This window comes from Leucoraja erinacea, unplaced genomic scaffold (assembly GCF_028641065.1).
Source record: "Leucoraja erinacea ecotype New England unplaced genomic scaffold, Leri_hhj_1 Leri_452S, whole genome shotgun sequence".
Taxonomy (NCBI): domain Eukaryota; kingdom Metazoa; phylum Chordata; class Chondrichthyes; order Rajiformes; family Rajidae; genus Leucoraja; species Leucoraja erinaceus.
The window spans coordinates 1-115080 of NW_026576353.1; the positions used below are offsets into that span (position 1 = coordinate 1).

General features: G+C 45.8%; 1 protein-coding gene and 1 pseudogene across 1 annotated transcript; one reads left to right on the forward strand and one right to left on the reverse strand.

The window, feature by feature from the left end:
• Nucleotides 1-9716: 9716 nt before the first annotated feature.
• Nucleotides 9717-92410, forward strand: bub1 (BUB1 mitotic checkpoint serine/threonine kinase). Its single transcript, XM_055630615.1, has 28 exons — nt 9717-9928; nt 11859-11974; nt 14093-14208; nt 15411-15481; nt 20523-20701; nt 21137-21249; nt 23514-23884; nt 24780-24838; nt 26687-26806; nt 30057-30188; nt 34163-34259; nt 34580-34667; nt 38700-39046; nt 39669-39727; nt 41262-41381; nt 42686-42817; nt 47445-47541; nt 47860-47947; nt 49805-49970; nt 50091-50178; nt 50482-50729; nt 59376-59519; nt 62500-62624; nt 85484-85645; nt 87195-87352; nt 89951-90131; nt 91952-92058; nt 92164-92410. The coding sequence occupies exons 1-28, from the start codon at nt 9771-9773 to the stop codon at nt 92363-92365; spliced, it is 4044 nt and encodes a 1347-aa protein (XP_055486590.1). The 5' UTR covers nt 9717-9770; the 3' UTR covers nt 92366-92410.
• Nucleotides 92411-93718: 1308 nt separating this feature from the next.
• On the reverse strand, nt 93719-112866 carry LOC129693870 (two pore calcium channel protein 1-like; annotated as a pseudogene).
• Nucleotides 112867-115080: the final 2214 nt, after the last annotated feature.

The following is a 115080-nucleotide window of genomic DNA, read 5'->3' on the forward strand; positions in this document are numbered from 1 at the left end:
TTGGGTGTGTGTTATTTTTTTATATTTATGACTGCAGGCAACGAAATTTTGTTCCGACCGAAAGGTCTGAATGACAAGAATATTTTACTTTTACTTTACTTACACACCAACCTCCGGTCCATTCAGACTCCATTTATACCTTGCTCTGCCTCGGCAAGGCCAGCAGCATAATCAAGGACGAGTTGCACCCTGGTCACTCCTCCTTCTCCCCTCCCATCAGGCAAAAGGCATAGAAGTGTGAAAACTAACACCTCCAGATTCAAGGACAGTTTCTTCCCAGCTGTTATCAGGCAACTGAATCATCCAACCACAACCAGAGAGCAATGCTGAACTATCTACCTCCATGGTGACCCTCGGGCTATCCTTGATTGGATAATTCTGGCTTTACCTGGCACCAAACGTTATTTCCTTATCATTTATCCATACACTGTAAAAGGGTTGATTGTAATCATGTATTTTCTTTCTGCTGACTGGTTAGCACGCAACAAAAGCTTTTCACTGTACCTGATGCAGGTGGCAATAAACTAAAATTGAAGGTGAGGGGGGTTTGGTTGGCAGATGGGTGGACCAATGCCAGAGAGGCAAAACACAGAGTGCTGGAGTAACTGGGTCTGGCTGCATCTCTGGACGACATGGATAGGCGGTGTCAGGTCATGACTACCTTCAATCTGAAGAAGGACCCCAACTTGAAACAAGGTCTGTCCATTTGCCACAGTATATGCCAAACCCAAAGAGTTACTCAAGCGCTTTGTGTTTTGCTGTAAACACATAGAAGGTGAGGCAGCTTCTGGAATGTTAATGTCCAAGGTCAACGACAAATTATACAAGTAGAATTGGAAAAAAAGGTTGGTCAAATTGAGATGCATGTCCTGCAACATGTCTAAATAAACGATCAAATCGTTTTTTGTGGCAGTGTTTAGGATTAAAAGTTAACGTTGGTGTGGTAACTTGCTCTGAATAGTGCCATCACAGAATAGGTGTATCCATTGTTTACATAGAAGATAGATAGAAACATAGAAAATATGTGCAGGAGTAGACCATTTGGCCCTTTTAGCCAGCTAGCTGAAAATCCAGAATCATTACCACGTTCTTGCTTTCCACCCATATCCCTTCATTCCGTTTTGTTTGTAAGTTATTGCAACCCTTTATTGCTACTATGCTTATTGGCGTTAGACAATAGGTGCAGGAGTAGGCCATTCGGCCCTTCGAGCCAGCACCACCATTCAATATGATCATGGCTGAACATCCCCAATCAGTATCCCGTTTCTGCCTTCTCCCCAGATCCCTTGAGTCTGCTATCTTTAAGATCCTTATCTAGCTCTCTTGAAAGCATCCAGAGGACCTGCCTCCACCGCCCTCTGAGGCAGAGAATTCCACACTCAACACTCTCTGTGAGACAATCTTACCCATTACCCTGTTAAAGAAAGCAAATGGTATGTTAGCATTCATAGCAAAAATATTTGAGTATAGGAGCAGGGAGGTTCTACTGCAGTTGTACAGGGTCTTGGTGAGACCACACCTGGAGTATTGCGTACAGTTTTGGTCTCCTTATCTGAGGAAATACATTTTTGCCATAGAGGGAGTACAGAGAAGGTTCACCAGACTGATTCCTGGGATGTCAGGACTTTCATATGAAGAAAGACTGGATAGACTCGGCTTGTACGCGCTAGAATTTAGAAGATTGAGGGGGGGATCTTATAGAGACATACAAAATTCTTAAGGGGTTGGACAGGCTAGATGCAGGAAGATTGTTCCCGATGTTGGGGAAGTCCAGAACAAGAGGTCACAGTTTAAGGATAAGGAGGAAATCTTTTAGAACCGAGATGAGAAAAACATTTTTCACACAGCGAGTGGTGAATCTCTGGAATTCTCTGCCACAGAAGATGGTTGACGCCAGTTCATTGTCTATATTTAAGAGGGAGTTAGATGTGGCCCCTTGTGGCTGGAGGAATCAGGGGTATAGAGAGAAGGCAGGTATTGGATACCGAGTTGGATGATCAGCCATGATCATATTGAATGGCTGATTCAGGCTCGAAGGGCCGAAATGCCTACTCCTGCACCTATTTTTCTAAGTTTCTATGTTAGGATCTTTACCCAGTAATTTAAAATAGTGTTTGAAATATTTATCTTCTGACCTGACAATTTATCTTTTGACCTGACATCATAATTGGCTATTGAACTTATTCTGTCTGGATAGAATCGTACAGCATGTTTTGAGTCCAACAACTAAGCCATCAATACACTGTAAATAGCTCGATTGATATCATGTGTTGTCTTTCTGCTGACTGGATGGCATGCAATCCCGGTACACGTGACAATAAACTAAACAACTAAACTGAGATGCCTTTTTTGAAAAGTGGCTTTACCTTCACTGAAAGGGCCGTATAAAATATAGACTGAATATTTCTAGTCCAATGCGGCAATGCTGCACTGTTCAATAATAGTATTGGGTGGAGTTAATATTAATAATTTTCCCCCTCTCCCAGACTCTCCTGAAATCATCCTCTGTCCCGGCTAGAGGTTGATGATCCACTCGAACCCTGGTTCTCCTACAAATCCGCGTCTTAGTAGATTATCCTTGAATAATCCATAATATGTCTAAAAAATTAGTCTCTCTACCTCTGCGTCTGTCTCTCCCCTCTCATCCTCAACTCTCTCTCGCCTTATCTTCTGTTTAAAACTTGCTCTAGATCGTCATGAATGACAAAGAGATCTTCAACTTCTCTGTTAAACTGTCTCTCCCTCCCCCCTCTCTCTCCCCCTCTCTCCTCTCTCTCGCCCCCTCCTTCTCTCTCTCCCCCTCTCTCTCTCCCTATCTCCTCTCTCCCTATTTCTCCCCCCCTCTCTCTCTCTCTCCCCCCTTCTCTCCCTCTCCTCTCCTCTCTCTCTCACACCTATCTCTATAAATTTCTACTCTCCTCTCCTCTCCCATCTCTCTCCCATCTCCCTCTCCCCCCTCCCTCTCTCTCTCGCCCTCTTTCTCCCATCTCTCTCCCCTCTCTCTCTCTCTCCCCCCCTCTCCCTCTCTCTCCCATCTCTCTCTCCTCTCCCCTCTCTCCCTCCCCCATTTCTCTCTCTCCCCCATCTCTCCCCACACACCCCTCTCCCTCCCCCCCCCCCTCCCTCTCCCTCTCCCCTCCCCCCCCCCTCCCCCTCTCTCTCTCCCCCTCCCTCCCCCCCCCCCCCTCTCTCCCTCTCTCTCCCCCCCACCCTCTCCCCCCTTCTCTCTCCCCCCCCCTCCTCTCCCCCCCCTCTCCTCCTCTCTCTCCCCCTCCTCTCCTCTCTCCCCCCCCCTCTCTCTCCCCCCCCTCCTCTCCTCCCCCCCCCCATCTCTCTCTCCTCTCCATCTCCCCCTCCTCTCTCCTCTCTCTCTCCTCTCCCTCCCTCCCCTCTCTCTCTCCTCCTCTCTCCTCTCCCCCCCCTCTCCCCTCCTCTCCCCCTCTCTCCTCCCCTCCCTCTCCCTCTCCTTCTCTCCCCCCCCCTCTCCCCTCCTCCTTCTCCCCCTCCCTCTCCTCCCCCCTCTCCTCCCCCTCCTCTCTCCCTCCCCCCCTCTCTCTCTCTCCCCCCTCTCCCCCCTCCTCCCCTCCTCCTCCCCTCCTCCTCTCTCTCTCCTCTCCCTCCCTCTCTCTCCTCTCCCTCTCTCCCCCCCCCTCTCTCTCCCCCCCCACTCTCTCTCCCTCCCCCCCATCTCTCTCCCCCCTCTCTCCCCTCTCTCTCCCCCATCTCTCTCCCCCCCATCTCTCCTCCCCCCCCTCTCTCCCCCCCATCTCTCTCCCCCCATCTCTCTCCTCTCCATCTCTCTCCCTCCCCCCCCCTCCTCTCCTCCCTCTCTCTCCCCTCCCCTCTCCTCTCCCCCCCATCTCTCTCCCCCCCCTCTCTCTTGTTCTCTCTCTCCATGTCTCTCTCTCTCTCACTCTCTCTCTCCCCATTCTCCCCTTCTCCCTCTCCCTCTCCCTCTTTCTCTCTCACCCTCTTCCTCCACCTGCCTCTCTCTCACTCCCTTCCTCTCCCCTCCCTCTCTCCTCTCCCCCCCTCCCCCCCTCCCCCTCTCCCTCCTCCTCTCCCCCTCCTCCCCCCTCCCCTCGCCCCCTCCTCCGCTGTCTCCCTCCTCTTCTCCCTCCCTCCTCCTCTCTCCCCCCCCTCCCTCTCTGCCCCCCTCTCCCCCCTCCCCCTCTCCCCCCTCTCCCCCCATCTCTCTCTCTCCTCCCTCCCCCTCCTCCTCCTCTCCCTCTCTCCCTCCCCTCCTCTCCTCCATCCCTCTCTCCCCCCTCTCCTCTCTCCTCCCCTCCTCTCTCCTCCCCACTCCTCTCCCCTCCTCTCCCCCTCTCCCCTCTCTCTCTCCCACTGCTCTCTCTCTCCCCCCCTCTCCTCCCCCCCCCCTCCTCTCCCCCCCCCTCCCTCTCCCCCCCTCCTCCTCCCCTCCCCTCCTCTCTCTCTCCCCCCCTCTCTCTCCTCTCCCCCCTCCCTCCTCTCTCCCCCCCCTCTCCCCCCCCCTCTCTCTCCTCCCCCCCCCCCCTCTCTCCCTCCCCATCTCCCCCCCCCCCTCCCCTCTCCCTCCCCCCCCCTCCCTCCCTCCCCCTCTCTCCCCCTCCCCCCTCCCTCTCTCTCTTTCCCCTTCTCTCTTCCTCCCTCCCTCCCTTCTCTCCTCCCTCCTCCCCTCCCCCCCCTCCCTCCCCTCCCCCCTCCTGCCGCCCACCCTCACCCGTCTCTCTCCTCTCCCCCCTCTCTCCCCTCTCTCTCTATCTCCCCACTCCTCCTCTTTCTCTCTTTCTCCCCCTCCCTCTCCCTCCCTCCCTCTCCCCTCCCCTCTCTCTCTCCCCCTCTCCCTTCCCTCCCTCTCTCTCCCTCTCTCTCCCCTTCCTCCCTCTCCCTCTCCCCCTCCCTCCCTCTCTCCCTCTCTCCTCTCTCTCTCTCTCTCTCTCTCTCTCTCTCTCTCTCCTCCTCTCTCTCTCTCTCTCTCTCTCTCCCCCTCTCCCTCTCTCTCCCTCCTCTCCTCCCCCCTTCCCCCTCTCCTCCCCCCCTCTCCCCTCCCCTCCTCCCCCTCTCCCCTCCTCTCTCTCCTCCCCCATCTCCCCCCTCCTCTCCTTTCCCCCTCCCTCCCCTCTCCCTCTCCCCTCCCCCTCTCCCCCCCTCCCCCCCCCCATCTCTCTCCCTCCCCCCCTTCCTCTCTCTCCCCCCCCCCCTCCCCCTCTCTCTCCCCCCCTCTCTCTCCCCCCCCCCTCCTCTCTCTCTCCCCCCCCCCGCCCCTCTCTCTCCCCCCCTCCCCCCCCTCCCCCTCTCTCTATCTCTCAATTTCTCCAAAACTTCCTCCCTCCTTTCTCTCCTCCCCTCTCCCCCCCTCTCTTAAACTGTCTCTCCCCTCTCCCCTCCCCCCTCTCTCTCTCTCCTCTCTCTCTCTCCCCCCCCCTCTCTCTCCTCCCTCTCCCTCTCCCCCCCCTCTCTCTCCCCCCTCTCTCTCTCCGTCCTCCCCCTCTCTCTCCCTCTCTCTCTCTCCTCCTCTCTCCCCCCCCTCTCTCTCCCTCTCTCCCCCCTCTCCCTCTCTCCCTCTCTCTCTCCCCCCCCCTCTCTCCCTCCCCCCCCTCCCTCCCCCCCTCTCCCTCTCCCCCCCTCTCTCTCCCCCCCCTCCTCTCCCTCCCCCTCTCTCTCTCCCCTTCTCTCTCTCTCTCTCTCCCCCCCCCCCCCTCTCTCCTCCCTCTCTCCCTCCCCTCTCCCTCTCCCTCCCCCTCCCCCCTCCTCTCTCCCTCTCTCTCTCTCCTCTCTCTCCCCCTCTCTCCCCCTCCCCCTCCTCCCTCCTCTCCCCCTCCCCAACACTGCACTCCCCTCTCCTCTCCCCTCTTCTCCTCTCCTCCCCTCTCCTCTCATTCCCCCTCCCCTCTCCCCCTCCTTTCTCTTCCCCTCCCTCCCCCCCTCCCCTCTCCCCCCTCCCTCCTCCCTCCTCCCCCCCTCCTTCCCCCTCTCCCCCCCTCCCTCCTCTCTCTCCCTCTCTCTCCCCGTCTCCCCCCCCCCCCTCCCTCTCTCTCCCCCCCCTTCCCTCTCTCCCCCCCCCCCTCCTCCTCTCCCTCCCATCTCTCTCCCCTCTCCTCTCTCTCCTCCCCTCCCCTCTCCTCCCCCCCCTCTCCTCTCCCTCTCTCTCTCCTCCCCATCTCTCTCTCTCTCCCTCTCTCTCCCCCTCTCCCTCCCCATCTCTCTCCCCCCCCCCCCCTCTCCTCCCTCTCTTCTCTCTCCCTCTCTCCCTCCCTCTCCCTCTCCCTCCTCTCTCCTCTCTCTTTCTCTCCCTCTCCTCTTCCTCTCCCCCTCTCTCTCTCTCTCTCTCTCTCTCTCTCTCTCCCTCTCCCTCTCTCCTCCCCTCTCTCTCTCCCCCCGTCTCTCTCTCTCCCTCTCTCTCCCCTCTCCCTCTCTCTCCCTCCCCCCCTCCCCCTCCCCTCTCCCCCCCCCCTCTCTCTCCCTCTCTTCCTCCCCCCCCCCTCTCTCCCCCCCCTCCTCTCTCCTCCCCCCCTCCTCTCCTCCCCCCCCCTCTCTCCCTCCTCCCCTCTCCTCTCCTCTCCCTCCTCTCCTCTCCCTCCATCTCCCCCCCCTCTCTCCCTCTCCCCTCCTCTCCTCCCCCCCCCTCCTCTCTCTCTATCCCCCTCTCTATCTCCTCCCTCCCCCTCTCCTCCCCTCTCCTCTCCTCCCCCCCCTCTCTCCTCCCTCCTCTCCCCTCCCCCCTCCCTCCCCCCCTCCCTCCCCCCCTCCCCCTCCCCCCCCCCTCTCCCTCCCCCCCCCCTCTCCCTCCTCCCCCTCTCCTCCCCCCCCTCCTCTCCTCTCCCCCCTCCTCCTCCCTCTCCTCTCCCCCCATCTCTCCCCCCCCTCCCCCCTCTCCCCCCCCCCCCCTCCCCCCCCCCCTCCCCTCTCCCTCCCTCCCATCTCTCCTCCCCCCCCTCTCCTCCCCTCCCCCCCCCTCTCTCTCTCCCCCCTCCCTCCCCCCTCCCCCCATTCTCCTCTCCCCCCTCCCCTCTCCCCCCCCTCCCCCCCCCTCCCTCTCTCTCCCCCTCCTCCTCCTCTCCTCCCCTCTCCTCTCCTCCCCCCCCTCTCCCTCCCCCCCTCCTCCTCCCCTCTCCCCTCTCCTCCCCTCTCCCCCTCCTCTCTCCCATCTTCTCTCTCTCCTCCCTCTCACCCTCTCTTCTCTTTCTCTCCCCCTCTCTCTCCCCGCCTCTCTCCCCTCCCCCCCCTCCCTCTCCCCTCCTCCCCCCCCCTCCCCTCTCCCCCCCCCCCCCCCCTCTCTCTCTCCCTCCCCTCCTCCCCCCCCCTCCCCTCCCCCCCCCCCCCCCCCCTCCCTCTCTCTCCCCCCCCTCGCTCTCCCCCCCCATCCTCTCCTCCCCCCCATCTCCCCCCCCCCTCTCCTCCCTCCCCCCCCCATCTCTCTCCTTCCCCCCTCTCTCTCCCTCCCCTTTCTCCTTCCATCTCTCCTCACCCCTTCATTATCTCCCCCCCCCCTCTCCTCCTTCCTTCTCTCATCCTCTCTCCTTCCCTCTCTCTCCTTCCCTCTACTCATTCACTTCTTCCATCATCCTCCCCCCTCATTCTTTCTCTCCCCTCTCTCTCCCCCCCCCTCTCCCCCCTCCCCTCCCCCTCTCCCCCCCCTCTCCCTCCCCCCCTCCCTCCCTCCCCCCCCCCCCCCCCCCTCTCTCCCTCCTCCCCTCTCCCCTCCTCTATCCCCCCCTCCTCTATCCCCCTCTCCCCACCACCCCCCTCCTCTCCCTCCCCCTCCCCCCTCCCCCCCCATCGTGACCCAATGCATTTCCTCCGGGTGCTCTGCTTGCCTCCCACGTTCCAAAGACGTGCAGGTTTGTAGGTTAATTGACTTCTCTAAATTGTCCCCAGAGTGTAGGATAGAACTAGTGCAGGGGGTGATTGTTATTCAGCGCGGTCTCTGTGTACCATAGAGCATGGTTGGCTGTCTGTTCAGAGCAACAGACAGCCAACCATGTCATCTCAGGGTGCCCGCTCTACCACCCACCAAATGGAGCTGTGTCAGGGCCTGGCAGACATTGATGCCAACAGAGACAATCTGGCTGCTCAACACCCGGCTTGAGATCTAACTATTCCTTTGGTTTATTTCTGTTTCATTCGCAAGAAGTAAGGGCCGGTTTCCACGCTGTAACTCTAAATTAAACACTAACCATTAATCTAACACTGACCACTAGTTCTATGTTATTCTACTTTCTCATCCACTCCCAAAATACTGGGGGGGAAATTACAGAGGGCCAATTAACCTATAAACTTGCACATCTTTGGGATCGATCTAAATGGCGTCAAGTTGGGAAAAGGGGAACTACAACTGGATCTGGGGGTCCTTGTTCATCAGTCTATGAAAGTAAGCATTCAGGTACAGCAGGTAGTGAAGAAAGCGAATGGCATGTTGGCCTTTATAACAAGAGGAATCGAATATAAAAGCAAAGAGGTCCTTCTGCAGTTGTACAGGGCCCTAGTGAGACCACACCTGGAGTATTGTGTGCAGTTTTGGTCCCCTAATTTGAGGAAGGACATTCTTGCTATTGAGGGAGTGCAGCGTAGGTTTACAAGGTTAATTCCCGGGATGGCGGGACTGTCATAGGCTGAGAGAATGGAGCAGCTGGGCTTGTACACTCTGGAGTTAAGAAGGATGAGAGGATATCTTATTGAAACATATAAGATTGTTAAGGACTTGGATACGCTAGAGGCAGGAAACATGTTCCTGATGTTGGGGGAGTCCAGAACCTGGGGCCACAGTTTAAGAATAAGGAGTGAGCCATTTAGAACGGCGACGTTTTCTCACAGACAGCGGTGAGTCTGTGGAATTCTCTGCCTCAGAGGGCGGTGGAGGCAGGTTCGCTGGATGCTTTCAAGAGAGAGCTAGATAGGGCTCTTAAAGATAGCGGAGTCAGGGGATATGGGGAGAAGGGAGAAGGCCTACTTCTGCATCTACTGTCTTTTGAAGGCAGGGCACTGAGAGGAAACTTGCACGGTCCCAAGGAGAACTCTACACAGGCAGCACCTAGCGTCAAGATCGAACCCAGGTGGCAATGTGAGGTAACGGCTCCTTTTGCTACACCAATGTGCTGCCTCAGTGCCAAAGACCTGGGTTTGATCCTGAACTCATGTGCTGCCTGTTTTGGGTTCTATCTGTGGTCATTTCTTTTTCTCCTTTTCTTCCTGGGTGCTCTGGTTTCCCATGCTGCCAGAGACAAAATTAAACTAGATAGTTTAGTGTGCGTATTATTGAAATACCTCTTCTCTAGAGACTACTGGCCTTCATTTGATAGTTATTTCAGCTCGCATCTTCAAATAATTTGCTGGTAAATAGTTTTCAATATATGCTTTTGTTTTGTTTTTCTCCTTGTGTTATTGCATATATTTGCATACCAATTATAAAAATCCCATGATGATCCTTGTGTTCCAGATTTTCCAATGGTTTTGATATTTGGATGGTTTCTCTTTAAATTATATTGTGTTTGACAGGAAGAAAGGAAATAAGTTTTGAATTTTTTAATGAAAGGATGGCACCACATTCAATGAATTCAACAGTTTTTAAATTGGTAATTGCTATCCTTTAGTCAAGATAGCTGAAATTCATAATTAACCATACTGCCGTCCAGTTCTTTCTGTAAAGTGATATTTTTCACAGTGTATTTCTGTTATAGAGATATGTCATATCAAATGTCTTATCAAATTGTATAATTCACTTTTGATTACTCTGTTCTTTGTTTCTTCAGATAAACTGCAGCACGACACCACTTGAATTCTTTGATTACATGCATGGCCAAGGGATTGGCACAAAATCAGCTGTATTCTTCCTTGCCTGGGCGGAGGAGCTTGAGATGAAAGGCAAAGTTTCGATGGCAGACAGTGTTTTCCACAGAGGCATTGAAAATTCTGCACAACCACTGGAAATGTTGCTCCATCAATATCAGTAAGATAGAACTGAAATCTATCTTCAGCTTGTCTTCTACTTGTTCATACGGATTGGAAATTAGTCATTGTATCTTTTTTTTCTTGAGCACCCAAAATCCATTTTAGCAAACTTCAGACAGTATTTGTTTAAGGAAGATTAGATGCTACCTCACCCGCTGAGTTTCTCCAGCATTTTGTGTCTACCTTCAGAAAGTATTTAATGATTGATAATTATATCACAGAGCAATTTGGATGAGTGGAATTGACACCAAAGTGGCTTGCTAGTTATGATAAATTGATAGACACAAAATGAAGAAGGGTCCCGACCCGCAACGTCACCAATCCATTTTCTCCAGAGATGCTGCATGACTTGCTGAGTTCCTCCAGCATTTTGTGCCTATCTTTGGTATAAACCAGCATCTGCTGTTCCTTTTTATTACATTATGATAAATGTTGGTTGGGTGGACAATTGTATTTTCCAGACGCGTACGTTTTTGTCAATCAAATAATCCATATATTATCTTTGAAATGTCTGCAATCGTCAATCTCAATTTCAATCAATCTTGGCAATCTGTTTGAGTATTTGAAAATAACATTGAAGTGGAAAGAAGACTGCTTTCTATCCTATTACCTGTCTTGGAACTGTTATAACAAATAAAAATCAATATAGTTCACACAGATTAATCTTGTGATTTCATAAATGATCACAGCTTGCAGGTTTCAATGGAAAATTGTTAGTCCACACTATTTCCTTCTTGGGTATGTTTCTTAATGTGTGTGAATGCTCTTAGAACATTATTGTGCATACTTGTGTTTACTTTGGGTGGCGGGGTGGTGGTTAATGGATACAAAGTTTTCAATTATATCCACATTTGTTATTTGTGGATATTGAAGACTGTGAGCATAATTAGGGGCTGCATGGTGGCACAGCTGGTAGAGCTGCTGCCTCACAGTGCCAGAGACCCAGGTTCGATCGTGACCTCGGGTGCTGTCTGTGTGGAGATTGCAGGTTCACCCCGTGACCACGTGGATTCCTCGCACATCCCAAAGATGTACAGGGTTGTAAGTTAATTGGCCCCTGTAAATTGCCTCCAGTGTGTAGAAAGTGGATGAGAAAGTGAAATAACATAGATCTAGCGTGAACGGGTGATCAGTGATCAGCGTGGACTCGGTGCGCCAACGGGCTTGTTTCCATGCTGTATCTCGTGTATGTAAAATTATACTATTTGGAGCCATACTGTATGGAGGGATCTTCAACGCTCCGAGTCCATGCCAACCATCAACTACCCATTTACTCATCCTATCCTACTTGTTTTATTCTTCCCATATTCAAGTCAAGTCAAGTCAAGTTTATTTGTCACATACACATAGGAGATGTGCAGAAATGAAAGTGGCAATGCTCGCGGAACAACAAAACAACCAAACAAATTATAAACACAATCATAACACACATTTATTTTACATAATAAATAATAGAAGGAAAAACGTTCTGTACAGTTAGTCCCTGGTGAGAAAGGCGTTTACAGTCCGAATTGCCTCTGGGAAGAAACTCCTTCTCAACCTCTCCGTTCTCACTGCATGGCAACGGAGGCGTTTGCCTGACCGTAGCGGCTGGAACCACTTCCCTCACTCTCTCCTACAATAGCAGCAATTTATAGTGACCAATTAACCAACCACCCCACACGTTTTCGGCATGTGGGAGGTAACCAAAATGTGTAAAGCTTTTCACCGTACCCCATTATCTGTGACGATAAACTAAACTAAACTTCACTCACACAACACCCAGATTGTTTGAATGGTCTCTGGAGCTGTTCTACTAGATGTGTCATTGTCCTGCATGATACATGAATAATAGTTTCAAAATAAAACTTGATTACCTTTTGTTTCTTCTATTTTTTTTCATCTTGCTTTCTTGTGAATCAAACAACTGATCATATATTATTTTGTAGGAATTTCACAATTCGAGCCTCCCAGAACATACCACGTGCACAAGTAGATAATTCGGTTCGATCCGGGCCAATGTCTCCAGCGAAACAACAAAGTATGTCTACAGAAACTCGAGATGGTGAGATATTTTGAGTGAAATCATTTAATGTGAATGTTTTTCCCCCTTGGCAGTATAATATGAGAGCTGTCCCAGCATTGATCCTTGCAGTATCAGAGTATCCTAATTGTAACTGACTCGTTTATTCTTTTGCTGATTTTGATCTGTTAACCAATCTGCTGTAGAAGCCAGCCTCTTCAACTACATGGGTTCTGATTTTGTTCAATAGCTTTATGTGTGATACTTTACCCAAGCTCTTCAGGCATCCACTGGATTGTCTCGTCACTTCTACTCATTACAACTTTGTAATACTCTGTCAATTCTATCAAACGTTATGCACTTTTCATAAATCCATGTAGACTCTGCTCATTTCTGCCATTATTTCAAAGTGCTCTGCCACCTCTTCAATCATTCAAGCACTTTTCCTACTGATGCCAGGTGAACTGGTCTGTAATTCCCTAGTTTCGTTCATCCTCCTTTCTTGGATAATGTGGCTACATGGTAAATGGTAGGGAATTGAAGAATACATGGTAAATGGTAGGGAATTGAAGAATGTAGGTGAACAGAGGGATCTGGGAATAACTGTGCACAGTTCCCTGAAAGTGGAATCTCATGTAGATAGGGTGGTAAAGAAAGCTTTTGGTGTGCTGGCCTTTATAAATCAGAGCATTGAGTATAGAAGTTGGGATGTAATGTTAAAATTGTACAAGGCATTGGTGAGGCCAATTCTGGAGTATGGTGTACAATTTTGGTCGCCTAATTATAGGAAGGATGTCAACAAAATAGAGAGAGTACAGAGGAGATTTACTAGAATGTTGCCTGGGTTTCAGCAACTAAGTTACAGAGAAAGGTTGAACAAGTTAGGGCTTTATTCTTTGGAGCGCAGAAGGTCAAGGGGGGACTTGATAGAGGTTTTTAAAATGATGAGAGGGATAGACAGAGTTGACGTGGAAAAGCTTTTCCCACTGAGAGTAGGGAAGATTCAAACAAGGGGACATGACATGAGAATTAAGGGACTGAAGTTTAGGGGTAACATGAGGGGGAACTTCTTTACTCAGAGAGTGGTAGCTGTGTGGAATGGGCTTCCAGTGAAGGTGGTGGAGGCAGGTTCGTTTTTATCATTTAAAAATAAATTGGATAGTTATATGAATGGGAAGGGAATGGAGGGTTATGGTCTGAGCGCAGGTATATGGGACTAGGGGAGATTATGTGTTCGGCACGGACTAGAAGGGTCGAGATGGCCTGTTTCCGTGCTGGAATTGTTATATGGTTATTAACCACCTTCTAAAGGGATTGTTCTAACATCTATCGAATCGATGGGCAGCACCTCATTCCAGAAATCGAAATAGCTTTTGTTGCTTGCACTGCGAGTACAGTTTATGGATATGGAGGTAAATCCATGTGAGTGTGATCTCATCATAGCCTGATTATAATTGCAGTTAGCCAGCCGTACTGTTATAATGATAACTTCCATTTATCTTTCATGTGGTAAAAGATCCCAAGGCATAGGAACATTTTCAAAGAAAAGTTGATGCCCTCCCATAAAACATGAGGCCAAGTAAGCTCAGGCTGAGTCACAGTGGTAGGTTTGAAGGATAGACTTTAAGGAAGAAGGAGAGAAGGCATAAATGAGAGAAATTCAGAGCTTTAGGCTGGAATAACTGTAATCTGTGGATCACTGAGAATCTAGAACTGTAGGAATGCTGTTGTAAGGAACTGCGGCAGGGCTGGAGGAGATGAGAGATGGGGATGGAAGGGGTATGAGAGGAATTAGAAAGTGAGGGTTGTGGCAGTGAATGGAGCACTTTATTTCTACTGTTATAACATCAGAAATACTCAGCCAATTTTCAAACCATATCTTTCTTTCATAAATCATGATTGACTTTGAATGTCAGCCTCTTCACATAATTGAGTTTAGGCTATGTAAATGGATATCAGCTGTATTAGTAATATTATGACTAAGCATGCTGGAAACATCACTGCATAATTAAAAAAAAAATTACTTTTGATTTTACACCTGCCAGATTTGACTACTAAATTGTTTGCCAATTCGTAGGAGAAATATTTAAATGGCCGAATATTTTTCATATTTTTATGGGCATAGAGCTGCATTTTATATTTTATTATGTGTGTGTTTAGGGCTTCAACCTGAAACGTTGGGAAACTCTCAGCTCATCAATCAAGAGGCATCTGCTGTGAGACAATCGCATTTGAATGCTGTGTCCCTGGGCTCAGGAGCATTTCCCAAATCTCAGGTAACTTTTTGCTACACTCAAGCCCTGTACTCATGCTAGATTATTATACGAGCTAGTATGGAGTGAGCTTTGTCATTCCGTTTACTACTGAAAATGTGTGATAAATAGTGCAGTCTCGTATCCTTGATAATGATGAGCTTCATGCAAAAATCATCCCCGCTTGATAAAGACCTCGTTAGATTAGTGCTAGACGTTTAGTGTGCTGTACACGTAACATTGTCAAAGGTAGAGTTCAACCGAGCTGAGATTGTGTTTGTTCATCTTCCTTGCATAATAGACAATAGGTGCAGGAAGAGGCCATTCGGCCCTTCGAGCCAGCACCGCCATTCAATGTGATCATGGCTGATCATCCCCAATCAGTACCCCGTTCTTGCCTTCTCCCCATATCCCCTGACTCTGCTATTTTTAAGAGCCCTATCTAGCTATCTCTTGAAAGCATCCAGAGAACCTGCCTCCACCGCCCTCTGAGGCAGTGAATTCCACACTCACCAATCTCCGTGAGAAAAAGTGTTTCCTCGTCTCCGTTCTAAATGGCTTACCCCTTATTCTTAAACTGTGGCCCCTGGTTCTGGACTCCCCCAACATCAGGAACATGTTGTTTTCAAGAAGGAACTGCAGATGCTGGAAAATCGAAGGTACACAAAAAAGCTGGAGAAACTCAGCGGGTGCAGCAGCAACTATGGAGCGAAGGAAATGGGCAACGTTTCGGGTCTGAAGAAGGGTTTCGGCCCGAAACGTTGCCTATTTCCTTCGCTCCATAGATGCTGTTGCACCCGCTGAGTTTCTCCAGCTTTTTTGTGTACCTCAGGAACATGTTTCCTGCCTCTGGTGTGTCCAAGCCCTTAACAATCTTATATGTTTCAATGAGGTCGCCTCTTATCCTTCTACTGCAGAGTGTACAAGCCCATCCGCTCCATTCTCTCAGCATATGGCAGTCCCGCCATCCCAGGAATTAACCTTGTAAACCTACGCTGCACTCCCTCAATAGCAAGAATGCCCTTCCTCAAATTATGGACCAAAACTGCACACAATACTCCAGGATTGGTCTCACTAGGGCTATACAATTGCAGAAGGACCTCTTTGCTCCTATATTCGATTCCTCGTGTTATAAAGGCCAACATGCCATTTGTTTTTTTCACTGCCTGCTGTACCTGCATGCTGAATGCCTGCTGCATTATGATTTGTATCTATTGGAAATACAGGGGAACATAGAAAATGGCTGCAGTGGGAATCAATCAACACTTAACACTTATGTAACGGTGTCCAAGAGTTTGTAAGTATATTTATGTCTTAGGGTTACTGATTTCGAATGTATGAAAGAAAGTAATAAAAGGTTGTCAAAATATAAAGCAAAATAACTGCGGATGTTAGAACTGAATTTTAAAAAAAAATGTTGACACAATATTACCCACCCTCCAGTCTCCTGGTGCTTCTGGATATTGAAGATAAAATACATCTCTGCCAGTGGCCCACCAATGTCAACTCTGGCTTCACAATGACCCAGGATACACTTGTGTAGGAAGGAACTGCAGAAGCTGGTTAAAACCGAAGATTGACACAAAATGCTGGAGTAACTCAGTGGGACAGGCAGCGCCCCTGGAGAGAAGTTTTGGATCAAGACCCTTCTTCAGACTGAAAGTCACGGGAAAGGGAATTAGAGATATAGACAATGATGTCGAGAGATATAGAACAAATGAATGAAAGATATGCAAAAAAGTAACAATGATGAAGGAAGCAGGCCACTGTTAGCTGTTTACTAGGTGGGAATAAAAAGCTGGTGTGACTAGGGTGGGGGAGGGATGGAGAGAGAGGGAACACAGGGGTTAGTTGAAGTTAGAGAAATCAATATTTATATCCCTGGGCTGTAAGCTGCTCAAGCGAAAAATTAGATGCTGTTCCTCCAATTTGTGTATAGCCTCACTCTGACAATGGAAGAGGCCTAGGACAGAAAGGTCAGTGTGGGACGCCGCATCTGCACCCAAGATGAGGTGTTCAATACCCGGACATCCGAGATGTGCTCATTCTTTAGGGAACATGCCATTCGATTTCTTCATTGCCTGCTGTACCTGCATGCTTACTTTCAGCGACTGATGTACAAGGACACCCAGATCACGTTGTACTTCCCTTTTTCCTAACTTGACACCATTCAGGTAATAATCTGCCTTCCTGTCCTTGCCCCCAAAGTGGACAACCTCACATTTATCTACATCAAACTGCATCAGCCATGCATCTGCCCACTCACCCAACCTTGTTCGAGTCACGCTGCAACCTCATAGCATCCTCCTCACAGTTCACACTGCCACCCAGCTTTGTGTCGTCTGCAAATTTGCTAATGCTACTTTTAATCCCTTCATCTAAATCATTAATGTATATTGTAAATATCCCAGCACCGAGTCTTGCAGCACCCCACTAGTCAATGCCTACCATTCTGAAAGGGACCCGTTAATCCCTACTCTAGTCTTTGTTGTCCTTTTAGGTTAGGCAGAGGTTCACTTGCACTTCCTCGAACCTGATCTACAGTATCCGATTTCTCTAATTGCCTGAGTGAGGTGCAAGGAGAAGGAGGAGGCTATGAGGCTGCAGGGTGAATTCGATAGGTTGGGTGAGTGTGCAGATGCAGCATAATGTGGATAAGTGTGAGGTTATCCACTTCGCTGGCAAGAACAAGAAGGCAGATTGATATCCGAATGGATTAGGAAAAGTAGAGGTGGCCTTGTACGTCACTGAAAGTAAGCATGCTGGTACAGCAGGCAGTGAAGAAAGCTAATGGCCTTCATAACAAGAGGAGTTGAGTATAGGAATAAAGAGGTCCTTCTGCAGTTGTACAGGGCCCTAGTGAGCCCACACCTGGAGTATTATGTGCAGTTCTGGTCTAATTTGAGGAAGGCCATTTTTGCTATTGAGGGAGTGCAGCGTAGGTTCACCAGGTTAATTCCTGTTGCGGCGGGACTAACATATGATGAAAGAATGGTTCGACTGGGCTTGTATTCACTGGAATTTAGAAGGATGAATGGGGATTTATAGAAACATATAAAACTCTTAAGGGATTAGGAAGACTAGATGCAGGAAAAATGTTCCCCATGTTGGGGGAGTTCAGAACCAGGGGTCACAGTTTTAGAATAAGGGGTGGGCCATTTAGGACTGAGATGAGGAAAAACATTTTCACCCAGACAGTTGTGAATCTGAACATCTCTGCCACAGAAGGCAGTGAAGGCTAACTCACCAGATATTTTCAAGAGAGGGTTAGGTTTAGCTCTTAGAGCTAACGGAACCAAAAGATATGGGGGAAAAGCAGGACAGGGTACTGATTTTAGATGATCACCCATGATCATATTAAATGGCGGTGCTGGCTCAAAGGGCCGAATGGCCTACTTCTGCACCTATTTTTAACGTTTCACTGACAAGAACATGCTGGTCCTGAACTCTCGCTATCTTGTGTTTCAACGCCTCCCATTTACCCTTGCCTGTTTGCCTGGAAACAGCAGTCGCAAATCTAACTTCTGAAGCTTCCTCTCCAGCACCATCAAAATTGGCCTTACCCCAATTTAGAACTCCGACTTTTCAACCAGTCCCGTCCTTTTCAAGAACTATTTTAAAACTAGAATTATAATTAGTGGTCCCCATGACTTCACAGTAATTTAATCGGGCAAAGTTGATACCATTGCCTAAGATGTGTTGGAGGCAAAGATAAATCGAGAATTATTGTCTCACGGTTTAATCGGCAACAAGTTTGAATCTTACACCAGTTACAGTAAAAGTTGATGCTGGACTAACAGACCTTCTGGGCTGTCAGACAGTTACACAATACGGAATGCCCCTATAGTCCAATTTGGCCATATCTAACTTGCCAAACTGAGCCAGATCATTTGACTCTTATCCCTCCACCTGTCTAAATGATTTTTAAATGCTTTTTAAAATTAACAATCCAGAACTATTCATAAATTCATAATCCATTGGAACAGGATTAGGTCATTACGCCCATCAAGTCTACTCCGTCATTCAATCATGGCTGATCTATCTTTCCCTCTCAACCCCATTCTCCTGCGTTCTTCCCATAACCCCTGACACCTTTACTAATTAAGAATCTGTCAAGTCAAGAGAGTTTTATTGTCATGAGTCCCAGATAGGACAAGAACCAAGAACAAGAATTAAATTCTTGCTTGCTGCAGCACAACAGAATCTGTCAATCTATGCCTTAAAAATACCCATGGCTTCCGCAGCCATCTGTGGCAATGAATTCCACATCGGGAAGCCGTTAGAGACTTGAAAGGGGTGAGAGTATGGAGGGATTTGAGCAAAAGGATGGTGATTTTAATGTAAATGCTGCTCCAGTATTACAAAGTAGCTGATGTATTGTATTGTATTCAAATTTATTGTCATTGTCTCAATTTGAGACAACGAAATGAATTTCCCTTACAGGCAGTATCATAAAAAAATATATTATTAAAAATAAATAAATAATAGAACATATTAAAAATAAAATTGAATTAAAAAAAAAAGCACAAACACAGAAAGTCCACGACACAACATAACATAAATGGCACCAAGGTGAGGAAGGCACCATAGTCCAGCCAGCCTCCCCTCCGTTCTTCCCAGATGTTCATCCGTGGTCTGGGCCTTCCGAGCACCCGCAGTCGCCGCCCCGGGTGGCCCAATGTTCAGGCCCTCACCATGTTCAGGCTGGTGGAACGTGATGTAAATGTGATGGATGAATGGAAGTTGCATTGAATTAGGAATTGGGCAGCAGAGTTTTGGAATAGCTGACATTCATGGTTGGCGGAAGAGCAATGGAATGGTAGAATCACGCTAGCCTCTTCCAGCTAACAATGACAGTGTTATAAATTGTGATTATGGCTGCAGATAAATTGGATCTGATCCCTGATGCAATTGCCCACAACTGGTTATTGAAGAGGAAGCATTGTATCATTGTACTCCTTGCTGTCACTTTGCTGGTGATTGAGAATAGACTGATTGGGCAGCTGTTAGCTGGACTGCATTTGTCTTTATTTTTGTGAGTAGGCAAGAGCAAGACCTGGACGTTTCCATGTTGTTGTGCAGACAATAGGTGCAGGAGTAGGCCATTCGGCCCTTCGAGCCAACACCGCCATTCAATGTGATCATGGCTGATCATCCCCAATCCGTACCCCGTTCCTGCCTTCTCCCCATATCCCCTGACTTCGCTATCTTTAAGAGCCCTGTCTAGCTCTCTCTTGAAAGTATCCAGAGAACCGGCCTCCACCGCCCCCTGAGGCAGAGAATTCCACAGACTCACCACTGTCTGACAGAAAAAGTGTTTCCTTGTCTCTGTTCTAAATGGCTTGCCCCTTATTCTTAAACTGTGTCGTATTGTAACTATACAGGAACAGATTGGCTGCATAGAGATTGCTGCTTCTGACGTACTGCATCTGGAATGCTGTTTGCTTCCATCGTCTTCATTGTGGCCATTGTTCTCGGCTCTTTCTTCGTGTCAGTAGAGTCACTGGCAACTAACTCCTGCGTTGGTGGTTGTAGGGAGGCGAGTGAGATGGATGTTACTCTTAGCACTTTGGCTGAACATGGTTATAAATGCTTGATCCATATCCCACCATTCCCTCCATGGCCGTGTGCCCATTTAAAAGCCTCTAAATCACCACTGTCATGTTTGTCTCCATCACTATCCTTGGCAGCGTATAAATCGCAAATACCACCATCTCTCTGGACCTATGTAAGCTCTGCAGTGGTGTACAGAATGAATGATAAAGTGAAATGATTATTAATTGGCTACACCGCCACACTTTGTAGTGGCACGGTTGTGTAGCATTAAAACTACAGCCTTACAGCGCCAGACACCCTAAATCTAAACTAATTTAGATCTCTAAACAAAACTTGTTTTAACCATTTTTTTGTTTATCTCGTGTGATTTCTTCTGTTGGGGTTTTTGTTTTGTGACTAAAGGGCCTGTCCCACTGTACGAGGTATTTCAAGAGTTCTCCTGAGTTTCCCCTGATTCGAACTCGGTGAATTACGGTAATAGCCACTTGTAGGTAATCGGGGCTCTCGTGGACATTTTTCAACATGTAGAAAAATCTTCACAAGCTTACCGCGTTTCCTGAGTACCTGCCTTTAGTGTTACGAGCTGCTAAGAGACGTCCCGAGCTCCGACGTACCAGCTACGTACATTCTACGTGCTTACCACGAGTTTTTTTTGTAAACTCGGTAGAGCTCTTCAATCACCTCGTACAGTGGGACAGACCCTTAAATAGTTTTTATTCTGCACATGGCATGATTTCTACAAGTAACCTGTTTCTTTCCTCCTCTTTCAATTATCCATTTAGAGTTGCAATTACATCCGAGACTGCGCATCAAACCAAAGGTAATACGCAGGAGGCGCCTCATGAACCGCAGCAAATTGCCATGTACAACAAAGATGTTCTCTTTTCTGGAGACCGAGAAATGTGTTTTGAAGAAATACGAGCTCAGAAGTACATAGCAAAAATGCAACAGAATGAACAGAGTAAGTTGCTTGTTCTTTCCTTGCACCTTCTTTGATTTACACCTACCACTTATGAAGAAAGCTGATTTTATTCTTTTGTGGTTTCCATTTCTAAACAAAAAGGTTGCCTATTGGTTATATTGTTTAAGAAAGAACTGCAGATGCTAAAAAATCGAAGGTAGGCAAAAATATTGGAGAAACTCAGCGGGTGAGGCAGCATCTATGGAGCGAAGGAATTTGTGACGTTTCGGGTCGAGACCCTTCAGACTCTCGACATGAAACGTCACCTATTCCTTCGCTCCATAGATGCTGCCTCACCCGCTGCGATTCTCCAACATTTTTGTCTACTATTAGTTATATTGTTCTCTTATAAAATGTGATTAATTTTCTTCATGTGGCTAAACCTTTATTAAATGTTTGAGTGATAATTTCTGCTTTTGTTATTATGAATGGAAGGTAATCTGATCAGCAGCACCAAGTCTGATGAGATCAAACTAATGGAGCAGACGCTGGAACAGTTGAAAATGCAGCTGAAGTTAACTGAGGAGCAGACGTATGAAATAGCGCAGGTGAGTGCTCCAGAGATACTGCCTGATCCGCTGAGTGTATCTGTACTGTGGGTGAAGGTCACTAAATATGGCCGTTATCCGGGATTTGGAGACTGCAAATGGAGGGGACGTCAAACTTCCTAAGCCAGGCGTCGGCAACATACGCCCCCCTGGGCCGAATGCGGCCCGTAACCCGAAATCATCCGTCCCACAGGCGGATTTTATTTTCCCGTTATCATCCTGCCCGCCGAGCTCCCAGAGCAGCAGCATGGCCAAGCGCCCCAAGCAGCGGCCGAGCTCTGGCTGTACTGCAGCCGGCACCTCCCCCACCCTTCTGTGAACACATTTAAAAAAGAACTGCATATGCTGGAAAATCAACCAAAAATGCACAGCGGCTGTGACATGCTGGATTGCTGAGGCTGTACTGCAGCCGGAAACATAGAAATTAGGTGCAGGAGTAGGCCCCCCCCCCACCACCATTCAATATTCTGGCTGAATCAACTCAGTATTTACCTGCCTTCTCTCCAAAAAAGAACTGCATATCCCTCTTAAATATGGAAAAACTCAAACTACCCTCTGGTAAACAAAACCACTCTCTGCGTGAGAAATTTCCCCTCAGCAGGTGAGGACATGCATGGATTGCCAACCCCTGAGTAAGCTGCCCCCTCTCAATCTTCAAATGAGAGAGTATCACCAGTCATCCAGTCTTTCTTCATAAGACAGTCCTGACATCCCAGGAATCAGTCTGGTGAACCTTCTCTGCACTGCCTCTATGGCAATAATGTCCTTCCTCAGATTTGGAGACCAAAACTGTACGCAATACTACAGGTGTGGTCTCACCACGACCCTGTACAACTGCAGTAGAACCTCCCTGCTCCTATAATCAAATCCTTTTGCAATGAAAGCTAACATACCATTCGCTTTCTTTACTGCCTGCTGCACCTGCATGCCTACCTTCAATGACTGGTGTACCATGACACCCAGGTCTCGCTGCATCTCCCCCTTCCCCAATCGGCCACCATTGAGATAATAGTCCAGCATTTCACCAGCATTTTTGTTGTACCTGTGAGCACGTGATTTGATGCCTGCCATCCGGGGCGGGATGGGAGCGGGATCCATGTGTACATGTGATAGATGTGGCCCGCCATCCGCTCACAGACATGTGTCCCAACCCCTATGCACAACAAGGTTGCCCACCCCTGTCCTAAGCTATCTGAGGAAGTGGTGTTGGTGTGCTTTCTTGGTTGTTGCTTCAACAAGGGTGGTTGAATTTGAAGATCTTAACCATCTCTGCTACGGCACCGTCGACACCAGGACACAAAGTTCTTGATCTCCTTCCTGTACTCCGACTCATCCTTATTTGCTATCCGGCCCACCATGGGGGTGTCATCTGTGAATTTGTAAATTGAGTTAGATTTGTACATGGCTGCACAGTCGTGTTCTTTACTCCTTCTCCACCCACGACTGAGAACACATCCTTGCAGACCCCGAGTTGAGGATTATCGTAGAGGATGATTTGTCCCCTATCCTCACTGATTGGGGTCTTGGTCAGTAGGTTGAGGATCCAGTTGTGGAGAATAGTGGAATTAATGGGTCCTTTTCAGAATGGCAGGCGGTGACCAGTGGGTCAAGGCTCAGTGCTGGGACACCAGTTATTTACAATATATATTAACGATTTAAACGAGGGAATTAAATGTGACATCTCCAAACTTGCGGATGAAACAAAGCTGGGTGGCAGTGTGAGCTGCGAGGAAGATGCTATGAGGCTGCAGGGTGACTTGGACAGGTTGGGTGAGTGGGCAGATGCATGGCAGATGCAGTATAATGTGGATAAATGTGAGGTTATCCATTTTGGTGGCAAGAACAGGAAGGCAGATTATTATCTGAATGGTGTCAGATTAGGAAAAGGGGAGGTGAAACGAGACCTGGGTGTGCTTGTACATCAGTCACTGAAAGTAAACATGCTGGTACAGCAGGCAGTGAAGAAAGCTAATGGCATGTTGGCCCTCATAACGAGAGGATTTGTATTTAGGAGCAAGCAGGTCCTACTGCAGTTGTACAGGGCCCTCGTGAGACCACACCTGGAGTATTGTGTGCAGTTTTGGTCTCCTACTTTGAGGAAGGACATTATTGCGATTGAGGGAGTGCAGTGAAGGTTCACCAGGTTAACTTTGTTGTTGTTTTTTTCCTGCTACCCCAGTAATTTTGCATGATTTTATAAATTACAATAAAATCACATTCTAATCAACTACTATTTGGTCTCTATTTTTCCAATGTTTATGCAGACTTCATCCCAAAATACCTTGCAGCTGGCGACTACACCTTCGACGTTACCCACCAAGGCTGAGACACAGTCTTCAGCTGCTGCTACAAAAGGAACGGGCAGAAGGGAAGACTTTGAGGAGAATTCATCATTGGGTGCCTGTGCTAGACCAGTGCGGACTGCAAGTTTCACAGAAGCTGCGCTGCTGCAATGCCAGCCTGGTGCCTCACTATTGATGTCAAAGATGGATGATAAGCAAAGATCTCTTGGAAGCCAACCTGCATTCCCAATGTTTGGAGAGCCAGAGAGTAGCATTAATAAGTCACGGACAGAGTTGGAGCCTCCATCCAGATCTCTGGTTATCAATGCTAATGAAAGTAGCAATGAGCAACAGTAAGTATTTTTCATCTAAACTATTCCATACAGCTTTCCGCAAAGACAAACTTGGCAATTACGCTATTCTGCTTAATTTTTATATATTCACACAGCATGGAAACTGGACTTTCGGCCCAACTTGCCCACACCGACCAACGTGTCCCATCAACGCTAATCCCACTTGCCTGCTTATAAGAATTATAGTTAAATAACCCATTCGGGTTCATTTTTTGTTTTATTTTGTTTTGGTAATTTAGTTGCCGCTTCTGTTGAAGCACATCAATGCGATAGCCCCACGTTATGATATTAGTTGTGAATTTTAAGTAAAGACCTGGCAGTGTGATGTTTAATTTAGGAAACAACACTGTTCATCATACACTGACAGTACAAAATTACCGAAAGACAACAGGTGCAGGAGTAGGCCATTCGGCCCTTCGAGCCAGCACCGCCATTCAATGTGATCATGGCTGATCATGTCCAATCAGTACCCCGTTCCTGCCTTCTCCTCATATCCCCTGACTCCGCTATCTTTAAGAGCCCTATCTAGCTCTCTCTTGAAAGTATCCAGAACCGGCCTCCACCGCCCTCTGAGGGAGAGAATTCCACAGACTCACAACTCTCTGTGTGAATAAGTGTTTCCTCATCTCCGTTCTAAATGGCTTGCCCCTTATTCTTAAACTGTGGCCCCTGGTTCTGGACTCCCCCAACATTGGGAACATGTTTCCTGCTCCCAAGATCCCACCGTGTTGCAAAGACCCACTGAATCCGCCCCAAGCTTTGTATAAAACTACTCTGCAACAACACAGCTTATGAAGTAAACAAAAATGGATGAACTTTTTGTGTGGTTCAGACACCAAATACTGTTTAAATAAAATGTGTTTGTGCAACAGACAACTTTTAATTCTTTTCCTAGGGTTATGAATGAGAGCGGCAACAGTTCTAGAATGGGTTCCTTCTCAAGGCCAAAAGAAGGTAAATATCACATGGTTATTGGAGAACATTTTTAACAGCTCGTATCACACCACCAAAACAGCATTCACCGAATGTAAGGGAAACTTTTTTATGCTTGTGGCTTATGGAGCGTTTATCACACTAGCTTGGAAGCATTATATCTTCCAGTTCTCTCTCATTCCCCCCCATTAGAATGTATTTCATGGGCTGTAGGTTGTAAGATGCCGGTAAGTCTGATTCCCATTTGGAATCCCATTATCCTGGAAGTTGCAGTTTCACTTCCAACATTCCTTCCAATTACTTTGGTGATTTTAGGTCATTGTTACTCTCCTCCATATTATCGTTGCCTTGCAGCATTTCAACTTTTCCCATTTCTCCTGGATTTCCCCCTTGTAATTTCCTACCCTTCCAGCCACACCTCTTTTTTTAGATTTGTTCTTTAGACTTTTAGAGATACAGCGTAGAAACAGACTCTTCGGCCCACCGAGTCTGCGCCAACCAGCGATCACCTGTACACTATCACTATCCTACTCGCCAGGGACAATTTTGAATTTTGCCGAAGCCAATTAACCAACAAACCTGTACATCTTTGGAGTGTGGGAGGAAACCGGAGCACCCTGGGAAAACCCACGTGATCACGGGGAGAACGTAGAAACTCCATGCAGACAGCACCCAAGATCAGGATTGAACCTGGGTGTCTAGTGTTGTAAGGCGGCAACTCTACTGCTGAGCCACTGAGCAAAGAGGTCCCTCTGCAGCTGTACAGGGCACTAGTGAGACCACTCCTGGAGTATTGTGTGCAGTTTTAGTCTCCAAATTTGAGGAAGGACATTCTTGCTATTGAGGGAGTGCAGCGTAGGTTCACCAGGTTAATTCCCGGGAAGGCGGGACTGTGATATGTTGAAAGAATGGAGCGACTGGGCTAGTATACGCTGGAATTATAGGGATGATGGGGAATCTTATTGAAACATATAAGATTAATAGGGGTTTGGACACGCTAGAGGCAGGAAACATGTTCCCAATGTTGGGGGAGTCCAGAACCAGAGGCAACAGTTTAAGAATAAGGGGTAGGCCATTTAGAGTGAGGAATGAGGAAAAAACTTTTTCACCTAGAGAGTTGTGAATCTGTGCAATTCTCTGCCTCATAAGGCAGTGGAGGCCAATTCTCTGGATGCTTTCAAGAGAGAGTTAGATAGGCAGGAACGGGGTACTGATTGTGGATGATCAGCCATGATCACATTGAATGGCGTTGCTGGCTCGAAGGACTGAATGGCCACTCCTGCACCTATTGCCACCCCCATTCTGTTTCTTAAAATCTGTCTTCCCCAGCTGATTGGATAGTTTTTGGGACAGCTTCCCGTCTCTGAATTAAATGATGTTCATGGCACCTGCTAATTTGCTTCAGATGGTCAATATTTGTTACAGTAATTATAGCAAGTGACTCCTGCTTGTAGAGAGACAACCCATATTCTGTTCAGTTTAACAAAGGGTCTCCCTTCCCTTCTCTCCAGAGGCGCTGCCTGTCCCACTGAGTTACTCCAGCATTTTGTGCATATCTCCAGTGTAAACCAGCATCTGCAGTTCCTTCCTACACACCATGTCCTGCTTTGGTTATCCACTCTACTGCTTGCTCTACTCCTTTATTCAGTGTGATTCAATGAACGGGTTTTTATCTCCTTGTAGCCTGTTATTCATTTTGCATCAAACATGTTTTTGAACACCTGATTAGAAAGGTTAAAGGCTGTCCAACATTTTTTGATTTTGTCTTGTGTTACTTTTTGAAATATTCCTCTTGATTTTAAAGTTTTATGTATGCAATGGAGTATTACAAATATTTAATTATTTGTTTTAAATTGTGACTGTTTGCAGGAAATGTTTTGGGAACAACCATGAATTTATCTCGCACTCCAAACTCCTCGTTTGGCATGGTTCAACCTACTCCATCTAAAGTCCTCCCCTCACCTACTGTTTGTACTAAAGAAGCTTTTGGTAAGACAGTCATTTCAGTTCATGTTGACATCATTTTACTTTTGCAAATAGAAAGTTGTGTTTTCAGAATGGATAAAGTTGTGATTCTGTCTGGATAAATTGTAAATCCACAGCAAATTTAAGATGTTTGAAAATTGGGGCTAGAAATTGGTTATGGATGTTAATCCTGAGTTGTGTCACCCAATTAATTCCCTATAAACATTCCGAGCTGAACTCAAATGAACCTTACCGGCTCAGAAACCGGCTAATCAGGCCAACTCATCCCCGTGCCTCATCTCCGCTCGTCCCACCTGTCCGTGTTTGGTCCCTATCCCTCTACACCTGTCCTATCTATGTACAATGCCCCCCATAATGTTTGGGACAAAGACCCATCATTTATTTATTTGCCTCTGTACTCCACAATTTGAGATTTGTAATAGAAAAAATCACATGTGGTTAAAGTGCACATTGTCAGATTTTAATAAAGGCCATTTTTATACATTTTTGGTTTCACCATGTATTGTATTGTATTCAATTTATTGTCATTGTCTCAATTTGAGACAACGAAATGAATTTTCCTTACAGGTAGTATCATTAAAAAAAATCACAAAGAAATTATAAAAAATAAATAATAAATAAATAATAAAACATATTAAAAATAAAATTGAAATTGAATTAAAATTTTAAAAAAAGCACAAATACAGAAGTCCACGACACAACATAACATAAATGGCACCAAGGTGAGGATGGCACCATAGTCCAGCCAGCCTCCCCTCCGTGTTCATCCGTGGACGGGGTCTTCCAAGCACCCGCAGTCGCCGCCCCGGGTGGCCCGATGTTCAGGCCCTCACGCCGGGCTGGTGGAACGCCGACGCCGAACCCCGACGGTGAGCATCCTCCTCCTCAGCGGCCCGGACCTCCTGATCAGCCGCCTCCCACTGCCGGAGTCTGCAGCTCCTGAGTCCACAGGCCGAGCCGGGCAGAGTCACAGGACCCCCGCGTTGTAGTCAGCGCCGCCCGCGTCGGGAGCTCAGCAAACCGCAGCTCCAGGATGTCGGTGCAGCAGGTCCAGCACTCCGGGCTCCAGACGGCGACCCCCGGTAAGGCATCGCCAGCCCCGCGATGTTACAGCGCTGTCCCGCCGCTGCTGGAGCTCCGGTCGATCCCGGCAGGAAAGGCCGCGCCAATCCAGGTAGGTAGGCCGCTGTGGGGGGAGGGGGGGGGGACGAGGACGCGACTCGGATAATAGTCGCGTCCTCACCAGGAAGTGGCTGAAGGACGGTATCCCCCGCACCGTGCCCTCTTCCCCCACATAAAAACACCAAAAAAACACACTTTTACATAACTAAATAAACAAAAAAACAAAAAGATACCGGGCTGTAGGTGGAGGCTGCTGGCACCAGCGCCACCGGAAGTACAATACCTGTAGACATTACAGCAGTGTTTATACATAGTCCCCCTCCATTTCAGGGCACCATGATGTTTGGGACATAGCAATGTCATGCAAATGAAAGTAGTCGTGTTTAGTACTTTGTTGCATATCCTTTGCATGCAATGAATGCTTGAAGTCTGTGATTCATGGATATCACCAGTTACTGGATGTCTTCTCTGGTGATGCTCTGCCAGGCCTGTATTGCCAGGCCTGTATTGTAGCCATCTTTAGCTTATGCTTGTTTTGAGGGCTAGTCCCTTTCAGTTTTCTCCTCAGCATATAAAAGGCATGTTCAATTGGGTTCAGATCGGGTGATTAACTTGGCCACTCAATTGACCATTTTTTAGCTTTGAAAAACTCCTTTGTTGCTTTAGCAGTATGTTTGGGATCGTTGTCTTGCTGTAGAATGAACCATGAGTTTTGAGGCATTTGTTTGAACTTGAGCAGATAGGATGTGTCTATACACTTCAGAATTCATTATGCTACTACCATCAGCAGTTGTATTATCAATGAAGATAAGTGAGCCAGTACCTTCAGCAGCCATACATGCCCAGGCCATAACACCCTCACCGCTGTGTTTCACAGATGAGGTGATATGCTTTGAATCTTGGGCAGTTCCTTCTCTCCTCCATACTTTGCTTTTGCCATCGCTCTGATATAAGTTCATCTTCATCTCATCTGTCCACAAGACCTTTTTCCAGAACTGTGGTTGCTCTTTTAATTACCTTTTGGCAAACTGTAACCTGGCCATCCTATTTTTGCGGCTTGCAGTGTAGCCTCTGTATTTCTGTTCATGAAGCCTTCTGTGGACAGTGGTCATTGACAAATCCACACCTGACTCCTGAAGAGTGTTTCTGATCTGTCGGACAGGTGTTTGGGGATTTGTCTTTATTATACAGAGAATTCTTCTGTCATCAGCTGTGGAGGTCTTCCTTGGCCTGCCAGTCCCTTTGCGATTAGTAAGCTCACCAGTGCTCTCTTTCTTCTTAATGATGTTCCAACCAGTTGATTTTGGTAAGCCTAAGGTTTGGCTGATGTCTCTAACAGTTTTATTCTTGTTTCTCAGTCTCATAATGGCTTCTTTGACTTTCATTGGCACAACTTTGACCCACATGTTGAAGGGCTGAATGGCCTAGTCCGACACCTATTGTATATTGTCTATTTTCTATTATAGTGCCCTGAAATGGGGGGGGGGGGGGGGGGGGGGACTATGTATAAACACAGCTGTATTTTTTATATGGTGAAACCAAAATGTATAAAAATGGGCTTTAATAAAATCTGACTGCATTTTAACCACGTGTGATTTTGTCTAATAGAAATCTCAAATTGTGGAGTACAATAAATAAATGATGGGGTTTTGTCCCAGACATTATTGAGGGCACTGTAGCTGTCAAAAGTTGGTGACATTGCTTATTTTCAGGGCTGAATCTCAAATATCCCAGTTTGGGATATTTAAGGATCTCAAGGGCAATGTAAATAATTGTATTTCACCTGAGCATGTAGTTTTTGTACAAGTTTTAATTTGGCAATTCTGACAGTTTAGGTGGAAACGTTTTGAACTATTGTTTACATTTTCATTGTAAAACACTAAGATATTTCAGACCAGTTTAGTTTAGAGTTACAGAGCCCTTCGACCCACCGAGTCTGTGCCGACCAGCGATTCCCCCACATATGACCATTATTCTACATACACTAATAAACCTAAACCAAGCAGATAACATCCATTGCCCTAACCGCACCAATCAACTTGCTGAAGTGTTTTAATTAGAAATTCAGTTTGGTGTGATTAATAGTCATGCTCTAGCATACCAGGGAGTAAAGGTTTGTTTTTTGCTGCAGATGTGATAATGCACATGTTTCAAACGCCAGTAATCCCTGAATTAGCTCAAGTGAATGAGAATGGCGGTGCTCCTGCAGATGATCTAATGCAGGTACAAGAGGGAGATTCCACAACATATTGTGAAAGGAATGGTAAGTCGGAATGAATTTCTCTCTGAATTTATTTTCATACTTCCAGCTATTTGAATATGCCTGATTTCTTGGCTTGTGTTCTTTGATGGACTGTTCAAAGTAAACTTTATTGTCAATTCAATTATGCAACAGTAGTTACACAGAGGATTGAAATTACGTTTCCCCATACTCCAAATGTGCAAGTAATATTAAAAACACAGACAGACAACATACCAATAAAAATAGACAATAGACATTACATTATTTAAAATATTAAAATATTCACAGTGTGCCAAAATGTAGCAAAAACTTTGAGGTATTTTAAAAAGGGTGCAACAATGAAAGGTGCAATATAGAAAAAGTGCAAATTTCGTACTGGAGACATTGAGCCAAAGTTATTTTCACAGTTTGTTTGTCTTTGTTTGGGTACTGTTCATGGAATTTTCTTAAGTGTGTTGAGTAGTCTGATGGCCTGAGTGAAAAAGCTGCACTATACAATTCAAGATCAATTGTGAGTTTGAACGAATTTTAATTTGTTTGTCCCAATGATAAATTCCATTGAATTACTGTAATTGATGTAACACTAATGAATTTTACAACGGTGAGTTTTCCCATTTAAAATGAGTACTATTATCTCCTGGGTTCTAGTTTAGTGATGTGTGATAGAGTTCTGGTTAAAAGTTGTTTAGTGTCTTCGGGTCATACAGCACGGAAACAGGCCCTTCAGTCCAACTTACCCCTGCCGATCAACATGCCCTATTACACTAGTCCCACATGCCTGCATTTGGCCTATATCCTTCTAATCCTTTACTCTCCAAATAACATTTGAATAGGTGCCTGGATAGGGAAGGTTTGGAGGGAAGATGGGAGTAGCTTAAATGGAGCATCATGGTCAGTATGGACAGTTTTCTACCTGTCCAGGAAGGAACTCCTGATGCTGGTTTAATTCAATGGTAGACACAAAATGCTGCAGTAACTCAGTGGGGCAGGCAGCATCTCTGGAGAGAAGGAGTGGGTGATGTTTCACGTCGAGACCCATCTTCAGACTGTCCAAATGTCTTTTAAATGTTTAATGAATGTTTTATTATAAATATTTAATTTTTTGTGTGTCATTCGTAACTGTCACTGTATGTCATGTTGTCACTTGCGTGCGGAGTATCAAGGCAAATTCCTTGTATGTGAATACTTGGCCAATAAACTTATTCATTCATTCAAATGTTGTTTTTGTATCTGCTCCAACAACCTTCTCTGGCAGCTTGTTCCATATACCCACCACCGTCCGTACGGAAAAGGTTATCCCTCGGGTTCTTATTAAAACATTTCCCCCTCTCACCTTACACCCATATCCTCTGGTTCTTGATGCCCCTACTCTGAGTAAAAGACTGTGCATTCACCAATTTATTCCCCTCATGATCTTATACACATCTAAGATCACCCCTCATCCTCCTGCGCTATCAAGGAATAAAGTCCTAGTCTGCCCAACTTCTCCCTACAGCTCAGGCTCTCGTGTGTTGGCAACATCCTTATAAATTGGAGGAGCAGTCTGCACCCTAGCGGCATAAACATTGAATTCACCAATTTCCGGTAGCCCATGCTGTTTCCTCCCCTTCCCAGCTCTCCCTCAGCCCTCTGGCTCCTCCTCTTCCTTTCTTCCCTCCCCCCCCACCATGCATCAGTCTGAAGAAGGGTTTTGGCCCGAAACGTTGCTATTATCTTCGTTCCAAAGATGCTGCCGCACCAACTGAGTTTCTCCAGCACTTTTGTCTACCTCCATATAAAACTTCTCAGTATCTTTCCAACTTAACAAGATCCTTCCTATAGCAGGGTGACCATACCTGAACACAATACCACCAATGCAACCTTGCCTACTAATCTTTCATGCATTCCTTGATCAGCAAAGTGTTTCTAATACTTTGAGCAAAGTCAGTCCACTGTTGTCAATGTTGTAGAACTCATAATTTTAAAAAACATTGTGAGAGGAATGTGAATTCGAAAGGTTCAGAGAGAAGATATTACTAGCTTAGATGGAACATCTTGGTTGGCATGGACAAGTTGGGCCGAAGGGCATGAATCTATGCTGCATGACTCTGGTTCTCATATAGTGCTTCATTGCACAGTGAATGGCAGGGTTCTGGGGAGTGTTGTAGAGCAGAGGGATCAAGGAGTACAGGTACATTGTTCCTTGAAAGTGGCATCACAGGGACATAGGGTGGTTAGGAAGGCTTTTGGCACATTGGCCTTCCATCTGTCAGAGTATTGAGTATAAAAGTTGGGAGGTCACGTTACAGTTGTACAAGGCATTGATCTTGTATTGTGTTCAGTTTTGGCCACGCTTTTATCGGAAAGATGTTAAGCTGAAAGAGTGCAGAGAATATCTACGAGGTTGTTGCCATGACTCGATCTGAACTACAGGGGGGTATTGAGCAGGCGAAGAATTTATTACAAGGAGCGCAGGAAGATGAGGGGTATTTTTATAGATGTCATAAATGATAGGAGTAAAATTAGGCCATACGGCCCATTCGATTCAATCATGGCTGATCTATCTTCCCTCCAAACCCCATTCTCCTGCCTTCTCCCCATAACCCCTGACACCCGTACTAATCAAGAATCTATCTATCTCTGCCTTTAAAATATCCATTGACTTGGCCTCCACAGCCGTCTGTGGCAAAGAATTCCACAGATTCACCACCCTCTGACAAAATAAATCTCGCCTCATATCCTTCCTAAAAGAACGTCCTTTAATTGTGAGGCTATGACCTCTAGTCCTGGACTCCCCCACTAGTGGAAACATCTTCTCCGCATCCACTCTATCCAAGCCTTTCACTATTCTGTACGTTTCAATGAGGTCCCCCACCCCCCCTCATTCTTCTAAACTACAGCGAGTACAGGCCCAATGCCGACAAATGCTCATCATAAGTTAACCCACCCATCCCTGGGATCATTTTTATAAATCTCCTCTGGACCCTCTCCAGAGGCAGCACATCCTTCCTCGGATATGGTGCCCAAAATTGCTTACAATATTCCAAATGTAGCCTTACCAGCACCTCAGCATTGCATCCCTGTCTTTGTTTTCAAGCCCTCTTGAAATAAACTAGTTTGTTTTGCTGGCTGTATGGATATGGTATATGGTAAATATGCTGAGTCTTTTACCCGACATGGGGAATGAAGAAAGAGGACATATGTTTCATGTGAAGATGCGAAAGATTTAAAAGGAACCTTTTTTATACATATGGTGCTAGGCATATGGACGAGCTGTCACAGGAGGTAGTTGAGGCATTAAAAAAAAATGGATAAGTGCATGGATAGAAAAGGTTAAGGAATATAAGCCAAACGCAAGCTTATGGGCCTAGTGTCGATGGGGCATGTTGGTTGGTGTGGGCAAGTTAGGCCAAAGGGCCTGTTTCCACGTTGCATGACTCCATGACTCTATTTAATATGCCTCTATTTTTAAATGTATCCTTCATTTTACAGATATAATCTACAGCAGTCACACATGTCAGGAGAATGGGGTTGAGAGGGAGACATAGATCAGCCATGAATGAATGGTGGAGTAGACTTGATGGGACGAATGACCTAAATCTGCTCCAAGCACTTAAGAACATCACTGGACGCAACAGGCAGTAGGGTCAGAAAGTGATGGGTTCTGTTAACTGAAGCGGTTTAATGGTATCGTCCGAGTTAGATCTTGAGTTCACAGATCAGTTCCAACACGGACTGATTTTTTTTGTATTTCAGTGATTCCTTCAAATTCCATTTGTTTTGAATGAGACTTAAACCTAGGGGTAGGAAATAAACCCCTCAGGGAATAATTCATTAGTGAGAGCCCTGCTTGGTGCTTTCTCATCAGTCTGGAGCACTGTGGAATGTTTTGTGCTATTTATCTTTGAATCTGTCACATTTTACTATTACTGTGTCTTTTTCCTTCAGCTAAAATTGAGAACTTGACTGGTGGTTTTTCACATGAATAATATCACTTTCTTTGCTTTTTCTCCAAGATATCCATCAATCCATGGAAAACTTGGGTATGAACGTAGCTCCACCTTCCACGGTGCCATTTTCTATCTTTGAAGATGATGCTGGTGCTGTAAAGAGGTATTGGAAACAATTTCTTAGAATCCTCGTTTGAAAATGTCTCGCTAGTTGGGTTGTTTAAGAAAGAACCGCAGATGCTATAAAAAAATCGAAGGTAGATTAAAATGCTGAAGGAACTCAGCGGGTGAGGCAGCATCTATGGAGAGAAGAAATAGACGACGTTTCGGGTCAAGACGTGCTGAAGAAGGGTCTCGCCCCAAAACGTCGCCTATTTCTTCTCTCCATTGATGCTGCTTCACCCGCTGAGTTCCTCCAGCATTTTTGTCTACCTTAGTTAGTTGCGTTTGTGCTTTGTTTAAATTAACATTCTTATGTTACAGCGTACAGAATACTTTGAAATGTAAAACAATAGATTCAAGACCACTGGGAGAATTATGTGACAGACAAAGCGTGACCAGAAAAGAAAAGGTAAAGATTCTGATTTGCTGCCCAACCAGTTTAAATGTTGGTTCAAATGACATGTTCCTCCAAAGATAGGCTGGAATGCATCTTACTTGATTTAGCTGGGAAGAAACAGCGAGGTTACAATTCAACCGTTCCAACACCAGAGAGAACGTGTGTAGGAAGGAACTGCAGATGCTGGTTTAAAAGCTTTTGTTGCATGCCAACCATTCAGCGGAAAGACAATACATGATTACAATCGAGCCATTCGCAGTGTAGAGATAGAAACATAGATAATAGGTGCAAGTGTAGACCATTCAGCCCTTCGAGCCACCACCGCCATTTAATATGATCATGGCTCATCATTTAAAATCAGTACCCCATTCCTGCTTTTTCCCCACACCACTTGATTCCATTAGAGCTTCCTCTTAGCCCTATGAGCTAAATCTAACTTTCTTGAAAACATCCAGTGAATTGGCCTCCACTGCCTTCAGTGGCAGAGAATTCCACAGATTCACAACTCTGGGTGAACAAGTTTTTCCTCATCTCAGTTCTAAATGGCCTACCCTTTATTCTAAAACTGACCCTTGTTCTGGACTCCCCCAACATCAGGAACATTTTTCCTGCATCTAGCCTGTCCAATCTTTAAGAATGTTATGTGTTTCTATATGATCCCCTCGCATCCTTCTAAATTACAGTGAATTCAAGCCCAGTCGACCCATTCTTTCATTATATCTCAGACCCGCCATCTAGGGAATTAACCTGGTGAACCTACACAATAGCAATAATGTCCTTCCTCAAATTAGGAGACCAAAAACTTGGAGACCAAAGTGTATAAATACATGACAAGGGAATAACGTTTAATGCAAGGTAAAGCCAGTAAAGTCCGATCAAAGACAGTCCGAGGGACACCAATGAGATAGAGAGTAGTTCAGGTCTGCTCTCTAGTTGCAGTTGGATGGTTCAGTTGCATGATAAAGAGCTGGGAAGAAACTCCCTGAATCTGGAGGTGGGTGTTTTACCCGAAGGGAGAGGGGAGAAGAGAGAGTGGCCAGGGTGCGACTTGTCCTTGATTATGCTGCTGGCCTTGCCAAGGCAGAGTGAGCTTTAAATAGAGTCAATGGAAGGGAGGTTTGTTTGCGAGATGGTCTGGGCTGTGTCCACAATCCTCTGCAATTTTTTTCTGTCTTGGATGGGGCTGTTCCCAAACCATGCATCTGTAAATGTTTTTGAGGTTTGTTGGGGACATTCCATACTTCCTAAGCTTTCTGAGGAAGTGGAGACGTTGGTGTGCTTTCTTGGTCATTCCTTCAATATAAGTGGTTGAATTTAAAGATTTCAACCATCTCTGCTTCGGCTCCGTCAAGACAAACTGGGGTATGTGTCCCACTTTGTTTCCTGAAGTTGATCTCTTTTATCTTGCTGACATTGAGAGAAAGGTTGTTGTCTCGACACCAGGACACAAAGTTCTCAATCTCCTTCCTGTACTCCGTCTTATCATTATTTGCTATCCGGCCCACAATGGTGGTGTCGTCTGTGAATTTGTAAATTGAGTTAGATTTGTACATGGCTGCACAGTCGTGGGTGTAGAAGGAGTAAAAAACGGGGCTGAGAACACATCCTTGCACAGCACCAGTGTTGAGGATTATCGTGGAGGATGATTTGTCCCCCATCCTCACTGATTGGGGTCTGTTGGTCAGGGAGTCGAGGATCCAGTTGCAAAGTTGAGTGCTGGCTCCAAATCCTAGACACCTACAAATGGTTGTCCCTGATCAAAATCACGATGTAACTAATTTGGCTTGCATAATACAAATAGTCTTCCCCACATCCATAGCAAATATATATTCCATATACTGTAGGTGTTATGGAAATGGCCTGAATAGCGGAACCAGCTCTGTTTAATTTTTAACAGCTTTTTGACTGTTTGTGAATATTGCTCATTTTCAAATGTTGAAGCCATTTGACAGATTGTTAGTGTCATCCAGTCACATGGCACAGAAACAAGCCTTTCAGCCCATCCTGTCACTGCCAATCATGGAGCACCCATTTCCACCATTTGGTCTATTGCTCGAATGTGTGGCTTACACTCTCTGTTAAAGTATTTGTGTAGGATTTATGCACAAGGCCTTAACGATCAGTTTGCAGAATTTCTTGTTCAGGAAGTTTTCCTTGAGAATGTTTTTAACAATTAGTAGGTAGGTGAGCAGAGTTTGCGGGTGTTGTTATTGTCTCAGAAAGCTGTTAATCTTGCTTTAGTGATAGGATTATATACTGCTATTTGTCAATCATGTTTATATCATTATTCCCACACAAGGACTCTTTGCCTTAATTTTCCCTAAAATAGCGTCCTTATTTATTTTCCTCTTGCCCTTAACTGTACTTGCGTACATTCATACAACAGTTCATACTACAGTAAAAATCAAATCAAAAAAATTCTTGATGGGTGAGCTCAGATTCAGATTCAGATTCAACTTTAATTGTCATTGTCAGTGTACAGTACAGAGACAACGAAATGCAGTTAGCATCTCCCTGGAGAGCGACATAGAATATGATTTCAATAAATAAATCTATCTACATGCATACAGACATAGTGTTTTTCCTGTGGGTGGAGTGTCCGGGGGGGGGGGGGGGGGATTGGCATTCACCGAGGTACAGTGTTGAGTAGTGTGACAGCTGCAGGGAAGAAGCTGTTCCTCGACCTGCTGGTTCGGCAACGGAGAGACCTTTAGCACCTCCTGGATGGTAGGAGGGTAAACAGTCCATGGTTGGGGTGAGAGCAGTCCTTGGCGATTATGAGCGCCCTCCGCAGACAACGCTTGCTTTGGACAGACTCAATGGAGCGGAGCGAGGAACCGGTGATGCGTTGGGCAATTTTCCCCACCCTCTGCAGTGCTTTCCGGTCGGAGACGGAGCAGTTGCCATACCATACTGTGATACAGTTGGTAAGGATGCTCTCGATGGTGCAGCGGTAGAAGTTCACCAGAATCTGAGGAGACAGATGGACCTTCTTAAGTCTCCTCAGGAAGAAGAGACGCTGGTTGAGTTGAGGTATTGTGGGTCCAAGAGAGGTCATCAGAGATGTTGACCCCCAGAAACCTGAAGCTGGAAACGCATTCCACCTCCGTCCCGTTAATGTGGATAGGGGTGTGCGTGCCGCACCTAGACTTCCTGAGCTGGACCTCATCCCTATAGGCCGACTCATCGTTGTTGCTGATGAGGCCAATCACCATTGTATCATCTGCATACTTGATGATGGTGTTAGTACCATGTACAGGTGTGCAGTCGTAGGTGAAGAGGGAGTAGAGGAGGGGGCTCAGCACACAGCCCTGTGGAACGCCGGTGTTCAGGGTGAGGGTTGAAGAGGTGTGCTTGTCTAACCTAACAGACTGGGGTCTGTTGGTTAGAAAGTCTAGTATCCAGTTGCAGAGGGAGGGGTCGATGCCCAGGTTACCGAGTTTTGTGATCAGTTTAGAGGGTATAATGGTGTTGAATGCTGAGCTGTAATCGATGAACAGCATTCTTACGTAAGTGTCTCTGTTGTCGAGGTGGGAGAGGGCGGAGTGAAGTGCCATTGAGATGGCATCCTCCATAATCCTGTTCTTGCGGTAGGCAAACTGATAGGGATCCAATGTGGGGGGTAGGCAGCTTTTGAGGTGTGCCAGGACCAGCCTCTCGAAGCACTTGGTGATGATGGGGGTAAGTGCAACTGGGCGGAAGTCGTTGAGGCTTGCCGCAGGGGAGTGTTTTGGCACCGGCACGATGGAACTGTGTCAGCAGAGCAAGAAATAGTTAACATTACATCAGGGACTTTCATCACAAGACAACTGATGAGGGGGCAAATTACTTTGACCTGAATCTTCTTTATTCCATACTTGTTTCCTAATCTAAGTATTTTCAACGATTCACTTTTATTTCAGAAGTGGAATTTTGTTGTTGTTTTCTTCCTGCTACCCCAGTAATTTTGCATGATTTTATAAATTACAATAAAGTCACATTCCAATCAATTTGGTCTCAATTTTTCCAATGTTTATGCTGACTTCATCCCAAAATACCTTGCAGCTGGTGACTACACCTTCGACGTTACCCACCAAGGCTGAGGCACCGTCTTCAGCTGCTGCTACAAAAGGAACGGGCAGAAGGGAAGACTTTGAGGAGAATTCATCATTGGGTGCCTGTGCTAGACCACTGCGGACTGCAAGTTTCACAGAAGCTGCGCTGCTGCAATCCCAGCATGGTGCCTCACTATTGATGCCAAAGATGGATGATAATCAGAGGTCTCTTGGAAGCCAACCTGCATTCCCAATGTTTGGAGAGCCAGAGAGTAGCATTAATAAGTCACGGACAGAGTTGGAGCCTCCATCCAGATCTCTGGTTATCAATGCAAATGAAAGTAGCAATGAGCAACAGTAAGTATTTTTCATCTAAACAATTCCATACAGCTTTCCGCAAAGGCAAACTTAGCAATTACACTATTCTGCTTAACTTTTATATATTCACACAGCATGGAAACTGGACTTTCGGCCCAACTTGCCTACTCTGACCAGCGTGTCCCATCAACACTAATCCCACTTGCCTGCCTCTAAGAATTAGAGTTAAATAACTTATTCGGGTTCATTTTAGTTTTATTTTGTTTTGGTAATTTAGTTGCCGCTTCTGTTGAAGCACATCAATGCGATAGCCCCCCCATGTTATGATATTAGTTGTGAATTTTAAGTAAAGACCTGGCAGTGTGATGTTTAATTTAGGAAACAACACTGTTCATCATACACTGACAGTAGAAAATGACCAAATTTCAGTGTTGTAAAGACCCACTGAATCTGCCACAAGCTTTGTATAAAACTACCCTGTAACAACACAGCTTCTGAAGTTAACAAAAATGGATGAACTTTTGTGTGGTTCGGACACCAAATACTGTTATTTCCTTCGCTCCATAGATGCTGCTGCACCCGCTGAGTTTCTCCAGCAATTTTGTGTACTGTTTAAATAAAATGTGTTTGTACAACAGACAACTTTTAATTCTTTTCCTAGGGTTATGAATGAGAGCGGCAACAGTTCTAGAATGGGTTCCTTCTCAAGGCCAAAAGAGGGTAAATATCACGTGGTTATTGGAGAACATTTTTAACTGGTTATACCACACCACCAAAACAGCATTCACTGAATGTTCACAAAATACTCCCAAATTAGATTTAAATGAAATGATTATAGTTTAAAAACCAAAATGAATAGTCAGAAGAGCAAATGCACTGATATTTATTCATAGTCTGAACGTCACCTATTCCTTCGCTCCATAGATGTTGCCTCACCCCGTTGAGCTTCTCCAGCATTTTGTCTACCTTCGATTTTTCCAGCATCTGTAGGTCCTTAACCATTTATTCATAGTTCATAATTTCCTAGTTGCAACTTAAAAAAAAAAGGAAACCTTTTTCTGCTTGTGGTTTATAGTTTAACACACTAGCTTGGAAGCATTGTATCTTCCAGTTCTCTCTCTCCCCCCCCCCCGATCGTCTGATGGTTGTAATCAGATTCCCATTTGGAATCCCATTATCCTGGAAGTTGCTGATCCACTACCACAATTCCTTCCTATTCCTTTGGTGATTTTAGGTCATTGTTACTCTCTCCTCCATATTATTGTTACCTCGCAGCATTTCAACTTTTCCCAATTCTCCTGCCTCCGATCAAGGATTTCCCCCTTGTAATTTCCTACCCTTCCACCCACACCTTTTTTAGATTTGTACTTTAGAGTTTTATAGATACAGTGTAGAAACAGACTCTTCGGCCCATCGAGTCTGCGCTGACCAGCGATCACCCCGTGCACTATCACCATCCTACACACTAGGGGCAATTTTGAATTTTACCTCAGCCAATTAACCAACAAACCAGTACGTCTTTGGAGTGTGGGAGGAAACCAGAGCACCCTGGGAAAACCCACGTGATCACGGGGAGAACGTAGAAACTCCATGCAGACAGCACCCAAGAACAGGATCGAACCTGGGTGTCTAGTGTTGTAAGGCGGCAACTCTACTGCTGAGCCACTGTGCCACCCCCATTCTGTTTCTTAAAATCTGTCTTCCCCAGCTCATTGGATAGTTTTTGGGACAACTTCCCGTCTCTGAATTAAATGATGTTCATGGCACCTGCTAATTTGCTTCAGATGGTAAATATTTGTGACAGTAATTATAGGAAGTGACTCCTGCTTGTAGAGAGACAACCCATATTCTGTTCAGTCTAACAAAGGGTCTCCCGTCCCTTCTCTCCGGAGGCGCTGCCTGTCCCACTGAGTTACTCCAGCATTTTGTGTCTATCTCCAGTGTAAACCAGCATCTGCAGTTCCTTCCTACACACCTTGTCCTGCTTTGGTTAGGTGTCCACTCTACTGCTTGCTCTACTCCTTTATTCAGTGTGATTCAATGAACAGGTTTTTATCTCCTTGTAGCCTGTTATTCATTTTGCATCAAACGTGTTTTTGAACACCTGATTAGAAAGGTTTAAGGCTGTCCAACATTTTTTGATTTTATCTTGTGTTACTTTTTGAAATATTCCTCTTGACTTTGTAAAGTTTTATGTATGCAATGGAGTATTACAAATATTTAATTATTTGTTTTAAATTGTGACTGTTTGCAGGAAATGTTTTGGGAACAACCATGAATTTATCTCGCACTCCAAACTCCTCTTTTGGCATGGTTCAACCTACTCCATCTAAAGTCCTCCCCTCACCTACTGTTTGTACTAAAGAAGCTTTTGGTAAGACAGTCATTTCAGTTCATGTTGACATCATTTTACTTTTGCAAATAGAAAGTTGTGCTTTCAGAATGGATAAAGTTGTGATTCTGTCTGGATAAATTGTAAATCCACAGCCAATTTAAGATGTTTGAAAACTGAGGCTAGAAATTGGTTATGGATGTTAATCCTGAGTAGACAAAATGTTGGACTAACTCAGCGGGACAGGCAGCATCTCTGGAGAAAAGGAATGAGTGACGATTTGGGGTTGAGACGCTTCAGACTGAAGAAGGGTTTCAACCCGAAACATGATCCATTCCTTCTCTCCAGAGATGCTGCCTGTTCTGCTTATTATTCCAGTGTTTTGTGTTTACCTTGGTTTAAACCAGCATCTGCAATTCTTTCCTACATGTAATGCCGAGTTGTGTTACCCAATCAATTCGCTATAAACATTCCAAGCTGAACTCATAAAACCTCACCAGCTCGGAAACCGGCTAATCAGCCCAACTCATCCCTGCCGACTAACATGCCTCATCTCCGCTCATCCCACCTGTCCACGTTTGGTCCATATCCCTCTACACCTGTCCTATCCATGTAGCTGTCCGAAGTTGGTGACATTGCTTATTTTCAGACACTGTAGTCGACATCAAACAGTGCTTGTTTTGCACTGTCGCCCAATAATATTTCAATGCTGTTGGCAAAGTTATCCAGTTGGGTGCATGTTTTTTGCAATTTTCGATATTTGAAATGGGCTTCACCTTTCGGACAAGCTCATTTTAACATTTGATAAGTTAATTAAAAAAATCCAAGTAGTGAACATTCATTAATGATAGATGAAAAAACTCTTTCAACCTTCAGTTTGAAAATGTGACAAAGAAAGCATTCCTCACAAATCAGAAGGCTGAATCTCAAAGAACCCAGTTTGGGATATTTAAGGATCTCAAGGGCAATGTAAATAATTGTATTTCACCTGAGCATGTAGTTTTTGTACAAGTTTTAATTTGGCAATTCTGACAGTTTAGGTGGAAACGTTTTGAACTATTGTTTACATGTTCATTGTAAAACATTAAGATATTTCAGACCAGTTTAGTTTAGAGTTACAGCGTGGAAACAGGCCCTTCGACCCACCGAGTCTGTGCCGACCAGCGATTCCCCCACATATGAACATTATTCTACATACACTAATAAACCTAAACCAAGCAGATAACATCCATTGCCCTAACCGCACCAATCAACTTGCTGAAGTGTTTTAATTAGAAATTCAGTTTGGTGTGATTAATAGTCATGCTCTAGCATACCAGGGAGTAAAGGTTTGTTTTTTGCTGCAGATGTGATAATGCACATGTTTCAAACGCCAGTAATCCCTGAATTAGCTCAAGTGAATGAGAATGGCGGTGCTCCTGAAGATGATCAAATGCAGGTACAAGAGGGAGATTCCACAACATATTGTGAAAGGAATGGTAAGTCAGAATGAATTTCTCTCTGAATTTATTTTCATCATTCCAGCTATTTGAATTTGCCTGATTTCTTGGCTTGTGTTCTTTGATGGACTGCACTATAGAATTCAAGATCAATTGTGAGTTTGAACTAGTTTTAATTTGTTTGTCCCAATGATAAATTCCATTGAATTACTGTAATTGATGTCACACTAATTTTACAACGGTGAGTTTTCCCCTTTAAAATGAGGACTATTATCTCCTGGGTTCTAGTTTAGTGATGTGTGATAGAGTTCTGGTTAAAAGTTGTTTAGTGTCTTCGAGTCATACAGCACGGAAACAGACCCTTCAGTCCAACTTACCACTGCCGATCAACATGCCCTATTAAATTAGTCCCACATATCTGCAGTTGGCCCATATCCGTCTAATGCTTTGTTGGCCCATATCCTTCTAATCCTTTACTCTCCAAATAAGATTTGAATAGGTGCCTATTAGATGGGAGTAGCTTAAATGGAGCATCATGATCAGTATGGACAGTTTTCTACCTGGGTTTAAATTTTTTAAATTATATCTGCCCCAAATATCTTCTCTGGCAGCTTGTGCCATATACCCACCACCCTCTGTGTTGAAAAGGTTATTAAAATGTTCTCCCTCTCACCTTAAACCCATTTCCTCAGGTTTTTGATGCCCCTACTCTGAGTAAAAGACTGTGCATTCGCCTATCTATTCCCCTCATGATCTTATACACTTCTAAGATCACCCCTCATCCTCTGTAGTATTGTTATGGAGGTCATAAATGATAGGCCCATTTGGCCCATCAAGTCTACTCTGCCTTTCAATCATATCCCTCTCTACCCCATTCTCCTGCATTCTCCACATAACCTCTTACACCTGTACTAATCAAGAATCTATCTACCTCTGCCTTAAAAATATCCACTGACTTGGCCTCCACAGCCTTTTGTGGCAAAGAATTCCACAGTTTCACCACCCTCTGACTAAAGACATTTGTCCTCATCTCCTTCCTAAAAGAAGGTCCTCTAATTCTGAGACATCCTTCCTCTAGTCCTAGACCCATTTGTGGAAACATCCTCTCCATATCCACTCTAGCCAAGCCTTTCACTATTCTAGATTTCAATGAGGTCCCCCTCATACTTCTAAACTCCAACGAGTACAGGCCCAGTGCTGACAAGTGTTCATCATAGATTAACCTACTCATTCCTGGGATCATTTTTGTAAATCTCCTCTGGTCCCTCTCCAGAGACAGCACATCCTTCCTCGGATATGGTGCCCAAAATTGCTTACAATATTCCAAAGTGGCCTTGCCAGCACCTCATAGATCCTCAGCATTGCGTCCCTATTTTTGTATACAAGCCCTCTTCGAATAAATACTAGCATTGAGTTTGTTTTTGCTAGCTGTATGAGATCATGTGAGGAATAGATAGGGTAAATATACTTAGTCTTTTACCCGACGAGGAATAAAGAAAGAGGACATAGGTTTAAAGTGAAGGGGTGAAAGATTTAAAGGGAAGCAGTGATAGAGGGGTAATTTTTTTACCCACGTATATGGACGAGCTGTCGGAGGAGGTAGTTGAAGCAGGTTTAAAAACATATTTGGATAAGTGCATGGCTAGGAAAGGTTTAAAGATATGGGCTAAATGCAGGCAGGTGGGACGTTTATTTGGGGCATGTTGGTCGGTGTGGGCAAGTTGGGCCAAAGGGCTTGTTTCCATGTTGTATGACCATTTAACATGCTTCTGTTTCAAATTGCATCCTTCATTTTAGTGATATACATATCTATATGTATGTGTGTGTGTGTGTGTGTTTTGTTTGTTCATGTATAATCGCATCTTCTCAAAAAAACGACTCGCTTACGGTAAAAAATTCACATATTCCGGTAGACATTTTTCCCCTGAAGTCCGAAAACGCCTTATCTGAAAATGTCATGCTCTATTTCTCGAGTTATTAATGAAAATGTTCAAAAATACTATTGAACAATTTAAAATGTTTTTTACTTTAAAATCATTCCTCACAGCTTCCAACACACTTTGATACAAAGTTGCAAGGCAACACTGGCAGGAACACTGAACTTTTCAGCTCAATGGCATCTCACAGCATGTGCACCTGACATTTGCAACAATGTTGCCATCACAGCTCCTGGCAGGACAGGAGGGGGAGGGTCAATTGGTATTGCAATTGGGGATTGGGATGGGGTTTTCTCAACTCCAGTGCTGGGGGAGGCTCCAGACCTATGATCTTTGCTTAGGAGTGCTCAAAACTTACCTTTGGCAACGGGTTGAGTTGGAGGACCACGCCTCCCGTGGGGGATACGGGTAAGGGACGGGTGCGTTGGGGGAGCAGATCCAACAGGTCTGCACTTTGTCGAGAGATAAATAAAAATCAAGGTTTCTTGCCTAATCTACTACAGCAATCACACATGTCAGGCTTGATGGGGGGAGGGCAGGAGAATGGGGTTGGGAGGGGAAAGTAGTTCGGCCATAGTTGAATAGCCGAGTAGACAATGGGACGATGGCCTAATACTGCTATCGCTCATGAACTTATGAACATCCATAGATGTTCAATAAAGCTCCATAGATGCTGCCTCACCCAGTGAGTTTCTCCAGCACTTTGGTCTACCTTCGATTTTCCAGCATCTGCAGTTCTTTCTTGAAGAACTTATGAACATCACTGGATGCAACAGACAGTAGGGTCAGTAGGTCACGAGTTCAATGGGTTCGGCAGCGGATTAATGGTATTGTCTGGGTTAGATCTTGAGTTCACAGATCAGTTCACCACTGACTGATATTTCTTGTTTTTTTTATTTTTGTTTTCAGCGATTCCTTCAAATTCAAGTTGTTTTGAATGAGACCTAAACCTAGGCCTTGTCCACCAACCCTCTCATGTTCTGGCTTTTATGCAGAATTATGTGGAGACGTCAGGAAATTGGGATATGAAAGAAACCCTCAGGGAATAATAGACAACAGGTGCAGGAGAAGGCCATTCGGCCCTTCGAGCCAGCACTGCCATTCAATGTGATCAACCCAATCAGTACCCCGTTCCTGCCTTCTCCACATATCCCCTGACTCTTTAAGAGCCCGATCTAACTCTCTCTTGAAAGTATCCAGAGAACCCGCCTCCACAGATTCACAACTCTCTGCATGAAAAAGTGTTTCCTCGTCTCCGTTCTAAATGGCTTTCCCCTTAAACTGTGGCCCCTGGTTCTGGACTCCCCCAACATCAGGAACATGTTTCCTGCCTCTAGCGTGTCCAAAACCTTAATCTTATATGTTTCAATAAGATACCCTCTCATCCTTTTAAACTCCAGAGTATACAAGCCCAACCGCTCCATTCTCTCAGCATATGACAGTCCCGCCATCCTGGGAATTAACCTTGTAAACCTACGCTGCACTCCCTCAATAGCAAGAATGTCCTTCCTCAAATTAGAGGACCAAAACTGCACACAATACTCTAGGTGTGGTCTCACTAGGGCCCTGTACAACTGCAGAAGGACCTCTTTGCTCCTATACTCAACTCCTCCTTGTTATGAAGGCAAACATGCCATTCGCTTTCTTCACTGCCTGCTATACCTGTTTACTTTCATTGACTGATGAACAAGGATCCCAGCTACAAAGACAGATGTGTACAGCAATTCGTTCTTCCCCCGCACAATTAAAGCATGGAATAATCTCCACCCAACTATAGTTACCCAACCAGATGTAACTAATTTTAAAGTAGCTCTTTCTTCCCAATAACGTTTTCTGGCTTAAGCCCTCCATTCACCACCTCCAGTTTAAATTCCATTCGGAATATTTTGGAGGACCAAGAAACCAAGAAGGATCCCCAGATCTCATTGTACTTCCCCTATTCCCAACTTGACACCATTTAGATAATAATCTGATATTCCTGTTTTTGCTATCAAAGTGGACAACCTCACATTTATCCACATATAACTGCATCTGCCATGGATCTGCCCACTCACCCAACCTGTCCAAGTCACCCTGCATTCTCATAGCATCCTCCTCACAGTTCACACTGCCACCCAGCTTTGTGTCATCTTCAAATTTGCTAATGTTACTTTGAATCCCTTCATCTAAATGTATATTGTAAATAGCTGCGGTCCCAGCACCGACCCTTGCGGTACCCCACTAGTCACTGCCTGCCATTCTGAAAGGGACCCGTTAATCCCTACTCTGTTTCCTGTCTGCCAGCACTCTACACCCAATACCACGTGCCCTAATTTTGCCCACTAACCACCTATGTGGGACCTTATCAAATGCTTTCTGAAAGTCCCAGTACACTACATCCACTGGCTCTCCCTTGTCCATTTTCCTAGTTTCATCCTCAAAAAATTCTAGAAGATTAGTCAAGCATGATTTCCCCTTCGTAAATCCATGCTGACTCGTAAATCCATCCTGTTACTGCTATCCAAATGTGCGGCTATTTCATCTTTTATACTCTCCGTTCATTAGTGAGAGCCCTGCTTGGTGCTTTCTCATCAGTCTGGAGCACTGTGGAATGTTTTGTGTTATTTATCTTTGAATCTGTCACATTTTACTATTACTGTGTCTTTTTCCTTCAGCTAAAATTCAGAACTTGACTAATGTCTGGTGGTTTTTCACATGAATAATATCACTTTCTTTGCTTTTTCTCCAAGATATCCATCAATCCATGGAAAACTTGGGTATGAACTTAGCTCCACCTTCCACGGTGCCATTTTCTATCTTTGAAGATGATGCTGGTGCTGTAAAGAGGTATTGGAAACAATTTCTTAGAATCCTCGTTTGAAAATGTCTCGCTAGTTGGGTTGTTTAAGAAAGAACTGCAGAAGCTGGAAAAATCGAAGGTAGATTAAAATGCTGAGGAAACTCAGCGGGTGAGGCAGCATCTATGGAGAGAAGAAATAGGCGACGTTTCGGGTCAAGACGTGCTGAAGAAGGGTCTCGACCCGAAACGTCGCCTATTTCTTCTCTCCATTGATGCTGCTTCACCCGCTGAGTTCCTCCAGCATTTTTGTCTACCTTAGCTAGTTGGGTTTGTGCTTTGTTTAAATTAACATTCTTATGTTACAGCGTACAGAATACTTTGAAGTGTAAAACAATAGATTCAAGACCACTGGGAGAATTATGTGACAGACAAAGCGTGACCAGAAAAGAAAAGGTAAAGATTCTGATTTGTTGCCCAACCAGTTTAAATGTTGGTTCAAATGACATGTTCCTCCAAAGATGGGCTGGAATGCATCTTACTTGATTTAGCTGTACAGTGAGGTTACAATTCAACTGTTCCAACAGCAGAGAGAGCATGTGTTAGAAGGAACTGCAGATGCTGGTTTAAACTGAAGGTAGACACAAAAAGCTGGAGTAACTCAGCAGAACAGGCAGCAACTTTAGAGAGATGGAATGGGTGACATTTCGGATTGGGGCCCTTCTTCAGAAGGGTCTCGACTCGACAAATCACCCATTCCTTCTCTCCAGAGATGCTGCCGATCCCACTGAGTTCAGTCTACCTACAGCAGAAAGAACATTATTGCTAATTGAGCCAAACGTGACATAGTGCCAGAGCTGGTCGAACTGCTGCCTCGCAGTGTCAGACACCTATGTCTACTTTATAGAGTTTGGTTTAGAGATACAGAATGAAAACGGGTCCACGCTGACTAGTATCACCCGTTCACTCGAGTTCTACCTTATCCCACTTTCTCATCCACTCTCTATACATTAGGGGCAATGTTACAGAGGCCAATTAACCTACAAACCCACATATCTTTGGGATGTGGGAAGAGACCGAGCAGCCAGAGGAACCCCACAAGCTCAAGGGAAAATGCAAGCTCCACACAGACACAATACTGACATCAGATGCTGCTAGTGGAGTGTACGATTGTTCTCCCTGTGGCTGTGTGGATGCACATTATCCTCCCACATCCCAAAGACGGGCGATGTGTGGCATAAGTGGTCATATTAAGTTGTTCCTGGCATATCAGCGGCTGATAAATTCGGGGAGGAGTCGATCTGAACACGGGGAGATTTAAAAAAAAATCCGATGTAGGATTATTGCAAACAAGTTGCTGATGGTTAGCGTGGACTTAGTGGGTCGAAGGGCCTGTTTCTTAGCTGTCACTTCCATTTATGAAGTGCAAGAGAGGAAATTAATTTTAAAGGATACAAAATACTGGAGTAGCTCAGCGGGTCTGGCACTTCTCAACCCGAAACATCACCTATCCATGTTCTCCAGGAATGCTGCCTGACCCATTGAGTTACTCCAGCACTCTGCATCATTTTGTATATTAACCAGCAACTGCAGTTCTTATGTTTCAGAGATTACATGAAAATTATTTCAAGGATTCCGCAAGGGTAAAAAGGTTGAGAAACGCAAGTACAGACCAAATATTGGATGCATCTTGGTCAAGGATGCTTGAACATCACCTGAATAATTCTGTTGAAGTCATTCATAAATGAAGTTGCAAACTAGCATGTGTAACTGCAGATGCTGGTTTAAATCGAAGGTAGACACAAAATGCTGGAGCAAGTCAGCGGGTCGGGCAGCATCACTGGAGAGAAGGAATTCTGAAGATGGGTCTCAACCCGAAACGTCACCCATTCCTTCTCTCCAGAGATGCTGCCTGTCCGGCTGAGTTACTCCAGCATTTTGTGTCTATCTTCACAAACTAACATGACCCTCCTCATATTCCATTCATGATTGTATCTCACCTGTGATATTCAGTTAATATTTTCACAACTTTATTAGTATAAACCACTTTATGATGTCATATGGTCATTGTGATATAAAACTTCCCCCACCCCGACACTGAATAAAGAGTAAAGCATTCAAATCATTCATGTTGTTTATCACCTTCATGATTTCTCTGTAAAGGGGATTAGTAATGTGAAAATTGTCCCAATAAACTGGCAGTAATGCCATAATTCAATTGCTGGGAAAGTTGTATGTCATATGTAAATTTTGTTGTTATGTAATTTGCATTATAAACTAGTAATTTTATTTTTTCACCAACTTTTTTTCTAGGAAATAAATGATCAAGACCGATCTGTTTGGGCTGTGTTTGGGAACAAAACGCTGACGAGTTATCCAAATATTACTGAGGATCTTACCTTTACCGCAGCATTGGCATCAACTCCGTTCTATGGGGTACCACAGCATCCAAAGCGAGATTCGGAGGAATGTGGTGAAAGTAAGGTCCCCTTTTGTGGTGAAAGTCAACTTTAAGCGATGATTTGTGTACTGCAAACTTGTGTTTAGCCGGGAAAACCATGGTAGAAATGTAGTTATGAAACTATCGATATTCTTCCAGAAATCACGGAAATTAAAAATGATGGATTCACAGCTCGTCACAGCACAGGAGAAGAACACATTCAACTTGCCAAAGTCAGAAAACTTAGGTAGGAACTTCCAGCACCTAGAGTACTCCATTTTTCCTGAAATGTTGAGATTTAGTAACTTTTTAAAATCATTTGGTTACATTTATTAACCTTTGAATTTTCAGAGTAGATTAGTTTTTTCGGAGTAATGTACCTTGGGAACATTTTAGAATTATAATATGATATTTTCATAAATTGCATGACCAAAGATGAGGAAAAAACTGTTTCTCAATCCAAACAGATTTTATTGGTGTGATTATTATGTATTTTTCCTCGACCAACACCATCCCTTTGTCCCTATCCCCAAACTTTTATTTTATACAGTTCAATCCAGGAACTAGGCTTGGAAGCGGCCAATCACTTATCAGTCCCTGCCTTTGACTCTAACACAAATCGTGATGCATCTGAGGAATGTCAGACGGTTGAGGAGGGACTAGAGCTGTCCACACTGCCTAGCCATGAAGAATACCTGGACAGTCTCATACCTGAACAGTCATTTTATTGTCTAGATGAAATGCACAGCAGTGATCTAAAGTTTGATGAGGAGCTGAATGAGACTTCAACAGAGCCTGGTAAATCTGAGTGAGCACCTCATGCTTCCGACAGGTGGGGGGGGGGGGGGGGGGGGGGGGAGATTTGGTGCCTGTTTATGAGGCTCTTACTGATGTAACTGCCTTTAACTCCATCAGAATCTGTTTCACTTTCAATGAGCAATGGTGGTAATACTTTTTTTTGTTTCTGTGTCCCGTTCCTTTGAATTATTCTTAAACCGTGCCCTAAAGTACGTCTTTAGTATAAAAATGTTCAAGGCGTTGTAAACAAGGAAAAGAGACACAGAATGCTGGAGTAACTCGGTGGGGGGAGGGGGGGGGGACGGGGCACACAGGCAGCATCTCTGGATAGAAGGAATGGGTGACGTTTTGGGTCACGACCTTCAGACTGAGAGTCAGGGGAGATGGAAACAGGGATATGGAAGGGTAAGGTGTGAAAAAAAAGAGATCAAAAAGGGCGAAAATTAATAAAACTAGAATAGATTGTTAGTTTGGGAAAGGTGACAATGAGGCATCCAAATTAAAATTTAATCAGGAGGGCACTCAAACTAGTCAGAGAACTGACTTTAATTTCTGGGGTTTATTTAGGACATTTGCCAGTACAGGTGCACAACCTTTTATCCGAAAGCCTTGGGACCAGACACTTTTCGCAATTCAGAATTTTTCGGCTTTCGGAATGGAAGATTTTTAGCGTAGATTTTAACGGCTGGCTCAGTGGTAGAGTGCTCGGCTCATATCCGCAAGGTCGCGAGTTTGCGCCTCGATCCCGGCAGTTACTCGATCGCGAGTTTGAGTCTTCAATGTAGTTTTTTCTTGCAGAATAGGAGAGAATAGGGAGGGTTAGGCTGGGATCATTCTCTGCGAGATAATCTTAGTGTGGGAGACAAGTGTAGGAGAGGTGTACTGACTGTATGGGCAGAACTTTGGAAGTGATTGCCCACCATTCTCAAAAGCCGCTGTGTCTCCCTGTCCCTCCAACTCCAGAGGAATCCGCTGCCCGATGGGCCGCTACGGCGACAAGTGGCAGTTTGCCCACAGCCCGAGCTGCGCCCCCTCATCCGCAACCCGGGTTCCTCTGGAGTTGGAGCGGGGCTGGGCTAGAGTTGTTGCTGGCTGTGAGTCTCTGGGATCTCCGTGCTTGCAGTGGGCCTGGGGGTCGGTGTCCCGATGAGGGGGCGCAGCTCGGGCTGTGGGCGAACTGCCACTTGTCGCCGTAGCGGCCCATCGGGGAGCGGCTTCTGGTGGTCCTGACGTCTCTCGGCTCCTGTCCAGGGGGACGGCCGGAGACGTCAGGACCAACAAGAACCCGCTCCCCGATGCACCGCTACAGCGACAAGTGGCAGTTCGCCCACAGCCCGAGCTGCGCCCCCTCATCCGCAACCCGGGTTCCTCTGGAGTTGGAGCGGGGCTGGGCTAGAGTTGCTGCTGGCTGTGAGTCTCTGGGATCTCCGTGCTTGCAGTCGGTGTCCCGTTGGTCCTGACGTCTCCGGTCACCCCCCTGGACTGGAGCTGAGACTGGGAACTGTACCGCCCTTGCCCCCTCCCTCTGCAACTGCAAACAACTCCACAGTTCCCAGTCTCGGCTCCTGTACAGGGGGGTGGCCGGAGACGTCACAGCCCGAGCTGCGCCCCCTCATCCGCAACCTCAAGACCAAGACGCACCTTGCACACCATCAGCTTCGGTCCCTACGGGGAGCGTGTTCCTCTGGAATTGGAACGGGGCTGGGCTGCTGCTGGCTGTGGGTCTCTGGGATCTCCGTGCTTACAGTGGGCCTGGGGGTCGGTGTCCCGTTGGTCCGGACGTCTCCGGTGATTGGCACTAGCTCCGACGTGAAGACAGTGCAAAGCCCCCGCGCCGGTGCAATGGGCGGGGAGCTGGAGAGGGGAGGGAAGGGGTCACACATATGGCCTGGAAGCAGAGGGGTGTAGGTGGGGTGAAACTTAAGGGAGCGACAATTTGCTGCTGCTTGCCCGCTGAGTTAAAAAGTTCAAGATACAAGATTCAATTTAATTGTCATTTGGACCCCTTGAGGTCCAAACGAAATGCCGTTTCTGCAGCCATACATTACAAACACATAGACCCAAGACTCAACATAATTTACATAAACATCCATCACATTGCTGTGATGGAAGGCCAAAAAAACTTATCTCTCCACTGCACTCTCCCCCCCCCCATGTCAGAGTCAAAGTCAAAGCCCCCGGCTGGCGATGGCGATTGTCCCGCGGCCATTAAAGCCACGCCGGGTGGTGCAAGGTCGCACACCGGGTCTTGGTGTTAGAGCCCCCGGCGTGCGCTCGCAGAGTCCCGCGGCCATTCCAAGCCGCGCGGGGCGGTGATGTCAGGCCCCGCTCCAGGAGCTCTTCGACCCCACAACTCGGGCGGGGGAAGTCGCCGTTGCGAGAGCCCTGAAAAGCGGTCTCCCTCCAGGGACCCGCGGGCTCCCGGTGCCGCCGTCCACAGTCCTGCCGTTGGAGCCTCCGACTCTCCGGTCGGGCCGCAGCAGCAGCAGCGCTCCTCCACCGCTCCACCCGCTCCGGACTCGGCCAGCCCCGCGACGGTGAGTTGTAGCACCAGAGTCCCCGGCTTCTTCCTGTTGGAGGCCGCTCCTCGTTGCGGCCCCAACGACAACGGAAACCCGACGAGAAAAGGTCGGGTCTCCCGTGCAGGGAGAGATTTAAAAAGTTTCCCACCCCCCCCCCCCCCCCCCCCACACACACACACAACACACCCCAAAAAAATAACAAAAAACTACATTAAAACACAGACAGAAAAATAATAAAACGCGGACAGACTGCAGAGGCCGCTGCTGACCGGAGTCGCGCCGCCCACCGATATGCAAGACTCACGATCCACTGTGTATCGTGAGTCTACCGTGGGAACTTTTTAACTCAGCGGGCAGGCAGCAGCAGATTGTCAATTATTAACCCTCATGCGCAATATACCCTCACCTTCTCTTTTATGAATGGGGATTTAGTTCCCCTTTCTTCGAGGACCGACCGGAGGTTCCGCTGTCACCTCTGCGGGCCGCCCTCGGTGAACGTTTTCAAGGACCTTTCTTCAAGGACTGAAAAAATGTCGCTATTCGGAGGTTTTCGTTATTTGGAACTTCGGATAAAAGGTTGTGCACCTGTACTTGGTTTCATTCAAAATAGTAATATGAGCAGCTCGATGGTGTAGCAGTAGAGCTACTGCATTACAGCACCAGAGACCCGGGTTCCATCCTGACTATAGGCTTGTCTGTATGGACTTCGTACCTTCTCCTCGTGACCTTAGTGGGTTTTCTCGGAGATTGTCGGTTTCCTTCCACACTCTAAAGACGTACAGGTTTGTTGGTTAATTGGCTTGGTATATTTTTTAAAATGTCAATTGTCCCCAGTGTGTGCAGGGCCAGTGTTATTGTGTGGAGGTCGCTAATCGTTGCGGGTTCGGTGGGCCGCACTGTATCTCTAAACTATGCAGCATTGCAGAGCTCAGCGTTTACTGGGTGATTGGTGATGCTTTATCATTAAAAAATTATACATCTATAAAATAAAGGAAAAAGAAGCGACTAAAATTGGAAAAATGCTGGAAATACACGTGTGAATCGCAGGAGGCAGGGAAAAATGTTTCACTTTGGCACGTGGGATTTGCTGGAAAATCGAAGGTAGACAAAAATGCTCGAGAAACTCAGCGGGCAACCCGAAACGTTGCCTTTTTCCTTCGTTCCATAGATGCTGCCTCACCCGCTGAATTTCACCAGCATTTTTGTCTACCTTCCTGTTTGTCAATGATCCTAACTACTACGTGACCTGGAGTGTTTTCACCTCAACGACTATGAGTGCCTCCATCTTGTTTGAAAATAAAGCATATTTACTCTGTGGTTCTTGTATATATCACCAGTGACAAGTCGTGTTGTTAATCTACAACTGTGTACTATTTATAAATACCTGTTGCTCCTCTTCAGTGTAAACTTCATTTCAGGCTACTGTTGGGCATTCGGTATTGGCTCTGGCCCTCATCTGGACGTTGCTAAATGATCAGTCCAGATAGCGTGAAATTAAATTCAATAGATTGGGACATTATTTCACACTTGCTGGATAGTTGAATTTGTCATTGTCTTTTTGTCCAGTCTACCAATGTCTTTACTTGCAAATGTTGGTGTGCAATCTGTGTATCGCAGTGAAATATGTCTGCATTTGAGAACATTGTCTTGTAGTTATTTATTCCAATTGTTTGAGTTATGTGGCAGCTTTTAATAATATGAACAATTTATTATCAAAAAGCATCTATACAAAACCGAATGTTTGAAATATGTTTGTTTCTTCAGTTCACCCCATTATTTCCTTACTCTTTAAGTCTATGCTTGCCATATCTTTAAGTAACTGCATATTTTTCAGAATGTTCACCCATTTAGTAATCTCTTTAAACAATATTGACCACTAAGTGGTAAGTGGTCTTTAAATATCACCCATACCTTTTCTTGCCTCAAGTCTACAATTGTTTTAAGCTTTAATAAAATGCTGTTTGGGCATTGTTTGTAATCAACTATAATTACACTAATATTGCACTACAACATACTTTTGGCACGTCGTCCTGGAGAGAACCTTTCACTGCCCTCAGTTTAGTTTGAAGATACAGCCCGGAAACAGGCGCTTCAGCCCACAGAGTCCGCGCCGACCAACAATCCCGCACATTAACACTATCCTACACACACTAGGGACAATTTACATTTACACCAAGCCAATCAACTTACAAACATATATGTTTTTGGAGTGGGAGAGGAAACCGAAAATCTCAGAAAACCAACGCGGGAGAACGTACAAACTTGGTACAAACAGCACCTGTAGTTGGGATCGAACCTGGGTCTCTGGCGCTGTAAGGCAGCAACTCTAATGCTGCGCTACCGTGCCGTCCCACATCACAAGCTACCTGCAGCAGATCACTAGCTACCGTGGATTCTTAGAGCAGCTTGTATTGGAGCCGACCAGAGAGAAGGCAACTCTGGATGTAGTGTTGCCTAATGAACCTGATTTAATCAGGGAACTCACGGTAAAGGATGTACTGACCATAATATGATAGGTTTTCACCTGCAATTTGAGGGGGAGAAGGTTAAATAAGAAATGGCAGTGATGCAGTTGAACAAAGGGGACTATGAAGGCATGAGACAGGAGCTGGCCAAGGTCGACTGGAAAAGGATCCTAGCAGGAATGACAGTGGAACAGCAATGGCAGGAATTTCTGGGCATAATCCGGAAGATGCAGGATCATTTCATTCCAAAGAGGAAGAAAGATTCTAAGGGGAGTAAAAGGCAACTGTGGCTCACAAGGGAAGTTAGGGATGGAATAAAAAGAATAAGTGTATAACATAGCAAAGAGTAACGGGAAGCCAGGGGATTGGGAAACTTTCAAAGGACAACAGCACAAAAATGGCACTACAAGGTGAAAAGATGAAGTACGAGGGTAAGTTGGCCAAGAATATGAAGAAGGATAATGAAAACTTCTTTAGGTATGTTAAGATAAAAAGATGTCAAGACTAATGTGGGTCCCTTGAAGGCAGAAACGGGTGACATTATTATGGGGAGCAAGGAAATGGCAGAAGTGTTGAACAGGTACTTTGGTTCTGGCTTCACTAAGGAAGACACAAACAATTTCCCAGATGTACTGGAGGACAGAGGATCTAGGGAGACAGAGGAATGAAAGAAATTTGCATTAGGCTAGAAATAGCTTTGGGTGGACTGATGGGACTGAAGGCTGATAAATCCCCAGGGCCTGATGGTCTGCATCCCAGGGTACTCAAGGAGGTGGCTCTAGAAATTGTGGACGCATTGGTGATCATTTTCCAATGGTCTATAGATTCAGGATCAGTTCCTGTGGATTGGAAGGTAGCTAATGTTATCCCACTTTTCAATGAAGGAGCAAGAGAGAAAACGGGGAATTACAGACCAGTTAGCCTAACATCGGTGGTGGGAAAGATGCTGGAGTCAATTGTTAAAGAGGTAATAATGGGGCATTTGGATAGCAGTAAAAGGATTGTTCCAAGTCAGCATGGATTTATGAAAGGGAAATCATGCTTGACTAATCTTCTGGAATTTCTTGAGGATGTGACAAGTAAAATGGATGAACGGGAGCCAGTGGATGTAGTGTATCTGGACTTTCAGAAAGCCTTTGATAAGGTCCCACACAGGAGATAAGTGGGCAAAATTTGAGCACATTGTATTTGGGGGTAGGGTATTGACATGGATAGAGAATTGAATGGCAGACAGGAAACAAAGAGTAGGAATAAATGAGTCCCTGTCAGAATGGCAGGCAGTGGCGAGTGGAGTGCCGCAAGGCTCGGTGCTGGGGCCGCAACTATTTACAATATACTGTATACTGTAATGATTTAGATGACAGGATTAAAAGTGACACTAGCAAATTTGCAGATGGCACAAAGCTGGGTGGCAATCAGAACTGCGAAGAAGATGCTATGATGATGCAGGGTGACTTGGACAGGTTGAGTGAGTGGACAGATGCATGGCAGATGCAGTATAATGTAGATAATTGTGAAGTTATCCACTTATCGGCAAGAACAAGGAAGATTATTATCTCAATGATGTCAGGTTAGGAAAAAGGGAAGAACAACGAGATCTGGGTGTCCTTGTTCACCAGTCACTGAAAGTCTGAAGAAGGGTTTCAGCCCGAAACGTTGCCTATTTCCTTTGCTCCATAGATGCTGCTGCACCCGCTGAGTTTCTCCAGCCTTTTTGTGTACCTTCGATTTTCCAGCATCTGCAGTTCCTTCTTAAACACTGAAAGTATACTTGCAGGTACAGCAGGCAGTGAAGAAAGCTAATGGCATGTTGGCCTTTATAACAAGAAGATTTGAGTATAGGAGTAAAGAGGTCTTTCTGCAATTGTACAGGGTCCTTGTGAGACCACATCTGAAGTATTTTGTGCAGTTTTGGTCTCCTAATTTGAGGAAGGACATCCTTGATATTGACGCAGGGCAGAATAAGTTCACGAGGTTAATCCCCAGAATGGCGGGACTGTCATATGAGGAAAGATTGGAAAGACTGGGCTTATACTCACTGGAATTTAGAAGGATGAGAGAGAATCTTATGGAAACATATAAAATTATAAAAGTACTGGATCAAGCTTAGTTGCAGGATAGCTTGACAGGGGAGTCCAGAACCATGGGTCGCAGTATAAGAATAAAGGGGAGGCCATTTAAGACTGAGATGAGACAAAACATTTTCACTCAGATGGTTGTGGATTTGTGGAATTCTCTACCACACAAGGCAGTGGAGGCCAAATCACTGAATTAATTTAAAATAGAGTTAGATAGAGCTCTAGGGGCTAATGGAATCAAGGGATATGGGGAGAAGGCAGGCACAGGTTACTGATTGTGGATGATCAGCCATGATCACAATAAATGGTGGTGCAGGCTCAAAAGGCCAAATGGCCTCCTCCTGCGCCTGTTTTCTATGCATCAGAGCTCATTCCAGTGTGGTCTCTGCATACTGGTGACTATCTGGAACCGTGCAACAGATCAATAGGTGTTGTAATCCAACCCCCAGGGTCATCAGGTGTCCAAGCCACAACTGAAAATTAAATTGTTGAATGTTTTGCTATTCTCAATCAAATATATCTCTAATTCAATAGCTCCTTCACACATGCAAAGATTGGACTCCATGATGTGTCCATTTTATTGTGGTTCCCTGGCTGCATAGATAGCATAGTGGAAGAAGTTGCTAGTCCATGCACTCCCCAGAGATGGTCTTAGGCATTTGCCCAGTGGGAACGAGATCTTGTCCAACAGAATAACGGGCATCCAGATGAAAGATTTGTTTTGTGATTTTTTTTTTTGGCTGGAATAGATCATTAAACATAGAAACGTAGAAAATAGATATCTGTACACTTTGGTTTCCTAGTTTTGGGCTCCTAATTTGAGGAAGTAAATTCTTGCTATTGAGGGAGTGCAGCGTAGGTTCAATAGAAACATAGAAAATAGGTGTAGGAGGAGGCCATTCGGCCCTTCGAGCCAGCACCGCCATTCATTGTGATCATGGCTGATTGTCCCCAATCAATAACCCGTGCCTGCCTTCTCCCCATATCCCTTAATTCCACTAGCCCCTAGAGCTCTATCTAACTCTCTCTCAAATCCATCCAGTGACTTGGCCTCCACTGCCCTCTGTGGCAGGGAATTCCACAAATTCACAACTCTGAGTGGAAAAGTTTTTTTTTTTTCTCACCTCAGTGTTAAATTGCCTCCCCTTTATTCTAAGACTGTGGCCCCTGGTTCTGGAACTGTGCCCCCCTGGTTCTGGAACTGTGGCCCCTGGTTCTGGAACTGTGCCCCCCCCTGGTTCTAGAACTGTGGTCCCTTGGTTCTGGAACTGTGGCCCCTGGTTCTGAAACTGTGGCCCCTGGTTCTGGAACTGTATCCCCCTGGTTCTGAAACTTGGCACCTTGGTTCTGGAGTGTGGCCCCTGGTTCTGGAACTGTGGCCCCTGGTTCTGGATTGCCTCTCTTAATATTTTTTTATCTGAAGGGTGCAGTGTTACTTTAGGAATTTTTGGAATCCATTAAGCTCTTTGTTCTATTTTGGTACAGTCAAAATCATGAATTATATGACCAAAAGTGTACCACTTCAAATACTGATTCAAATTAACCATAAAATAATAACTGATTTTCTATCTGTCTTTCTAGGTGTAATCATTAGAAACCCTTGGAATAAGGATCTTATTAGAGAACTCCTGTCGAATCTAACCAAACCATTGAGTTCGTACTCTTCTTTTATGACTTGGAAGGGCAACATGCCTGTTGTCAGGCCAAAAAACAACCTTCGCTTGGGTAAGTTTAAGAAGGAACTGCAGATGCTGAAAAATCGAAGGTAGACAAAAATGCTGGAGTAACTCAGCGGGTGAGGAAGCATCTATGGAGCGAAGGAAAAAGGCAACGTTTCGGGTCGAGACACAACTTCAGACTGAAGAAGGGTCTCGACCCGAAACGTTGCCTTTTTCCTTCGCTCCAGAGATGCTTCCTCACCCGCTGAGTTTCTCCAGCATCTTTGTCTCCGTTCGCTTGGGTAAGAGTCAAGAGTGTACCATTGTCTTATGTATCGACAGCAGAACAATTAAATTCTTATTTTGCAGCATGTCACGTCAAGAAAAGTTGAGTGTTTTATTGTCATATATGCCCTGCAACAGGACAATAGATATGTGAACATAGTACTGGGAAAAAAACATAATGAACAACAAAAAATGTTTCAATATATATTTATTATATGTAAAACGAACAGACAGATTAACAGTAATAGTGTTTATTAAAAATAATGTCCCCATGCCTAATGCAATAATATGCAGATATATATATAATTCCACATTTACACCCACCTTGCGCCATTTTCCTCTTTCCATCCCCGAGTCCTTCATTTCCCTTTTATACACTCTTTCTTCCCTCCCCAAACCTCCGCGGTTCCTCTTCCACCCATATCCCTCCTTTTGGCTCTACATTTCTAAAGACAATAGGTGCAGGAGTAGGCCATTCGGACCTTCGAGCCAACACCGCCATTCAATATGATCATACCTGATCATCCATAATCAGTTCCTGCCTTCTCCCCATATCCCCTGATTCCGCTATCTTTAAGAGCCCAATCTAGCTCTCTCTTGAAAGTATCCAGAGAACCGGCCTCACAACACAGACTCACAACTCTCTGTAAGAAAAAGTGTTTCCTCGTCTCTGTTCTAAATGGCTTGCTCCTTATTCTTAAACTGTGGCCCCTGGTTCTGGACCCCCCCAACATCGGGAACATGTTTCCTACCTCTAGCATGTCCATACCCTTAATAATCTTATATGTTTCAATAAGATCCCTCTCATCCTTCTAAACTCCAGAGTGTACAAGCCCAGCCGCTCCATTCTCTCAGCATATGACAATCCCGCCATCCTGGGAATTAACCTTGTAAACCTACGCTGCACTCCCTCAATTGCAAGAATGTCCTTCCTCAAATTAGGGGACCAAAACTGCACACAATACTCCAGGTGTGGTCTCACTGGGGCCCTGTACACCTGCAGAAGGACCTCTTTGCTCCCATACTCAACTCCTCTTGTTATAAAGGCCAACATGCCATTCGCCTTCTTCACTGTCTGCTGTAAATATAGCATTTCCCTCCTATTCTCTCTTTATATGACCTTTTGAATCCATTTCACCTCTAGCCTTTGTCACCATCTCCATCCATCTGCCAATCCATGTTTAGTGCAAGGAAATTGTTATCTTGATTCATTCAGATTGTGGGACACGGATTTCTAACGGTCGTAGTGTGATACAGTGTGGAAACTTCAGCCCAGCTTGCCCACACCGGCCAACATATCCCAGCTACACTAGTCCCACCTGCCTGCATTTGGTCCATATCCCTCTAAACCTGTCCTATCCATGTACCTGTCTAAATGTTTATTAAATGTTGGGATAGTCCCAGCCTCAACTACCTCCATCTAACAGCTTGTTCCATACATACACCACCCTTTGTGTAAAATGGTCACGGCAATGGTCAAGAAACCATTCAAATCTGGGTAATTTCAGGAAGGATAAGGGAAGCCAGCAATTATCCACGTCTGGGAATGTAAAAGAATCAAAATAAAGGAGAAATCCTGAAGCTAAAAGATGTTAGTGGGAAGGTGGTGGTGTGAAAATATGGGATGGATAGATGGATGGATGAGGAGGCCATTCGGCCCTTCGAGCCAGCACCGCCATTCATTATGATCATGGCTGATCGTCCCGAATCAATAACCCGTGCCTGCCTTCTCCCCTTATCCCTTGATTCCACTAGCCTCTAGAGCTCTATCTAACTCTCTCTTAAATCCATCCAGTGATTTGGCCTCCACTGTTCTCTGTGGCAGGGAATTCCACAAATTTCTATGCTTGCTGACCTTCATTGAATAGGGCTATAACAAATATAGCATTACATTTGCTTCAATAAATTGTAGTGTTGAGATCTTAACACTATTGAAAGAGTGCCACTGCCCAATGAATATATGTTTAAGAAGGCACTGCAGATGCTGGAAAAATCAAAGGTAGACAAAAATGCTGGAGAAACTCAGCGGGTGAGGCAGCATCTATGGAGCGAAGAATTAGGTGACGTTACGGGTCGAGACTCTTGAAGGTGAGGCAACATCTATGGAGCGAAAGAATAGATGACGTTTCGGGTCGAGACCCTTTGGGTCTCGACCCGAAACGTCACCAATTCCTTAGCTCCATAGATGTTGCTTCTCCAGCTGAGTTTTTCCGGCATTTTTGTCTACCTTTGGTTTTTCCAGCATCTGCATTTCCTTCTTAAACATATATTCAATTAAAATAGGGTCTCGACCTGAAACATCACCTATTCCTTCGCTCCATAGATGTTGCCTCACCCGTTGAGTTTCTCCAGCATTTTTGTTTTTTGTCTACCTTTAATTGAATATATGTTCACCACCGATTTTCAGGCAACTGTTGATCGGGCACCTCGTTTAATCCGACCTAAATTATGAGAGGCAATAGACAATAGGTGCAGGAGTAGGCCATTCAGCCCTTCGAGCCAGCAATGTGATCATGGCTGATCATCTCCAATCAGTACCCCATTCCTGCCTTATCCCCATATCCCCTGATTCCGCTATTTGAAATCAGTCAGAAAGGCTCTGGAACTAAGGGTGCCGAAAAATCAGTGGTGGACCTGGATTGCTTGATTTGATTCTCTTTCTTTGTATGTCAAGATTTTACCTGGTGGTAGAATTTATGCGTAGTGAGTGTAAAATTACTTTTTATACCCCCCTCCTACCTCCAACATCTCTTTGCATTTAGGAAATGAAATGTACCAGGTTTCATATCTACTCGGAGAGGGCTCCTTTGCTCATGTCTACCAAGCCACACTCTTGGATATGAATAACCTGTCTGATGTGAAAAACCAGCACAAAGTCAGCTTAAAAGTGAGTCCAATTAATTTATTACAATCTTAGGTTCTTCTCAATAGAAATGAACTTGGGTTTAGTTTGACTTGGCTTTTGGTACTTTCAATGCACTTACTTCCTCTTGTGTTCCTGGATTAACAGGACAATGCCACACCCTGGTATTTTTGGTTCTCATGTAATGTCCTAGATTTTGTGGCAATTTGTAAAATACACAATGCTGGAGTAGCTTAATGGGTCAGTCAACATCTCTGGAGTGAATGGGCAGACAAAGCTTTCATGTGGTTAGAGCAGAATTTGACCATTCAGCCCATTAACCCTACTCCATCATTCAATCATGGCTGATCTATTTTACCCTCTCAACCCCATTCTCCTGCCTTCTCCCCATGATGCCTGACACCCTTACTAATCAAAAATCTATCAATCTCTGCCTTAAAAATATCCTTTGACTTGGTATCCATATCCATCTGTGGCAATTAATTCCACAGATTTACCATCCTCCGACTAAAGAAATTCCTCCTTATCTTCCTAAAGTTGCATCCTTTTATTCTAAGGCTATGATCTCTGGTCCTAGACTCTCCCACAAGTGGAAACATCATAGAGTGATACAGTGTGGAAACAGGGCCTTCGGCCCAATTTGCCCACACTGGCTAATAGGTCCCAGTTACACGAGTCCCACCTGCCCGCGTTTGGTCCATATCCCTCCAAACCTGTCCTATCCATGTACCTGTCTAAATGTTTCTTAAAAGTTGGGATAGACCTAGCCTCAACTACCTCCTCTGGCAACTTGTTCCATACACCCACCACCCTTTGTGTGGAAAGAGTTACCCCTCAGATTCCTATTAAATATTTTCCCCTTCACCTCAAACCTATGTCCTCTGGTCCTCGATTCACCTACTCTGGCCAAGAGACTCTGTGCATCTACCCGATCTATTCCTCTCATGATTTTATACACCTCTATAAGATCACCCCCCCAGCCTACTCAACCTCTCCCTACAGCTCAGACCCTCTAGTCCTGGCAACATCCTCATAAATCTTCTCTGAACCCCTTCCAGCTTAACAACATCTTTCCAATGACATGGTGCCTAGAAAGGAACACAAAACTCTAACTGCGGTCTCACCTCCTTTTGTTGTCTTATACAACTCCAAAATGGCCTCCAAACTTCTATGCCCAATACTCTGACTGATGAAGGCTAATGTACCAAAAGACATTTTGACCACCTTATCTACCTACGGCTTAACTTTCAAGGAACCATGCACCTGTACTCCTAGATCCCTCTGCTCTACAACATTCCCCAGAGGCCTACCATTCACGGTGTAGGTCCTGCCCTTGTTAGACGTCCCAAAATGCAACACCTCACACTTCTTTGTATTAAATTCCATCAACCATTCCTCAGCCCACTCGATCAAGATCCTGCTGCAATTGTTCACAATCATTTTCACTATCTGCAAAACCACTCACTTTTGTATCATCAACAAACTTGCTAATCTTGCCTTGTATGTTCTCATCCAAATCATTGATGTAGATGACAAACAGTAATGGGCCCAGCGATCTAACCTTCCAGAGCAATCTACCATGTGGAACCTTGTCGAATGCCTTACTGAAGTCTATGTACACAACATCTACAGCTCTGCCCTCATCAACCTTTTTGGTCACGTCTTCAAAAAAGATCAATCAGATTTGTGAGACACGACCTCCCACGTACAAAACCATGCTGACTATCCCTGATCAGCCCTTGCCCATCCAAATGCCTGTATATCCTATCCCTCAGAATACTCTCCAGGAACTTTACAACTACAGATGTTCTCACTGGCCTATAGTTCCCAGCATTTTCCCTGCAGCACTTCTTGAATAGAACATTTGCCACCCTCCAGTCTTCCGGCACCTCCTGTATATAAAGATGACTTGCAAATTGCAGCCAGGGCTCCCACAATTTCCTCTCTAGTTTCCCACAATGTCCTCGGATATATCAGATCAGGCCCTGGAGATTTGCTACCTTCATGCACGATAGTACCTTCAGTACTTCTTCGATGGTAACACTGACTGTTCTCAAGACACTTCCATTGTCTGCCTCAAGTTCCTCCATCCTACTATCTTGTATACTCATTGAGGACCTTGCCCATCTCCTTTGGCTCCTCACAATGGTGACCGCTTTAATTCCTGAGAGGTCCCACTCTCTCTCTCTAATTACCCCTTTCCTCCTTATGTATTTATAACATCTCTTGGGATTGTTCTTAGTGCTATCTGCCAGAGCTATCGACAAGTTGGACCAAAGGGCCTGATTCTGTTGTATGACTCATTGTTGTACTTCTCAGCGATTTATGAAGGACAAACCATATCTGATATACAAACATCACTTTATCCATTTCATAAGATGTCAGTCTGAACTTTTAAATGGTCCGTACCAAAATAGTAACTGATGCGCTACTTAGCATCATATTGCGATAATGTACTGAGATGGCTGCTATATTAAATAAAATAATAAATAATAGACATTAGGTGCAGGAGTAGGCCTTTCGAGCCAGTACCGCCATTCACTGTGATCATGGCTGATCATCCACAATCAGTACCCTGTTCCGGCCTTCTCCCCATATCCCTTTGCTATCTTTAAGAGCTCTATCTAACTCTCTTGAAAGCATCCAGAGAATTGGCCACCACTGCATTCTGAGGCAGAGAATGCCACAGATTCACAACTCTGGGTGAAAAGGTTTCTCCTCATCTCCGTTCTAAATGCCCTACCCCTTGTAGCGGCAGATTTTTCAAATCTTTCAGGAAATTAACTCCCTAGCCACTAATTGGGTGAGACGGGATAAGGGGAATATCTTCGGTACGCATGCAAGCTGCCTCAGAGACCTTCAGAGCTTCTAGTTTCATAAAGCTTCAGCACACAGTCTTTTAATGAATATTTTCTTTATTGTAGATATAAAACAGTAAGATACATCCAAGGTTTTCCGACTTATTCCGACAATCTTCTTCGAACTCCAGCTCATTACTTCAGATACTAGAAAACTCCTCGTGTCTCCATGCTTCACATGATCTTGACATGTGGCTTGACATGCTCGACATGTGGCTTGACATGGTCGAAGGATTAACCTTCTCCCTCCTCACTCCAAAACGAATCTAACCCACTAAACTACCACGCAAGCAGTTAAGCTGCATAAACACGCCCAAAGACACGTCATAAATCCCACCCACATTATAACGGGCAGTCTAAAATTTAAAGGAACATGCCATCCGCAATGACATGCAAAACGGGCCAAATGGCCACTACATACCGGCCCCTAATTGTTCCGAATACATAATGAGGCAATTACCAATAAACATCAAAAAAGTGGCCATAAAGGCTTAACATACATCAAAATCAAAATCAAAAGATCAGGGAATAGAACCCTGTAGCTCCTCGTCGGGAAATCAAACCCCGATCTCCCGCGTGCTAGGCGTGGATACTAACCACTATACTAACGAGGAAAAAATAGCATGCACTATATATCTGCAATCACAATTCTTTATCGACTCTTCCATCTTCGCTTTCGCCTTCTAGAAGCAAGCACAACTTAGTTATTGGTCTTATTAAAACATTGTTTTTTGTTTTCAGTCGCACCATACGCACCAAACCCTGAACATCAGGCATGATTTCTAGTATTCTTCCCATTAACCAAGAACCTCGAGATGCTGTAGAGTCAGCCACCAACACAATGTCGCCTGGAACAAAGTTCCTTTTAATCCTTAGCCATCGTTGTCGTTCTTGGATTAAAGGCAAATACTCTTGTATCCATCTCCTCCAAAAAAGATTTGCCATATATTGTACTTGCTTCCATCTACGTTTCATATACAAATCCTCTTTTACAAAAAGCCCAGGTGGAAGTGTTGGATTGGTTTTCAGCAGAAGAATATGATTTGGTGTGAGTACTTCCAGGTCATTAGGATCATCAGAACTTTTCGTAATAGGTCGATCGTTTAAAATCGCCTCAGTTTGTAACCCTTCATCATCCAAAATTTGTTGTCTAAGAACGGAGCGCAGCACATTTCGTACCATACGAATTAATCGTTCCCAAATACCGCCATGATGGGAACCCATTGGAGGATTAAAGTTCCATTTTATGCCTTGTTGAAGCATAGTATATTGGATTTTATCCTGATTTAAGTCTTTGTGCCTTTTTTAGTTCCCTATCCGCTCCAACGAAATTCGAACCATTATCCGATCTTAACGAAGTAACTTGACCCCGTCGACAAATAAATCTCCTTAATGCTTGAATACATGAGTCCGTGTCGAGTGTAGATGCAACTCTACTTGCCATACAAGTGAAGATCGCACCATATCTTTTCACAAGGCTACGTCCTCTCTTAACTTCCATAGGACCAACATAATCCACCCCCACATCTGTGAATGGAGGTTTGTCTGGAGTGATCCTCTCCAAAGGCAAGTCTGCCATCTTCTGTATACCAAGTTTCCCACGCTCTCGCGTGCATATGATGCAATTTTTTATTATCTTTCTTGCTGCTGAATTAGCCTTGGTAACCCAATATTTTTTACGAAGTTGGGATAGCATGTAATTTCTTCCTCCATGCCCAATTTGTTCATGAATATGCCGTAATAATAATGTTGTTATGTAAAAGTCCTTAGCGAGAATGATAGGACGTTTCATTTCTTCAGGCATTGCCAATCTGTTTAGGCGTGCACCCATCCGCAGAAGATCTCCTTCCCAGATTGGGTCGAGCTTATACAATTGACTACTTCTTTTTACCCCCTCTCCTCCAACTTGCAATGTTAATATATCTTCTTTGTATTTCTGTCTTTGACAGAAAGAAATGATCGCATTTTCTGCTTTGAGGAGATCATCAAGACTGTTGGCTATGTGAAGCTTCAAAAACTTGCATCTGGACTTTGATCTCCTTTTCCCTTTCCTCAGGATTCTCCTCCAAGATACTGTTATTTGTTTCTTTTCCCGAATCTTCATCAACAATCTTGTTTTTATTTTAAGAAACCAGGCTACCGATGTCATCAATTTATTCCATGATGAAAAGTGGGTAATTCAATTATTCACGGTGTCATATGAGTTTTTTTCAATCACATTCACCAAAATGTTTTGTTTAATTTCCGGATCTTTTGTAGAGATTTCAAATCCGAGTTCAAGCTTTGGCCATTCTCTGCTTGGTTCACTAAGAAACTTTGGCCCATTGATCCATCTCTTGTTATTAAGAAAGCAATTTGCTGTTTGTCCCCTAGAGGCTTCATCCGCAGAATTTTCCTTTGTATTAACATATCTCCATTGAGAAACATTAGTAGCTCCTAGTACAAAGGAAACTCTATTTGCAACAAATGTCATAAAACGTTTGTTTTCATTGTTAATGTATTTCAAAACCGTAGTGCTATCGGTCCAGAAGGTAGATTCTTCCAGTTGAAATTGTAGTTCCTTTCTCAGCATTATGTCAATTTTAACAGCTAAGACTGCTGCTGTAAGTTCCATTCTGGGAATCGTCATTTGCTTCAATGGTGCTACTCTGGCTTTTCCCATTAAGAATGCAACATGCTCTTTTGTTCACATTTTGTAGTCTTAAGTATGAAACAGTCCCATAACCACTTTCGCTGGCATCCGAAAAGTGATGCAGTTGTGCATTTCCGATTTTACCAAGGTTTTAGGCTTTATACACCGATCTACCTTAAACTGTGAAATTTGGTGAAGGTCTTTTAACCATTCTGTCCAACTGTGCGAGGATGTTTGAGTTATACTCTCATCCCAACCAAGTTTTTCTCTACACAAATTCTGTAAAATTAACTTGGCTAGCAGTTAATGGTGCAAGAAATCCCAAAGGGAAATTAGTAATATCTAAGAATTTTAATTCTTCTCTAGACATTTCTTCATATTCCTGGCTGGTACTTTCATTGAGGTCGTGGTTATATTGCTTCATTAACAGCTTTTCCAATTTACCTGTAGATATTTGGTTAACGGCAACAGCACGGCAATTCATTTTGCTGGTGCTTTCCTTATTCTTACACAAGGAGCCATAAATAACCCATTCTAGTAGGGTCTTCATAGCATACGGTCCATCCCCTTGGCCCCTAATTATCTGTACAGGTTCTAATGCTCTCAGAGCATTCGGTCCAATAAGTAAGTCAATACAGGTGCACAACCTTTTATCCGGAGTTCCGGAAAGCTCCGAAAACCGGACATTTTTTCCGGGATTGGCGCCAAACTTGACCCGAAACGACCCATGGTCAACCCAGGTCTGTACTACTGTAGGGGCTGCCTCCTCCCCGGAGACCGGGGAGACACTTAAACATCTGTAAATCATTGCTTAAATGTTAGTCAGTTAGTTTGGAGGGCTTTTATGTGAAGGGGGGGGGGAGGGGAGGGTGTAGGGGGAAACTTTAATTCTTAGTCCCCTACCTGGTCGGAGAGGCGGGGAGCGGGCAATGCCTTACCGGGTCGCCGTGCAGTAAGCTCCGGAGCCCTGTGGCTGCCGACTCCCAACATCGTGGAGCTGGGGGCTGCGGGCATCCGGCCGCGGGCGGCGCCGGTTGGAGCTCTGACCCCGGCAACTCTACCCCTGGCTGCGCGGCGCTCCAAATCCAACGCGGCCCGCAGCCGGATGCCCGCAGCCCCAGCTCCGCGATGTTGTGTGTCAGCGGCCACAGCTCTCCGGAGCTTACTGCACGGCGACCCGGTAAGGCATTGCCCGCTCCCCGCCTCTCCGACTAAGAATTAAAGTTTCCCCCTTCACCACATAAAATCCCTCCAAACTAACTGACTAACATTTAAGCAATGATTTACAATGATTCCCCGGTCTCTGGGGAGGAGGCAGCCGCTCCAGACTTTTCAAGCCGCCCGCGCTACCTACCTAATCTATGCTAAAAATCTTCCATTCGGAAATCCGAAAAATTCCGAAATCCGAGAAGTGTCTGGTCCCAAGGCTTTCGGATAAAAGGTTGTGCACCTGTATCAGAATTTATCTTTGATATTTTGACATCTTTCAGGTAAGGCCATTGCTGTAAGTCTTCACATCTGGGTACATTTTGACGACCAACAGGCATTGTTTCATGTGTGAAAACCTCTGAAATTGGAATAAAATTATCTTCATCCAAACTGGATATCTCCATATTTGTTATATAATAACTATGGTAATCCTTTTCTTTATTCATGGTACGCATTTGAATTTTAACTTTCTCTCCAGTAATGTCCAACCTTCTCATCAAATTCTCTGTGCAAAAAGTAGCTGAACTCCCATGATCCAGAAATGCATATGTTTGCAACACTACATTAGTTTCCCTATTTCTCACTTGTACTGGTAAAATAGAGAAAATGCATGCTTTCTCTCCAGCCCCAATATGTGCAGTTACTTGAGGCGAGGTGATAGCATTAACATCCGCTGACTCCTTTTTCTGCTCAGTAAGATCTGGCTCTTTCTTTACAGTATGAAGCACATCAGGATGATTCTGCTTACATTTGTCACAAATTATTGGACACTTACAGTCTTTTACCATGTGCCCCTTCTTTAAACATCCATAGCAGATTCCATTCCTTTTTAAAAAGTCCATCTTTTTTTCATATTTCTTGTCTTTAAATTTACGACACCATCTTATGGTGTGACCTACTTCATCACAAAAAATGGACAAAATTTGTTCTTTCTGGTCGGTGCATCCTCTTTGGCACCACCCAACACCTTCTCAGGTATTATATTGGTAGCAAAATTGCTTTTCTTAGTCTTTTGTTTAGTCTTGACATAGGTAGAACCCTTATAAATTGCAAGTGGCTTGGCTTCTTCAATAATCCCGTTGCCAGAGAGTCAGAGTGGGCCATCACACATCCACGGCCCTCAGCCTCAGTACCGGCTCTCCACAGGGCTGCGTACTGAGCCCCCTGCTCTACACCATCTACACGCATGACTGCACCCCCGCCCACCACAGCAACACCATTGTCAAATTTGCGGATGACACTACAGTGGTGGGACTCATCTCCGCGGGGGACGAGTACGCCTACTGGGATGAGGTGGAGCAGCTGACAGTGTGGTGCGAAGGAAATAACCTGCTCCTCAACACCTCAAAGACGAAGGAGGTAATAATAGACTTCAGGAAAAACAAAACGGACATGGTACCACTGACCATCAGAGGGGACTGTGTAGAGAGGGTGGCGGATTTCCGCTTCCTGGGAATCCACATTGAGGAGGACCTGACGTGGAGCGTGAACACCACTGCGCTGCTGAAAAAGGTCCAGCAGAGACTGCACTTCCTGAGGGTGCTCAGGAAGAACAACATCACTCAGAGGCTGCTGCTGTCCTTCTATCGGTGCTCCATTGAGAGCATACTAACATACTGTGTATGCGTGTGGTACACCAGCTGCACAGCGGCTCAGAGGAAAGCGCTCCAGAGGGCCATTGACAACGCCCAGAGGATTGTCGGCTGCCCTCTCCTTACCTTGGAGGACCTACACAGTTCCCGCTGCACCAAAAAAACCCAGAATATAATAAAGGACATCTCCCACCCCGGACACTCCCTGTTTGAACTGTTGCCGTCAGGCAGACGGTACAGATCCACAAGGACAAGGACAAATAGACTACAAAACAGTTTTTACCCCACTGCTATAAAAGCACTAAATGTGGCCGCCAAGGAACGCAGGGGCGATACAGACTAAGGGACTGTGGTAACGGTGAAATCGACAGAAGGATGGAGGGTTGGGTGTGTATGCGTGCTTTGTCTGTGATTTTTATTTATTTGCTTATCTTTATTATTTTACCGTGGATGTTTCGTTAGCTTTAGAAATGTTTGAATGCTGCACTGACTGGCTGACATTTTAAATTTCGTTGTACATGGCCCATGTTACAATGACAATAAAGAAACTATTCTATTCTATATTCTATTCATGAATCTGACATGTACCGTACTTCTCTTTCTAAATATTCCACCAGATCTGGTAGTCTGGCTACTTGTTTGCTCTTATCTCGTAATTTACCAGCCCTATCTCTCCACTTTTCTCTCATTCTTCTGGGCAACTTGTTAATGATGATTCTCATATTACTTGAAAGTTTAATTTCCTCCATGTAGCCAAGATTTTTCATCGAGCTGCAACATCTTCTCAGAAATATTGCATGTTCACTCAATTTATCCACATCTTCTGGCTTGATTTCTTTCCAAGCATGGGCCCTTTCAATGTATGCATTCGCAATCCTCTGTTCATCACCAAAACGTTCCTTTAGTAATCTTCTCGCCTTATTATAGCCCTGGTTGTCTGGCTCCATCTGACAACTTTCCACAAGCACCTTCACACTTCCTTTTGTGTACTTCACCAGAAATCGTAAGCGCTCCTTTTCATCCTTAACTTTCGTCTCTAATACCTCTTCTATGGCTCTTACGAAAGTTTCATACCCCAAAGGATCTCCACCATATGTAGGAATTTCAACTGGTGGCAGAATGAGAGAGGTATTTTGTCGAGCTATAATCTCGTTGAATTCAGATTGCTTATTCAACAGTGCCAATAGACCAACCCGATTCCCTTCTCCTTGGTCCACTGGTCCATCTCGAGTTTGTACGGATGTTCCCATAGTAGCTAGTTTCGGTCTAGCACCCATTTGCTGAGCTGAAGGTTCACTCAACCTATTTAGGTTTTCCAATCCAAGGTATCCTGTGGACTTTGACCATGGAATCGATCCAACTGCCAATTCACTCTGAACAGTTTTGGCTCTCTGTCTAGAGCTCATTGTCTTTGACGATCTAAAGCTGCATCTAGACCCTTCACTTTCCAGTATGTCCTTTCTGGCTTTAGCCACCTTCAACTTTGTATCTAATTCCAGTTGTTCCTGACATCGCGCCATCTCTTCTTGCTGTCGGGTCATCTGTTGCATCACCTCTTCTTGCTGTCGGGCCATCTCATGTTTTTTCTTCATAGCATCCGCTTCTATTGAGAGCGCTGCTAACCCAGCCTTGGCTCCCAAACGAGCAGAAGCCCTCAAAACAGAACTGGCTGAGCTACCAGATTTACGGCCTGATCTTCATGAAGATACATTTGAGATACTATCTCCTGGTTCTATTTCATCACCTTCTTCTTCATGCTTAGTATCTTCTTTTCTGCTACATTTACTTTTGTCAACTTACTCTAACCATGCTTCTGCAGCATCGTTGGATTCATCATAATACTCCGTATTTTCGGAATCCCACTTATAATGTCTTTCACGTTCCTCTTGAGAACGCTCTGCTTCCCTCAGTGTGTCCTGCTTCTCTTTCAGCTCCTGGTTAAGGCTACTTATCAGACGTAATTTCTCCTCCACCTTGTCCTGGTTCTCTTCTGATTCCATGAGTATCTTCACACTTTCAAACAGCCTTCTAATCCTCTTCCCCAACTTGTTCCTATCCAATTCAGCCTCCTTGAGAACATGACTTTGACCTTTCTCAGTGAGTTTAAGTTGTCTGGCTGGTCTTTCTCCTCCATGTGCTCCTTCAAGCACCAAGCTATCTCGTCGTCTAAATTCATCTTCCACTCCGGCACTTTGTTGCTTCGCACTTCCAGCTACTAAGCTCGTCACTTGTGACATCATTTCAGACACCACTTCTCTGCATTTTTCTTGAACCCATTGAATATCTTCTTCGTGTATTCATCCCACTGGGTATGACGTCTGCGTTCTTCCCAAGACAGCACTGAACACAGCAGTACATTCTGTTTCTTGCCAACCTCCTGGTAGAGGTTCCATAGTTGGCTCATATACGATTACACCTCGATCACGGTCTGTTCTGATTCCATTAGTTTTTTCTGTGTATCAATTACTCTGGTAACCTGCAACTATAATTCATTTCTCTCTTTCTCGGTTTCCCTCAGACAGGCAGCATGTGAAATGTCTGTTTCTTCAAGTTGTCTGGGTCTTTCTTCACCACCACGTGGTTCTTCTGGCATAGCTCTGCCCTCATCTTCATCTTTATTCATGATTTAAAAGAGGTCTTGGCAGATTGCCAAGTCTTTAAATTAGTCGAAAAAGTCTCTGCTTCTAAGTGACTTTGTTATTATCAACAATTTCTTCCAAAACTAAAACATACCGATAATGTAGAGAACCTTTCTCTAATTCCAGGTGCAAAATAAATGATGCTAATTCAAATGGAATGCGCTTTATCACAAGAGATTCAAAACAATCCAATGTCGGTCTGCCTTTCCCAGACACGCTGGAGAAAACAGCTTCTTGAGCTCTGTAACAGAATTCTTTTAATTAAAACCGTGATTTTAATTCAAAAGGTAATAATCGATTCGTACTCACAAATCCAGTGATACGTCTTCAGATACGTTCCGATGCTGTTGATGGACCTCAAGGCTCCTCCTGGCCGAGATCTTCTTCAGTTCCACGATTGGAACCAATCTTCTTTCTTTGGCTATGCCTCTCCGAGGTCTTAGCCCTGCCATCTTCAATTAAATCTTCTATCCCACTCTCTGGGACTGGTATTTCTTCTTCAGTTCCACGATTGGAACCAATCTTCTTTGGCTATGCCTCTCCGAGGTCTCAGCCTGGTCGTCCTGCTCTGGCTGCGCCTCTCCGAGGTCTTAGCCTTTGCACTTCGATCTTTTGTCCCTATCTCAGGGACTGGTATTTAACCCCGCCAGAGGTTCCCTTCTATCTTCTCCTCTGTCCCACTCTCTGGGACAGGCAATTACCCCCCTGACGGAGGTTAATCCTTCGACTTATTGTAGCGGCAGATTTTTCAGGAAATTAACTCCCTAGCCACTAATTGGGTGAGACGGGATAAGGGGAATATCTTCGGTACGCATGCAAGCTGCCTCAGAGACCTTCAGAGCTTCTAGTTTCATAAAGCTTCAGCACACAGTCTTTTAATGAATATTTTCTTTATTGTAGATATAAAACAGTAAGATACATCCAAGGTTTTCCGACTTGTTCCGGCAATCTTCTTCGAACTCCAGCTCATTACTTCAGATACTAGAAAACTCCTCGTGTCTCCATGCTTCACATGATCTTGACATGTGGCTTGACATGCTCGACATGTGGCTTGACATGGTCGAAGGATTAACCTTCTCCCTCCTCACTCCAAAACGAATCTAACCCACTAAACTACCACGCAAGCAGTTAAGCTGCATAAACACGCCCAAACACACGTCATAAATCCCACCCACATTATAACGGGCAGTCTAAAATTTAAAGGAACATGCCATCCACAATGACATGCAAAATAGGCCAAATGGCCACTACACCCCTTATTCTTAAACTGTGGCCCCTGGTTCTGGACTCCCCCAACATCGGGAACATGTTTCCTGCTTCTAGCGTTTCCAATCCCTTAATAATCTTTTATGTTTCAATAAGATTCCCTCTCATCCTTCTAAATTCCAATGTATACAAGCCCAGTCGCTCCATTCTTTCAACATATGACAGTCCTGCCATCCCGAGGATTAACCTGGTGAACCTGTGCTGCACTCCCTCAACAGCAAGAATGTCCTTCCTCAATTTAGGAGACCAAAACTGCACACAATACTCCAGATGTGGTCTCACTAGGGCCCTGTACAACTGCAGAAGGACCTCTTTGCTCCTATTCTCAACTCCTCTTGTTATAAAGGCCAACATGCCATTAGCTTTCTTCACTGCCTGCTGTACCTGCATGTTTATTTTCAGTGACTGATGTATAAAGGACCCCCAGATCCCGTTGTACTTCTCCTTTTCCCTAACTTGACACCATTCAGATAATAATCTGCCTTACTGTTCTTGCCACCAAAGTGGATAACCTCACATTTATCCACATTAAACTGCATCTGCCATGCATCTGCCCACTCACCCAACCTGTCACTCTGCATCCTCATAGTATCGTCCTCACAGTTCACACTGCCACCCAGCTTTACACTGCCACTAATCTTCCATGTGGGACCTCATCAAAGGCTTTCTGAAAGTCCAGGTACACTACATCCACTGGCTCTCCCTTGCCCGTTTTCCTAGTTACATCCTTAAAAAATTCCAGAAGATTAGCCAAGCATGATCCATGCTGACTCGGACCGATTCTGTTCCTGTTATCCAAATGTGCTGCTATTTCATCTTTTATAATTGACTCCAGCATCTTCCCCACCACTGATGTCAGGCTAACTGCTCTATTATTCCCAGTTTTCTCTCTCCCGCCTTTCTTAAACTGTGGGATAACATTAGCTACCCTCCAATCCAAAGGAACTGATCCTGAATCTGAAAATGATCACCAATGCGTCCACGATTTCTAGAGCCACTTTCTTAAGTACCCTGGGACGCAGACCATCAGGCCTTGGGGATTTATCAGCCTTCAGTCCCAACAGTCTACTCAACACCATTTCCTGCCTAATGTGAATCTCCTTCAGTTCCTCTGTCACCTCAGATCCTCTGGCCACTCGTACATCTGGGATATTGTTTGTGTCTTTAGACCCAAAGTACCTGTTCAACTCATCTGCCATTTCCTTGTTCTCCATAATAAATTCGCCTGTTTTTGTCTTCAAGGGTTAGAAACATAGAAACATAGAAACATAGAAATTAGGTGCAGGAGTAGGCCATTCGGCCCTTCGAGCCTGCACCGCCATTTAATATGATCATGGCTGATCATCCAACTCAGTATCCCGTACCTGCCTTTTCTCCATACCCTCTGATCCCCTTGGCCACAAGGGCCACATCTAACTCCCTCTTAAATATAGCCAATGAACTGGCCTCAACTACCCTCTGTGGCAGAGAGTTCCAGAGATTCATCACTCTCTGTGTGAAAAAAGTTCTCCTCATCTCGGTTTTAAAGGATTTCCCCCTTATCCTTAAGCTGTGACCCCTTGTCCTGGACTTCCCCAACATCGGAAACAATCTTCCTGCATCTAGCCTGTCCAACCCCTTAAGAATTTTGTAAGTTTCTATAAGATCCCCTCTCAATCTCCTAAACTCTAGAGTATAAACCAAGTCTATCCAGTCTTTCTTCATAAGACAGTCCTGACATCCCAGGAATCAGTCTGGTGAACCTTCTCTGCACTCCCTCTATGGCAATAATGTCCTTCCTCAGATTTGAAGACCAAAACTGCACGCAATACTCCAGGTGTGGTCTCACCAAGACCCTATACAACTGCAGCAGAACCTCCCTGCTCCTATACTCAAATCCTCTTGCTATGAAAGCCAACATGCCATTCGCTTTCTTTACTGCCTGCTGCACCTGCATGCCTACCTTCAATGACTGGTGTACCATGACACCCAGGTCTCGCTGCATCTCCCCCTTTCCCAATCGGCCACCGTTTAGATAATAATCTGCTTTCCCGTTTTTGCCACCAAAATGGATAACCTCACATTTATCCACATTAAACTGCATCTGCCAAACATTTGCCCACTCACCCAGCCTATCCAAGTCACCTTGCAGTCTCCTAGCATCCTCCTCACACCTAACACTGCCCCCCAGCTTAGTGTCATCCGCAAACTTGGAGATATTGCCTTCAATTCCCTCATCCAGATCATTAATATATATTGTAAATAGCTGGGGTCCCAGTACTGAGCCTTGCGGTACCCCACTAGTCACTGCCTGCCATTGTGAAAAGGACCCGTTTACTCCTACTCTTTGCTTCCTGTTTGCCAGCCAGTTCTCTATCCACATCAATACTGAACCCCCAATGCCATGTGCTTTAAGTTTGTATACTAATCTCTTATGTGGGACCTTGTCGAAAGCCTTCTGGAAGTCCAGATACACCCACATCCACTGGTTCTCCCCTATCCACGCTACTAGTTACATCCTCGAAAAATTCTATAAGATTCGTCAGACATGATTTACCTTTCGTAAATCCATGCTGACTTTGTCCAATGATTTCACCACTTTCTAAATGTGCTGCTATCCCATCTTTAATAACTGACTCTAGCAGTTTCCCCACTACCGATGTTAGGCTAACTGGTCTGTAATTCCCCGTTTTCTCTCTCCCTCCCTTCTTAAAAAGTGGGGTTACATTTGCTACCCGCCAATCCTCTGGAACTACTCCAGAATCTAAGGAGTTTTGAAAGATTATTACTAATGCATCCACTATTTCTGGAGCTACTTCCTTAAGTACTCTGGGATGCAGCCTATCTGGCCCTGGGGATTTATCGGCCTTTAATCCATTCAATTTACCCAACACCACTTCCCGACTAACCTGGATTTCACTCAATTCCTCCACCTCCTTTGACCCGCGGGCCCCTGCTATTTCCGGCAGATCATTTATGTCTTCCTTAGTGAAGACGGAACCAAAGTAGTTATTCAATTGGTCCGCCATATCCTGGTTCCCCATGATCAACTCACCTGTTTCTGACTGCAAGGGACCTACATTTGTTTTAACTAATCTCTTTCTTTTCACATATCTATAAAAACATTTGCAGTCAGATTTTATGTTCACTGCCAGTTTTCTTTCATAATCCATTTTTCCTTTTCTAATTAAGCCCTTCGTCCTCCTCTGCTGGTCTCTGAATTTCTCCCAGTCCTCCGGTATGCTGCTTTTTCTGGCTAGTTTGTACGCATCATCCTTTGCTTTGATACTATCCCTGATTTCCCTTGTTATCCATGGATGCACTACCTTCCCTGATTTATTCTTTTGCCAAACTGGGATGAACAATTTTTGTAGTTCATCCATGCAGTCTTTAAATGCCTTCCATTGCATATCCACCGTCAACCCTTTTAGAATTAATTGCCAGTCAATCTTGGCCAATTCACGTCTCATACCCTCAAAGTTACCTTTCTTTAAGTTCAAAACCATTGTTTCTGAATTAACAATGTCACTCTCCATCCTAATGAAGAACTCAACCATATTATGGTCACTCTTGCCCAAGGGGCCACGCACAACAAAACTACTAACTAACCCTTCCTCATTACTCAATACCCAGTCTAAAATAGCCAGCTCTCTCGTTGGTTCCTCTACATGTTGGTTTAGATAACTATCCCGTATACATTCCAAGAAATCCTCTTCCTCAGCACCCCTGCCAGTTTGATTCACCCAATCTATATGTAGATTGAAGTCACCCATTATAACTGCTTTGCCTTTGTCGCAAGCATTTCTAATTTCCTGTTTGATGCCATCCCCAACTTCACTACTACTGTTAGGTGGCCTGTACACAACACCGACCAACGTTTTCTGCCCCTTATTGTTTCGCAGCTCTACCCATACCGATTCCACATCCTCCAAACTAATGTCCTTCCTTTCCATTGCGTTAATCTCCTCTCTAACCAGCAACACTACCCCACCTCCTTTTCCTTTCTCTCTATCCCTCCTGAATATTGAATATTGAAGGTTCAACTTTGGTCTTAACTAATTTTGTTCTCTTCACATACCTAAAGAAGCTTTTACTATCCTCTTTTATATTCTTGGCTAGCTTATTCGTACCTCATCTATTCTCCCCGCATTGCCTTTTTAATTATCTTCTGTTGCTCTTTTAAAGTTTCCCAATCCTCTGGCAACCCGCTCATCTTTGTTATGTTATACATATTCTCTTTTATTTTTATATACTGTTCTTGACTTTCCTTGTCAGCCCCTTGATCCCCTTAGAATCTTTCTTCCTCTTTGGAATGAGCCGATCCTGCATTATTATTATTGCTAGTAATACCTGCCATTGTTGTTACTCTGTCATCCCTGCTATGGTATCTTTCCTGTCAACTTTAGCCAGCTCCTCCCTCATGTCTCCCTAGTCCCCTTTGTTCAACTGCAACACTGACACTTCTGATTTTCCCTTCTTCCTCTCAAATTGTACATTAAAACTTATCATATTCAGGGCTCTCACTTAACTTTTTTTCTCTGCTGCCAGCCGGACAACCATGACAGCTTTTTAGGTTGCCAAATGACAGTTTGGGTGGTCATTTAAGACGGTTTGCATGACGTGTGCGATAATGTGCTCAGACAACGTGCGTAGTTACCAGTCGGAATTATGCTCAATGAAGCATTCACATATTATGTTCAAGAAGGAACTGCAGATGCTGGAAAATCGAAGGTAGACAAAAGTGCTGGAGAAACTCGGCAATTGCAGCAACATCTATGGGGCCGAAACCCATCAGTCTGAAGAAGGGTTTCGGCCCGATACGTTGCCTATTTCCTTTGCTCCAAAGATGCTGAGTTTCTCCAGCACTTTTGTCTACATTCACATATTATTTCTGCTTCAAATAACTCACAAATTAAACATATTCACCAATCAAGACATGATATATACCACAATGACATGCAGCAAAATTATAATACAGTATCTCAACTCTTTTTACACATTGCAATGAATGCAATTTCTATTAGTTCTTTCCACTTCCAAACAAAAATGTGGTTGGATTATTCAGCGTATGATCAACCTGTGTCAATAAATCCTGGACCATGGTAACATATATGTTTAACCATGCACACTACAGATTGATGCAAGCATGTTCTCTGTGAAAGACCAAAAATTACCATGACATGGCATTAGCATGGGTCGTTATTGCTATTGGTACAGAAACGCTCTCATTTCCCACATAATTTATCCACAACCAAATACACAGGTTGCAACGAAATTTCTAAAGGCATTTTATGATAATAGCTGTTAAAAACTATACCCATCTGACAGGTTAAACATTACACTAACTGACAAGAGATGGCCAAAGTACATAACTGCAGCAAATGTTATTTTGGTAATATGTTTAAAGGTGTCAAAACATATAATAACATTGGGAATTAAAACACATTTGATTGCATTCCGTTATCAAACTTAGTCAATGTTCGCTCTGAAGACCATGAAGCATAATAGGGTCAGGGAAATGTGGGGGGGGTTGTGAATCAATGCGGGGTGGATAGATGGCAGAGGGGAGGGGGTTGAGAAGGCAATCGGTGCGGAATGGATGGATTGAGATGGGTGAATTAGTACGTGTTGGATGGAGTATGTAGAATTGTGAGGGGAGAGCTCGGGGGATGTCAGTGGTTTTGAATGGGGGGGTTCAGTACGGGATGGATGGGGGAGGGGATCAGTACATGATGAATGGTGGTAGACAAAAGTGCTGGAGAAACTCAGCGGGTGAGGCAGCATCTATGGAGCGAAGGAAATAGGCAATGTTTCAGGTCGGGACCCTTCTTCAAACTGTTTCCCCCCCCCCCCATTCGTCTTGAATAAGGGGATCAGTAAAAGATGAATGAGGGGATCAGTACAGGATGAATGGGGGGGGGTGGGGTCAGGACATCTGTGCAGGATGAATGGGAATCACTGCAGGATGAATGAGGGGATCAGTATGGGATGAATGAGGGGATCAGTACAGGATGAATGGGGGATCAGTAAAAGATGAATGAGGGCATCAGTACAGGATGAATGGGGGATCAGTAAAAGATGAATGAGGGGATCAGTACAGGATGAATGGGGGATCAGTATGGGATGAATAAGGGGATCAGTAAAAGATGAATGAGGGGATCAGTACAGGATGAATGGGGGATCAGTATGGGATGAATGAGGGGATCAGTACAGGATGAATGGGCGGGTCAGAAAGAGATGAATGAGGGGATCAGTAAAAGATGAATGAGGGGATCAGTACAGGATGAATGGGGGATCAGTATGGGATGAATGAGGGGATCAGTACAGGATGAATGGGGGATCAGTATGGGATGAATGAGGGGATCAGTAAAAGATGAATGAGGGGATCAGTACAGGATGAATGGGGGATCAGTAAAAGATGAATGAGGGAATCAGTACAGGATGAATGGGGGATCAGTATGGGATGAATTTGGGGATCAGTAAAGGATGAATGAGGGGATCAGTACAGGATGAATGGGGGATCAGTATGGGATGAATGAGGGGATCAGTACAGGATGAATGGGGGATCAGTATGGGATGAATGAGGGGATCAGTACAGGATGAATGGGGGATCAGTAAAAGATGAATGGGGAGCTCACTACAGGATGGATGGGGGGGATTGGTGCAGGGTAAATGGAGGGTGGGTCAGTACGGGATGAATGGGAGGATCAGTGCAGTATGAATGGGGGGGAGTAGTGCAGGATGGATGGGAGGGGGGGTCCGTACAGAATGAATTGGGCCAGTGTAGGATGGATGGGGGGGGTGGCAGGAGAATCAATGCAAGGTGGGTAGGGTCATGAATAGATTGGGGGCGGGAGGTGGATAGATGGGGAGTGGAGCACAGGGGATGTCAGTGAGGACTGAATAGAGGAGGGAATGGGGATCAGTGCGGGATGGAGAGGAGGGGTCCCAGGATAAGAGGGGTGGAGGGGGGTGTACAAGACAGAGAGGGGGGGGGGGGAAGGGGCAGAGGAGGTGGGGAGGAAGGAAGGTCAGCCCTCCTCGTACAATATCGCCCGCAGCCTTGGCCGCCCCTGTCCAATGCCAATGAGCCACCGCCTCCTCGCCACCGCCTCCCCTCCTCCAGCCGACAGCAAGGCGCGGGACCGAGCAGTGCAGCTCAAAGATCCTATAGCTATAGGATCTTTGGTGCAGCTGCTTCAGACGGCGGAAGGAGGCCTCTGCCTCCCTCTCCCTCTCCCTCCCTCCCTCCTTCCTCCCGGCCTCGGCGTGCAAGAGGGGTTGTTTTGAAAGTGCCGTTAACGGATTTGCAGCCAGTGGCCGTTATCAGGGCAATAGCGGCCGCTGCTTGCAAATCCACCAACGGCGCTTTCACAACAACCCCTCTCGCACGCTGAGTGGGAGGAGGGAGGGAGAGGGAGGCCTCCTTCTGCCGGGCTGGGTGCGGGAGGAGGAAGCGGTGGAGCCGCTGTTGCCGCTGGGGGCCTGTCATTCGCTCCGACCCTTTGTCACCACGCACCTAGTATCTTTACCTCGCACAGCCGCCGCCGACACGAAACGTCACATTCCTATTCTCCAGAGATGCTGCCTGATCCGCGGAGTTACTCAGTTTTTTGTGTCTATCGGTATAAACCAGTATTTGATTGCCAAGCCAGGCAAAATGACTCGTTGTTTAGGTTGCCCGGCGGCACTTTGGGAGGTCAATGGCACCCAGGCAACCGCTAATTTCGAGCCCTGATATTATGGTCACTACCTCCTAATGGCTCCTTTACCTTGAGTTGCCTTATCAAATCCAGTTCATTACACAACACTAAATCCAGAATTGCCTTCTCCCTGGTAGGCTCCAGTGAAAGCTGTTCTAAGAATCCATCACGGAGGCACTCCACAAACTACCTTTCTTGTGGTCCAGCACCAACCTGATTTTCCCAGTCTACCTGCATGTTGAAATCCCCCATAACAGCAGTACCTTTGTGACATGCCAATTTCAACTCTTTAATTGGTGAATTCAACGCGCCCTATATCCAGGCTACTGTTTGGGGGCTTGAGATGTCCCATTAGAGTCTTTTTACCCTTACAATTCCTCAGTTCTATCCATACTGACTACATCTCGTGATTCTATGTCATCCCTCGCAAGGGACTGAATTTCATTCCTCACCAACAGAGCTACCCCACCCCCTATGCCCACCTGTCTGTCTTTTCGATAGGAGGTATATCCTTGAATATCCAGTTCCCAGCCCTGGCCCTCTTGCAGCCATGTCTCTGTAGAAACATAGAAACGTAGAAATTAGGTGCAGGAGTAGGCCATTCGGCCCTTCAAGCCTGCACCGCCATTCAATATGATCATGGCTGACCATCCAACTCAGTATCCCGTACCTGCCTTCTCTCCATACCCTCTGATCCCTTTAGCCACAAGGGCCACATCTAATTCCCTCTTAAATATAGCCAATGAACTGGCCTCAACTACCCTCTGTGGCAGAGAGTTCCAGAGATTCACCACTCTCTGTGTGAAAAAAGTTTTTCTCATCTCGGTTTTAAAGGATTTCCCCCTTATCCTTAAGCTGTGACCCCTTGGCCTGGACCTCCCCAACATCGGGAACAATCTTCCTGCATCTAGCCTGTCCAATCCCTTAAGAATTTTGTAAGTTTCTATAAGATCCCCTCTCAATCTCCTAGATTCTAGAGAGTACAAACCAAGTCTATCCAGTCTTTCTTCATAAGACAGTCCTGGTGAATCAGTCTGGTGAACCTTCTCTGTACTCCCTCTATGGCAATAATGTCCTTCCTCAGATTTGGAGACCAAAACTGTACGCAATACTCCAGGTGTGGTCGCACCAAGACCCTGTACAACTGCAGTAGATCCTCCCTGCTCCTATACTCAAATCCTTTTGCTGTGAAAGCTAACATACCATTCGCTTTCTTCACTGCCGGCTGCACCTGCATGCCTACTTTCAATGACTGGTGTACCACGACACCCAGGTCTCGCTGCATCTCCCCCTTTTCCTAATCGGCCACCATTTAGATAATAGTCTGCTTTCCTGTTTTTGCCACCAAAATGGATAACCTCACATTTATCCACATTATACTGCATCTGCCAAACATTTGCCCACTCACCCAGCCTATCCGTCACCTTGCAGTCTCCTAGCATCCTCCTCACAGCTAACACTGCTCCCCAGCTTAGTGTCATCCGCAAACTTGGAGATATTGCCTTCAATTCCCTCATCCAGATCATTAATATATATTGTAAATAGTTGGGGTCCCAGCACTGAGCCTTGCGGTACCCCACTAGTCACTGCCTGCCATTGTGAAAAGGACTTGTTTACTCCCACAACATCATACTTGCCAATTTCTAACTGAGCCTCAAGCTCATCCACTTTATTTCTTATACTTCGCTCATTCATATATAATACTTTTATTCCATTACTCCGCAATAAAGGTTGGTATTAAGATTGTGGTTCTTTATGATATATATATGACCTAGATGTGGATTTGTAGGAAAGAACTGCAGATGCTGATTTAAATCGAAGGTAGACACAAAATGCTGGAGTAACTCAGCGACACAGGCAGCATGTCTGGAGAGAAGGAATGGATGACATTTCGGGTTGAGACCCTTCTTCAGACATGATGTGGATATTCTTAGAGGACAATCGCTCTGCCTCCACAGACGCTGTTTGTCCGACTGAGTTCCTCCAGTAGCTGTTTTATTCGGGTTAATATTTTGGGCAATACAGGATCAGTGATATATAAATTAGCACTCAACGTACAAAATAATTTATTCTTATCCTTGATGAACACAACTGGTTAGGAATGGAAGCAAGAGATTTGCCAGAAAGATAGAACTGTAAGGAACAAATTCAAAGACTTATTTGCCAAAAGACTAGGTTGCTAAGAAACAAATTCCTGTGTCTGAAGAAGGGTATCAACCGAAACGTCACCTATTGGTTTTTTCCAGAGATGTTGCCTGATCCGCTGAGTTACTGCAGCACTTTGTGTCTATCGGTGATGTAAATCAGCATTTGCAATTCTTTATTAAACACATTCAAAGCCTTTTGCAAAATGACGGGAGCTGTAATGATCAATTGACAGCTTCCTGTACTGTATGATTCTGCAACTAACAATATACCTGAGAATTGCTGGACCCTGTAGATCCAGATCCCAGAAAGCCGCCTTGCTTCCAGATGTAGTCAATAGAGAAAGGAAACCATATAACCATATAACAATTACAGCACGGAAACAGGCCATCTCGACCCTTCTAGTCCATGCCGAACACATAATCTCCCCTAGTCCCATATACCTGCGCTCAGACCATAACCCTCCATTCCCTTCCCATCCATATAACTATCCAATTGATTCTTAAATGATAAAAAACGAACCTGCCTCCACCACCTTCACTGGAAGCTCATTCCACACAGCTACCACTCTCTGAGTAAAGAAGTTCCCCCTCATGTTACCCCTAAACTTCAGTCCCTTAATTCTCATGTCATGTCCCCTTGTTTGAATCTTCCCTACTCTCAGTGGGAAAAGCTTTTCCACGTCAACTCTGTCTATCCCTCTCATCATTTTAAAAACTTCTATCAAGTCCCCCCTTAACCTTCTGCGCTCCAAAGAATAAAGCCCTTTGGGCTTTGGGCAAACATTTCCTTTTTTTAATTTTGCTATAACCGTGTAATTTTATTTTTAAGTGCTAAAGTTTTTTTTAATTGCTTTCTAGGTTCAAAAAATCTCCAGTCCCTGGGAATTCTACATCAGTACTCAGCTAAGGGAGAGGTTGAAGTCAAAGTTTTGCAATCTCTACAACAACATCAACTCCGGACATTTCTTCCAGAATGGCTGTATTTTGGTTGGAGAACTGTATAGTTTTGGAACTTTGCTGGTATTTGTTTTATATCTACATTTCTTGTTCTGAGAAAAACATCCTAGGGTAACAATGTATTGTAAAGATTTACCAATATCATGTCATGTTTTGCTGCACATTCTGGTAACTTTACTGTCCCGATTTGCTGAATAATATCACTCGGTTCGCAGCAGGTGGAGCTGATGCTTCAGAGTTCCTGCAATCCGCGTTTAATCCTGAACTCTGGTACGGCCCACGTGGATCTTGCATTTACCACATGGTCCCTGTTACCACATGCACTTTCTCTCGCATCCCAATGTTAATTACATTGGATTATCCCAAGAGTAGGGCTACTCTCTTGCCCAGAGTAGAGGAATAGAGAACCAGAGGACATAAGTTTAAGGTGAAGGGGGAAAGATTGAATAGGAACCTGAGGGATAAATATTTTACGCAAAGGGTGGTGGGCGTATGGAACGAGCTGCCGGAGGAGATTGTTGATGCAGGGGCGATTGCAACATTTAAGACACAATTGGATAGGGCAGGTTTGGAAGGACATGGGCCAAACGCGGGCAGGTGGGCCTATTGTAAATGGGACGGGTTGGCTGGTGTGGGCAAGTTGGGTTGAAGGGCCTGTTTCCACACTGTATCACTCTATGACTAGTGTAGCTGGGACATGTTGGCTGGTGTGGGCAAGTTGGGCTGAAGGGCCTGTTTCCACACTGGATCACTCTATGACTAGTGTAGCTGGGACATGTTGGCCGATGTGGGCAAGTTGGGCTGAAGGGCCTGTTTCCACACTGTATCAATCTAACTGTGATATCTTGATTTGCTGCTGTGCTGCCTGCCCGGGTGCACTTTACTCCTTGTCACCACATGCACTTTCTCTGCTTTCCTCCCGCATCTTCTGAGATGCAGCCATTGCTTGCAAGTCCAACATTTTAAACCTATCGCCACGTGTTCTAGGAAGGTTGAAGGCCACCTATTATCTTGAACTGCTGCGATGCTCCTTGTGAAGGTATTCCACAATGATTATGAGATTGGGAATTCCAGGATTTACTTCAGGAACAGCATTATATATTTAACTCGTAGTCAGAGTTAAACAGCACAGAAATCGGCCCTTTGATCCACCTTATCCATGCCAACCAAATAGCACACTGGTCTAATCCCATGTGCTTCCATTTGGTCTATATCCCTCTAAACCCTTCCTATCATATACACCCTTCCAAATGTCTTAAAAGATGTAATGGTATCTTCTCCCTGGCACTTATTCCAGATATAAACGACCCTCTGAGTGAAAAGGTTGTCCCTGTGGTCCCTCGTAAATCTCTGCCCTCAAGGTATGAACAGCAGTTGATGGGATACCCCCAGTGCCTGCTGCCCTTGTCCTTTATGCAATCCATTATTGATAGGGAAATGTCTTTATAGAGTGTGACAAAGACTTTTGTGTTAGAGATCAGGGACCTCAGATTGTAGACATCGTTATGCCATTAATAAACATTGTTATCCCATTAATTAACTTGAACAAACAGAAGTCAATCTTTTATTGTTAAAAAAAAACCAAAGTTTCATTATTTTCTTTGATTTTTAGAATGCAGCCAATCTGTATAAAACTCTTGTTGAAAAGTCAATGCCTGAGCCTCTGGTGATCTACTTTGCCATCCACATTCTCTACATCGTGGAACAGCTGCACAATATTGGGCTCATTCACGGAGATATAAAACCTGACAATTTTATCCTTGGAGAAAGGTTGGTATTGGCTTTTTTCTGATAATGCACTTTATTTTGGTGATTTAGGTAAAGGAGACGAGCAATTGAACCTAATAGTTGTTGGTCCTTAAACGCTGGCTGAGGGAATTAATGGCTATTGAGGGAGTGCAGCGTAGGTTTACAAGGTTAATTCCCGGGATGGGGGGACTGTCATATGCTGAGAGAATGGAGCGGCTGGGCTTGTACACTCTGGAGTTTAGAAGGATGAGAGGATATCTTATTGAAACATATAAGGTCATTAAGGGTTTGGACACGCTAGAGGCAGGAAACATGTTCTCGATGTTGGGGGAGTCCAGAACCAGGGGCCACAGTTTAAGAATAAGGAGTAAGCCATTTGGAACGTAGATGTGGAAACACTTTTTCTCACAGAGAGTTGTGAGTCTGTGGAATTCTCTGCCTGGTGGAGGCCAGTTCTCTGGATACTTTCAAGAGAGAGCTAGATAGGGCTCTTAAAGACAGGGGATATGAGGAGAAGGCAGGAACGGGGTACTGATTGTGGATGATCAGCTTGAAGGGCCGAATGGCCTTATTATGCTATTGTCTATTGTCAATACCGCTCGGCCTAGTAATGGTATTTGCCCACTGGATACCATCAACATTCATAGAATCATAGAAATTAGGTGCAGGAGTTCAATATGATCATGGCTGATCATCCAAAATCAGTACCCTGTTCTGGCCTTTTCCCCATATCCCTTGATTCCCTTAGCCCCGAACTAAATCTAACAGTCTTGAAAACATCCAGTGAATTGGACTCCACTGCCCTCTGAGGCATAGAATTCCACAGATTCGCAACGTTCTGGGTGAAAAAGATTTTTCCTCATCTGTCCTAAATGGCCGAGCCCTTATCCTAAAATTGTGACCCCTGGTTCTGGACTCCCCCAACATCGGGAACATTTTATTCTGCATCTACCCTGTCCAATCCTCTTAAGAATTTTGTGATTCAATAAGATACCCTCTCATCCTTCTAAATTCCAGCGAATACAAGCCCAGTCGAGCCATTCTTTCATCAAATGCCAATTCCCGCAATCCCGGGAAATAACGTGGTGAACCTACACTACACTCCCTCAATAGCAAGAATGTCCTTCCTCAAATTAGGAGACCAGAATTGCACACAATACCCCAGGTGTCTCACCAGGGCCCTGTACAACTGCAGGTGAACCTCATTGCTCCTAAACTCAAATTCCCTTGCTATGAAGGCCAACACGACATTAGCTTTCTTCACTGCCTGCTGTACGTGCATGCTTACTTTCAGTGAATGATGTACAAGCACACCCAGGTCTCGTTGCACCTCCCCTTCTAATCTGCCTTCCTGTTCTTGCCACCAGAGCGGATAACCTCACATTTATCCACATTATACTGCATCTGCCATGCTTCTGCCCACTCACCCAACCTGTCCTAGTCACCCTGCATTCTCATAGCATCCTCCTCGCAGCTCACACTGCCACCTAGCTTTGTTGTCACATTTAATTCCTTCGTCTAAATCGTTAATATATATTGTAAACAACTGGGGTTCCAGCACCGAGCCTTGCGTCACTGCATGCCATTCTAAAAAGGACCTATTAATTCTTGCTCTTTGCTTTCTGTAATTGGGAAAATAACAAAGTAGATCATTGGTGCCCAGGCATGTAGAAATAAAATTGGGATAACTATCACATGCTTGTTTTCATCAAAGAACTGAGCAGCGCAGCGGTAGATTTACTGCCTTACAGCGCCAGAGACCTGGGTTCGATCCTGACTACGGGTGCTGTCTGTACATACCTGTGTGGGTTTTCTCCGGGTGCTCCGGTTTCCTCCCACACTCCAAAGATGTACAGGTTTGTAGGGTAATTGGCTTTGGTAAAATTGTAAATGGTCCCTGGTGCGTATAGGAATAGTGTTAATGTGCGGGGATCGCTGGTCGGGACAACTCCAACAACCTCTGCGAAGTTGCACCAGTGATAGAAATAGAACCTGTGTGCCAGGCTGCACCCGCAGATCTGCCCTCATGAAGATTTGTTTCTCTTTTACTAGCATCGGTTCCCCCTTTTCTTTTTAAACGTCACATTTAAATAGATTTTATTAAAGATAATTGCCTTTTGCATGAAGTGGACTGTTTAGTTTAGAGATACAGCGGGGAAACAGTCCCTTCGGCCCACCGTTTCCGTGCCGACCAGCGATCGCCCGTTCACACACTAGTTTAGTTTAGTCATACAGCGTGGAAACAGTCCCTTCGGCCCACCGAGTCTGCACCGACCAGCGATCACCCTGCACACTAGCACTACTCAACACACCAGTGACAATACAGGGGCCAATTAACCTGCAAATTATGGAAAGTGGGAGGAAATTGGAGGACCTGGAGAAAACCCACGCAGGTCACAGGGAAAACAAACGTACAAACTGCACAGACAGTACCTGAGGTCAGGATCGAACCAGGGTCTCTGGCACTGTGGCAGCAACTCTACTGCTGCGCCACTGTTCCCCCTGTTAGAGGTGTTTAACGCAATTGTATATCCAGTGAACCGGCATGGTCATTTTTAATGCTCCGTATTTTGAAGTGTTAATCAAAATGTTAAATAGAATATTCCATGTTCACTGTAGGTTCCTGGACAGTGAAGCCGCCAGTGTTGATGACAGCTTGTCACAGGGATTGACTTTGATCGACTTTGGTCAAAGCATCGATATGCACTTGTTCCCCAAAAACGCAGTCTTTGTTGAAAATTGTAAGACGTCAGGGTTCCAGTGCATCGAAATGCTGACAGAGAAACCGTGGACCTTCCAGGTACGTCACACATCTGACAAATGTCTATGCCCAATCTTGAGCAGGACTTGCATCACTTCCATAGCCCTTATTGGCCCAAACAGGATGCCCCATCTACATTACTTCCATTTGCTTGTGTTTGGCCCATTTCCCTCAACCTGTCCTTTCTATGTACCTGTCCAAAGAGGCTGAGACGCTCCCATGGGGGCGGCCTGGCTCCCGGCTGGAAGGTGCTCCCATGTGGGCGGCCCAGCTCCCGGCTGGAAGGCGCTCCCATGTGGGCGGCCCGGCGCGGGGCTGAGACGTTCCCGTGGGGGCGGCCCGTTGCGGGGCGGAGACGGTGCTCCGGCAGCTGAGGCGGCGTTCTGGCGGCGGCGACCTGAATCCAGGGCTCGGCCGCGGGCCAGTGGATGACATCGTCGGGAACTCGCGGGTCATAGGTTGATGCCTGTTTTCCGGAGCTGCCGTGGCAACAACTGCATCCGCTGGACTGGAGGGCGGCAGCTTCGACCATCCCCGGGCCCACGGAGCTCAGTGAGCGGCGGGACTGACTTACCATCGCCCGGTGGGGTATCACCTCAGTGCAGAGGGAGAAGAGGAGGGAAGAGACAGTAACTCTAAGACTTTTGCCTCCATCACAGTGAGGAGGTGCTTGGTGAACTCACTGTGGTGGATGTTAATTTGTGTGTGTGTTGTTTATTATTACATGTATGGCTGCAGGCAACGACATTTCGTTCAAACTGAAAGGTCTGAATGACAAATAAAGGATTCCATTCAATTCAAATGTATTTTAAATGCTATTATAGTATCTGCCTTAACTACATCCTCTGGCAGCTTGTTCTAAAAACTGAGTGAAAAGGTTTTCCCTCAGGTTTCTATTCAATCTTTGCTCTCTCTCACCTGTTCTTGATTCCCCTACTCTGGGTAAAAGACTCTGTGCATTCACCTTATCTATTCCCCTCCTGATTTTATACACCTCTATATCACTCCAAGGCCTCATGTGTTCCAAGGAATAATGTCCTAGCCTGTAAAACCTCACCCTATAGCTCAGGCCCCCCGAGTCCTGGCAACATCCTCCTAAAGGGCCTGTCCAACCTGGGCGTCATTTACGTGACAGGCCGGTAGCGACTGTTGCGAAAATCGTCTAGCAGTACAACAGTCGCGCGCGTTGCTCTTGAGGGCCCTGCTTTTTTTGGGAGCCATTTGCGATGTTGTTCGTACTTAGTCCGATCTCCGTGACAAGGATTTTCCCAACGAAACATTTTCAAAACTACGCTCGCTTTATACCCAGGTGGTGCAGCGGTCAAATGACGCGCCAACGGCGTATGGTTACGGACGTTGATGCACGGTGAAGCATAATAAATTAGCATAGGCAATGTTCGTGCGTCACCGTTTTTAACCACGCAGGTGGCGCGCGAGGATATTGAGCATAGCAAAATCCTGGGGCGCCGCGCGCTACTGCGCGTCACTACTTACGCCACCACGCGCCAACCAATTTTTAAGATGTCCTGTAAATGACGCACAAATGATGCTCAAGTGGGACAGGCCCTTAAATCTTCTCCGTACCCTTTCCAACTTAATGACGTCCTTCCTAAAGCAGGGTGACCAAAACTGAACACAAAACTCCACAAGCAGTCTCACCTCACGTCCCAACTTCTGTATTTCCCTTGCCCCACTGAAGGCCACTGGGCCTTAATTATAATCTGTTAAAACTGCTCAATAATAGTTTGCCATGACCTGTTAATTGGTGATCTACCCTTTGAGATTGAATTAGTACAGTAAACAGAATTTGTGTAATGTGCTGTGACAGGCAGCTAATGAATGTTTCTGCATTGCTTTAGGCAGACTACTTTGGAATCGCTGCCACCGTTTACTGCCTTCTCTTTGGCACGTATTTAAAATTAAAGAAGGAAAATGGTGTCTGGAAGGTCGATGCCAAGTTTAAGAGGTCAGTTTTGTGTTTGGCGCTAACCTGCGAACGGTATCTCTCGCTGCAGACTAGTCCGTGCTCTTTGATTTAGACAACTCAACGCATGTTCCCCCATTGTTTCAGAGGTCATCACGCAGAGGTGTGGAAGCGTTTCTTTGACACCTTGGTGTACGTCCCCAGCTGCCAGAGTCTGCCATCTCTTCAGCGCCTGCGCGAGGAGCTGGTCTTGCTCTTCAAGAAGCAGTACTCAAAAAAACTGAAGTCACTGCGTCAGAGGCTCATGGTGCTCTTACTGGAGAACAGGTCTTCACAAAGAAGAACATAAATGGACATGGCTGTAAATCTTTGTGTAAATAGAGCTTTCTAAAAATTTAATTCCTGCTTTGTTTGTTATTTAGTTTTTAGTTTTGGCTTTCGAGATACAGCGTGGAAACAGGCCCTTCAGCCCACTGGGTCCGTGCCGACCAGCGATCCCCGCACATTAACATTATCCTACACCCACTAGGGACTATTTTTTACATTTACCAAGCCAATTAACCTAAAACCTGTACGTCTTTGGAGTGTGGGAGGAAACCGAAGATCTCGGAGAAAACCCACGCAGGTCTCGGGGAGAAGGTACAAACTCCGTACAGACGGCACCCGTAGTCGGGGTGGAAGCCGGGTCTCTGACGCTGCATTCGCCGTAAGGCAGCAACTCTACCGCTGCGCCACCGTGACTGCACATATAGACTAGAATTTTAACCATCAATTTTGGTCCCAAGATGACGCTTCCCATTCTAGGACATTGAGGATGTCCTCTTTCTTCAGTAAATCTGCTTGTGGATGGATACCTCAGCCATGCCTCCTGTATGTGTGTGTGTGTACTGCAGTTCTCCCTCTTGCTCTCCATCAGGCCCATCAAGTCTACTCTGCCGTTCGATCATGGCTGATCTATCTTTCCCTCTCAGCCCCATTCTCCTGCCTTCTCCCCGTAACCCCTGACGCCCGTTCTAATCAATCATAACCCCCTGACGCCCGTACTAATAACTAGTCTACGGCGGGCATGGCTAGCAGGTCAACTTGGTCAGCATTGGCAAGATGGGTCGAAGGGCCTGTTTCCATGCTGTACAGCTCAATGACAACAGACAATAGGTGCAGGAGAGGGCCATTCGGCCCTTCGAGCCAGCACTGCCATTCAATGTGATCTTCCCCGTTCCTGCATTCTCCCCATATCCCCTGACTCCGCGATTTTTAAGAGCCCTATCTAGCTCTCTCTTGAAAGCATCCAGAGAACCGGCCTCCACCCCCCTCTGAGGCAGAGAATTCCACAAACTCACCACTCTCTGTGAGAAAAAGTGTTTCCTCATCTCCGTTCTAAATGGCTTACCCCTTATTCTTAAACTGTGACCCCTGGATCTGGACTCCCCCAACATCGGGAACATGTTTCCTGCCTCTAGCGTGTCCAAGCACTTAACAATCTTATATGTTTCAATGAGATTTCCTCTCATCCTTCTAAACTCCAGAGTGTACAAGCCCAGCTGCTCCATTTATGACTTTAACACCTGCCTATTTGCACTGATTTCCCAGTGGAGTCAATTATTAACTGGGTAATTATGAAGTTATGGTTCAAAAGGCAACAACCTTGGGATAATTACCTAGATTGCGTTACAATTCCTACAATTTTGAAAGTCTTACCATATTGGTCAGCCACAAATTATTCTTCAGTTTATTTTTCCAAAAATGACCTACGTGGAAGAAATAATAGAAACCGCTGTACATTTAAGTTCAAGAGTTGAATTATCTTCGTATGCTCACATACATGATACACAATTAGCAAGAGAGCTATTACCTCACCATACTCTGTAATATTTCTATACAAAATGTACAACCAGTAATAGACAAAAGGGCAAGCGTACAATTCTTGCATTATGTTACGTTGTCAAAGGTTTGTGGCTTCTGTGGGAAGTCATCTGGTGAAAGGTTATCAATCTCCTCCAGGGTTGGAATGTCATCTTCTGGTTTCAACTCCCCCTCAAACATATGCTGAAGCAAGGCATCAACAGTCTTTTTAAAATGTATCCTGCAGGAGGAAGATTCAAACCTGACATGAGAATTAAGGGACTGATTTAGCCGAGGGGGAACTTTTTATAAAGTGGTGGCTGTAATGAAACCCTTTAAAAATAAATTGAAACTAAGCAATGGAGGGTTATGGTCTGAGCGCAGGTATAAATGGGGACAATGTGAAAGAAGGGTAATGTAGATGCCCTTAGTCAATATCACAAATGACAATGTGAAAGAAGTAAAGATAACACAAGGGCAAATGAGACACTTGCATGGTTTGGACTTTAGTTTAGAGATACAGTGTGGAAACAGGCTCTTCGGCCCACCGAGTCCGTGCCGACCCGCGATACCCGCACACTGACACTACACACCAGGGACAATTTACAATTATACAAAGCCAATTAACCAACAAACCTCTATGTCGTTGGAGAGTGGGAGGAAACCAAAGCACCTGCAGAAAACCCACGCGGTCACAGGGAGAACATAACAGCTGCATACAGACAGCAACTGTGGTCAGGATGGAACCCGGGTCTCCGGAGCTGTGAGGCAGCAACTCTACTGCTGCGCCACCATGCTGCCGTCTTCAATGAGATGATTACATGGAATGTAGGAACTACGCATGTCCTCATAGCTTGTGCAGGCACAGAGTCGTACAGCACAGAGTTGGGCCTTTCTGCCCTACTCATCCACACCCACCACAATGCCACATCTAAGCTAGTCCCAGTTGCCCGTACAGGACCCTATCCCTCAAAACCTTTCATTACACGGGCCGGGCAGAGACACTGAAGAAACTACTTTCAGTAATACTGCAGAGATATGAATTAATAAGTTTATAACAAATAGGTGTAGGAGTAGGCCATTCGGCCCTTCGAGCCTGCACCGCCATTCAATATGATCATGGCTGATCATCCAACTCAGTATCTTGTACCTGCCTTCTCTCCATACCCCCTGATCCCTTTAGCCACAAGGGCCACATCTAACTCCCTCTTAAATATAGCCAATAAACTGGCGTCAACTACCTTCTGCGGCAGAGAATTCCAGAGATTCACCACTCTCTGTGAAAAAAAGGTTTTCCTCATCTCGGTCCTAAAGGATTTCCCCCTTATCCTTAAACTGTGACCCCTCGTTCTGGACTTCCCCAACATCGGGAACAACCTTCCTGCATCTAGCCTGTCCAACCCCTTAAGAATTTTGTAAGTTTCTATAAGATCCCCCCTCAATCTTCTAAATTCTAGCGAGTACAAGCCGAGTCTATCCAGTCTTTCTTCATGTGAAAGTCCTGACATCCCAGGAATCAGTCTGGTGAACCTTCTCTGTACTCCCTCTATAGCAAGAATGTCTTTCCTCAGATTAGGAGACCAAAACTGTACGCAATACTCCAGGCGTGGTCTCACCAAGACCCTGTACAACTGCAGTAGAACCTCCCTGCTCCTATACTCAAATCCTTTTGCTATGATGCTAACATGCCATTCGCCTTCTTCACTGCCTGCTGCACCTGCATGCCTACTTTTACTGACTTGTGTACCATGACACCCAAGTCTCGTTGCATCTCCCCCTTTCCTAATCGGCCACCATTCAGATAAGGGTCTACTTTCCTGTTTTTGCCACCAAAGTGGATAACCTCACATTTATCCACATTATACTGCATCTGCCATGCATTTTCCCACTCACCCAGCCTATCCAAGTCACCTTGCAGCCTCCTAGCATCCTCCTCACAGCTAACACTGACCCCCAGTTTTGTGTCATCCACAAACTTGGAGATGTTGCATTCAATTCCCTCGCCCAAATCATTAATATATATTGTAAATAGCTGTGGTCCCAGCACTGAGCCTTGCGGTACCCCACTAGTCACTGCCTGCCATTGTGCCATTATTGGCCAAGTATTCACATACAAGGAATTTGCCTTGGTGCTCCGCCCGCAAGTAACAACATGACATACAGTGACAGTTAGGAATAACACATTAAACATTAGAAACATAGAAAATAGGTGCAGGAGGAGGCCATTCGGCCCTTCGAGCCAGCACCGCCATTCATGGCTGATCTTCCCCAATCAATAACCCGTGTCTGCCTTCTCCCCATATCCCTTGATTCCACCAGCCCCTAGAGCTCTATCTAACTCTCTCTTAAATCCATCCATTTGGCCTCCACTGCCCTCTGTGGCAGGGAATTCCACAAATTCACAACTCTGGATGAAAAAGTTTTTTCTCACCTCAGTCTTAAATGGCCTCCCCTATTACATTAAACATTAATAATAAAACATTATTGATTAAACATGTGAATTAAATAAAATACCAGAGCAAAAGGAGGCTACAGATTTTTGGCTGTTGAGTAGAGCAACTACTCGTGGATAAAAACTGTTTTTATGTCTGGCTGTGGCAGCTTTGACAGTCCGGAGTTGCCTTCCAGAGGGAAGTGATTCAAAGACTTTGTGGCCAGGGTGAGAGGGGTCAGAGATGATCTTGCCCGCTCGCTTCCTGGCCCTTGCAGTGTACAGTTCGTCAATGGAGGGAAGATTGCAGCCAACAACTTTACTAATACTTACTAAGGTTACTAATACTTACTAATTGATGCTATTCTGAATCGGAGTCTGGATTTCAAATTGGAGTCGTCAGTGTTGCCAAGGTCATTTTCACTCGTTTCCATAACTTCAACTAGGCTTCCAACGGGATGGTCCCTAAATTAATTGTGCATTAAAAAATGGCAGCTGACAGAACAGTACAGTGCAGGAACAGGCCCTTCGGCCCACAATGTGTGTGCTGAACAGGATAAACTAATCTCTCCATAGCCCTCCATTCCCTGCATATACACATGCCTGTTCAAGAGGGAACATTTCTGCCTCCACCACCACCACCCCTGGCAGCACATTCCAGCCACTAGCCTCCCTTTGTATTTTAAATTAATTATAGACAATAGGTGCAGGAGTAGGCCATTCAGCCCTTCGAGTCAGCACCGCCATTCAATGGGATCGTGGCTGATCATCCCCAATCAGTACCCCGTTCCTGCCTTCTCCCCATATCCCCTGACTCTGCTATCTTTAAGAGCCCTATCTAGCTCTAGCTCTCTCTTGAAAGCATCCAGTGAACCGGCCTCCACCGCCCTCTGAGGCAGAGAATTCCACAGACTCACAACTCTGTGAAGAAGTGTTTCCTCATTTCCGTTCTAAATGGCTTACCCCTTAAACTGTGGCCCCTGGTTCTGGACTCCTGCATTCTGGACTCCTGCATGTTCCAACATTGGGAACATGTTGTTTAAGAAGGAACTGCAGATGCTGGAGAATCGAAGGTTACACAAAAAAGCTGGAGAAACTCAGCGGGTGCAGCAGCATCAGCATCTTTCCTTTGCTCCATAGATGCTGCTGCACCCGCTGAGTTTCTCCAGCTTTTTTGTGTAACCTTGGGAACATGTTACCTGCCTCTAGCGTGTCCGAACCCTTAATAATCTTATGTTCCAAATCAACCCGCACATCTATCTCCTTTAAACTTTGCCCCTCGTGTTATAAACCTGACAAATGAGAAACTTTCACATATGCGCCCAACATTCGTCACGGAATCATACAACATAGACACAGATTCTCCAGGCCAACTCGTCAATGCCAACCAAGATGCACTAGTCCCACCTGCCCATGTTTGGCCCCTATCTCCTTAAACCTTTCCTATCCTACCCATGTATCTGACCAAGTGTCTTTTAAATGCTGCTATAGTACCTACTTCAACTACCTCCTCTGGCAGCTCGTTCCATACATCCACCACCCTGTGAGTAGAAAAACCTGCCCCTCAGGTTCCCATTAATCCTGGCCCTCCTCAACTTAAATCTAAAGGGCCTGTCCCACTTGAGCGACATTTTCCGCGACAGCCTGAAAAGAGGTTGTCGGGGCGTGACGCATGCAGTGCCTCTCCGTCGCCCCTGGATTTTGGAATGTTCAAAAGCTTCAGGCGGCATCTGGGTGTCTCATCGTGTCGTGCGCCCTGTCACACGCTGGCGTGCGCTGGCCTGCGGGCGACGCCCGGTGATGCGGGTATATAAAGCATTTAATGAGGAACTGCAGATGCTGGAAAAGGTAGACAAAAATGCTGGAGAAACTCAGCGGGTGCAGCAGCATCTATGGAGCGAAGGAAATAGGCAACGTTTCAGGTCGAAACCCGTCTTCAGACTGATGTAGGGTGGGGGGGGGGGGGGGGGGGTAGATGAAAGGAGAAAGGAAGAGGAGGAGGCTGAGGGAGAGCTGAGAAAGGGAGGAGACAGCAAGGACTACCGGAAATTGGAGAAGTCAATGTTCATGCCGCTGGGGTGCAGACTGCCCAAGCAGAATATGAGGTGTTGCTCCTCCAATTTACGGTGGGACTCACTCTGGCCATGGAGGAGGCCCAGGACAGAAAGGTCGGATTGGGAATGGGAGGGGGAGTTGAAGTGCTGAGCCACCGGGAGATCAGGATGGTTATTGCGAACCGAGCGGAGGTGTTGGGCGAAGCGATCACCAAGCCTGCGCTTGGTCTCACCGATGTAGAGCAGCTGGCATCTAGAGCAGCGGATGCAATAGATGAAGTTGGAGGAGGTGCAGGTGAACCTCTGTCGCACCTGGAACGACTAACGTATATTAAGCGCCAACTTATCCACTAAAAATTTATTTGTCCTTAGATTCATTGTTGATAAGTTAATTTCCAATGTGATTATTATACTTTGGTGTAACCTTCTCGTGAAGGCGGGTGACGCAGAGTGTCGTAGCTTGACGTGACGGTGACGCGGACTGTCGTACAACTTGACGGTTTTTAGGGTGTCAGTCGCTGACGTTCGCAGTCACCGAAAACAATCGCCAAGTGGGACTGGCCCTAATATCCTCTGGTTCTCAATTCCCCATACTCTGGGCAAGAGACTGTGTGATCTACAGTATTCCCCTCATGAATTCATACACCTCTATGTAAGTCCGCCCCCCCCTATCCTCCAGCGCATCGATCCCTCTCGTAGGTCCTCGTTACTTACACACTATCTCCCATTCCAAGCTCTTGAATCTTCTTCTCGATAGCGGTCTCCATGGCGCTCCTGGCCAGCGAGTGTTCCACAAAAGAAAGCCTCCAGAACAAACGCGATGAAGATACTGTCAGAGATGGGGCGGAAATAGAGAGTCAGACGTGTGCCCGTCAGATAATGATCTCGGAGCAATTCAAACAAAGGCAGCAGACGCCGACTTACTTGATGAGTATAATCACCACCACTATGTGAAACACAACAAAGAAAATCCTTGCCGTCAAATGGGTCACCATCACAAACCCAGTCGCCAGAAGTGGTGTCGTTAAGGAGTCTCAGATTACACAGTGGTTTTTAAAAAGACAATTGATAGAATGTTTATGATACTGTCAGGAATACCACACTCCCTTTACACTCATTATGCAGCCAAATAGTGCATTCAGAAAGTATTCAGACCGTTATAGCCTTATTCTAAAATGGATTCAATTCCTTTTCTTTAAATCTTCAATCGACACACAATACCCCATAATAAAAAAGCAAAAACAGGTGTTTAGAAATGTTTGCAAAGTAATTAAAAAGAAATAACAGAAATATCACATTTACATAAGTGTTTAGACCCTATACTCAGTACTTTGTTGAGGCACCTTTGGCAGCGATTACAGCCTCAAGTCTTCTTGGGTATGACACTATAAGCTTGGCACACCTGTATTTGGGTAATTCCTCCCATTCTTCTCTGCAGATCCTCTCGAGCTCTGTCAGGTTGGATGGGGAGCGTCGATGCACAGCTATTTTCAGGTCCCTCCAGAGGTGTTCGATCGTGTCATGATAGGGGGGGGACATCATTAAAATTTACCGAACAGTGAAAGGATTGGATAGGGTGGATGTGGAGAGGATGTTTCCACTAGTGGGAGAGTCTTAGCCTCAGAATTAAAGGACGTTCCTTTAAGAAGAAGATGAGGAGGAATTTCTTTAGTCAGAGCGTGGTGAATCTACGAAATTCTTTACCACAGGAGGGTGTGGAGGCCAAGTAAGTGGATATTTTTACAGCAGATATAGATAGATTCTTGATTAGTGTGAGTGTCGGCGGGTTATGGGGAGAAAGCAGGAGAATGGGGTTTGCAGGGAGAGATAGATCAGCCATGATTGAATGGGGGAGTAGACTTTCTGCTCCTATCACTTACGAACTTAAGACCCCTCAGCCTCCTGCACTCCAACACAGCACGAGTTACTGTGGATCACAACACCAATACACAAGGACATTACCACTGGACAATGGACAAAGGATATCATGCCATTGATTCACCACTGTCAATTCGATCAGTAGGACAATGGCCGAGGGAAGGTTGTTGAAGTTATTCCTGCAGTATCTCATAGCGGCAAACTGGGACCCCTTGAGTGCCGGGTTCCCACAATACGCTGCTGCAGGGTTGCTGGAGTTCACCCCATAGAAATGGATCCTTCCTTTAAACGCTTCCATTCCCACTACTGCAAATATGTAGTATACAACCTCCAAAAATAAAGCATTTATCATCATCATCATCATCAGCATCATCAATAATATCATCAGCATCATCAATAATATCATCAGCATCATCATATCATCATCAATAATAGCATCAGCATCATCAATAATATCATCATCATCATCAATAATATCATCAGCATCATCAATAATATCATCATCAATAATATCATCATCAATAATATCATCATCATCAATAATATCATCAGCATCCTCAATAATATCATCAGCATCATCAATAATAGCATCATCATCATCATCAATAATATCATCAGCATCATCAATAATATCATCATCATCATCATCAATATCATCATCAATAGACAATAGGTGCAGGAGGAGGCCATTCGGCCCTTCGAGCCAGCACCGCCATTCAATGTGATCATGGCTGATCATCCCCAATCAGTACCCCGTTCCTGCCTTCTCCCCATATCCCCTGACTCCGCTATCTTTAAGAGAGCCCTATCGAGCTCTCTCTTGAAAGTATCCAGAGAACCGGCCTCCACCGCCCTCCGAGGCAGAGAATTCCACAGACTCACAACTCTCTGTGAGAAAAAGCGTTTCCTCGTCTCCGTTCTAAATGGCTTACCCCTTATTCTTAAACTGTGGCCCCTGGTTCTGGACTCCCCCAACATCGGGAACACGTTTCCTGCCTCTAGCGTGTCCAAACCCTTAATACTCTTATATGTTTCAATGAGATCTCCTCTCATCCTTCTAAACTCCAGAGTGTACAAGCCCAGCCGCTCCATTCTCTCAGCATATGACAGTCCCTCCATCCCAGGAATTAACCTTGTAAACCTACGCTGCATTCCCTCAATAGCAACAATGTCATCATTAATATCATCATCAATAATATCTTCATCTTCATCGTTGAAAACATCAACGGGCACAGTGCCTTACAATGCTACGTATGATAGTGATCGCTACTGCTGAAGTGTGGATGGCTGTTGCCACGCTAGGAGCTCATCCGCCCTTTGACAGGTCTTGTTTTTGATCCTGCTGGGGGTCCACAGCCCCCTCCTCACCTGGCAAACCATGTGGGGGAGACGGGTTAGTCGCAGCCTATCCCACCATGGAGCAGGGTAGCACGGGGTTACATGGGACCCGCGGCTGGGGGGGAACTCCCCCTGACCTGACTTGCATTAAAATATGTAGCAATTGAAAACTTTGGAGGGACCCGGCGTGGAGGAGATGCCGAGAACAAGGTCTAATGGTCTCAGTAATAACGATACAATAGAACTTTCTTTATGCCAGGTGAGAAATTGATCTGCCCACAGTCATAAAAACACAACACACATGAAACATGAAAAGTGACGAGTGGAAAGGTTGGCACTTTGTGCAAAGATTTGGGAAGGGGGGGAGAGATGGAGGGGAGTCAGTCTCAGTCTACCCCATGACAGAAGGGGGGAGGAGTTGTACAGTTTGATAGCCGCAGGGAAGAAGGATCTCCTGTGGCGTTCTGTGGTGGGACCAGTCTGTTGCTGAAGGTGCTCCTCAGGTTGACCAGTGTGTCACGGAGGGGGTGAGCTGTATTGTCCAGGATGCTCCGCAGTTTGAGGAGCATCCTCCCCTCCAAGACCAACCTCCCGTGAATCCAACTCCAACCCCAGCCCCAGGACAGAGCCAGCCTTCCTGATAAGTTTGTTATTCGCAATGAGTACTTTGTACGTTTGCCGGGACCACAAACATATCAACTCGTTGTGTTCCTCGTGTAATGTACGCAACAGCAAAGGATTTCACTGCATCTAGGTACATGTGACAATGATATAGAAACATAGAAACATAGACAATATGTGCAGGAGTAGGCCATTCGGCCCTTCGAGCCTGCACAGCCATAAATGGCTGATCATCCAACTCAGTATCCCGTTCCTGCCTTCTCTCCATACCCCCTGATCCCTTTAGCCACAAGGGCCACATCTAACTCCCTCTTAAATATAGCCAATGAACTGGCCTCAACTCCTTCGCTCCATAGATGCTGCTGCACCCGCTGAGTTTCTCCAGCTGTTTTGTGGCCTCAACTACCTTCTGTGGCAGAGAATTCCACAGATTCACCACTCTCTGCGTGAAAAATGTTTTTCTCATCTCGGTCCTAAAAGACTTCCCTCTTATCCTTAAACTGTGACACCTTGTCGTGGACTTCCCCAACCTCGGGAACAATCTTCCTGCATCTAGCCTGTCCAACCCCTTAAGAATTTTGTAAGATTCTATAAGATCCCCCCTCAATCGTCTAAATTCTAGCGACTGCAAGCCGAGTCTATCCAGTCTTTCTTCACATGAAAGTCCTGCCATATGCCTATGACGTATCTGAACCATTGAACCAAAGAGACATCGGTACTTACCACGAGTAGCCCAGCGTAGGTTAGCATTGTGGGTATTAGATTCACCAGAGTATTGAGCAGGACCCTGAACCTGCAGAAGAAACAGCATCGCAGACACTTGTTAAACAATGACAATCTTTCATAGAGTCAAGCAGCACGGAAAATTGTCCCTTCAGCCCAACTTGTCCACTCAACAACATGCCTCATCTGAGCTGGTCACATTTGCCCGTGTTAAACTTTTCCTATCCATGTACCTTTCCAAGTGTCTTTGAAATATTGTTATAGTCCCAGCCTCAACTACAGGGAGAGCAGCGATGGTGTACCAGGTTAATTCACTGGATGGCAGGATTGTCACATGCTGAGAGAATGGAGCAGCTGGGCTTGTACACGCTGGAGTTTAGAAGGACGAGAGGATATCTCATTGAAACATATAAGATTATTAAGGGTTTGGACACGCTAGAGGCAGGAAACATGTTCCCTATGTTGGGGTAGTCCAGAACCAGGGGTCACACAGTTTAAGAATAAGGAGTAAGCCATTTAGAACGGAGACGAGGAAACACTTTTTTTCACACAGAGAGTTGTGAGTCTGTGGAATTCTCTGCCTCAGAGGGTGGTGGAGGCCGGTTCTCTGGATACTTTCAAGAGAGAGCTAGATAGGGCTCTTAAAGATAGCGGAGTCAGGGGATATGGGGAGAAGGCAGGAACGGGGGACTGATTGCGGATGATCAGCCATGATCACATTGAACGGAGGTGCTGGCTCGAAGGGCCGAATGGCCTACTCCTGCACTTATTGTCTAGTTTTAGAATCCTCTATCCAGCTAAAACAGACAGCTGTGGAGGCCACAAGTCAGTGGATATCTTTAAGGCAGAGGGATAGATTCTTGATTAATGCGGGTGTCAGAGGCTATGAGGAGAAGGCGAATGGGGTTAGGAGGGAGAGATAGATCAGCCATGATTGAATGGCGGAGTAGATGATGGGCCAAATGGCCTCATTCTGCTCCTATCACTTGTGAATTTATGTTCACACAAAAAAGCTGGAGAAACTCAGCGGGTGCAGCAGCATCTATGGAGCGAAGGAAATAGGCAACGTTACGGGCCGAAACCCTTCTTCAGACTGATCGGGGACGGGGGTGGGCGGGGACAAGAAAGGGAAAAGGAGGAGGAGCCCGAAGGCTGGGGGGTGGGGGGAGACAGCAGGGGGACTGAGGAAGGGGAGGAGACAGCAAGACAGCAAGGACAGTTGGAGGGCAGGAGGGATCACAGATGGGGGACAGTTAGAGAGGAGGTTGTGAAACTGTCTCCGGAGAGAAGAGGAGAACTTCTTCAAGGTAGGCATATCTTGAAGAGATAACGCAGTGGAGTATACACAGTGTTTAAGAGGGAACTGCAGATGCTGGAGAATCGAAGGTTTCACAAAAAAGCTGGAGAAACTCAGCGGGTGCAGCAGCATCTATGGAGCGAAGGAAATAGGAAATAGGCCTTCCTCAGCCCCCCTGCTGTCTCCTCCCATCCCCCAGCCTTGCGGTCTCCTCCTCCTTTTCCCTTTCTTGTCCCCACCCACCCCCGCCCCCGATCAGTCTGAAGAAGGGTTTCGGCCCGAAACGTTGCCTATTTCCTTCGCTCCATAGATGCTGCTGCACCCGCTGAGTTTCTCCAGCTTTTTGTGTAACCTTCGATTCTCCAGCATCTGCAGTTCCCTCTTAAACACTTGTGAATTTATGTTCACTTTACCTGTGGAAGCTGTCAATGATCCGGATCAGCCGGAGAACCCGCAGGATGAACACGATGTCCAGGATCTGCTGACTGCTGTAGCCGCCCGCTGAATCAGCACAAAACACACTAGCAATTCTTAAACATTCACACAGTTGAAACACAGCTTACAATGTAAACAGTCTGGTACATGGATGGGTCAAAATGGGGAACTGCAGATGCAGGTTTACCAAGGAAAGATACAGAGTGCTGGAGTAACTCAGTGGGTCAGGCAGCATCTGTGGAGCACATGGATAGGTGACGTTTCACAGAGTGCTGGAGTAACTCAGCGGGTCAGGCAGCATCTGTGGAGAACATGGATAGGTGACGTTTCACAGAGTGCTGGAGTAACTCAGCGGGTCAGGCAGCATCTGTGGAGAACATGGATAGGTGACGTTTCACAGAGTGCTGGAGTAACTCAGCGGGTCAGGCAGCATCTATGGAGCTAAGGAAATAGGCAACGTTTCGGGCCGAAACCCGTAAGGGTTTCGGCCCGAAACGTTGCCTATTTCCAGAAGGATTTCGGCCCGAAAAGTTGCCTATTTCCTTACCTCCATAGATGCTGCTGCACCATAACTCAGCGGGTCAGGCAGCATCTGTGGAGAACATGGATAGGTGACGTTGCACAGAGTGCTGGAGTAACTCAGCGGGTCAGGCAGCATCTGTGGGGAACATGGATAGGTGACGTTTCACACGGAGTGCTGGAGTAACTCAGCGGGTCAGGCAGCATCTGTGGTGAACATGGATAGGTGACGTTTTGGGTTGGGACACTTCTTTTTTTTTTTTTAAAGAGCTGGATGCTCTTAAGATGCATGGCAGATGCAGTTTAATGTGGATAAATGTGAGGTTATCCACTTTGGTAGCAAAAACAGGAAGGCAGATTACTATCTAAATGGTGTCAAGTTGGGAAAAGGGGAAGTACAACAGGATCTGGGGGTCCTTGTACATCAGCCTATGAAAGTAAACATGCAGGTACAGGAGGCAGTGAAGAAAGCGAATGGCATGTTGGCCTTTATAACAAGAGGAATCGAATATAGGAGCAAAAAGGTCCTTCTGCAGTTGTACAGAGCCCTAGTGAGACCACACCTGGAGTATTGTGTGCAGTTTTGGTCCCCTAATCTAAGAAAGGACATTCTTGCTATTGAGGGAGTGCAGCGTTGGTTTACAAGGTTAATTCCCGGGATGGCGGGACTGTCATATGCTGAGAGAATGGAGCGGCTGGGCTTGTATACTCTGGAGTTTAGAAGGATGAGAGGGGTTCTCATTGAAACATATAAGATTGTTAAGGGTTTGGACACGCTAGAGGCAGGAAACATGTTCCTGATGTTGGGGGAGTCCAGAACAAGGGGCCACAGTTTAAGAATAAGGAATAAGCCATTTAGAACGGAGACGAGGAAACACTTTTTCTCACAGAGAGTGGTGAGTCTGTGGAATTCTCTGCCTCAGAGGGTGGTGGACGCAGGTTCTCTGGATACTTTCAAGAGAGAGCTAGATAGGGCTCTTAAAGATAGCGGAGTCAGAGGATATGGGGAGAAGGCAGGAACGGGGTACTGATTGTGGATGATCAGCCATGATCACATTGAATGGCGGTGCTGGCTCGAAGGGCCGAATGGCCTCCTCCTGCACCTATTGCCTATTGTCTATTGGATGTCAGGAGGTCCTGCAATTCGTTGAGGTGGTGAAGGATCTGGACATGAAACAGATAGCTAAGCACATAGATAGGAAATGTTGAAGGGATATGTGTCAAATACAAGCAAACGGGACAAGAGTAGAACAGTTGGCTAGTACAGATGTGTTGGGCCGAAGGGCCAGTTTCAGCCCGGGGGCCATAGGTTGCCGGCCACTGGTATAGAGTCATGTAAAACTACATGCCCTTCAGCCCACCTTGCCCAAGTTGGCATACTGGGCTTGTCCCATTTGGCCCATTGCCCTCTAAACCCTTACTATCTATACATCTCCACATGTCTTTCGACAAGGCATAACTGGGACAGTTAAGCAGACTAGGTATTTACTCCTTGGAGCACAGAATGCTGAAGGGTGATCTTATAGACCAAGGGTTCCCAACCTGTGGGCATATTTCACCTACCCAGGGGGTACATTTGTTGATTGTGGATTTGTACATTTTTGTTCTCATTGACTGACTGTGTTTGGTTCTAGTATACCGGTATCTGTTCATCATTAGCAGCTCATAAATAAGTGACAGAACATTGTTGTGTGCTATTAAAGTTGTCAGGGGTAAGCGGGATGAAAAATGTTGGGAGCCCCTGATATAGAGAGGTGTGGTATCAGCCTGTCCCACTTAGGCAACTCTTTAGGCGACTGCAGGAGACTATGCAGGCGCCACATGTTCGCGGGTGGTTGCCGGGGAATCACCTTCATGGTGACGAGGAGTTCCCGCATTGTGGGAACTAGTCGCGGCCTCATGGACTGGACAAGCTAGATGCAGGAAAAATGTTCCCGATGTTGGGCGAGTCCAGAACCAGGGGCCACAGTCTTAGAATAAAGGGGAGGCCATTTAAGACTGAGGTGAGAACAAACTTTTTTTCACCCAGAGAGTTGTGAGTTTGTGGAATTCCCTGCCACAGAGGGCAGTGGAGGCCAAGTCACTGGATGGATTTAAGAGAGAGTTAGATAGAGCTCTAGGGGCTGGTGGAGTCAAGGGATATGGGGAGAAGGCAGGCACGGGTTATTGATTGGGGATGATCAGCCATGATCACAATGAATGGCGGTGCTGGCTCAAAGGGCCGAATGGCCTCCTCCTGCACCTGTTGTCTATTGTCTATTGAGAGTGGGGAGAGGCAGGGGTCAGGGAAGAGGGGGGGTAATAAAGAGGGGGGTGGGGGGGGGAGGTCTACTTACATGATTTGAGTGCAGTGTTGGCAATAGTCCCCAGCAAGGCAGCAACAATAATGATGGTGTCAAACCTGGAACAGTCAAAAAACTTCACTCATCGTTTTACATCCAGAAAAATAATTGGGAAATGTTTTAGAAATCAAGGCAAATTACCAATTCCAAAATTGAAACTTGGCGAAGAAGGCCCTGGGTTCGTGAGTGTAGAGTTTTAGCAGGATCTCGACGAGGTAGAGTGTCAGGAATGCCCACTCCGCCTTGGTGATTAAAGGGTTCATCTCGTCCCCACCAATGAAGATTGCGTTGATGACGATGATAAGATCATAGGTGTAACGGAATGCCCTGCAGGAGAGAGAACGCAAACAGGACACATACAACAGCCTCATAGATCATGGATGGTGTACAACACAACACAGAACAGCACAGAAGATAGACACAGAGTGCTGGAGTAACTCAGCGGGTCAGGCAGCATCTGCGGAGAACATGGATAGGTGACGTTTCACAGAGTGCTGGAGTAACTCAGCGGGTCAGGCAGCATCTGTGGAGAACATGGATAGGTGACGTTTCACAGAGTGCTGGAGTAACTCAGCGGGTCAGGCAGCATCTGTGGAGAACATGGATAGGTGACGTTTCACAGAGTGCTGGAGTAACTCAGCAGGTCAGGCAGCATCTATGGAGCTAAGGAAATAGGCAACGTTTCGGGCCGAAACCCATAAGGGTTTCGGCCCGAAACGTTGCCTATTTCCAGAAGGATTTCGGCCCAAAAAGTTGCCTATTTCCTTAGCTCCATAGATGCTGCTGCACCATAACTCAGCGGGTCAGGCAGCATCTGTGGAGAACATGGATAGGTGACGTTTCACAGAGTGCTGGAGTAACTCAGCGGGTCAGGCAGCATCTGTGGAGAACATGGATAGGTGACGTTTCACAGAGTGCTGGAGTAACTCAGCGGGTCAGGCAGCATCTGTGGAGAACATGGATAGGTGACGTTTCACAGAGTGCTGGAGTAACTCAGCGGGTCAGGCAGCATCTGTGGAGAACATGGATAGGTGACGTTTCACAGAGTGCTGGAGTAACTCAGCAGGTCAGGCAGCATCTATGGAGCTAAGGAAATAGGCAACGTTTCGGGCCGAAACCCATAAGGGTTTCGGCCCGAAACGTTGCCTATTTCCAGAAGGATTTCGGCCCAAAAAGTTGCCTATTTCCTTAGCTCCATAGATGCTGCTGCACCATAACTCAGCGGGTCAGGCAGCATCTGTGGAGAAAATGGATAGGTGACGTTTCACAGAGTGCTGGAGTAACTCAGCGGGTCAGGCAGCATCTGTGGAGAACATGGATAGGTGACGTTTCACAGAGTGCTGGAGTAACTCAGCGGGTCAGGCAGCATCTGTGGAGAACATGGATAGGTGACGTTTCACAGAGTGCTGGAGTAACTCAGCGGGTCAGGCAGTATCTCTGTTGAGAAGGAACAGGTGATGTTCCAAGTCTGAAGAAGGGTCTCGACCCGAAACGTCACCTATTCCTTTTCTCCAGAGTCGCTTGCATGTCCCGCTGAATTACTCCAGCTTTTTGTGTCCATCTTGACCCCATATCTTATCTGTCTGCACATGATCTGTATCCTTTCATTCCCTGCATATCAACGTGTCGCTCCATATTCACTTGAACGCCACTATCATATCTGCCTCCACCACCCCAGGCAGCGCGTTCCAGGCACCCACCTGTGGAAATAACGTGCCCCCCACATCTCATAGAACATCGACCAGCAAAGGAACGGTCCTTCGGCCCACAATGTATACGCCGAACATGATGCCAATTTAAAATCATATTTCGCTTGGGTAGTTTACACCCCAGCGGTATAAACATTGACTTCTCCAATTTCAGGTAGTCCCTGCTTTCTCCCTCCTTCCCCTCCCCTTCCCCCACAGCCCACTGTCTCCGCCTCTTCCTTTCTTCCCCCTCCACTACATCAGTCTGAAGAAGGGTCTCGACCCGAAACATCACCTATTCCTTCGCTCCATAGATGCTGCCTCACCCGCTGAGTTACTCCAGCATTTTTGTCCACCTCCAATTTAAAATCGATCACATGATCTATAACCTCTATCCCTTCCACTTCAAATGTCTATCTGAATCCTTCTTAAACACCGCCCCTGGCAGCGCGTTCCAGGCACCCACCACCCTCTGTGTAAAACAAAAACTTCCCATGTACACCTCCTTAATACTTTGTCCCTCTCACCTTCAAGGGCGTGTCCCACATGGCGATTTTTTCGGCGACTGCCGGCGTCATTGACTGACATATCAAGTCACCGAAACATTCACGGCGTGATGATGTATCGGCGCGCGGTGTTTTTTCAAGTGTCGTGACATTTTTTTTGTCGCCGCTGGATTTTGAAATGTTCAAAATCTTTTGGCGACCCTGTTATGATGCCGGCAGTCGCCAAAAAAAATCGCCCTTCAAGACATCCCCTCTTGTACGTAATCTTCCACGCTGGGGGGGGGGGGGGGGGGGGGGGAGATTCTGACTGCCGATTCTATCTACAGTGGCTTGCAAAAGTTTTTCATACCCCTTGAACTTTTCCACATTTTGTCACGTTACAACCACAAACGTAAATGTATTTTATTGGGATTTTATGTGATAGACCAACACAAAGTGGCGCATAATTGTGAAGTGGAAGGAAAATGATACATGGTTTTCACATTTTTTTACAAATAAAAAACTGAAAAGTGTGGCGTGCAAAAGTATTCAGCCCCCTTTACTCTGATACCCCTAAATAAAATCCAGTGCAACCAATTGCCTTCAGAAGTCACCTAATTAGTAAATAGAGTCCACTTGTGTGTAATCTAATCTCAGTATAAATACAGCTGTTCTGTGAAGGCCTCAGAGGTTTGTTAGACAACATTAGTGAACAAACAGCATCATGAAGCCCAAGGAACACACCAGACAGGTCAGGGATAAAGTTGTGGAGAAGTTTAAAGCAGGGTTAGGTTATAAAAAAAAATCCCAAGCTTTGAACATCTCACGGAGCACTGTTCAATCCATCATCCGAAAATGGAAAGAGTATGGCACAACTGCAAACCTACCAAGACATGGCCGTCCACCTAAACTGACAGGCCGGGCAAGGAGAGCATTGATCAGAGAAGCAGCCAAGAGGCCCATGGTAACTCTGGAGGAGCTGCAGAGATCCACAGCTCAGGTGGGAGAATCTGTCCACAGGACAACTATTAGTCGTGCAGTCCACAAATCGGGCCTTTATGGAAGAGTGGCAAGAAGAAAGCCATTGTTGAAAAAAAGCCATAAGAAGTCCCGTCTGCAGTTTGCCACAAGCCATGTGGGGGACACAGCAAACATGTGGAGGAAGGTGCTCTGGTCAGATGAGACCAAAATTGAAGTTTTTGGCCTTATGCAAAACGCTATGTGTGGCGGAAAACTAACACTGCACATCACACTGAACACACCATCCCCACTGTGAAACATGGTGGTGGCAGCATCATGCTGTGGGGATGCTTTTCTTCAGCAGGGACAGGGAAGCTGGTCAGAGTTGATGGGAAGATGGATGGAGCCAAATACAGGGCAATCTTGGAAGAAAACCTGTTAGAGTCTGCAAAAGACTTGAGACTGGGGCGGAGGTTCACCTTCCAGCAGGACAACGACCCTAAACATACAGCCAGAGCTACAATGGAATGGTTTAGATCAAAGCATATTCATGTGTTAGAATGGCCCAGTCAAAGCCCAGACCTAAATCCAATTGAGAATCTCTGGCAAGACTTGAAAATTGCTGTTCACAGACGCTCTCCATCCAATCTGACTGAGCTTGAGCTATTTTGCAAAGAAGAATGGGCAAAAATGTTAGTCTCTAGATGTGCAAAGCTGGTAGAGACATACCCCAAAAGACTTGCAGCTGTAATTGCAGCGAAAGGTGGTTCTACAAAGTATTGACTCAGGGGGGCTGAATACTTTTGCACGCCACACTTTTCAGTTTTTTATTTGTAAAAATATTTGAAAACCATGTATCATTTTCCTTCCACTTCACAATTATGCGCCACTTTGTGTTGGTCTATCACATAAAATCCCAATAAAATACATTTACGTTTGTGGTTGTAACGTGACAAAATGTGGAAATGTTCAAGGGGTATGAATACTGTTGCAAGCCACTGTATATCTCACAATTTTATACATTTCTATCAGGTCTCCCTGCAACTGCCAGCGTTCTGGAGAAAAGCCAAGCCTCTCCAACCTCTCCCTGTAACATATCCCCAAATCCCAGCATCATTACAACTCAACGCTCAAAACTGGGATGGTTGATCATAGAGTGATTCAGTGTGGAAACAGGCCCTTCAGCCCAACTTGCCCACACCGCCCAACATGTCCCAGCTACACTAGTCACACCTGCCTGTTTTTGGTCCATATCTCTCCAAACTTGTCCTATCCATGTACCTGTCTAAAAATGTTATAAACGTTGGGATAGTCCCAGCCTCAACTACCTCCTCTGGCAGCTTGTTCCATACACCCACTGTGGAAAAAGTTGCCCCTCAAGTTCCCATTAAATCTTTCCTCCTTAATCCTCTGGTCTGTGCATCTGGCCGATCTATTCCTCTCATGATTTTGTACACCTCTGTAAGATGGCTACTCATCCTCCTGCAGAGAGCCAAATGTTTAAACACTCAGTGTTGTATTTAGCATCATAAAATAAATAGTTCCAAAGTCCATAAGTGCTAGGAGCAGAATTAGGCCATTCGGCCCATCAAGTCTACTCTGTCATTCAATCATGGCTGATCTATCTATCCCTCTCAACCCCATTCTCCTGCCTTCTCCCCATAACCCCTGACCCTCAACCATAACCCCTGACACCCATAACCCATGACCCTCAGTCATAACCCCTTGACACCCGATCCAATCAACCATAACACCTGATAGACATAAAATGCTGGAGCAACTCAGCGGGACAGGCAGCATCTCTGGAGAGAAGGGACGGGTGATCTTAAGAAGGGTCTCGACCCGAAACGTCACCCATTCCTTCTCTCCAGAGATGCTGCCTGTCCCGCTGAGTTACTCCAGCATTTTGTGTGTATCTTCGGTTTAAACCTGCACCTGCAGTTACTTCTGACACATCTAACCCCTGACGCCCGTACTAATAATCAGTCCACTGTTCTCCAAGATATGATGTCAAAAACAACCTTCATTACTGCACAGTGTTACCATTCCATTGGAGAAGGTATATATTGAACTGGGTCTGGTAGGCAGGTACCTGTGGGCGACCATTCTACGGATGAGCTTGCTGACGGTGGATGTGTACACGCGAGGCATGCACTTCTCCAGCGGATGAACCCTGTCCTTCATCTGAACTATCTGTATGTTGAGAAGATCCGCCAAGCCGATGAACGATTCTCTACCTGTTTAAAAACACACAGTCACAGAGTTAAAGCCCCTGTCCCACTGTACGAGTTCATTCCTAGAGCTCTCCCCCCGAGTTTGCCCTGATTCGAACTCGGAGATTTACGGTAATGGCCACTCGTCGGTACTCGGGGCTCTCGTCGACATTTTTCAACATGTTGAAAAATCTCCACGACTCTTCCCGAGCTTACCGCGTTTCCCGAGTACCTGCCGTTAGCGTTACGAGCCACTAAGAGATGTCCCCGAGCTCCGACGTACCCGCTACGTACATTCTCCGTGCTTACCACGAGTTTGAATTTTTTTAAACTCGGGAGAGCTCTTGGATGAACTCGTACTGTGGGACAGGGCTCACATACTATGTCAGGGCTTCTGGGGAGATACAGGCTCAATTGTGATCATGTATTGTCTGACTGGTTTGCACGCAACAAAAGCTTTCCTCACAAGCCTAATTTGAGGAAAGACATTCTTGCTATTGAGGGAGTGCAGCGTAGGTTTACAAGGTTAATTCCCGGGACGGCAGGACTGTCATATGCTGAGAGAATGGAACGGCTGGGCTTGTACACTCTGGAGTTTAGATGGATGAGAGGATATCCTATTGAAACATATAAGATTATTAAGGGTTTGGACACGCTAGAGGCAGGAAACATGTTCCCGATGTTGGGGGAGTCCAGAACCAGGGGCCACAGTTTAAGAATAAGGGGTAAGCCATTTAGAATGGAGATGAGAAAACACTTTTTCCTCACAGAGAGTTGTGAGTCTGTGGAATTCTCTGCCTCAGAGGGCGGTGGAGGCCTGTTCTCTGGATGCTTTCAAGAGAGAGCTAGATAGGGCTATTAAAGATAACGGAGTCAGGGGATATGGGGAGAAGGCAGGAACGGGGCACTGATTGGGGATGATCAGCCATGATCACATTGAATGGTGGTGCTGGCTCGAAGGGCCGAATGGCCTCCTCCTGCACCTATTGTCTATATAACAAACTCAGTTGAGAAAGCAAGAGAATGGGGTTGAGAGGGAGAGATAGATGAGATATCATTGATGACGGCCGAATGGCCGAATACTACTCCTAAAACGTATGAAGATATATAGCATGGAAACAGTTGTCCATACCCACCAAGTGACTTCCTGAGCTCGCGTTTGCCTGCCTTTGGCCCAAGAACCAGTCATGGAGTCAGGCAACACCGACCAACATGCCCCATCTACACTGGTTCCACCTGCCTGTGCTTGGCCCATATCCCGCTATCCTATCCATGTTCCCGTGCAAAACACTTTCAACAATTGACGCTCAGCATTTATCACCCATTGAGTAACAAAAAACATAGTGCTGGGGGAATAGACAATAGGTGCAGGAAAAGGCCATTCGGCCCTTCGAGCCAGCACCGCCATTCAATGTGATCATCCCCAATCAGTACCCCGTTCCTACCTTCTCCCCATATCCCCTGACTCCGCTATCTTTAAGAGCCCTATCTAGCTCTCTCTTGAAAGTATCCAGCGAATTGACCTCCACCGCCCTCTGAGGCAGTGAATTCCACAGACTCACAACTCTCTGGGTGAAAAGGTACACAAAAATGCGGGTGCAGCAGCATCTATGGAGCAAAGGAAATAGGCAACGTTTCGGGCCGAAACCCTTTAAAGTGTTTCCTCGTCTCCGTTCTAAATGGCTCACCACTAATTCATAAACTGTGGCCCCTGGTTCTGGACTCCCCCAACATCGGGAACATGTTTCCTGCCTCTAGCGTGTCCAAACCCTTAATGATCTTATATGTTTCAATAATATGCCCTCTCATCCTTCTAAACTCCAGAGTGTACAAGCCCAGCCGCTCCATTCTCTCAGCATATGACAGTCCCACCATCCCGGGAATTAACCTGGTGAACCTACGCTGCACTCCCTCAGTAGCAAGAATGTACTTCCTCAAATTAGGGGACCAAAACCGTACAGGAATGTGGCAGCAAATGTGGAGAGAGAATGAATGGACAGAGAATGTTTTGGGTCAAACCCGTTGCTCAGACTGATGGAGCAGGGAGGTGGAATTTGCACTCATCCCCCTCCCGACAGCTTTGCATTTTCCTCCGCCTCTTCTTCCCTTACATTACTACGTTTTGGACAGGTTGCGACTTTTTTCTTTGGAGTGCAGGAGGCTGAGGGGCGACCTTATTGAGGTGTACAAGATCATGAGGGGCACGGATAAAGTGAACACTCACAGTCTGTTTCCCCA

Excerpts from the sequence above, each read along its gene's own strand:
- bub1 (XM_055630615.1), top strand. The coding sequence starts at position 9,771 with ATGCATGGCCAAGGGATTGGCACAAAATCAGCTGTATTCTTCCTTGCC. Across the intron at positions 21,250-23,513 it reads AGACGTATGAAATAGCGCAG|ACTTCATCCCAAAATACCTT; the intron begins GTGAGTGCTCCA and ends ATGTTTATGCAG. Across the intron at positions 59,520-62,499 it reads AAAAAACAACCTTCGCTTGG|GAAATGAAATGTACCAGGTT; the intron begins GTAAGTTTAAGA and ends CTTTGCATTTAG.